Genomic DNA, 144,179 nt, shown 5'->3' with positions numbered 1-144,179 from the left:
AGGTTTTAAACCTTTATCATGGTACTTGGAGACAATAGATCTGTAGGTCTGGTAAGAATCTCGATTCTAGATGAATTACACTTGGGACTGGCCAGCCCGAGTTGTGAATTATCTTATTTTGGGATTCTTGTGCCCGACTACTAAATAGACGAGAGTCTAGGCTAGAAATGACTTGGGCGGACTAGAAATTCGATTCTATGGAACGTCATGTGATGTGTTAGGGTTTCATTACGAAAGATTAACCATGCCTAAGATATAAATTGTATTATTCTCGTAGATTGTGCCCGAAACCCTAGAGAGGGACAGTTTTTAGTTGGTTGCTCTTGTACCATTGGCTTAGTTAGTATCACGAAGGATGTTTCCTTTTGCTTGTATCTAATTGACTGCTACTGTGTGATCTGTTTGTGTTAGATGTGTTATATGTATATTGCCTACTTTTATCACTTGCAGCTGCATACTTTGGTTTTAATACCGTATTCGCGGTCCAACCCTAGACTGGTTAAGCCATATGGAAGGCACCCGTAGTGGACGTGATCGTGGTCGCGGAATTAGGCAACCCACGACTGAAGGGGATATTAGGGGAACTACGTCTGAACCAAACCCTGAACCTAGGGTTGATCCAAACGTACAAGTGGCCGCAGCCATTCAACGAATGACCGACCTTTTGGCTCACGTAGTAGAACATCAAGGTCAAAATCCTATTCATCAACCGGAAAATCCTGGTAATCATACCGAGGGTGAGGATAGAGCCCTCGAACGATTTCAGAAGTTCTCCCCACCGCAATTTCTTGAAGGACCAGACCCCGACGTGGCCGAGAGGTGGTTAGAGAAGATGATTGATATCTTTGCCGCGCTACACTACACTGAGGAGCGACAGGTGACATTTGCCGTCTTCCAACTGGAGGGAACGGCCCGATCTTGGTGGAACATCATAAGATTGAAATGGGAAAGAGAACAAACTCCAAGGACGTGGGTGAATTTCATGAGAGAGTTCAACACGAAGTATTTTCCACCCCTGATCCAGGAAAAGAAGGAAGATGAGTTTTTCGACTTCGCCAGGGAACTCAAACCGTCGCCGAATATGAAAACCAGTTCACCAGGTTGTCCAAGTTCGCTCCCGAGCTAATCGTGACTGAGCAAAGGAGGATAAGGCGTTTCGTCCAAGGATTAAACGTTGAGATTCAGAAGGACTTGGTCGTGGCCCAATTTAATACTTTTAGTGATGCGGTGGAGAAAGTTCAACGAGTTGAAATTGCGAGGTTACAAGTTAAGAATTTTCAAATCAAGAAAAGGGGATTTCCTGGAAGCCGTTCGGAGCAAGGAGATAAAAGTACGCCTCCTAAGATTGAAAGGGGAAATGGAGGAGTACAACTACCTGGGATGTCAAGTGGTGCCTCACAAAAAGGCTCAGTCTCCGCTTCCCGTGGTCCCTGCGGGTACTGTGGGAAGCCAAATCACACGGAGGATGTCTGCTGGAAGAAAGGAAGAAAATGTCTGCGTTGTGGGAGCGCAGATCATCAAATTGCAAATTGCCCAGGCCGAACTCGAGAAGGGAGAGGAGGCAACAGCCAACCACGACCAACCCTGACCAGTCGAAGGGGGAAAAGAATGGATCGAAAGTGTCAGCTCGGGTGTACTCCTTAGAACAACATCAAGTCTCTGACCCATTTGAGGACGTGGAAGGTAAGATTCTGGTATTCCACCGTTTGCTCACTATTTGCAATTTGGGAAGGAAGAATTCAATGAACTTGGCTAGTGAAGGGATACTGATTGCGATTGGTTAGCTAAGTATGATACTCAATTTGACTGCAAGAAGGAAGTAGTAAAATTTTTGTATCCCGAAGAAGGCAATGATAAGGAATTTCGAGGACGAAATTCTTTTAAGGGTTAGAGAGTGTGAGAGCCCATAAATTTTCTTATTTCTAGGCTTTACTTTATTTAATTGCACGCCTTTTATGCATTTTCTTTATTACGAAAATTTTCCAGATAATTTTTATGAGCAAATAGAGTTTTCAAGTTATTTTTCTAGTATAAATAGTTCATGAGAATTTTGGAGCGTATACCGAACGTGAGACCCGCTAGTGTGGAAAGTTCGGTAAAATTCGGCCAATTGGGTTAAGTTTTGTATACAGGGTTTAATTTATTAGGTATTAAGAGATAATTAGAGGATACCATATGGATGAAAGTTGAGGAAACAAAGGGATATTCATGCATTAAATAGGGTGACATGTGTCACCATATGATTAAATCTTGCATTTTGACCACTATTCATTACCTTTACTAAATACCAAAATTTGACCACAAATCATCTTCAATTTCTTGTGTCTTGGCCGAACCTTGGAGGGAAGAAAGAAGAAAAAAAAAACTTCATCTTGCACCATTCTTTCTTGCTTCAATCTTGGATTCCAACCATAAATCTTGCAAACCTCTCCATATAAGTTGCTCTTTGGGTTAGATTAAAGACTGTGGTGGAGTGATTTTTGGAGAAGAAAACCTAAGCTATCATCTTTCCTCAAGTTTCAAGGTAAATTCCCTAGAACTTTCCTTTTACTCTTGATAATTGTCAATTAATGGATTGGAGAGGTTAAAGGTGTAGTTTTGTGGATAAGTTTATGGTTTTAAGTAGGGTTATGGTGAATTTCAGTTTTTATAGTAAAATTTCTGTCCTCATATGATGATTAATGTTTGGGCATGATTTGGTAGTTGTTATGAGCAATTTTGAGATTGAGAATGCTAGTTTTGCTTGCCTTCAAAGAATTTCAGCTTGTATAGAAAAATTTCCAGATTAGGGTTTACAATTTTCCCCATTCTGGCCGGCACTGTTGCTCCTAGTTAGAGGCCGAATTTGTGAGGACTCGCAAAATTTACTTATTTAATCTCCTATTTCTAGCTTATTTAATTATTTATTTGGCCTTTTACCCCGAATATTATTTTCTAAGCTCTTGAGACCTAATTACATGGAAATATAGTTTCATTATATTTTTAAAGTGACTTGTTTCAAAAATTAATTTTCGAAAGTTCGTTTAGTGAAAATAGTGAACACATCATTGGAAATCTTGACCGATTGAGAGTACAATAAGTTTGGAATATTGGAGACATGTACAATGGAACTAAATTAGGTATTTTAATGTTTAAATACTCAAGTGATAGTTATTAGTACTATCGTTAAAAGAATTTCTCGGAAGTTTCGCGTTATCACGCTTAAATTGGAGATACGCGTTTTCACACGCACGATTTAAATTGAGGAATGTTAGACCCTTATTTTGGTACAATTGAGAGTGAATAATATTTATATGAATATAAGTGCATTAGAGGTTTAGTGCACTAGTGAAACAAAGTCGAGAGGAATCGAGCACGAAACGCGGGAAAAAGAGTTGACCTTTGAATCAATGAGAGCCACACATTTTAGTTTCACATGAGAGCATCACACTAGATTAAAACCCTCCATATACTTACCTCAATTGCTGCCTCTTTTGCTTCCATTCCAGCCGTGCAACATCAAGATAGAAAAGGACCAAGTTTACTTCACCAAATTCCTTCATCAAATCTTCATCATACCTCTTCCAATTCACTCCAAATTCGAACTACACTTAACTAAACATTTAGAGATCCCATTGAGCTAAGAAAAGGAGCTGTTATTCATGGTTTTTCTTGTGCTAAGGAAGGCCAAAAATTCTGACTTTGCTCACCACACAAGTAGGTAACGATCAACTACCGAAATCTTGTTTTATGGAGGTTGATTAACACCTTTAAGTTCTTGTATTCATATGGGTGGTTGTTATTGTTGGAAAATTTGGAAGGTGGCTCTATGAACTCCCATCCTTGTCTTGATGGCTGATGTGATGATTGATGATGAATTTAATGTTGGTTTAGTGCTCAAAATGGTAGATTAATGGTGTATTATTAGTATGAATTTCAAGAGATGCATGGGGTAAAAGTTTCGATTCTGCCCCTGCTTTGAACGTACCTATTTCTGCGAAATTTTTGAGGTTCTAATGACTTGTTTATGATGTATACATGTTATATGAGTTGTGTAGAAAGTTTTATTGAAAAATAACATGATTTGGTTGGTCAAATGAGTTGATTTCCAAAGTTAGCAAAACTGGAAAATGAATCCCGTATTGCCCAGGCAGTCATTTTGTATCGGCCATAACTCTTTGCTCTGATGTTGAAATTAAGTACCGTTTGTGGTACTGGAAACTAGACATTCCCAGCTTTCCATTGGTATAAAATAAACGACCTAGTTACACTCGAGTGAGCCACACCATTCGTTTGAAAATCACTGCCCTGTTTCGTTGCTCTCCAGGAGACAGGACAGAAATTACTTCTTGATGCTAAAAAACGAGCTGTTTGTGGATAGAATTTGGAAATGGTTTCTTCTGAGAAAATTCACCTTTATGAGATAGCTTTCCAAGGCCATCAACCACGCCCAATTCCAAGTTGAATTGAGTGAGTTGTGGCCAAAGTTTGAAACTGCTACAGTGATAGAATTTTCCACTTGGACAGATTTGTAACTAACAATGATTTGGGACTTGTTGTTTTGGAAACTTTGATGTCCAACATCTACCAAACTTTATATTAGATGTTCGTTGGACTTTGTTTCACAAATAAACCAGATTTGGGTTGGTTGCTTTGGACAAAATGTTTAAAAAGGAAAGAAGAGCTAGAAGACAGTTTTACCTTGGAAAATTTCTTGAACTTTGATGGTTTAGTTAACTACCTTCCTGTGTGAATTTTCAAATAAAATTTGATAGAAGAGTAATCCTCATATGGAGGTTTAATTGTGCAAAATTTGGTAATATTCTAAGACCATTTTGATATGCAAATGATGTCACAAAATTTGCTCATCGAGTCTGGAAAACTTTTAGTTTTCTCTTAGCCAAATGGTCAAATTTGATTTGGAGAGTTTTATTTCGAAAATTTGGAAGTTAATGGTCTTTAAATTGCTCAGTGGATGTTATGAACTCTTGGTTTCAATAATGGAGAGATTTGGAACTGATTTCATGGTACAAAAAGTTTGTAAACAAAAGAAAAGTGAGAAGGTAGTTTAGCCTTGCAACTCTTCATAAACTTTGGTTGTTTTAATGACTGCCTTACCGTGAGAGTTTTTGTATGAAACTTGGTAGAAATGTTGTTCATACATGGAAGATTTAGTGTACCAAGTTTGATGTATTTCCAATGCCAATTCGATGACCAAATGATACTTCGAATCTAGTCTTCAAACCTGGAAAATAGCCCAACAGTCTTAACTTTTTCAGCAACTTGGAGCTACTATATCTTGGTGCTCGAAACTCCGTTTCTCATTCTGCTTATTTTGTTATACTCTTGGATTGCAACACTAATTGATTTCTAAATTTCAAAGGTTAGTTCAAAACAACTGAATTTTGCCGAATTTCCAAAGTTGGTCAAAAACCAACTTAAATCTGTCTTGATAATTCAAGTTACCAACTTTGAACCAAAATTTAAGTGCCTTTCACTTACATTCGTGGAAAAGTGTCTTCTGAGAACTTTTAGTACTTTCAAAGCGATTTCCAATGGTACCAAGTTTTCCAATTTTTGACATATAGAATGTGAGATACGATTTTTCAAAATATCGTATCAAACCTGAAAATTTTCCGAATTCCAAGGGAAGGGAGTTTTCAAATACTCCTTATTCCTTCGATATTACTTGAACATTTTATACTTGATTTCCAAAATGAAAACTCGATTGCTCATGTACTTTAAGAAACTCCACTTGAACCTCGATTTACGAGTAATTGAGGTTCATTTTCATAAGATTTCCTTAGATTGCACTAGCGTACAATCTTCCTCGATAATTAGAGATTCGTAGTGATATTGAGTGGTACTTGATTATTGTTTGCTCAGGCACTCGAGGGAATCTCCAAGAGGAACTCGGAGCGGACACCTAAAACGCTTGTTTGAGAACTACTCGCTTGTTTTGACTAGATGAGTGTTCCATATAGGGATACGTAATTGAATAAGTCTAGGACATGCTTATTTCATGATTATTAAGTGTTAAGTATTATGTGTTAAGTATTTACCATACTCATGCCTATTTAAGGAATATATACTTGCATTGCATGTCTACATGAATTGGTTAAATGATCAACCATATCAAATGACCATATGAACTCGATACATGCTTAACTTGCTAGATTGCTTGCTTAGCCTACTTAGTTTTGAAAAATGGAGTCGAGTGTGTATTTTATCACACTCGTTCTCTTTTGAGATGAATAACTCATGCTTGGAAATGCTCAAATAACATGACTTGGTATGCTATGGTTGCATACGTCGTTGGAGTGAATCTCCTCGACTCTCACATGGTAAAAATGGGATAACGGCCAATGATGACCTATTAATATGACAAATGCCTGTCAATTAACCGTCACTACTCAACCGTTACCCGTCAACCGTGAACCATTTATCAAATCACATGACTGCCTGATTACTTGATTATCTGTTTACTCGATTTCCAATTTACATGAATATGTGATATCCGTGAATTACATGCTCCCATGAAATCAACTTGTATTGCTTACGTGCTTACGTGCTAAGTATCCACTTGATTATTTGATTATCATGAATCGCATGTTATATGAAACTGTCCATCATTGTTAGGCGAGTGTGTACTTTACCTCACTCGACCTACTCAAATGATGAATTTTACCTTTTGCCGAATTACTTGATTACTTGTGCATGTTGTATGTTTTAAGCTGAACTGGGCCCTGCTCATGGTTACTAACCTACTCGAGCCAGGACTTGGCTCGGCCGGGTAGGTTGGAACCTTGGGACACCGTTTCGGTATACTCGAGTATTACCACTGGAGGGATAAGGTGATGGCCAGTCAAACCGAGGGGATCCGGAAGTCATAAGGTGCAGATGACCGACAGAGTTCCACTGGAACACCGTATCCTACAGTATATGTTTACCTTGTATCATGATAATTGTTTCATGCTAAAATGCCAACATGAAATCCTGAGCTATGCCTGTGATATGCTCCATACCTGTTACCTATCCAATGTACTCATATCATGATACCTATTTCATGTTAATGCTCCATACCTGTAACATGCTTAATTACTCGCACCTGTAATAAGCTCCAATCACTCGTGAACTATACATGCCAATGTCTTGAACCATGATGACTATCTCATGATAAATGTCTCATAGCATGATAAATGTCTCAAATTACCCGTACAATGATTATCACCTCATGATAACATGTCATTGTGTAACCTTGAACCATGCATATGTTATGCCCAACTTACTTGATTTATTTGAACTGTTAGAGTGTTTTGGAACCTCAATGGGCTGTGTAACTCATCCCACGTTGTAGTTTTCTTTTACAGGGTTCGAGACCAAGGGTGCTCATGAGTAGTACTAGATTGTTTTCTTTTGAAGACTTTAAGTTATATTATAACGGATGGCTATTGTACCCTTTTCCGTTGGGTTGTTTTTAAGCTTGAAAGCTGCATAATTGTAAGTGTGAGATATTTGGAGTACTTTAATTATGTATTGAAGTTACTTAAAGTATTTCGAGCTTTTGAATGATGGATTGTAGTGAGTCCTGGCGAGAGTTGGGCAGGCGTCCCGCGGATACCCTTTGGTTCGCCTTAGGGAGAAGTGGGGGCGTCACAGAATTAGCCTTGGGTTAAAACATGAAAGTTGTAGATAATGATGTTTTACAGTTGCCTGCAAAATTTCAACTCAATCGGAGCAACGTAGCTTGTGAAAAGACCGAAATACCCCTGCTGCCCTGTTTCTATCCAAACATGCTAATCAGCTTCTGTCATTGGTTGTTTTGACCAGGAATACTACTGATTTGGTTGCCAATATCTTCTTAACATATATAGCCTTATATCTTAGCTTTCAAATGGCTTTGGAATCACTTGAATTGGAGTTGCGTATGCTGAGATATGACTGAATGAATCAGGACTGCCACAGTAAACTTCGAATTGGAAAATCTGGGGTTATTTTGGTAAATTTTACCTAGATACATTGCAAACTGGACTGAGTCGCCTTCTTCAACATTGTAGCCTTTTCTCTTAGCTTCGAAACGGTGTAAATTTCACCCCCAATCCGATAAGTGTAGCTCCAGTTGTGTCCATTCCGCTAAATGACATCAAAACTATCTTTTGGTTTTAAGGTTTATAATTGGGGCTTTTCTAGGGTTCCTTTGTTGAGCTACCATTTGGTTTTTTGAAAGGTATTGTGGCTCTAATTAAAGGTATTTGATAGTTTGTGATTGGGTGTTAAGGCTTGGTTGGAAAAGTAAAGAAAGACAAGGGGAAGTGCTGTCCAAATGTTTGCAGGAGCTTCGGTGCAGTCTCGGGAGATTTGCTATATCTTGATGTAGAAATGTCGGAATTGAGTTCCGTTTGTTGCGTTTTAAACTAGATTCATAGGGCTATAAACTGTGTAAATTTCAGATCCTATTTTATCTGTCCAATTTATGGTGATTTTTCAACTGAAATCTTGTACCTGTTTTGTCCTCCACTGGATAAAGCAGCAACTTGCGACTTGAATTCGACTGACTTACGTTCTGAATCTTACAATAGTGTTTTCGGGAAAGTAATAGCCCTTTGAATGTATTTTCCAACGGTACAACTTTTATTAATTTTGGACTTACAAAACTTGAGATATGATTTTCATATAAGGTCGCGCGGAACTGGAAAAATTCTGTTTTCCTAGTATTGATCTTGCTTTCATTATCTACTTCAAATTTGGAATTGGTCAGTCATTGTAGGAAGGGCTTTGAGGTTGTTCATGCTTTTAAGACTAATTGTTATCTTTTCACTCCGAGGTCACCTCTTTGCTTTGCATTAATGGTTCTTTTGACTAGGCATATGGCTCGTAACCGAGTCTCACTTGCAAATTCCATACTCGGTCTTGGAGTCGAGTCTTAAGTGTTTGCCTTGATTGTTCTAGGAGGTAACGACGAGTAAAGTCACACTTGGGAAGGAAACTTTTGAAATTATCCTTGTTTGATCAGGTGAGTGCACCACTCCCCTGAGTTATTGCTAAACTGGTTTTCTGTACTTGCAACATGCTATTTGAATATCTTTCCTGACTGTTTATCTTGTATGAGACGAGGGTGTACTTTATCACACTCGTTCTCTTGCCTGTACTGAACAAACTGAAATCTATTACTTGTACTTGTTATGTACTTGAACTTGTTACTTGCACTTGTTATGCGATCGTTTGGAAGTGTGTCCACGATCGTCCTGTTAAACTTGATCGTCCTGTTAAACCTGAGCTCAACCTCATGGGGAGTTAATTAAATCGAGCCATGCATAGGCTTGGTCGAGAAAATTGACAATCCGTGGGTGCCTGTTTTTATGGAATCTTTGAGTATTGAGACTCTTGATTCCGGTATACTCGAGTATTACCATTCCTGTTTCTATTTGGTGTTCGAGTCCGGTAAGGGGGTATGAATGGTGAACGGGATTCGGCGTTAAAGCGGTGTTCTACTGGATTGGTTTTCTTTAGTTGGAAGTTGACGGAGGGTCAACGTAGTCGGATCAATTACTGCAACGGGAAATTGGCTCCTGAGAGCCATCTGTATCCTTTCTATTTAAGTTGTTTACATATCTCCTTATTTGGTACACCTATGTGATTAATTGAGCATGAAGTTCCTTGGTCCTTGACTGTTATTATTTTTGGTACCTCATTGAGCTTATAGCTCACCCCGTTTTGTTATCCTTGTTTTCCTTACAGGAAAATCTTTTGGAAACAATGATGTTTGGAAGCATGAGTTGAGCTAGATATATATTCTTTTGTATAACTCCTCAATAGATAGAAACCTTGAATGTATTTCGATCCAACAACTCCCTTTTGATTTGTAAATTTGCAATCATGTATTTATATATATATATATAAGTGTTTAATCATGTACATGTGTTACCCCGCTCGAATGTGTTCATTCTTTATGGCTACGTGGAGTTTAATGAAATTACTGAGGTTTCGGACGAGTATAGTATCCAAGTGTGAAAAAAAAAATTCGGCAGGGATTTCGACAATATTATGGGTTGGCAAGTTACATTTAACTTGGAGGTTTCCCAATCGTTCGTTTTCTTTGGTTTCTATCACGCGTGCTATAGAGTTGGGAGTGATTTGACCCCGTAGTCCCGGCGAGAGTTGGGCAGGCGGTCCGCCGAACCCTTTGGTTCGCCTTAGGGGGAGGTGGGGCTGTCACAGAAAGAGATCAAACTCCAAGGATTTGGATAAACTTTGTGCATGAGTTTAATGAGAAATTTCTCCCTCCGCTTGTCCAAGAAAAGAGAGAAGATGATATTATAAAGTTTCATCAAGGAACTTTAAGTGTGGCTGAGTACGAAACACGCTTCACGAAATTATCTACATATGCTCCAGAATTGGTGGCTACTGAACAGAAGAGAACAAGACGGTTTATCCAGGGATTAGATTTAGAAATCCAAGATGCCCTTGCCGCAGCACAGATTGAAACATTTAGTGAAGCTCTCGAGAAAGCGCAAAGGGTAAAGAGCGCAAAAGCCCAACTGAGAGCCTTTCAAGCGAAAAAAAGAGATACATCCGATAATGGACCCAGAAAAATTGGACCACCACCCAAAGTTAGAAAAGGAGAGGATGGAGTAAGACTATCACTCCCTGCACCACTCATGACAAAGGAACCAAAAGGAACTATATCACGAGGAACTCTAGTTGGACAGAAACGATCAAAGGAAACCTCACAAGCAAATCAAGTCACAATGTCTCGTCTGACCTGTGAATATTATGGAAGGACAAACCATACCGAAGAAAACTGTTGGATAAAGGGACGAAAATGTATAGGATGTGGGAGTACCAACCATAAAGTTCACGACTGTCCAAGAAGGTATCCCCGAGAGACTACCACTCAACAAGGAAATAGAACTATTCCTCGACAAGTAAATGGAAGAGAAAACCGACCAATGGCATCTGCAAGAACATATGACATGATCGCACAACAAGGTTCAGGGTTATCTGAGATTACAGAAGGTATGAATTTCGAGGACGAAATTCTTTTAAGGAGGGGAGGTTGTGAGAACCCGAAAATTTTCTTAATTTAATTTATTTTACTGGCTTAATTAATTATTTAATTCGACTATTTAAAATCCATTTATATGAAAAAGCGCATTTCTTATGTTTTTAAAGCGTTTTATTAGAAAAAAATTACTTTTCGAAAACTCGTTTAATCCGTAATAATGAATACATATTTTTTGAGACTATATTTTAATTGAGAGTGTATTAATTTTGAAAAAATAAGAATGATCAATAGTATATTAAGAAAAGTCATGAGGACTCGCAAAATTTATTTATTTTAAACTCCTGTTACGAGTTTATTTAAATATTTAATTGCCAGTTTACTCCGAATATTATTTTCTAACCTTTTTAGACCCAATTACATGGAACTATGACTTTCTTATATTTTTAAAATGACTTCTTGTGGAAATTAATTTTTGGAAGTTCGTTTAGTGAAAATAGTGAATACGCGTTTGGAGACAGTGACCGATTTGATGATACAATAAGTTCAAAAAAAATTGGATACTTATACATTAGTTTTAAAAATAGATATTTTCATGTTTAAATATTCAAGTATTAGTTAGTGGTACAATCGTTATAGGAATTTCTTGGAGATTTCACTCTATCACGCACAAATTGAAAATACGCGTTTTCACACGCGCGATTTAATTGAGGGACTTAAGAAATTTATTACTAAATTATTAAGAGTGAATAATAATAGTATGAATACAAGTGCATTAGAGGTTTAGTGCACTAGTGAAACAAACTCGAAAGGAATCGAGCACGAAACGCACGCGCGCGCGCGAGGGAGAGTTGACTTTTGGAGCAATTCTTGTCCACAAATTTCAAAGCTTCTCACGGAAGCTTATCATCAGCCATCATCCCTTCTTTTCCTTCTTCATTCCAGCCGTGAAACTCCAAGGAAAAATAAGACCAAGTTCTTCATTTTTCCTTCATCGATTCTTGCTTCAAATCTCCACCAAATCACCTCAAATTTTAACTACACTTTGCTAAACACTTGGTGATCATCTTAAGCTAGAAAAGGGGCTTCATTTCCACGGTTTTCTTGAGCTTCAAAGTGACCAAAAATTCTGATTTAGTCATCAAGAGAGGTAATGAACGATCAATCTCTTAATTCTTGATTTATGGAAGTTAGATTACACTCATGAGCTCTTGGATTCTCATGGGTAGCTTTAAATTGTTGTAAAATTGGTGAGTGGGCTCTATGAACTCCCACTTTGATGGAAAGACTGATTTGATGATTGATGATGAAATTAATGGTGGTTTAGTGCTTATATTAGTGGATTAATGTTGAATTGTTTGTAGAAAAATCAAAGGAGGTGCTTGGAGCAAAAGTGACCATTTCACCCCTGCCTTGTCCGACCACTTTTGTGAAAAATTTTGAGGTTCTAATGGCTTGATTATATTGTTTACATGTTATATTGGTTGTGTAAAAAGTTTCATTGAAAAATAACTTGATTTGGTCACCCAAATGTTGGATTTACGACAGCTTAGCAATCTGGAAATTTATCCCGTATTCATCCAGGCAGTGTATTTGTTTCGGCTATATCTTTTTACTCCAATGTCGGAATCGAGTGCCGTTTGTGGAACTGGAAACTAGACATTCCTAGATTTCTAACGGTATAAAATGTACATTCTGGTTCCATTTGAGTGAGCCAAACCATTCGTTTGAAATCCACTGTCCTGTTTCGTTTCTTCTTGGAAGGCAGCACACGAGTTTCAAATTGATGCTCACGAATGAGCTGTTTATGGACAGATTTTGAAAATGGTTTCTTTCGAGAAAATATAGCCTTATGAGTCTATTTTCTAACTCCACCAACCACGCTCAATTCCGAGTTGAATTGAGTGATTTATGATCGAAATTCAAAACTGACTTTGTGAACGAAAACAGTGTTTTGGACAGATTTGAAACTAACTACGGTTTGGGACTTGTTATCCAAAGTTTCTTATTGTAAATCATCTATTGAATGTACCTTGAACATATTTTGGACATTTCCTACTAGAATGAACCATGTTTGAGATGTTTCTTGACCAAATGTTTGGAAACGGCAAAACGGAAGTTCAAAGGCAGCTTAGCCTTAGAATTTCTTGTGATTTCAACGGTTTTGTTAACCCACTTTCTGTACTTATTTCTCTATGAAATATGGTAGAGGAACAACCCTTATATGGTAGTGTTACACTGCTAATTTTGGGGCTATTCTGAGGCCGTTTCATTTCTCAACTAAACTTCCAAAGTTCGTGACTTGATTTTGGAAAACCCTTGTTTAACAAAGAAATTTGGATAACTTTGAGCTACCATATCTTGGTGCTCAAAACTTCAATTCTCATTCCGCTTGTTCCATTTTAAAGTTTGATTGCAACTCTAATAGATTTCCAAATTTCAAAGGCTAGTTCAAATTGAGTGAATTTTGCCGAATTTCCAAAGTTATCCAAAAACTAACCCCGAAAGCTGTCTTCATGTTCAAAACAGCAACTTTGAGCCAATTTTTGAATACCTTCCGTTTGGAATCATGGAAAAGTATCTTCTAGAAACTTTTAGTACTTTGGAACTAGTTTCCAATGGTACCAAGTTTTCCAATTTTGGACTCATAGAGAGTGAGATCTGATTTTTCAAAGTTTGCTTGCCGAATCTGAAATTTCCGAAGTTAAAGGAAATTGAGGGTTTCAAACTCTCCATTTTACTCCAATATTGCTAAACCGTTTTACACTTGATTTCAAAGGCGAGAATCAAATTTCTCTTGTGTTTTTAAAACCCATTTTCGAGCCTCGACTATAAATAATTAAGGTTCAATTCATGAATTCTCCTTAGAATGAACACTAGTACAACCTTCACGATAAGTAAGGGATTTTAAGCGATGGTGTGTAATAGACAACTATTGTTTGCTCAGGTGCTCAAGGAGACCTTCAAGAGGATCTCGAGGGGAACACCTGAAGGATTGTATACGCACTTACTCTTTTGTTGCAATAGGTGAGTGTTCCATATAGGAGTACGTAATTTGAATAAGTCTATCATGCTTAATCCATGATCATTAAGTGTTAAGTGCTACATGTTAAGTATTTACCACACTCATGCATATTTAATTAATGTATACTTGAATTACTCAACATGAAATACTTGAATTACATATTTATGTGATGTGTTTAAATGATTAATTATGCTATGACTGCATAAGTCGGTTGGAGTGAATCTCCTCGACTCTTAAGTGGTAAAAGTGGAAAACGGCCAATGGCGGCCTATTAAAATGACTAATGTCTACCAATTAAACGTGATTACTACCGTTAACCATCAACCGTTAACCGTTAACCGTCAACCGTTACCATTTACTGTAATTTCTTACCGTTTCCTATCTACTTGATTACCTGGTACTTGATTATTTGATTACCGTAAATTACATGTTCACATGAAATTATCAAATATTGCTTATGTATTTATGTGTTAATTGTTGCTAGCAATTACACATATGAAATTGTCCACCACTTTAAGGCGAGTGTGTATTTTATCTCACTCGACCTACCAAAAGAATAAATTTTTACCGTTAGCCAAGTTATTTGATTACTTGTTCATGTTGTAAGCTCTAAGCTGAACTTGGGCCCTGCCCTTGGTTACTGACCCACTCGAGCCAGGACTGGGTTCGGTCGGGTAGGTTGGAACCCTGGGTCACAGTTTCGGTATATTCAAGTATTACCACTGGAGGGATAAGGTGATGGCCAGACAGTACCGTGGGGACCGGAAGTTATAAGGTGCAGTTGACCGAAATGGTTCCAATGGAACACCGTATCCTTCAATGTGTGTTTATTTTACATAATGATAACCGTTTCATACAAATGTGCCATACCTGTGATGTGCTGAAATTACTCGTACAATGATTATTGTCTCATGTTAATATGCCAATGTGCAACCTTGAACCATACATGCAGCATGCTCAATTACTTGATTTATTAGAACTGCTAGAGTGTCTTGAAACCTCACTGGGCTGTGTAGCTCATCCCACATTTTGGGTTTCTTTAACAGGGTTCGAGACCAAGAGTGCTCGTGAATAGTACTAGATTGCTTTCTCTTGAAGATTTTAAGTTGTATTACAGCAGATGGCTGTAGTAAATATTCTTTTGGGTTGTATTAAGCTTGAGAGCTGATTAATTGTAAGTGTGAGATATTTTGGAGTACTTTTATTATGTATTGGAGTTATTTGAAGTATTATTGAAGTATTCCGGGCTTGTAAATTGTGGATTGTAGTGAGCCCTGGCAAGGGCTGGGCAGGCGTCCCGCGGATACCCTTTGATTCGCCTTAGGGAGAAGTGGGGACGTCACACGCGTGGATGTTTGAGGACCATGAGTGTATATGTTAAAGGTTGTAATAACTATCATTTTTTTATTGAGGGTTTTATTTGTAAGTTTTCATGAATTGTGACTGAGTCTTGGCGAGAGTTGGGCAGGCGGTCCACCAAACCCTTTGGTATGCCCTAGGGGGAGGTAGGGCTGTCACATAACTCCTTTTGAGTTTTGAAAATATTATAAGCCTAATTTAAATTATTTAAAAGTTTGGGATTGCTTGACTTATGTGCGATTAGATGACCCTAAGAGACCAAAGTTGGGTGCTAGAGCTTCTACATGTGTTTTTGTTGATTATTCTTTATCAAGTAAAGCCTATCTTCAAATGCTATTTTTCCCGAAGATAAATTTCCTTATGTGTCTAGAAATAGTGAGGGCCAATAAATTATTAACAATAATGCATTTGCATCAATATCTTCTATAGAAAACCAAAATATGGATGATATTGAACTTAGAAGAAGTAAAAGAGTTAGAATAGAAAAAGATTGTGATGCAAATTATTATCTATATAAATTTGAGTAAATTTTATATACACTATCAGCGTATATACTATCACAGTTGGGTGGATAACACATGAGCAAATTTTGAAATTCAAATTCAAATTTTGTATATGTATCATATATCTAATGGTGATAGTGTATATACTAATAGTGTATATAAGATTAATCCTATAAATTTCTAATTCTATTAAAGAGGCTTTATCATCTCTTGACTCAATTTTTGGCAAGAAGTTATTAATGACCAAATGAATTCTTTAATTTCTTGTAAGACTTGGAAACTAGTTGACTTTCCGCCTGATTATAAAACTATCGGTTGTAAATGGGTTCTTAGGAAAAAATACAAGCAAGATGGAACAATAGAAAAAATAAAGTAAAACTAGTTGCAAAAGTCTTCAAGTAGAAAGAAGATATTGATCTCTTTGATACTTTTTCTCCTATTTCAAGAATAGTATCAATTAGATTTTTAATTGCCATTGCTTCTATTCATAATTTAGTTATTCACCAAATGCATGTAAAACCAATCTTTTTGAATGGTGATTTAGATGAAGAAATATATACATATAGACCAACCAGAAGGATTTATTATATCTAGGCAAGAAAATAAAGTGTGTAAATTAAATAAATTCTTGTATGGTCTTAGACAAGCTCCCAAACAATGGTATGAAAATTTTGATACTTGCTTACTTGAAAATGGTTTCAAATATAGTGACTGTGATAAATATTTATATTTTAAAAACATTAACGATCTACATGTAATTATTTGTTTATACGTGGATGATTTATTGATATTTGGTTCCAATTAGGTGCAATTGAGAAAACAAAAATGTTGCTAAACTATTTTGACATGAAAGACTTGGGTGTAGCTAATATTATGCTTGGAATGGAAATTTTAGATTAAGTGGCAGTATTCTTTTAAATCAAACACAATATATTGAAAATTACTAAAGAAATATAATTATGGTGATACTAAATATGAAAGTACACCGTTTGATCCTAATGTTTACTTATTTCCAACTAAAAATAAAATGATGTTTTCAACCAAAAAGAATATGCTAGTATAATTGGAAGTTTATGTTTTGCAACCGATTGCCCATGACCTAATATTGCTTATGTTGTAGGAGCACTTGATAGATTTACTACCAAACCAAATATTACTCATTGGCATGCAATTTGCCATGTTAATTATGAAATATTTAGCTAAAACTAAATTTTATGGCTTATTCTATGCAAATTACCCTGCTGTTGTTGAAGGATTTTGTGATGAAGACTAGAATACATTGCCTGGAGATTCACCATCTACTGCTAGATATATTTTACTTTAGCTAGTGGTGCAATATCTTGGAAATCAAAGAAGCAACAAATTATTACAAAATCTACAATGGAATCTGAGTTAATTGCTTTAGCTTTTGCTAGTGAAGAAGCAAATTGACTATGTGATCTTATTCATGAGATTCCATTATGGAAGAAAAAAAACTAGTGTCGTCAATATTAATACATTGTGATAGCACTGCAGCTATTGGTAGGGTAAATAATCAGTATTACAATGGAAAATCAAAATCAATAAGAACAAAGCACAGTATTGTTCAAGCATATATTAAAAATGGTACCATCATTGTGAATTGTATGAGATCGAGTGATAATATAGCTGATCCCTTGACAAAACCTCTAACTAGAGAAAGATTTTGAAATATTTCGATAAGAATGGGGTAAAGTCCATAAATATATAAATTACATGTAAGGACACCCAGTCTAATGATTGGAGATTCCAAAAATTATGTTCAAAGGGAAAAATAAATTCCATAGTGATTTGAATAAAGATATGCACAATCTTATATATTAATATTCCATCCCTATGGTATTTATGTGCAAATATCCTGTAATTTAAGTAAGGTTGAGCTGCTTTGCTCTTAATGAAAGCTATAACTCTTATGAGTGGAGTGTTTGAATTACAGGAGCACTTTTGATAGATTTAACCTATATGAGTGTTATGGGTTAACCTCAAGTTTACTTTATGTTAGAGTTAGGAAAAATCTGGAAAAAAGAAGAGGAAAAAACCAAGGGGAGAGCTACGGGAAAAACAGAAAAGAAAAAGAGGGTTTCGGCAGAGAGCAAGCGAGGAAAAAAAAAGAAAAAGAACTAAGAGGAGAGGAAGCAAGGAGGGAGAGGAAGTAACGGCTGAAGAGAAAGGAGGAAACAAGGAAGAGAATCTGGGAGAGTAAGGGAGAAAGAGAGAGACTGTGGAGAGCAATAAAACAAGAAAGAAAGGGAAGAAAAGGAGAAAACCAGAAAAAGGGAGGGAAAAAGAAAAAGAAAGGGAAGAAAAGGAGAAAACCAGAGAAAGAGAGGAAAGAGGGGGAAATCTGGGAAGGATTAGAAAGGAAAAAGCAAAGAAAACGAAAGGAAAAAGAAAAAAAGAGAAAACAGGAGAGGAAATTTTTTCCAGAAAATCTGCTACACAGGCTGGTTTTTGAGTCATATTTGGACCCAATTATCTCCTTCCTGGTCACTTGATTCGAGCCGATTTTGGTTTCTGCACAAATTAGGAAGTCAGGGGAGGAAGTCTTGTTTAGAAATTGTTTGCAAAAAACATCTGAAAAGCCATCGAACTGAGGTTCGAAGTTGGGAAGTCACCAGCTTGGAAGGAAATTCGCAGCAAAGGTGAAGTTTTTCCAGTTTTGATTGTCCATGCTGGAGTTCATTTCTCTATCGTTCAGGCATTGTTTTTCCATTTAAGGGGTCGAAGGTAATCTTTCCTCATCTTTTTCCCATTCATACTGATAAGTGACTAATTTACGTAATAATTGTATGATATTTCATATTATTTTTAGTCACTTTAGTTATATTATTGGAAGAAAATGAATTATTTTGGTTATAATTGGTGAAAAATGCTTTTAAGTGATTAAATGAGGTTTTTATCACTTTTTAGTGGGATTTTGTGCATTTTGACAGTTTTGACACATTTTTGTATTTTGGCTATAACTTGAGCTACAATGATCGGATTGAGATGATTCTTGGACCAATTTGAAGATAAGAGATAGATCTACAACTTTGATGAAAACATCTGAATCCAGTTTGAAGGTTTTCAAAGTCAAAAAGCTGAATTACAGTAGCAAAGTTCTATTGGTCGAAGCTGAAACAGGGCAATGAGCAGGCAAGGGTATTTTGGTCATTTCTCAGCCTACACAGATCCAAATGGGGTGATTCTTGATGCATTGGAAAGCTAACTCAAAGGGCTACAAGTTTCATGTTTTGGTCAAGAGCTAAATTGTGATAGCCCTACTTTCCCCTAAGGCGAACCAAAGGATTTAGCGGACCGCCTGCCCAACTCTCGCCAGGACTCACTCGCTCATCACAGTCCTCAAATCAAATACATCCCATAACATAGGGTACAACCTCAATAATAAACGAAATAACATTTTCCCAAGCCTAGCACGTATACGTACATATATTCAAATCTCAAAATAATACAAGCCTAAATAGAACAAAAGTTCTCAAATTTGAACTGTACAAGTACAGTCATTCAATCCCAACCACACACCACATAGACATGAAGGAACACCTTATATATATACATATTTGGAAGGTTTTACAAATCAAAAGTAACATTGGATCATAATACTATCAGGTTGCAACCACAGAGGAGCTATACAAAAAAAATAACTATACTAGCTCAACTCTTCCTTCAAAACCTTAATTTCAAAACATGGAATCCTGTAAGGAAAACAAGGATAACAAAACGGGGTGAGCTTACGCTCAATGAGGTACCAAACATGTAAGCAGTTAAAAGCATGGCAATTCACGCTTAACTAATAAAAAATATATGCCAGGTATAAAGTAAAGCAGTTAGACACATTGGTCTAAAATAGAAAGGATACAGGTGGCTCTCAAGAGCCAGATTTCCTACAGCAGTACTTGATCCCAACTCATTGACTCTCCGTCAACGTATAAAGAACAACCATGTCCGTAGACCCCACTTTACACCAACTTCCGTCCACCAAACATACCCCTTACCGGGCCCGAACACCTCAACAGAAACAGAAGTGGTAATACTCGAGTATACCGGAATCAAGAGTCTCAATACCCAAAGATTCCCAGAAACGGACTACCGTGGTTCGTTATCTAATCGACTTGACCCTTGCCGGCTCGACTCGAGTAACTAGGCACAGGATTTGAGCTCAGAGGTCACAGACTTATGCAAAGAACAGATACAGATAACATATACAGAGAACGAATACAAACTTAAACAGTATGCAGGAAACAAAGTAACCAGGTGAGAGAAATGAGAGAGATAAAGTACACCCTCGTTTCATACAGAGTATACAGAAATCACAGATAGGTCAAATAAGCAACAAATTAGGGAAGTAGTACACTCACCAGTTCAAGTACAGGTACTTCCAAAAATTTCCACCCAAAGTGGCCTAATCACCGTGAAACCCTAAGAATAACAAAGGTAAAGCAGTTGAAATTTCCTCATCCAAAATCGAGTAAATAGGATGCACAAATGAGGTTTGATTACTAGTCAGGTACCTCTCCAAGTTATATACTAGTACAAAAAAATAAAAGACGGCTTAAGAATAAAAGAAAACGGTTGGTCCTAAGGACATACATGACCCCAAAACCCCTCACTCCTCTCAAAATCATACTTACAATGATGTACTAGCTCATATCTCAAGGTAAAATTGAAAGTGAGAATAATTCCAAGAAAACAGAATTTTTCCTGTTTTGCACACCCCTGATTGAAAATTCATATTTTAGGATTCTTAAGTCCGAAATTGGTAAAATTTACACAGTTGGAAAATAGACTCAAAAGGGTAAAATTTCTCAGAAGACACATTTAGAAGATTCAGATCACAAGCCAATCAAATTCGAGCCTCAAATTGCTGTCTTAACCAAAAAAAGGCAGAGCAGGTATACGATTTCGGTTAAATTTGAAATATCACCATAAATCCCACAGACCAAAATAGAGACTGAAATTTACACAGTTCATAGCCCTATGAATCTAGTTTAAAACACAACAAATGGAACTCAATTATGATATTCGACATCCAGATATTGCAGATTTCCCAGAACTGCTTCGGGGTTCCTGCGAAAATTTTAACAGCATCCCCCTTGTTTTTTCTTACTTTTCACCCTACAATTCATCACCAAATTCAATCCAAATCAACCACAACCTCAAATATAATTCACATGCTATTAAAAACATCTAATTAGGGTCACAATACCCTTCATAAATAGTCAATTACAACACAAGTTTAATAATGCAACCGAAAACCAATTTGAAAGACAATAGGCCTAACAGCAGGTTTGACGTCTCTCGATGTTTCGATCGCAACTTAAGCTACGCTTATCGAATTAAGACGAATCTTATGGAATTTCGAAGCTAATACAGAGACCTACATTCCTTATGAAGACATTCAAAACCAAATAATGCATTTTCATGGTCCAAAATCAGAATCTCTACGAAAACATAAAACTGTCAGCGAATCAGGGGTTGTGGCAGTCAAGGGTATTTCGGTCATTTCATATACTACAGTACTCCGATTGAGCTGAAAGTTTTTATACAACTATAAAACATCATTATCTACAACTTTCATGTTTTATGCTAAGGCCAATTCGGCCTCTATCTAGGTCAAACAGTACCAGGCAGAACAGGGTTAATTACAATCCCTAAACTGGAATTTCAGCACCAACCAGAAATTTTTCGCAACCAATCATATCCAACATATACTATCTCCATTTTACACTATAACAAGCCCTCAATCCATGACTAAACCATGATTATCATATAAAACAGAAAAATAGCAATAATAAATCAAAATCCATCAAAACTTCACTTCCAACCATAAACACACCATAAATCAACATGTTCAACCACTAAAGCCACTAATTTAACATTATCAAGACTAAAGGAAGAAGTTCTTAGCAACTCACCTTGTAAACTCAAGAAAAGAAGCAACTTAGCATCTCCTCTTCCAAAATCACTCCACCACCTTCCCTAATCTTACTTAGCAAAGGGTTTTTATGGAGAAATTTGAAATTCTAGCTGTTGGATCACAAGATTTGAGCAAGATTTGGAAGAAATAAGTTGAAGGTTTTCCTTTCTTTTCCTCTCAAGACTCACGGCCAAGAAGGAGCAAATGAAGATGATTTTTGAGTCAATTTTGATATTTGATAATGGTAAAGTAAAATGGTTAAAGTCCAACATCCAACCACATTGCAACACCTAGCACCCTTTTAAGTTCAAACCTATCCCTTTGTCCCTCCATGGTTAATACATCTAAGTAACCTCTAATTATCTCCTAGTACCTTGAAAAATTAATATCATTTAATACAAAATTTCAACTAGTGGTAAAAAATATATCGCACTTACCGTACTAGCGGGTCCCACGTCTACACTGCACTTCAAACTTGTCATGAACTAACTTAAACTAGGAAAACGTTTTACAAACTCTCCTCACTTATAAAATCTCTGAAAAAATCAAAATAATTGAGTATATTGAGGGAAAATGCACATGAGAAAATAAAATAAAATAATATAAAATTAAGACAAATTACGGGTCCTCACATAAATCAACTTTTATCATCAAGAAAAGTTCAGTGGAAGTTGATGCAAAATCGGAGCAGAGCTGGAAATTGAACCAGAAGTGACCAAATGGTCACTATAGCAATCCGGCCGGAATTTGGCCGGATTCCTGGCCGGATTGTGGTCAGAAAAGGCTGTTATGTACGTGTAAAACTCAATTTCACCTCCACCAACTCACATGTGATGCTAGACATGTGAGAAACATTCCCAACTGTAAAAGGGAGGTGTAAACCTCAAGTCTTGACCAATATTTCATCTTTATATAGCCAAATTCATGGCAAGATTGGAGGAAATAGAGAGACATACGGGAGAACTTGGAGAGTGCAGAAATGTAGCTCTTTCATCTTCTGAGTGTTAGGTTAGCATTAGTGTAGACTAGTATAGTTCATCCATTCTTGTATGTTAGCTAGATTAGGATGAAGATGGAGATGAAGAGGGAGGAGTTGAAGCTCAAGTGACATGGGTTATCTCTTCTTCAATTCTTTATCTTTTGTATCAGATTCTTAAGTTTAGTTGATATTCAAGTTCTGGATTTTGTGTTCAATATGTGTCTCTAAAGTTTATGCCTTGGGTTTGGTTGAACTTTCTATAATTGTTAGTGTTTATTATTTGGTTATTTGATTGCTATGATTTGAGGAAGTTATTTAGCACTTTGGCTCTTTAAATCATGATTAATCTAGTACCATTGATTGTGATTATCTAAGGTGTTGTTTCTGCAATGAAAATTGAGATTTAACACTAGTTCAAGAAGTGCTAAATATAGGAAGTACACTCACGAAAGTAGAGGTGTACCTATGTGGTTTTTAGTGATTCATTTCATGTAATTTCACTAAAGAAATGAACTTGTAGCTAATTTCATAACCATGAGAATAGGTAAGGATTAGGTATAAGTATAATTGATTCACTACGAAAGTAGGATTCAAATGCATAAGAAAATTACACCATAACTAGCCTAGATGTAGTACTCAATGATCCAAATATAGCACTTGCCTGAGTAGTTAAGGATACCACAACCTAAGGAGCTTTTATTTGTTATTTTGTATAATTTCAATAGGTTAAATTTGTTATAATTCATTGATAGTCTAAATAATAGAGAAACTTTAGTAATACCGGTAATTGTTCACTCTTCCCTGTGGGATCGACCCGATATATATTCTAAACTACTAGTTGACCTGTATACTTGCAGTGAACGGGAGTAATTCGATTTTTTTTTTAACTTGTACGTATGTAAAATACCCGTCAAGTTTTTGGCACCGTTGCCGGAGAAGATTTGGCAATATCGGTGTGAAGAGCAACTTTATTAGTTTAGACATTTCATTAGTTATAGTGTGAATGTTATTTTCTGTTATTTTTGTGTTTTATGTGTGTATGTGTTTCATTACCTATTTTTCTTACTAATTTTGCTTTTGAAGTTGTTTAAAAGCAATTTTAGGTGATGAGAAGGGTAGGTCAATTTGGAGGACAATGCTTGAGAAATGGAAGATTGAAAATGGATGGTTACCAAGTGCAAAGCTCCTTCAACAGAGGTAACCAAGAATTTACTGAATGTATGTCTTTGAAGATGGTTTAAGGTGTTTAAAGGCTAAATTTGATGTTATGATGCTACAAGTTCAAATGGACACAATTATGCATGAAATTGAGCAAGGGAGGAATGTTAATACTTTTAATTCTTATCATGTGATTTGTGACTTGTGTGGAGGTTATCATGCTACTAATACATGTATGCAAGCACAAAATGTGGATTATTATAATGAATTAGAGCAATACAATCCTTATTTTGATCGATATATTGCTAATTGGAACAATTCTCCTGCTTATGGTTGGGATAATCAATGTACTTATAGTAATTATTCATATTTTTATGATTACCAACTTGAAAGTCTCCAATATGAATCAAAACCATCTTGGGAGTTGGCAATAGAGAAATTAGCTAATGCACCTCTACCTTGGGAGTTAGAAAGTGAACCATTAGCTAATGATTCTAATGCGTCTTGGGAGCTAGCTGTAGAAAATTTCTCTAATCAATTTGATTTAGCAATAGAAAACCTAGCAAATGCAACTTTCGACCATTTTGATAGGATTGAGTAAAGAATAGATGAATTAGCTTCTCACTTTGGTAGAATACATGAGCAACTGAATGCATTGTGTGAAGTCATTTCCTCTAATAATTTGCAAAATGATCCTAGCATGAATGGTGGGAATGTTGTATGTGAAAATGGGTTGCATTTTGATGAAAATGAGGAATCTCAAGTGTGTTTTAATGAGCAAATATCCATTTCACATGATAATATCTTTGGAACTAACTTTGAGCCTCGAGAGGTGAGTTTTAATGATTCATTTTTCACCCCTCTTGAGGAGTGCATTGAAAGTATAGGTTCTAAGGGTATTGCTGCCCAAGATACTTTCATGGCATTTCCATTGGTAAATTCTCAAGTGGTGCATACTCAAGGTAATATCTATGAAACACTTGGGATAGGTAAGTCACTTCTATTTCTCACATCATTAGATCATGTGGCTTTTGCTATAAAGTCACCTTTTAATGATCCACCACGTCCTAAAATGGTGGATTATTCGTTAACTAAGCCTCCTTGAAAAAATGAGGTGATATAGTCAAGCTAATGACTATAAAGAAGCGCTAGTTGGGAGGCAACCCAATGATTTCTTGTTTTTAGTAAGTTTAAGTTGTTTAATTAGTATTTTTGTGTGTTTTATAGGTGGCAATGGCAATGGTTTATGCAATTTGTTTCAAGTGCAAAAGAGCTTATAAGGAAGCAAAAAGGGAGTTTTCTTGTTCATTTGATCCAATTCATGCATTTAAAGTGCTTTATGCTGAAGTTATATGGATGCATGATTTCATGTTTTAAGATGCAATTGGTTGAGAAAGCACATTTTTCATGTTTAAGTTGAGTTTTTCTTGGAAAAAATGAAGAAAGTTGAAAATTGGGTGAGTAAAAAAGTTTGTAAATGAAAAAGGAAGGGAAAACTGCAGAAATAAAAAATTTTCTGCAGTAAATCCGGCCAGGAATCCGGCCAATTTTTGGCCGGATTCATGGACGGATTGACAGGGGAGGCGAAACTAAAAAATCTTTGCTCACTGCCTCATATCCGGCCAGATTTGCAGAAATTTTTTTTAAAAAAAAAATGGGTACTGTAGCAAATCCGGCCAACTTTAGGCCGGATTGTCCAGCAAAATTGAAAAAAATTTTCGCAGCTACTGGCCAGTATCCGGCCGAAAACTGGCTTGATTCTGGCCATTTTTGCGCACAAGAGGGGAATCCGCGCACGGATTCCCCAATTCCTTCTCACCTTTCTTTTTCAACACTTCACACACACTCGCACCTAAAACATACACTACTCCTAAAATCCATCTTTTCACTCTCAAATCTCCAAACTAAATACACCAAAACACTCCCATTTCTCTTGTGAGTTGATTTCATAGCTTAAAATCCTTCAAAAATAAGTTTAATTCGGATTTGAGCTTGACAAGAACAAGGGTTTCAAAATTTTGAACTCTTCATTTGAGGCCAAATTGGAGTGAAATTTTTGGGGGTTTCTTCACCATTTGCATCATTAATCATCTACTAACAAGTTTGAGATAACAAATCTTCACCAAATGTTGTCATTTGAATTTTGCCAATTTTCACCTTTTTTTCTATTTTTGGGCAATTTCGAATTTTTTTTCATTTTGTGAAGTTTGATGCTTTTTATGATGTTATTGAGCTTACTAATGATTATTGGTGATGTTTAACTCATGGGTTTGTGATTATTTGGTGAATTTAGCAATTTTTAGCTAATTTTGAGGATTAATTTGATTTGATAACTATTAGCTAAATTCTTGAGGTAATTGGATTGAAGAAAATTGTATGAGAGTAATGGATTGCTCTAGGATATTTACATGCTAAATTTAGGCTTAATTAGCTTATCTTTTGATTTTTGACATGTTTATTCTAGAAAATTTGATTAATGTTGAATTAATGACCTTTTTAAGTCTAAACTCATGGTTAAGGTGCTTTTTAGCATTTCATTATACTTATTTAGGTCATTAAGTTGGGAGTAAGTTGTGTGATTGTTTAGTTGCTTCCTCTAATTATTTGGACATTTTATGCTTAAATGTTTTATTTGGGAAAAATGAAAGAAGCATTTGTTGTTGATAATCAATTGTAAAGTCTTGCTTATGAAGTTAATTGCTAATTATTATGTGAGTAAGTTGATAAGATTGGCTAATTAAAGATAAAGAGTAAAAGTGAATGAGTTTTCATTATCTTTACTTAGCAATGTACCTATTAAATGAAGTTAATGTTTACTTATTGAATTTAGGTACAATGGCTCGCACTAAGAAAGGTGCGGTGAAATCTCCTCCCAATAGGAGAGGAGAAGCGTCTATGTCTAGACCACCGCGCTTGAAAAGAAAAGCGAGTAGACGCCTTGTGCTTCAAGACGAGCCATTATCTGAGGAGGAGAATCAACAACAAGAACAACAAGAGGAACAAGAGGCACAAGGGGAACAAAAGGAGGAAGTCCCATATGATAAGTCGCGTTTCACTTCCGCCGAGAATGAAGCTTGGTACAATGCTAGGAGAGGAGCTAAGGTATTGGTGGAAAAGAATGTCACTCCGGATGTTGAGGAGGTCTACCATCTCAAGGCCGCCTTTGCCAAGTTGGGATGGGAAAATTTCTTTAACATCCCCAACTTTTATTATGAGGAGCTTGTCCGAGAATTCTACGCGAATGTGGAGGACAAAAAGATGTTTCAATACAACACGGAGGTGATTACTAGTACAGTGCGAGGGAGAAAAGTTCGAGTCCATAGAGCTGATTTGGAAAGCTATCTTCATGTTTCGAATGTAGGACACAAGGTAGATCTGAAGAAAACCTTCAAACCTAACGATTTGGACTCTTGGAACATGCTAGAGGCACTTGTATGCTTGGGGGTTGAGTATAAAGCTACTAGGACGACTGGGAGATATTCCGTATTGACTTCGTCATTTCCGGAGTCGCAACGTCTTCTTATTTACCTATTTTCCTCCAACATTATTCCGAGGGCGAGTGGAACCAATGAGGCGCGCACAAGTGACATCTATTTCTTGGATAAAATGGAGCATGGTCTAGGTGACATCCCAAGCATTCCATTGGGAAGCATTATCACCAACCATATGTGGACAGTGGTCCGCAGTAACGATATCAAACATGCTTTCCCATATCATTGGTTTTTGACCTTGAAGTTTCAAAGGGCTGGAGTGGATTTTTCTAACGCTATCCCTACGGGTCTCAAGAAGAAGGATGTCTTTACACTAGATTTTTACAGGTTCATTCTGAAAAGTAAAGATGTAGGTGGTCCTTCGACTCAAGAAAGTGCTCAAGGAGACATTCGGCACGAGAGGGAAGCTGAGATTGAACGTATTGAAGGAGCTCAAGGGGCTGAAACAACCACCCCACCGGTCTCAACTGACCCGTCTTCCTCCCGTCGTCTATCCTCACCTCAGGACACTCGGTCGTTTTTGAAGAAGATAATGGATAAGCTACTTTGTGTCGAGACTGAGGTAAAGAAGAGCCGTCAAGAGAACAAACGGAACTCCGAGCATCTACGTCGCATCGAGACCAAGCTGGGTATTGAAGCTCCTCCGACTCCACCATCTTCACCTGACCAAGCGACTACTTGAGGGAGTGCTCGTCACCTCGTGACATTGTCACTAGTTTTTCTTTTATTTTCAGTAGTACTTGTGATGTTTACCTTTTTAGTGATTTTCTTTATTTCTTTTGTGTGAACTAATCCAAGTGATCCTCATCTCTGTTGTGGTGTTAGTGATTCAGATTACTTAAGGTTGGAAATTCATCATTTGGACATGGATTCGGATTGCGCAAGTTCAATTGAGCAATATTTTCTTTTACTCTTTATTTATTTTCCTTTTCTCACATTGAGGACAATGTGAAGTTTAAGTGTGGGGGAGGAAAATATTGAACTTGAATTTACTTGCTAGGTGATGATATTTTGTGGATTTAAATGCTTAGAAATGTTGGAATTGTGTTTGAATTATTTGCCATGTGGATAATTTGCTTGAAATTGGGTTTGTTGATAGGGAGTTTTCATCCATTTATGAGGAGAAACTCTGTATTTTTCTAAAATCTTTTCCAATATTTCACTATGGCCCAAAAGTTCTTCAAATTTTTGCTTTGTCATTCAAAAAAGGGCTAATTTGTTCCAACTTTAAATGTTTAAATTCTTCCAATTGTTGAAACTTTATATGTATTTTGGAAGGTTTAGTCCTCATTTAACTTGGAAATGGTTATTATGCAATTAGGATTTTTGTATTTTAGAAAGCATATTCGGTAAAGTGAGGAAAATTATGCCTATAATTTTACATGTTTAATGAGATTTCTTCTCTTTACTTAATTTTGCAAGTAAGTGATTGATATAGTCGATAAAAGTTATATTCCTCCTTTGATTATTTTTATATAATTTTCTAAGAGGGAATATCTATTTATTGCCCTTTATTTCTGAAAAAGAAAAAAAAAGAGAGAAAAAAAAAAGAGAAAAGAAAGTAAATAAAAATTGTTCTACTCTAAAGATTCTCGTGCCGAGTAACCGGGGATTAGCATCTACAAATGTCGACTTTCGCGTAAAAAGGTATTTGAATTAAGAGTATGCATAGCAACTTGAATAAGTGAAATGTTGAGTAACCGGAGATCTTCACCTAAAAGTGTCGATTTTCGCGTAAAAAGGCATTTTCACTATTTAAGTAAAATTAGTGAGAATAAATCCCTCTTAGTTGTAAAATTTTGAGAAAAAGATGATTATAGGAGGAGAAAGACTATAAATCGACTATGTGATTTGCTTATTTGTGAAATTAGGTTAGGGTGAGAGATTAAGTTTAACTTGTTAAATTAAGGTATAATTATCTTTCCTTTACCTGATATTATGAGTATTTAGTGTAATTTGAACAATTGTATAATGATAATTTTCCAAGTCATGAGGAATTAAATTGGACAAAGTGCATATATTGTTTCACCTCTTGAATCATTGTAATTGATTATGTGTGAATTGCTTGAGGACAAGCAATGATTTAAGTGTGGGGGAGTTTGATAAGTGACTAATTTACGTAATAATTGTATGATATTTCATATTATTTTTAGTCACTTTAGTTATATTATTGGAAGAAAATGAACCATTTTGGTTATAATTTGTGAAAAATGCTTTTAAGTGATTAAATGAGGTTTTTATCACTTTTTAGTGGGATTTTGTGCATTTTGACAGTTTTGACACATTTTCGTATTTTGGCTATAACTTGAACTACAATGATCGGATTGAGATGATTCTTAAACCAATTTGAAGATAAGAGATAGATCTACAACTTTGGTGAAGACATCTGAATCCAGTTTGAAGATTTTCAAAGTAAAAAGGCTGAATTACAGTAGCAAATTTCTACTGGTCGAAGTTGAAACAGGGCAATGAGCAGGCAAGGGTATTTCAGTCATTTCGCAGCCTACACAGATCCAAATGAGGTGATTCTGGATGCATTAGAAAGCTAATTCAAAGGGCTACAAGTTTCGTGTTTTGGTCAAGAGCTAAATCAGCTTTTATCATCAAGAAACGTTCAGTGGAAGTTGATGCAAAATCGGAGCAGAGCTGGAAATTGAACCAGAAGTGACCAAATGGTCACTGTAGCAATCCGGCCGGAATTTGGCCGGATTCCAGGCCAGATTGTGGTAAAAAAAAGGCTGCTATGTACGCGTAAAACTCAATTTCACCTCCACCAACTCACATGTGATGCTAGACATGTGAGAAACATTTCTAGCTGTAAAAGGGAGGTGTAAACCTCAAGTCTTGACCAATCTTTCATCTTTATATAGCCAAATTCATGGCAAGATTGGGGGAAATAGAGAGACATACGGGAGAACTTGGAGAGTGCAAAAATATAGCTCTTTCATCTTCTAAGTGTTAGGTTAGCATTAGTGTAGACTAGTATAGTTCATCCATTCTTGTATGTTAGCTAGATTAGGATGACGATGGAGATGAAGAGGGAGGAGTTGAAGTTCAAGTGACATGGGTTATCTCTTCTCCAATTCTTTATCTTTTGTATCAGATTCTTAAGTTTAGTTGATATGCAAGTTCTGAATTTTGTGTTCAATATGTGTCTCTAAAGTTTATGCCTTGGGTTTGGTTGAACTTTCTATAATTGTTAGTGTTTATTATTTGGTTATTTGATTGCTATGATTTGAGCAAGTTATTTAGCACTTTGGCTCTTTAAATCATGATTAATCTGGTACCATTGATTGTGATTATCTAAGGTGTTGTTTCTACATTGAAAATTGAGATTTAACACTAGTTCAAGAAATGCTAAACATAGGAAGTACACTCACGAAAGTAGAGGTGCACCTATGTGATTTTTAGTGATTCATTTCATGTAATTTCACTAAAGAAATGAACTTGTAACTAATTTCATACCCATGAGAATAGGTATGGATTAGTTATAAGTATAATTGATTCACTACGAAAGTAGGATTCAAATGCATAAGGAAATTACACCATAACTATCCTAGATGTAGCACTCAATGATCCAAATATAGCACTTGCATGAGTAGTTAGGGATACCACAACCTAAGGAGCTTTTATTTGTTATTTTGTATAATTTCAATAGGTTAAATTTGTTATAATTCATTGATAGTCTAAATAATAGAGAAGCTTTAGTAATACCGGTAATTGTTCACTCTTCCCTGTGGGATCAACCCGATATATATCTTAAACTACTAGTTGACCTGTATACTTGCAGTGAACGGGTGTAATTCATTTTTTTTTTAACTTGTACATATGTAAAATACCCGTCACATACATCATTGGTTTTTCCATCTAAATGTTGAAAATTTGTTGCTGAACTCGTTGCGGGTTTTCATCCTTTGTGTCCTTTCCTATTTGTGAATCTGGTGGGGGAGGGAAAGGCTTTGATCCATGATTTTTGCGTTAAGTAGTATTTTCTTTGCTGCAAAAGGGAGTAAAATGCATCAATCAAAGTAGTTCGATCTGTCACCCATGACAGCTTATTTCTTTCTTTTCTGTATTGTTTCCTACGCAAGAGTAGTTAAGTGGTTTAGTTTTTTTTTTGTCGAAACGTTAGGTGATTTTATAGATAATAAACCTATACAGATTCAAGTAAAAACTTGAAAGAACTTTACAATCAGTGTATCCTAACACTGAGGAATCCAAAATTCCTGGTCTTCTATGAATTCTAGCGCTTGCACGCTAATCCAGTGACTAATATGGTTACTATTCAAATTTACTAAACAAAATGAGCACATGCAAAACAAGGACCGAAGGCTGTACATATCCTCCATCAGAGTGGCCATTCGCATATCCTGAGATTTCATTTGCTGAATGAGATTGTACGTTAGCTTGTTCTGGATTTGCACTTCAATCCTTTCCATTTTTTGGATAGTAGCTTTACACATAAGTAGTTTGATGGCTGTTAGTTCATCCATGACTTGGTAACCAGAGCTTCTTTCCTGTAGAGTCCAGCCTCATATCATGTTTTGATTGTCCCTGGAGACAGTGACACCTATTCCAACTTGAGGTGTGTCTTTACTCTTTTCTGTTGCAAACCTTAATCTCAGTATGCCTTCTATTTCTTCCTGATGCTGGGGGGATTCCATCTGTTCTCTTGTTTCTTCTGTACTCATGCTTGAAGTCTTTGTCAATGCCTCTTCATATTCCAACCATTCCTCCTGAGCTATCTGTATTGTTCTCATAGGGGGGTACTGCTTGGCATTGAATTCCTTTGCATTCCTACTTTTCTAGATTTGCCACAGGATGTTCGCTGTTAGGGAGATATGTTTGTTACCCTCACTTCTCGTGGTAGCTTCCATCATTGTAGCCCACCACCTACTAAAACAACCATGCTGGTCTAGTAATCCTTCCCACTGAATAGGTGGCATTTTCCACACTAGTTTGACTTGGATGCAATTAAGCAGAGCATGCTCTATCGTCTCACCTTGCTCACCACAGATTCTGCATATTGGATCACCTTGTTTGGTTCTATCGTAGATGAGTTGTCTTACTGGTAACACCTGGATTAGGCATTTCCACAAGAAAATCTTCACCTTATGCTCGATGTTCAGTTTCCAAAGACGCTTCCAGCATTTCTTTCTATTCGAGCTCCAGCTTGTACCAGTTACCTCTGTGGCTTCCTGTTCTCGTTCTATCTGGCCTTCAGATTGTATTCTATAAGCTGATCTCACTGTGTAATTCCCATTTGAACTATGAATCCAGTAGTTGATGTCCTCTCTATTGGTTAGGCTTATGGGGATGCTTAGAATGCACTCTGCCTCCTTGGAGCTAAAGTTTCTGAATATCAGATTTTTGTTCCATCTATTCTGGATGATCAGCTCCTCTACTTTAACCAGATTACATCCCTGTGGTTTCTGTGAGGTAACCTTTCCTTGATGGTTATCTCGCATCCAACTATCATCCCAAATATAGGTACTCTTCCCATTGCCTATCCTTCTCCTGGTTCCTAGCTCTATCAGTTGCCTTGCTCCCATTAGACCCTTCCAAATCCAGGATGCGTTCCCAACTACTTTGCACTTGAGAAGAGATTGTTTGGGATGGTATTTGTCCTTAAGCACTTTACTAACCAGCAGATTTGGTTGTGTGAGTAGCCTCCAAACTTGCTTCCCCAATAGAGCTGTATTGAATGCCTCTAGATCTAGAAATCCCAATCCTCCATCCTTCCCGTCCAGTGACATTTTATTCCAAGATCGCTAATGCATCTTGTTCCTTCCATTTGCCTCTCCCCACCAATAGTTTGCCATCACAGCATTAATATCTTTGCATATCTTCTTTGGCATCTTGAAGCATGACATCGTGTATGTTGGCATTGCCATTGCTACTGATTTGAGCATAACCTCTTTGCCTGCCGCACTTAACAACTTGTTTTTCCATTTCTTCAATTGCTGCTGGATGTTGTCTCTAATATAGCCAAAAAGTTGTTGTTTCGATCCTGTGACCACCATTGGGAGTCCCAAGTACTTGCCTTGGTTGACCTTCTGGATATTTCCAAGTGCTTGACAGACTTCCATCTTGGCTTCCTACTCTAGATTCGTGCTGAAAATGACTGAGGATTTTTCTAGGTTGATCAGCTGGCCAGTGCCTCTTTTGTACACCTGGAGTATCCGCCTCAGCTCTGATGCATTCTGATAGTCAGCTTTGCAAAATATCAAGGAATCGTCTACAAAAAACAAGTGAGTTAGTCGAGGCCCTTGTCTACTGATCCGCATGCCTTCAATTCTTCTTTCAGTTGCTGCCTTCTGGAAGAGATTAGTGAAGCCTTCAGAGCAAAGCAGGAATAGATAGGGTGACAGTGGGTCGCCCTGTCTAATTCCCCTCTGTGGTATTGTAGACACCAAATTTTTGGTGTTTTATTATTTATTTATTTGCTATTCGTTTTTATTTGTTCTATTTTTATTTGTCACATTTAGTTTTATTTACTTTTAGTTTTAGTTATTTTAGCCATTTTAGCTAGAATTTCTCAAAGGAAAAAGAAAAGTGTTCAAAAAAATATGTTTTAGTTGTTTAGGATTTAGTTTCATTATTTAAAGAAAAAAGGAAAAATGAAAAATGAAAAAGATGATGAATTGGAATTTGCACTTTGTTGTTTCTAGTTTATTTTTCATCCAATGTTAATTAAATTGTTTTTGTTATTTATTTTTACTATTATCAATTTTAATTACTTTAAAATAAAAATAAAAAAAAAAGAGAAAAGACCGTAGCATGCAAGCTGCGTTTTTCGCAGCTTGCAAAGAGGGGCTCGGGCAGGCCTTAGCTGCAAATATAGGAGAGATGGCTGGGGTTTTAGGGCTGATGGCTGGATATAAAAGGAAAGGAAAGAACAGCCGCAAAGGGGGATGGGACAAAAAGAAAAACAGGATAAGGGGTTTAGGCAAAATGGGGAGCTTCGTGAGAAAGAGGAACCGAAAGAGAGCTGAAAAAAAAACAGCAAAAGGGGACGAATGAAAATTGAAAGGGGAGCGGCGGACCGAAGAAAAACAGAGGAGGCTGCGGGGGGAAGAAAAAGAATGCCTCATCGAAAGCTAAAAGAAGAAAAGGAAAAAACGCGAGAGAGGTCTGGGGGCTTTGGGGGAGCTCGGTGAGAAGAAAGAAACAGAGAAATCAAAAAGGGGAAAAGCTAAGGAAAAGGCAGGGGTTTTCGCAAGCAAAGGCTCGGCGGATTAAGCAACAGAGGAAGAAGAAAGGGTCTTTCGCCAGGGACTGGAGGGGCCTCCGCGTTACCGCTGAGCTCACCATTCAGAACCGTCAGGCCAAGGTGGCGATGGTCCCCTCCGTTACCGCTCTGGTCATCAAGACCCTGAAGGAGCCCAAGACTACAGCCGAGAGAAGAAACGGAAGGAAGAACCAGGCCTCCACCAATTCGCGTCTGCTGCCGCTGCTGTCCGCCATCGCCACCAGCCGCCTGCTCAAAAACTGGAGCCACCACCAGAACCCACTGTCAACGCCAGCAAAGCTCACTGAGGGACCTCTGTGAGTTGCTCCCTTCTTTTACATTTCAGTATTTCCTTCAAAGCATGACTGCCGTGAGTGGATATGGCAAGTTTTATGCCGATTGTTTGCTATTTTCAGAATATACATGCTTTGTGTGTCGATTGGGTTGAATTACTTGTTGTTTCTGATGATTTTTGGGCTGATCATTACACCATTTGAGCAGAGAAATTGCTGAATTTGTAATGTCCAGTAGCTGTTCGATTAAGTGCCTAATTGAAAGTTCTATTTGAAAGACGATTTATCTGCAAATTAACGTGTGAAGGAAAATGAACATTCAGTTTGCTCATTTGCTTATCCGAGCTTAATAACCATTTTTTTTATGGGAGAAGATATTGTTGGTTCGTTTGTACCTTTTCTGTTTTTATATATTTCCTTATGCTTGAATCCGAATTGATGTGATAAGAGGAAGTGTTATGAGTTTCAATGTTTTGCTGGGAATGATGTGATTTGAAATCAATTGCTGGTGCTGCTAACGGAAAAGGGAGCTGAAATGGCAGCGAACGTTGAGCCAATTTGGAGAAGAAGATTACTTGATTAAATTCATGATTCCAGTCCTTCAATTTCCCTTTTCCATTATGATTTAACCCCAGAATTTTAGGACTTCATAATTTTGCCCCCAACACCTTCATAAGTCCTTCAATTAGATCCTTGCTTTTGTTGCATTTTAATCTCTCAAGTCTCCCTTGTTCACCGCGGCCTCAAAATTTGGAAAAATCAAATCCATTTTGCCTTTTTTGAGCTTAATCCTATGTTTGCCTATTTTATGTGACTTTTTGGGATAAATTAATTTTGGGTTTTAGATCATAATTGTGGCTTAAATAATTTTAGTTGATTTGTTATCTTGTTAAGCTTAGACTTATGTTTGGCTAATGATTTTTAGTTGGGTTTGTGTAAGAGGGTTTAATTCATTTTTGGGTTTTTGCCTTGGGCTAGAGGGTCATGGCCCATGTGTTTTGGTTGGCTAATTTTTGGGCCAAAATAATACTAGCCCACTTGTTTTTCCTTGGACTTCCGATTGGGCCAAGTGATCTTGGCCCAAGAAAGGTGACAATGGCCCATTCCCTTTTGTTTTGGGATTTCCGATTGGGCTTGGAAGGTCTTGGCCCACGAAATAAATACAAATGGCCCCATGGCCTGTTTTGCCAAGAAGCCTGATAACGAAATTTCACTCCAGTCCCCTGACTTTCGAGTGCTTTCACTATGGCCCCAACAACTTTCAATTTCATTCAATTGGGTCCTTACTTTAATTGCAAATGAGTCCTTGAGCTTTATTTTTCTTTAATTTTGACCTCCAAATTTTGTCAATCTTTGCAATCAGGTCCTTTCTTCTCTTGACTTCTTAAGTGTGGATTGTTGACATGATTTAATTGATTCAAATTCATGCTTATTTTTTATCCTTTATGATTATTTGCCAAATAAATTGGTACCTTGACCTTTTTATTGTTTTGAAGCTAATATCTCATTTACTCGATTTCCATTGCAAGGGAGGTAGCTTCTATATTCTTGAGTTTATTTTTCCTATGTGATCCAACGAAGTGTGAATTGCATGTCTACATTGCTTTCCTTGCCTTTCTTTAATTCCGTTCATTTATTTCATTTACTTTTGCCTTTTATTTAAGTTATTCATTATGGGGTATGTGTACACCTCTTGGCTTGTAATAGATAGGGCTTGGAGGAGCATTCGATGAAGACCTGTTGAAGACATGTGCCTAGCTAGCAAATGTAATAGTTAGGGCTTTAATTGCTTTATGTGTCTTGCATGCTTAGTTGCTATGTGTTAATTTGCTTTATTAGGTTCTTGCATCTAGTCGAGCATGCTAATTGTTATGTGCTATGTGTTTATGGGTGTTTGGCATGTCTAATCGCTTTCCATAGCCATGAATGAATGTGATGGATGAATGTACGTCACCACACTAGTCCAATGCTAGTTGTGGCTCATTATTTCATTAGGAATTCATAGAAAGGGCTAGTCCAACGCTAGACCCAATAGGCCATCCCCTTTTGTTAGTGCATATTTGCATGTTCACTACATGTCATGCATTTTTCTTAGTTTTATCATTGGCATGCTCCTCGAACCCCTTTTTCCCCTCATTTTTAGGTTTTGCATCTCATACTAGTTATAGGGCTCATTTGCTTGAGAGTCCCCTTTCGATAAGGGAAACGAGCGAGTGTGGCTACTCGATAGCCTTAGCACGCTAGTTTTGCCTTCTAATCAAAGGGAAGATTAAGTCACAAAGTTAGGACTCCCCGTTCCCGTCTTGATGCATTCCTATAGGATTCATGCATTCTATTCATTCACTATCACATACACTTACTTTATATTCTAACCCTTTTTCCACATTCTCACTTCACATTACTTTTGGACGTTTTCACTTAACTAGTCACACTTTACACTTTTATTTGCACACGTGCACCTTTATATCCCTTCACTTGCACACGAACACTTTTTATCTTCATTTGCACACCTCCACTTACATCCTATTATTTTTATCATTTTTCTCATTTCACACAAACTCACACTTTCACATGGCATGCATTCCACTCATTTTTACGTCATTTAGGATTTATGTGTGACCTCTCCAAAGGATCATTACTGGGCTTCACAATTAATGTGATTGGCACCACTCAACCTTTGAAGAGAAATTTCCCCCATGTCCCCTAGGTCTAGGTTTTTGCATTCACGTAGTCATATCCAACATGCGATACATACCTTGGGTAGAAAAATTAGGAGAAATTGGTTTAAGTCACGCAACTAGCCTTGGCTAGGTCGAAGGGGTGCCTTGGATTTTTATCCTTGCCTTCCCCTTCGTCAAATGTGACCCCCGATCCCTCTTTTGGTTACGTAGACCCAAAAGTTCTCTAAAAGGGTTTATTTACTTTTTCATTCAAAAACAAAAATCATTTTTGGGTGACTTGGTACACCCTAACTCTATACCAAGTGGCGACTCCATTTTTGATACAAAAAACCCTTTTTGAACTTTATATGGCCAAACCGTCGCATTATCAAGTCCCATGGCCTTTATTTTCATTTTGCACACGTTCACACCACACTACACACACATCACTCATCATTCGAAAAGTGGGGCGCGACAGTTGGCGACTCCACTGGGGACTTCCTAAGTGGGTCCAAGCATTTGATTTAGCCATTCTTTTCCTTTTTCTACCATTTTTATGTATAGCATATGGATATTAGGGTTGCATTTTTCCTTTTTAGGACTTTTTGCCTCGCGCGCATATCCAACTATTCCCTCACTCACGTATGTATGATTGGTTGGTTGGATGTATGTTTACTTGTTTATCTCGCGCTTGCATTGCATTTGGGGGGGGTGTGTGTCACCTTTAGAGCCTCGCGTGGTTCTCAACCCTTTCCCTCAAAATAGGGAACACTTCATACGTGCACGTTTACTTGCTTTTATCCCATTTTATTTTATTTTTCGTGGGCTCTTTCCCACACCGCCTTGTAGGACTAGGAATGATTTCTCTGGGTATGTGGATGGTGTGCTTTGCGCCCATAGCAATACCTAGGGGATCGCTCGAGCCACCGACCGAGGGTCTTGGGATTGATGACCCATTCCCTTAGGTCTGAAGGCTTGGGGACCTTTTAAGTCTTATCGAGTCTAGTCGCATTAGTGAACCCCAACCTCATGCATCCATGTTAGCATTTCCCTAGGATAGAGTCAGCCTCACCCTCTTTTAAGCACATTAGGCACGAGGGAAGGGGTTCCACCCCTTTTACTTGTTTTATTGTACCTCTTTTCTTAATTGCTCCCAATGTGTTATGTGTACTATTAATTGCACTAACCATTTCTTTGTTTTCTTGGCCTGCATTCATGTGCCGTAGCAATAAGAGGCCTCGTTGGCACTCTTTTAGTGACTCACCCACTAGATGACTCACATGTTTAAATTTCAGTTATTGCACTTAGCTTTCAATAAATACTTTTCATTTTAGACCTTTTCCCCCCGTTGCATTATTTGTATCCTTTAGGCCGTATTTGTCACATATTTACATCGCTTTAATAAATGGCATCATGCATAAACCATAGAAAGGGAATGCCACATAGGGAATCCCGTGTTTAGGAATAAGCCGCCTTGTGTCTCGGATACTTAATCCAGTGAGACTTGCATGTTTACATTTTTGTACCATCCAAAGGGATAGTGCACAAGGTAAGGTACGATCCGATCATTTTCACAGAGTGATCTTTGGAATATGAGCATCTAATAATCACTTTTTGGCCATTTTATCAAAAATTGGTAAAAATCCCTTGCGTGAAGGACATTAATTTGAAGAAAATCACAAATGATTCCTCCTGTTGAGACGATAAATGAATTGAGGCCAAAATTTGATTTTTAGAAGGTCATAGACTAATGCACCTCAATAATTTTGAAATAACCAATGGCCGGACAATTCAACCAATCCACTTTGCCAATTCCTTCAATAAATCATCAATTCATTTGACCAATTTACCCTTTTTAGGGTCACCTGGTCGATTTTGAATAAATCGTCGATTCATTTGACCGATTTACCCTTTTTAGGGTTGTTCGGCCGATTTTTGAACAAGTCACTAATTCAATTTCATTCATTTGGCCAATTTACCCATTTTTAGGGCAACCGAGCCGATTTTGAATAAATCAAGTTTCGTTCAATCTATTTGATCAACTTACCCATTTTAGGGTGATCTGATTAATTTTGGATAAATTGAATTTCATTCAATTCATTTGACCTGTTTCCCTTTTTAGGGTAATCCGGTCGATTTTTAATAAATTGTCAATTAGGATGTCAATGTCGAATTTCAAAATGGAAAACCTAGTCGAATTTGAGAAAAGCATCCATTGCATCCAGCCATTTGATCAGTTGGAGTTTTGACCCGTGCTTCACTGAGAAAAGTTCCAATCTCTTCGATAGGAAGTTCGTCAAGGTCAAACCCGTGCGTTTTTGCAAATTCTTGTATCGATCAAAAGTGATCAATCCATTCGGACGTTAACCTCATTTTGACAAAGTGTCTCTCGTCACTCCAATTGACCAAATTTTTCAAAATTATTTTTCACTCAATGAGTTGATCAGATCCGTCAGGTATGGTATAGTGCCTATCCTAGAGGATTGCATTTTCATGCTAGGCCTACCCTTGGCATAAAAGGGTTCCCCCATAGGACATGCATACCGATTTTATATTCTTGTTTACTAACTCGGGGTATTTTTCTTTTGTTTCCCCCCTCCCCTGCATTCATAAAAAAGGTTTCAATAAGATGAAAATATTTCCCTATATTGGATAACAATTTTTTGATCCGATAAAGTTTGGAAAGTATTATTTGATTCTTGGGCAGATCCAATAATGGAAACCTGAAAGATCCATCTGAAAGCTCTAGGCTAAGGGCTTCTAAGAGATTTCATAATTGTTTTCAAGGAAAATTTTGTATATTTGACTTGTTAATATATTTTTGTGTCAAAAGAAAAGGAGACAAAAAGTGTATATGTGGAGCTCTTTACAAGTTTCTCTTTTCTCATTTGTATCATAATTGAATGAGAATTTTTGTTTCAAACTTTTTCAGCAATAAAATTTTTGGACAATCATTGTTTTGTATATATTTATGTACATTTCATTCTTTATTCTTACTCATTGGAGATTTCATGATGAATTTTGAGAAAATAAGACCAAATTGAGATTTTTTCAACCTATAGCCTGAATTTCGCAAGTGTATACTCTCTAAAATCCTCATATACACTAGATTGGTGATCCGAGCTATACAATAAGAGTGCTCAGAAAAAAAGTGAATGGTCACTCCAAAGGCCTCATGAGATACATTTTCTCCTTCACTGTACAATTCATATTTTGCCCATTTCATTCAACCCCAAAATAAAATCAGTCACATTGATTGATAGTTGCAAGTTGGGGCAATCTTTGTTTGAGAAATGTCCACTGTGTATAATTATATTCAATTCACATCTAAGTGAAAGCAAAAAATGTGCATTATTCTTGTTTGTTTTGAAAATTTGGAATGATACTTTGAGCATTCGTTTCTCTACCTATACACATTTTATCATTTGCTCTCCCATTTGAGCCTTTGAAAGGATAATTTCGTTTCAAATAAAGGCCTTAATGATCTCTACCCTACATTGGAAAACTTTCAAAAGGGGATGGGTTCTCAATGAGCATTGCATTACTTTGATTGTCATGAAGCGTAAGAATGATACTTTGGCCATCATTTCTACAACCTAAACATTGCTTATCCCTTGCATCCTCATTTGAGCTAAAATTGGTGGTTCTTTTCGAATGCACTTATGATCGTACCCCGCATTGGGGAAGGAGATTGGGAAATTTTGAAAAGGAAAAGAAAAGGGGAAAAGCAAAAATGCTCGAATAAGGAGGGAACCGCAAATTGGGGAAATTTGATTCCACTTGGGTTCCGAATTTTGAAAAAAGAGAAAAGGAAGAGATTTGTCCGCGTGGACCGCCTATGTTTCACAGATGTGGATGAACAAGGGTCTTCCTCAGTCAGTTAATTCAGATACATGCCAAAAATTTCCCATTAATGAAAGTTTCCTTTCAGAGTTATTGTAAGGAACGGAATAAAAGTCAGGCCCTCTTCTTTTCCAATCAAACATTCTATCCCTAGTTATCCCTTTTGAGCCTTCAGAGCAAATTATTTCGTTTGGCAACCCCTGAGAATCGCAAGCCCCACACTGGGCAAGTTTGAGTTGGAAAAGAAAAGTTTCGAAAAGTGAAAAATCATAATGCAACAAAATCAAAAGCAAAAGAAGGAAAAAGAACCTCAGTTCAAAAATAAACTGGGGCAAATTTTGTGAAAGTTCAAAGAATGGCAAAAAGTCGAAAAGTCAAAAGAAGAAAGAAAATGAAAGTGAAAAGCCTCAATTGAGCATAAACTGGGGCAAATTCTGATTTAACCCTAAAATAGGGTTGACGCAACAATGCGATCTCAGATTTTTCAAATCGCTTTTGAAATCCGCTTTCAAGCCTTAACTTTTCTAAGCACTCCACCTGACCCCATTACAAAAGCCGAAAGTCCTGACTTCTGTTCTTTGCAATGGCCTGATCAAGGAAATTTCTGGTGCCGAAAGTTTTAGCTGTATTTCTGAATTGCCTGAGTATGGGTTTGACGCTACTCGCCCTGTGAAAACCCATCAAGTTGAGGGAAAGGGAAAAGAGAGCGAATGCAAAAGAAAAATGCAGAAAGATTTGATGCTGAAAATCCCTGGTGAATGTTGAGAAAATGCAAACAAATTCTAAGATCTTTGAGTTCAAAATAAGGGCAATTTTGGGAAAAATGCGATCTTCGGTGCAATGTCCTTGAAAATTATTTCTTTAACTATCGTCTTCAAGCCAAATTACAAGCTAATAAAGTCCATCGTGGACTTATTCCTTTATGACAATCCAAAGTGAAGATTATGCTCATAAGAAATCCATCGATCACTCATGATCATAAGGGTACAACCAGTTTTTGCATGTTTAGCTATCGTTTCCATCCATATTGTTGCAAGCCTATAAAGCGCATATGTGGACTACGTTTTCTTAAGAAATAAGGATGATAAACTCTTTGCTTTCACCAAGATGTGGTATAAAAAGGGTTACACACAATTTGGGCACAAAATAAGACAAATCTTGACCTTCCATTTCTTTTAGCCCTTTCCAAATCAGAAATAACATCCCACTCGATTGGCCCTGAAAGATGAGTCAACAAGAAATGGTGGCCCGCTACTCTGGGCACCGATGCTAAAAGTGAGGAAGAAATCTTTTGTGATTTAGCATTATTTTGAGAAATTCATCATGAAATTTTCTGTGTGATTTTAAGCAAGACGTTCAGATTGCTTCACACTATAGGAAACACAGTTTCTCACTTCGTTCAAATAAATGGAGAGGCATCCAAACCAATTTTTGCGATCAAATGGGCCCATACTGGGGCAAAAATTTCTATTTGCAAGATTTCGCAAAACAAGCCCACACAGGGGCAAATATTTTTGTAGTCCAAATGAGGATTTCGTCTAAGAATCAAATAATGCATTTTTCAAATCAATCACGCTGCCTTTTTCATGAAATTTTGAGTGCATGTAAGCCCCCTATGCAGGTATTCATAGTTGAAATCGACGAAAGAGCATCCGATGATGTGGAAGGCCGATGCCGAAGAAAAGAAGAAAGAAGGGAAAAGGGCCCTACACTGGAGCAAATTATTTTTGAAAAAGACTCTCTCGAAAAATCAGGAAAATTCAAAATCAAGTTCAAACTCTTGTTTCTTGGAAAATCAAATATAGTTTCTTGTTTCTTGACAAATCAAATTCAATTTCTTGACCAATTGGACGGCAGAACTGGGTTCTATCCCGCTGACCGCTCATTTTCACGTTGGGGCTGGGTTTTATCCCGCCAACCTCGGCAGAACTGGGTTCTATCCCGCTGACCGCTCATTATCACGTTGGAGCTGGGTTTTATCCCGCCAACCTCGGCAGAACTGGGTTCTATCCCGCTGACCGTTTATCACGTTGGAGCTGGGTTTTATCCCGCCAACCTCGGCAGAACTGGGTTCTATCCCGCTGACCGCTCATTTTCACGTTGGAGCTGGGTTTTATCCCGCCAACCGCTCGGGAGCTGGATCCCGCCAACCTCGGCAGAACTGGGTTCTATCCCGCTGACCGATCACGTTGGAGCTGGGTTTTATCCGCCAACCTCGGCAGAACTGGGTTCGACCGCTTTATCACGTTGGAGCTGGGCCAACCTCGGCAGAACTGGGTTCTATCCCGCTGACCGCTCATTATCACGTTGGAGCTGGGTTTTATCCCGCCAACCTCGGCAGAACTGGGTTCTATCCCGCTGACCGTTTATCACGCTGGAGCTGGGTTTGTCCCGCCAGTAACCATTTCATTTTCACTGCTACTGGAGCTGGGTTTGTCCCGCCAGTAAGCATTTTATTTACATTACTACTGGAGCTGGGTTTGTCCCGCCAGTAACCATTTCATTTTCATTGCTATTGGAGCTGGGTTTGTCCCGCCAGTAAGCATTTTATTTACATTGCTATTGGAGCTGGGTTTGTCCTACCAGTAAGCATTTTATTTTCATTGCTATTGGAGCTGGGTTTGTCCCGCCAGTAAGCATTTCTTTTTCATAGCCACTGGAGCGTGAGGTTAGTCCCGCCAGTGTGCATTTCTTTTTCATAGCCACTGGAGCGTGAGGTTAGTCCCGCCAGTGTGCATTTCTTTTTCACAGCCACTGGAGCGTGAGGTTAGTCCCGCCAGTGTGCATTTCATTTTCACAGCCACTAGCCGTGGGTCAGTCCCACTAGTGCGCGTTTCACTCTCATTTGTCACTGAACATGGGTCATTTCCACTAGTGAGCACCTCATTTACATTTCTGTCCGGGTCTATCCCGTGGGTCTATCCCATTTACATTTCAGTCCGGGTCTATCCCATTTACTTTTCCCATTTACTTTTCTGTCCGGGTCTATCCCGTGGGTCTATCCCATTTACATTTCTGTCAGGGTCTATCCCGTGGGTCTATCCCATTTACATTTCTGTTCGGGTCTATCCCATTTACTTTTCCGTCGGGGTCTATCCCGTGGGTCTATCCCATTTACATTTCTGTCAGGGTCTATCCCGTGGGTCTATCCCATTTACATTTCTGTTCGGGTCTATCCCGTGGGTCTATCCCATTTACTTTTCCGTCCGGGTCTATCCCGTGGGTCTATCCCATTTACATTTCTGTCAGGGTCTATCCCGTGGGTCTATCCCATTTACATTTCTGTCCGGGTCTATCCCGTGGGTCTATCCCATTTACATTTTAGTTCGGGGTCTATCCCATTTACATTTCTGTCCGGGTCTATCCCGTGGGTCTATCCCATTTACATTTCAGTTCGGGTCTATCCCGTGGGTCTATCCCATTTACATTTCTGTCCGGGTCTATCCCATTTACATTTTCTGTTTGGGTCTATCCCATTTACATTTTCTGTTCGGGTCAGTCCCGTTTAAATTCTGTTCGGGTCAGTCCCGTTTAAATTCCTGTTCGGGTCAGTCCCAGTTTTAGTCCCGGGTCCCGTTTAAATTTCTGTTCGGGTCAGTCCCGTTTAAATTTCTGTTCGGGTCAGTCCCGTTTAAATTCCTGTTCGGGTCAGTCCCGTTTAAATTCTTGTTCGGGTCAGTCCCGTTTAAATTTCTGTCTCGGGTCAGTCCCGATTTTAAAATTTCCTGTCAGGGGTCAGTCCCCATCGTTTGAGTAATTCGCAGCCAAATAACACAGGTAAGTATTTGGTGTCTATTTCTTTGTCTCAAGTTTTTTCAAAACTCAGACAAAGAGGGGCAAACTGTAGACACCAAATTTTTGGTGTTTTATTATTTATTTATTTGCTATTCGTTTTTATTTGTTCTATTTTTATTCGTCACATTTAGTTTTATTTACTTTTAGTTTTAGTTATTTTAGCCATTTTAGCTAGAATTTCTCAAAGGAAAAAGAAAAGTGTTCAAAAAAATATGTTTTAGTTGTTTAGGATTTAGTTTCATTATTTAAAGAAAAAAGGAAAAATGAAAAATGAAAAAGATGATGAATTGGAATTTGCACTTTGTTGTTTCTAGTTTATTTTTCATCCAATGTTAATTAAATTGTTTTTGTTATTTATTTTTACTATTATCAATTTTAATTACTTTAAAATAAAAAATAAAAAGAGAAAAGACCGTAGCATGCAAGCTGCGTTTTTCGCAGCTTGCAAAGAGGGGCTCGGGCAGGCCTTAGCTGCAAATATAGGAGAGATGGCTGGGGTTTTAGGGCTGATGGCTGGATATAAAAGGAAAGGAAAGAACAGCCGCAAAGGGGGATGGGACAAAAAGAAAAACAGGATAAGGGGTTTAGGCAAAATGGGGAGCTTCGTGAGAAAGAGGAACCGAAAGAGAGCTGAAAAAAAAACAGCAAAAGGGGACGAATGAAAATTGAAAGGGGAGCGGCGGACCGAAGAAAAACAGAGGAGGCTGCGGGGGGAAGAAAAAGAATGCCTCATCGAAAGCTAAAAGAAGAAAAGGAAAAAACGCGAGAGAGGTCTGGGGGCTTTGGGGGAGCTCGGTGAGAAGAAAGAAACAGAGAAATCAAAAAGGGGAAAAGCTAAGGAAAAGGCAGGGGTTTTCGCAAGCAAAGGCTCGGCGGATTAAGCAACAGAGGAAGAAGAAAGGGTCTTTCGCCAGGGACTGGAGGGGCCTCCGCGTTACCGCTGAGCTCACCATTCAGAACCGTCAGGCCAAGGTGGCGATGGTCCCCTCCGTTACCGCTCTGGTCATCAAGACCCTGAAGGAGCCCAAGACTACAGCCGAGAGAAGAAACGGAAGGAAGAACCAGGCCTCCACCAATTCGCGTCTGCTGCCGCTGCTGTCCGCCATCGCCACCAGCCGCCTGCTCAAAAACTGGAGCCACCACCAGAACCCACTGTCAACGCCAGCAAAGCTCACTGAGGGACCTCTGTGAGTTGCTCCCTTCTTTTACATTTCAGTATTTCCTTCAAAGCATGACTGCCGTGAGTGGATATGGCAAGTTTTATGCCGATTGTTTGCTATTTTCAGAATATACATGCTTTGTGTGTCGATTGGGTTGAATTACTTGTTGTTTCTGATGATTTTTGGGCTGATCATTACACCATTTGAGCAGAGAAATTGCTGAATTTGTAATGTCCAGTAGCTGTTCGATTAAGTGCCTAATTGAAAGTTCTATTTGAAAGACGATTTATCTGCAAATTAACGTGTGAAGGAAAATGAACATTCAGTTTGCTCATTTGCTTATCCGAGCTTAATAACCATTTTTTTTATGGGAGAAGATATTGTTGGTTCGTTTGTACCTTTTCTGTTTTTATATATTTCCTTATGCTTGAATCCGAATTGATGTGATAAGAGGAAGTGTTATGAGTTTCAATGTTTTGCTGGGAATGATGTGATTTGAAATCAATTGCTGGTGCTGCTAACGGAAAAGGGAGCTGAAATGGCAGCGAACGTTGAGCCAATTTGGAGAAGAAGATTACTTGATTAAATTCATGATTCCAGTCCTTCAATTTCCCTTTTCCATTATGATTTAACCCCAGAATTTTAGGACTTCATAATTTTGCCCCCAACACCTTCATAAGTCCTTCAATTAGATCCTTGCTTTTGTTGCATTTTAATCTCTCAAGTCTCCCTTGTTCACCGCGGCCTCAAAATTTGGAAAAATCAAATCCATTTTGCCTTTTTTGAGCTTAATCCTATGTTTGCCTATTTTATGTGACTTTTTGGGATAAATTAATTTTGGGTTTTAGATCATAATTGTGGCTTAAATAATTTTAGTTGATTTGTTATCTTGTTAAGCTTAGACTTATGTTTGGCTAATGATTTTTAGTTGGGTTTGTGTAAGAGGGTTTAATTCATTTTTGGGTTTTTGCCTTGGGCTAGAGGGTCATGGCCCATGTGTTTTGGTTGGCTAATTTTTGGGCCAAAATAATACTAGCCCACTTGTTTTTCCTTGGACTTCCGATTGGGCCAAGTGATCTTGGCCCAAGAAAGGTGACAATGGCCCATTCCCTTTTGTTTTGGGATTTCCGATTGGGCTTGGAAGGTCTTGGCCCACGAAATAAATACAAATGGCCCCATGGCCTGTTTTGCCAAGAAGCCTGATAACGAAATTTCACTCCAGTCCCCTGACTTTCGAGTGCTTTCACTATGGCCCCAACAACTTTCAATTTCATTCAATTGGGTCCTTACTTTAATTGCAAATGAGTCCTTGAGCTTTATTTTTCTTTAATTTTGACCTCCAAATTTTGTCAATCTTTGCAATCAGGTCCTTTCTTCTCTTGACTTCTTAAGTGTGGATTGTTGACATGATTTAATTGATTCAAATTCATGCTTATTTTTTATCCTTTATGATTATTTGCCAAATAAATTGGTACCTTGACCTTTTTATTGTTTTGAAGCTAATATCTCATTTACTCGATTTCCATTGCAAGGGAGGTAGCTTCTATATTCTTGAGTTTATTTTTCCTATGTGATCCAACGAAGTGTGAATTGCATGTCTACATTGCTTTCCTTGCCTTTCTTTAATTCCGTTCATTTATTTCATTTACTTTTGCCTTTTATTTAAGTTATTCATTATGGGGTATGTGTACACCTCTTGGCTTGTAATAGATAGGGCTTGGAGGAGCATTCGATGAAGACCTGTTGAAGACATGTGCCTAGCTAGCAAATGTAATAGTTAGGGCTTTAATTGCTTTATGTGTCTTGCATGCTTAGTTGCTATGTGTTAATTTGCTTTATTAGGTTCTTGCATCTAGTCGAGCATGCTAATTGTTATGTGCTATGTGTTTATGGGTGTTTGGCATGTCTAATCGCTTTCCATAGCCATGAATGAATGTGATGGATGAATGTACGTCACCACACTAGTCCAATGCTAGTTGTGGCTCATTATTTCATTAGGAATTCATAGAAAGGGCTAGTCCAACGCTAGACCCAATAGGCCATCCCCTTTTGTTAGTGCATATTTGCATGTTCACTACATGTCATGCATTTTTCTTAGTTTTATCATTGGCATGCTCCTCGAACCCCTTTTTCCCCTCATTTTTAGGTTTTGCATCTCATACTAGTTATAGGGCTCATTTGCTTGAGAGTCCCCTTTCGATAAGGGAAACGAGCGAGTGTGGCTACTCGATAGCCTTAGCACGCTAGTTTTGCCTTCTAATCAAAGGGAAGATTAAGTCACAAAGTTAGGACTCCCCGTTCCCGTCTTGATGCATTCCTATAGGATTCATGCATTCTATTCATTCACTATCACATACACTTACTTTATATTCTAACCCTTTTTCCACATTCTCACTTCACATTACTTTTGGACGTTTTCACTTAACTAGTCACACTTTACACTTTTATTTGCACACGTGCACCTTTATATCCCTTCACTTGCACACGAACACTTTTTATCTTCATTTGCACACCTCCACTTACATCCTATTATTTTTATCATTTTTCTCATTTCACACAAACTCACACTTTCACATGGCATGCATTCCACTCATTTTTACGTCATTTAGGATTTATGTGTGACCTCTCCAAAGGATCATTACTGGGCTTCACAATTAATGTGATTGGCACCACTCAACCTTTGAAGAGAAATTTCCCCCATGTCCCCTAGGTCTAGGTTTTTGCATTCACGTAGTCATATCCAACATGCGATACATACCTTGGGTAGAAAAATTAGGAGAAATTGGTTTAAGTCACGCAACTAGCCTTGGCTAGGTCGAAGGGGTGCCTTGGATTTTTATCCTTGCCTTCCCCTTCGTCAAATGTGACCCCCGATCCCTCTTTTGGTTACGTAGACCCAAAGGTTCTCTAAAAGGGTTTATTTACTTTTTCATTCAAAAACAAAAATCATTTTTGGGTGACTTGGTACACCCTAACTCTATACCAAGTGGCGACTCCATTTTTGATACAAAAAACCCTTTTTGAACTTTATATGGCCAAACCGTCGCATTATCAAGTCCCATGGCCTTTATTTTCATTTTGCACACGTTCACACCACACTACACACACATCACTCATCATTCGAAAAGTGGGGCGCGACAGGTATCACATATTCCTTCACCTCTCCATTGATCATGAAAGAGTAGGACACAGATGAAATGCATTCCATTATCCAGCTCCTTCATTTGTCATTGAATCCCATCTTCTGTATCACAGCTGCCAGGAATCTCCAATCTACCCTGTCATAAGCTTTTGACATGTCTAATTTCACAGCCATAAAACCCTCTTTCCCAAGCCTTTTGTTTTTGAGATAATGTAGAAACTCATGGGAAATCATAATGTTATCTAAGATTTGCCTACCAGGGATAAAAGCTGATTCATTTTTACTAATGCAGGAGTGAAGGACTGGTTTCAATCTATTAGCTAAGATCTTTGCTATGATTTTATACACTGTAGTGCACAAGCTGATGGGCCTATAGTGCTTAAGGGATGTGGGAATCATGACTTTGGGAATGAGAGAAATAATAGTGTGATTGGCTGACTTGATGAGATGACCCGTGTGAAAGAAAGTTTGGAGGCATTCCTTTTTGATTATGTGCCAGAATTTCTAAAAGAATATTGGAGGCATTCCATCTATACCTGGGGCTTTATCTGGGCTCATGGAGAAGAGGGCAGATCTGATTTCCTCCTCTCCCACAGGTTTAGTCAAATTTGCATTCACTCTCTCAGAAATAGTGTGTGGTATACCATCCAGAACTTCTTCCATTTCCCTTGGTTCTGATGTTGAGAAGAGTTGTCTATAGTAGTCAGCAATTTCCGCACCTAGCTCTTCCTCACTTTTGGTCCAAGTGCCATCCTCTCTTTGTATTTCCAGCATTCTATTCCTTCTCCTTCTTTCTTCCACACTGGCATGAAAGAAACTGGTGTTCTTATCACCTGCTTTTAACCATTGCAACCTAGCTTTCTGACTCCAGTAGACTTCCTCTTCTCTGTAGGCCTCTTTCAATTTCTTTTTTAGACCATTTCTAATATCCTTCTTGTTCTCCAAATCCCTTGTTTTCAGCTCCTGCAATTGATTCTTGAGCACTTCAATATTCGTCCTCGCATTGCCTTGTATTTTGTTTTTTCATTGCAACAGTTTCACCCTACACCTTTTCAATTTCTTGATTACTCTAAATATCCGTGTGCCTTCATCTTCTTGTTCCCAAGCCTGTTTGACAATATCATTGATCTCTACATTTTGGAGCCACCTTTTATCAAAAAAAAAACCTTTTCTTCCTCCTGCTTTGACATGGCTTGGTATCAAAGATTAGCATACTATGGTCAGAAGCAAAAGTGTCCTGGTGTTTACAGGTGACCCTCTCAAAAGTTTGGAGCCAAGAGTAGCTACACAATCCTCTATCCAACCTTTGTTTCACTTCCCCAGCTCCCTCCCAATTGTTACACCAAGTCCATGGATGTCCCTCAAATCCCACATCCATCAATTGTTTATCGTTAATGAAATCCTCAAATGCCTTAAAGCTACCCTCCACCCTCCAGTTGCCGCCCCATTTCTTCTTATTTGACACTATGTCATTGAAATCACCTGCTATTAGCCACTTGTCCCCCCACAATCCTTTCCTCACCTGAAGCACTTTCCATTGCTGTTTCCTTACTTGATTCTCACTATTGGCATAGACTCCTATAAACCACCAATTACACTTACCTTCCTTGTCCTCAATCTGAGCTTCAATAGTGAAAGCAGTCTTGATCACTTGTTTTATCCGTATTTTCTTCTTCCATAGCAGTGCCATTGACGGGTTTTTACTTTAAGTGCAAGTTTAATTCCGAATTTACACCCGTTGGACTGCAAGTATACAGGTCGCAATTGTAGTACAAGATGTGTATCGGGTCGATCCCACGAGGAGCAATTTAAACAATTACTAAGCCCTTGTTTTCTCTATTATTTAGACTTACAATTAATTTGAGCAGAAACTTCAGATTTTAATTCAACTACAAAAATTCTTAAATAGATAAATGCAATTTCACAATAGAAGTAGAATTCACTAAATATTAAGATCTAGGGATGTAGATTCCACATATAACACAAAAGATCTAAAACGAATGAATTTAACACTTGTTACTGCTCTTGTTTAACCAAGGATTCATTTCCAACAATACCAAAATCACATTTTCATGATAATAATGGGTTAAAACAGATTAGTTTTTCCTAATCTCTTGGAAAATACTAAATCTGTTTTGTGCATACCTGAAATATAGATTTTATCCACTTGAATGTATTTCTATTCTCATGAATATACTACTCAAGCTCTACTTATGTCATTCCATTATTTTTACCATTTCTCAATGAGTAAGAACAACTATAAACCTGCTATTGGTGATCAAGCAACAACAAGTAATCCAACATACACAAGTAGATAAGTTAATACAAGACATAACAAGCATAAATCACAATCACTTCATATCATTTGGCCATAAGCTTCATCTACTCCCTAGATAAAGGAAATTAGCTACTCATGAATGATTTAACAATCAAACTCACAAGTTTATTAATGCAAAACATCATGAAGTACAAGTATAAGAAAGGTAAAAGAAAGCTTAGCCAATTGAAGGTAAAGCTCTCCAATTCCTGCTATGTTCTTGTACAAGATGGTTACAAGTGAAAAACCAAATGCTTCTCTAAGAACTCTTAACTAGAGAGAAAACTTGTTGCAAGAAGGAAAACTAGCTACGTATGGTGATGCCAGGCTTCTCCCCTGTGTTTCTGCATAAAAGGTGGTAGAAATTCCATTCCTCTCACTTCATAATTTCCTCCACTCAGATTTTGTAAAAAGAAGTCAAAGATATGATGTTTCCTTTTTGTCCACACTCATTTGGTCTTCTCTTTTATTGCAGAAGCATGTGCACCGAATTCCCTTGCATCTTATAGCTGGAAAGTGGTATGAACACAAGAGAATTGACTGAGTCAAATTGCAGAATTTCGGCTATAAAACGCGCCTACACAAAACGCGGCATAAACTCGCGTTTTGTCTACTCACGTTTTCACTCTGGCCTTATTTCAACTGCGATTTTCTCCATGATAAAGGCCAAACTAGCTTTTGTGCAAAACACAAAAGTTGTAGCCCTTTGAGTTAGCTTTCCAATGCTTCAAGAATCATCCAAATCGGAGCTTTGTAGCCGGAGATATGATCGAAATACTGTCACCTGTTCAAACCTCTGTTTTAACTTCCGACCACAGAATGCAGCTTCTGTATTCCAACGTTTTGCCCATGCAGATGGCAGAAATGGATTTCAATGTCTTCATACGAATTGTAGGGCTCTTTCTTAGCTTTAAAATGGTATAAAGAGCACCTCAATCCGATAAGTGTAGCTCCAGATATGGCCAAAATACTGAAGAGTGTCAAAACTGACTTGTATTGCATTTCCTCACTTGAACGTTTTTCACTTCATTCTTCTTGTTGCCACTTGAATTCATCACCAAATCTCTATTTTTTACCTCATTTGACATCCTTTGGTGATTGAATCATCATTCCTGCATAAAAATGAAGTTTTTACCATTAAAATCAATAGAAATGCAATATTATCCACTTTTACCAAAAATATATAATTTTACCAAAAACCTCTTTATTTTATTTATAAAACTAAATAATTAACTCAAAATTAACTAATAAAATGCACTTAAAAATACGTAAAATAAACTCTTATCAGCCATACCTCCTGCCTTGTGCATAGCCTCTACAAAAACAGCTTCCTCAAAATGCAGTATATTTTTTACTTTTTCCATATACTTACTTCTATTTTTGGTCTCACATAAGAACAATATATCTGGAGAGGAGAGGTTATTCACCTCTCTCAACTGGGGAATTGTCAAGGGACTCCCCACACCTTGACAATTCGACACCAGTACCCTCATTTAAACATTGGGGTCCTTAAAGGGTTGGACCCCTCTCCCTTTTCCCCTGACTTTGAACCGTTGTTTCCCACTCCCACCTTCTTTCTCTTTCCTTCCAGTATGATTTCCTCATCAATGTCCATGTCAAGTTCCCTCTGAGTTCCTTTCCTTTTCCCATACTTCCTTTCCCTCAAAGTATTAGAATTCAGCTCCTGCAGTGAATGTCTTTGTTTCTTAGGAGACCTTAACACTCTCAGGATTCTTCTAGCCTGCTTCACCAGTGCCTCTTTCACCTTAGGCCCTTCTAATGTTACCATGCTTTCATCATCCCGTACTGGTATATTTTCCTTGTTGCTTTCAGGCCATGGTGTTTGGACTATAACTGTAGCTTGTTCCTCGTCCATCATTAGACAGTCACCACTTGATTCCCTAATACCTTTGCCATCTTCCTGTACTAGTCCATCAGTTACCATAGTGCTTTGAGGGCAAGGCTCCACACCTCATACTTCCTCCCCTTCGTACAATCTCCTTATATCCTGGTCAGTTTTTCTAACTAACTTTAAATGCTTATCTAGGACTAGTTCCCCACGATCCCTATAGTCACCTTCCTGTGCCACCTGAGCAGTCCTATCACCCGTTATTCTATCTTCCTCCACATTATCCTCTTTGGTTTTACCCATAGAGCCTTTCTCTTTTTGTGAACCTACCCCTGTCTCCTGATCTTCAGGTGTCCTTTGCTCTTTCCATTCCCCATCCTGGAGCATCCAATAGTGTTTTTGAGCAATGTTTTTAAACTCGGACCGGTCAGTGAACCGGAGAGGTGGCCGGTTCGCGGTTCGACCGGTCCGACCGGTCCAACCGGGCGGTTCAAAGGTTCACTGTTTTTTTTTTTTTTAAGTGTTAAGTACTAAGCAGGTTTCATTGTACACTTGAACTTTACCAACATAACTTAATTTAAGTTATGATAATAATAAATTTTCTAAAAGTTATACACAAAACATGGAATTATAAATATAATTAAAATATCATAATTCACCACAAGTTTTCATAAATTCATTATAAACATAAATAGATACAATCCAAATGTGCAACAATTATCACAAATAAAAACACAAAAAATAAATAAATTAAATATTGAAATTCTTTTACAACCCTTAAAAAAATCCATAAAAGAGTTCAAGTTAAGACAAACTATTTGAATAGCAAACTTTTATCAGTGGCATGATAAGCAACCACACCACCTTCACAATTCATCAACTTAAGCTGAAAAAGTTAAAATTTTATTATAAAAATATAAATCTAATTGCTCAAACTAAAAAAAACTAAAAATTTTTGAAAAACAAATATACAGTTAAACACATAAAAAATTAATTGCTACTAAACATTACTAATTAACATGTTATATTAAATTCAATGATCCTATACCATTAATTATTTTAAATTCAATTATCAATAGCTTCGATTATGTGCCAACTACCATATTTTTGACCAACCCAATGTTATTATTTGTAATTCCTACCCAATTCCTACACGGATGTGCACTACTTTTGCAAAAATTTCATCCTTAATTAATCGAATAAAAATAAAACAAAAATGAGGGAAACATATGAAAATTGAGGGGAAAAAGAAGAAAATGCAAAAAATCAACTAAAGATAATAATATAGAAAAAAACCTTGAAAAGAAAAAAATTAAACTTACTAAAATGTTGGAAAACAAGAAAAGTTGAAATTTTCAACTTGTTTACAATCTGCTAAAGATAATAACCTGATAATAATGGTGAAGACTTGAGAAAATCTTGTTGTGGATATTTGGGTTAAAAATGGTTAAGAAGAAAAAATTGAAAAAAAAAATAAGAGAAGAACTTGATGTTTTAATATATTTTTTAGTCAAGTAGAATTCTCAACAAACTTAAGTACAGTCTAGCGGTAAGATTGTCATATTTAAACTTGGAGACCCAGGTTCGAATCTTAGCTACACCATTCTTGATATTTTGTTGAAGAATTTAAAAAACCGCCGGTTCACGGTTCTTAATGGTTCGCACGGTTCGTCCGGTTCGTCTGAGTTTCAACGGTTCTCCATGAACTTCCGGCTTTAACATTAGACCGGACCGGTGACATGGCCGGTTCGCGGTCCAACCGGTCGAACCGGCCGGTCCGGTCCGGTTCTGAAAACATTGTTTTTGAGGGTTAAACACCATGCTAGCCTGATTATTCTGAGGTGGTTTCCTTGCAATGCCAGCACGCAGCCAGGGACCAAACTGGTTATCCTTTTTTCCTTCCCCAGTATTTCCTTGTCTCATGTATGTCCTTTCACTATGTCCTATGATTCCACAATTATAGCAAAAGTCCAGGCACCTCTCGTATTTAAAACACGCCCATTTAGTTGTTTCCCTCACTTTAACAATTGATTCTCTAAGCAGTGGTTTAGAGATATCTGTCATCACTAGGATTTTCAGGTGTCTTCCTTCTTTACCTCCCATCTGAGGAACAATCACCTCTCTAACCTTGTGAAAACTTGCACCTATCTTTTTACTTGCTTCCTTGGACATCCAATGCACCGGCAAATTCCAAACCTGAATCCACAAAGGTGCTAACCTGAAGGCCCTGTCATCCTCCTCAATACCTTCATACCATTCACTTAACACCAGCATTTGGTTGTCAATTATCCATGGTCCTCCTAGCAGAATCCTCTGTCTTTCACTCTCTGACGACAGAATGAACTGGAACAAGTTGGCTCCTAGCTCCACAACTTGTAGATCTCTAGGATAACTCCATGCAGCTACCACAAAATTCTTGATCCCAGTTTAATTGGCCATTTTTTCTCCCATTACCTTGCCAATCAAACTGTTTTTACACTCCTTAATTCCACCACTTAGTTCCTCATTCTCCAGACTCGCCATTTGGAGCTCTGTACTAGAAAGATCAAAGTTTTGCAAGATTTCTACCAGCTCGTCCGCCATGCTAATAACTTTCTGATGGTACACCACACACAGTTCTGAGGGTTTGCAGATCTACTTTCCTGCGATTCAAATAGGAATAGATCTACCCTACTCTACCAAAGAAACTGATCTAGCTGAAAAGAGAAATGAACTACTGACACACAGCTTGGGAAAGAATATTATGGCTGAGAAATTACCTGTCTTCGCTCGCTTGGGTGTCACGAGGTTCTGTTAGCATAATGCAGAACTGCTATCTAGTTGGCTCTTGTTTGCTTCTGCGTTGTAGTGACTCTTCAACTCCTTCTTATAGAGGATTCTTTTTCTTACTATCTCTCTGTTTTTCCTTTCTTTTTTCTGCTCTTCTTCCTTCTTCTTTTTTTTCCTTTTCTCTTGTTCTTTTTTCCTTTCTACCGGAGATCGACAAACGGTGGCTCCACCTCTGGGATCTTTAATAGCGGGGATTGAAAGGGATTGCTCGTTGTTGCTGAGAATCCGACAGCATTAATCTAACACCTTGCATTAAGGAAGCTCGGAAAGAAAAAATTGAAGAAAGTTTTGGTTTCTAGACAGTGTTTAAAATTTCAAACTTCAAAGCAGTACTATTCCTATTTGTCGGTAGCTCCCACTAGGGGGAGAGAGAGCTCTCTTTAGAGAGAGAAGTGCCTCTACTTTAGAGAGAGACTTTTTTTAGTTAAGTGGTTTAGTTAGAGTTTCTATATTTAGATGTTGAAATCTTGTGTAGAGAATGGGCTTTGTAGTCCTGCTTTAGGCCGAATGTTGGTGATTATTGGCAGAGTTTATTGACTAATGAAGAAACCCAGCAAAGTTGCAGAAGTAAGAATAATAGAGTTGCGAGGAAGAAAGCTTTCTTCGACTGGCTTTGCCTGAAATGTTTTCGAAAATGGCAAATTGACCACCGAATTTTGACTTAATTCTATTATGGCCCAGAAAATATGGAAAATCAATCAATCTTACTATTTTTTAAATTCAATCATTTTCTTATGTTTTAGTCATGCTTTAGAGAAGTTCTGTTTCTGGTTTAAGGAGATAATTAGAGCTTAATTAGTTTTTTAGAGCTTTTATTTTATTTTAATTTGACCCCAAAACTTTTATAATTGTTTCAATTAGGTCCTGGCTTGTTTTCAATTCTTGAATATAGGTTGTTTACTTTCATTTAAATGCTTTAATTGTGCAATTCCATGACTATTTCCATTTCTTTACATATTATTTCTTTTATTTGTTAATTAAATTGGTACATTGACTACTTTGTTGATTTTTGGAGTTTTAAATAGGGTAAATCCAAACCCAATTAGTTACTACTTCAAGGGGAGGTATTTTCTTTTATTATTTAAAAATCTTATGTGCTCCTATGTGATTTATGTGTGTAATTGCATGATTTTTTGAATGTTTTTATTTTATTTTATTTCATTTATTCATTTATTCATTTATTCACTTTATTTGTTTTAATTTCGTGTATTTATTTTAATTTAATTTTTGATTATTTGAGAGGCATTTAAATGCCAAATTGTAATAGTTAGGGAGTTCAAGACATGTATTTAGATAGAGTATGTAATAGTTAGGTAGTTATTTTATTATTTTATTCTTTTTCCCCTTAAATTGTAGTTAGAGCCCCCAAATGTAATAGTTAGGTCTCTATTTGCTCTTATTTGCTTTGTGTGCTTGCATGCTTGTGTGTTTACATGTTTACTAGCTTTCTTAGGGTCTTTACATCTAGATATTATGCTTATGTGCTTTATGTGATTTATGTGTTTACTTGTTTTTTATATTTTATATGATCTATTTAGCTATAATAAATGCATGGCATCACCACACTAGTCCAATGCTAGTTGTGGCCTATTTTCTCGATTTCTCGCTAGTACAACGCTAGTGAGAATACATGGGTTAGTCCAATGGTAGACCCTTATGGACCGTCCACGCGCTAGATCATGTTTGTGTGACAAATCACTACATTTCATGCATATTTTCCACTTTTTAGGATTTTTATCATTTTTGCATGATATTTCCCCTATATGTATATCCCTCATCCCCATGTATGAAACATGGCATGTAGACTTGCATTCCATTTAAGAAAATTAGAACTAAATTAGATCATTTGCTTGATTAGATATGAGAGTACCCCTCGAATATGGGATATGGACGAGTATGGCTTTCTAGCCTTAGCACGCTCGTATTCCCTCTATAAAAGGAAAAATTAAGTCACGAATCTTAGCCCCCGTACCCGTTATATTGTATCCCTCTCTTTTAGGTCACGTATATTTGTATATTATAATTTTTCTATTTTTTTTAAGTCTAATTGTTGCATGTTCGTGACCTCTTCGAAAAATCACTTTTGGGCGTCGCAATTAATGCGATTTGCACCAACCAAAAATTCGAAGAGACATATTGACCCTTCTGATAGCCATAAAGTCTAGGTTCGCATTCATATAGTAACATCCAAATATGATAAATTTTTAGGTTAAAATAAGAAAATTTTTTACTAAATCACGCAACTAGCCTTAGTTAGGTTGAAAGGGTGCCTTGGATTTTTTCCTTGTCTTCCCTTTTTTCAACCTTGACTCCCGAATCTTTTTCTCTTGATTTTCGAAAACTTGAAGTCGTTTAAAAAGGGTTTTCTCTACTTTTTTATGTAAAATTCATTTTAGGTGACTTGGTGCACCTTAACTCAATACCAAGTGGCGACTCCTATTTTTTATTAAAAACCCTTTTTAGACTATTATTTTGAGTCAAAAATCGTCGCACTTTAAGTCCCATCTTAGGTCCTTTTTCTTTATTTACTCTCTAACAAATCGAAAACACGTTTTCACTCAAAATAAATCAAAATTCATTTTCTAAACTTGTAATTTTATTTTTTCTTCAAAAAATGGGGCGCGACAATATCGATGCACAATAAATCTGGTTTTCTTCTTTTGTTTTTCTCAAAATTTAGCGTGGCTTATCTTCGTCACTATTTTTCTTCTTTGTAGTAAGCTTTCAATTTTTAAAATTATAATTTGAATTCTACCTATAAAAAAGAAGTATAATTTTAAAAAATAAATATGATCACCTAAATCTATCTTATCATCTTTTTCATCCTGTTGGCTTGCCCTCTTCTTATTCTTATTGCACTGCTTTCTCCTGAAGACTTGCTTTCTTTGATTTGGGATTTGCAACGTAGTAGCTTTATTGGGAAAATAAATATTAGTTTATATTCAATGCATTATGACCGGTGGATACAGGTATTATATTGACCAATTGGTATTGATTCCCCTTTTTTTGTACTTTCCCTCACATCATCCAAAGAAAATTAAACCAAAAAACACATGTGGATAAAAATAAACAATTTATCACCGTAATTATGGACTTTATTGGAGTGGCCTAATTTGAAATATATAGGTGCTAAGAACCATGATCATAAACATATACTTTTGTTTTGTTGAATTGGCTAAACAGGAAGTAAATATGTAGTTGACATTAATGCTTATAAGTATTCAACTACATTTATTGTGATTGATTTGGTTTTTCTATTGCTTATATATTGAGTTATTGAAGCATAATGGGAAATCATTTGTTAATAATGCAAGAAGTTTCATTATCCAGGTGTTCATCGAAGAACAGTTGTGGAAAGGAAACAAATGCATATACTACTTCATGAGTTATTGTTTTTCAAGTAAAGGGTGATATATCCACTCTTGAAGTTCAATACCAAACTTGAACGCAAGGTAGAAATTTTGATTTTTAAAATTTTTCTTCTTGTGATTAACATTGTACAACTTAATCACGAAATACAAAAGAAATTTAATATTAACATTTTCCATCTTTCTTTCTTTTGCTAAATAGATTCACCAACAGATTAGTTGTTTCAAATTTTATACTGTAATAATGTAATCTCTCAAGGTTTTGGGTTCTTTTTTTTTTTGAAATAAAAATAGTAGTATTATTAATTAGAACCGAAAATTACAATATTGATCGGATCTTCCCCCAACACAAAGCCTATACCATCCATAACTTCCTAACTGAAGGCAAGCTGAGTCTATTTAGTCGAATTTCACCACGAGCCAACTGTGGAATCAAGTGTATATGATCATAAACCCTAACCTGCTGATCAGGGTGAGCAACTCCCACATTAGATAAAATATCAGCAACTTTGTTCGCCTCTTTGTAGTAATGAACTATTCGAGGGGACTCACCCAGCAACTGTCAAATCTGCCACATCTCCCTCCGGATATGCCAAGGACACTGAAATTGCTTCCGCAGAATCCCCACCAAGACCAAGGAGTCTAACTGGATGCCCACATAATCGATATAATAAACTTGTTTTGCTCTTTCCTTTTTCTTTTTCATTTTTGACTTTTATTTATGGAATAATAATGTGATATATTCTAATAGATAATAACATTTCTTTCTTTCCTACCAATGATAACACCCTGGGCAAATGCATGGGGTTAAATCTAGTTATAATTTACAAATAGATTCAAAATGATACCATCTGTTTTGCCCAAACTAGTGCTTGTTACCGCTGATTAGCATCCAAATCCTTAGTGGGCAACCAAAGTTGTACCAACTCTCTCCATAAAAAAAAAAAGGCACATGACATTTTTTTTATTAGTTTAACTTTGACTTTTTAATGTTGACTATTAGTTTTAATAAAAATACTAATGATAACACTTTAATATGGATTGTGAGGAGGTTATGTATAAGTTTTTAAAACATAGGAGGCTGATGTGGTAAAGTACCAAATCATATAAGGGTAAAAGGTAATTTGCCTTAAAATTTATGATACATAGAGCCTTTAGAGGATAAAATGGTGAAATCAAATTCAAGGACCTTAAATCTAACGTGCAATTTTTTTATTTTCGACTTTAATCCTTTTTTTTGGGGTATAATTGAATAGCTGTTTTTCTCGTCATTATCATGCATCTTCAATGGAAACATTTTTTATTTTTAGATCTCAAGTTTTCACCTCTATTTTCTACTCTCTCTCTTTTGTTTATTCTTTTCTTTCTTCTTTTCAAGCAACACAACTCCTTTGAGAAGCCTAATGTGAACACACAACCAACTAAAATTTGTAAATTTTATAATTGGTGAATTGTTAGTAGCTCTAATTTAGTACTTGCATATCAAACCTCAAAGGTAAATAAAGGTCACCCTCCTTTTTATTTTTAGCTGTACATTAATAACGAGATTTTTATGACATCTGGAGTATTCTTGAATAATACTCGTTAACATACATGATTAAAGGTCAATGAGAAAAAAAAGACTCAATTGGGCACCTATTAGTTGTGATATTAATGATATAAATTACATTACAATTAATTTATAACATCGTACATGTATCCCGTTGATCAATTTGCTAAATCTAGTAATTTTAGGATGCAATTGTTTGTGAAAATACTTGATTTTATTTTTACCATTCACCTATATTCGTGCTTTTCCTTTTTCCTTTTTTGTTGGAATTTTTTTTGTTCCCAATTACAATTATAATTTTTTCCCAGCACCTAGTAGAAAATTTAGTTGCTCTTGAAAACTCTCACAGATTGATAATTGCTTGGTTCACATTTGCAAAAAATTTTGTTTTAAATAATAGTAAACAACCAAGGTAGGATGGCATACAATTTGAAATAAAAATCTTTAAAAGTTTTAGATTATCTTAAATGGGAATTTCTCGACTGATAAGTGGGCCTTTTACTATTTTAATTATGGCAAATAGGAGGCGATAAGGCAAGAAAAAATCATTACGAGAATAAATTATGGAAGTGCATTAAATGGGTAATATTTTTCGAAAAGAATATTACTTTGGCAAAAAAAGAAAAAAACTCACAAATTACACCTTTTAAACTTATATAATTATACTTTCCTTCCCATCCGGATCCTCCAGCTTGCAATTACACTAGAACACTGATTCAAATTATCAAAAGCTTCATATAGTTCTAGTCTACATTGATAAGCAGGTAGTCCTAGGCCAAAAGGGAAAGAAAAAAAAGTTTACTTAACATGCATGGGTTCAGAAAGGTAAAGTAAAATTCGAATAGTGTTTAAATGTAAAGGTGGTAATAAATATATGTACATTAACATAGTCAGTTGAATATAAATTAGGAGGTCATCTACTAACTTTAAAAATGCCATATGCCTAAATGATAGGCACAAATACAAATAAGCAAACTCTTAAAAATCAGAAATTGGATCATCTTTTTATTTGTGTCTGTTGTATTAGTTGTATGCTAGTTAGAGTGGGATTTTTGACAAATTAAGTGTGCCGAATTGCATATTAGATATAAAAAAAAATGAATAACCAACCGGCAAGGAAAAAAGGAGGTGTTATTTCTACCACCAAAGACTTTAAGGTTCCGTTTGATAAAACTGAATCTGAATTCTGAATTCTAAAATCTGAATACTGAAACAATTACTTTGCTGAATTTTAAGCACTGAAAAAAATATATGAATGTCTGAATTTTAATGCTAAACCTATTTATACTATTTGATAAATATTTATAACTGAATGCTTAATAAGTTTAATTTGACAATTTTGCCCTTATATCCTTTCATTCAAAAAAGAAATAGAATCTATGATTTAATTAGTTTAAAATTGTTAGGTATGAAAATGACAATATTTATTTTTAAATCAAATTAATATAAAAGATGAAATATATTATATGAGGAGTATGGAGAAGATGTGAAAGTCATTAAAAAGGGAGAAAAGAGAAACTAAAAATCATTAGATAGAGAATATTATGTTGTTTAATTAGATAAGAATTTTGAACATAATTAACAAGCAATGGTAGATTTGGTAGATAAGATAAGATAGTTGAAGTAATTCTATTGATTCTTATCAAAATTAAGCATTCAGTTATGATTCTTGTGCTGAAAAAAATACACACAGATTCAGCACTGCTTAACAAGTTCAGCAAATAGATTTTCATTTATTAAACACTCAAAACATCCGAATGTCTGAAAAAATTCAGATTCAGCACTTTTTTATGTTATCAAACAGACCCTTAATCTATAATGCGTAGTACACCCGTCTCGTCCGATGATGATTTAATCCCGGTCGGTTTCTCTAGGTCCCATTGAACCTCTCCCTCCCTAGTCTAAACTAGAGTATGAGTAAGAGTTGAAGTAGGTTAGACTAGACGTTGATGTCTAATAAATTAAAAAAAAAAAGATCTGGATGCCAATTCGCGAGTATCTCCGGCTCTGCTTGCACGTTTATGCCAGTACGTGGTGGAAAACTAAAGATAATACTGGATGGTGCCTAGAAACTAAAGATTTGTGTATCCTTGGAACTCGCAGTCAACAGATTTCTAAAATAGATCGTTATATTTTTAACAGTTATAATATTCTTCGTGCAAATTGCATACATGTTACAACTTAACCTCGAGCTTTTCCAGCTGACTGCCAGCTGACTAGTTCAGTACTTGTATATCAAATCTCAAACGTAAACAAAGGTCGCCCTCCTTTTTATTTCTAATTGTACAATAATTACAAGATTTTTATGACATCTGGAGTATTATTAAATAATACTTGTTAACATACCACTACATGGTCGAAAACTAAAAATGGTACAGGATAGTGCCCAGAAACTAAAGATTTGTGTTTCTTTGGAATTCGAAGTCAACACATTCCAAAAAATGGATCTTATATTTTTAACAGTTATAATATTCTTCGTGCAAAATGCACACAAGTTACAGCTTAGACTTGAGGTTTTCCAGCCGATTACCAGCAAAACTTCTCGTCCTATAAAATGAATAGCATTTAAAACTGAAGAAAATCTTAGATGAAAGGGACAATTTCATAAACCTCCCTTGAGATTTTTAACAATTTCACTTAGTTCCCTTGAGATTTTAAAAATTACACATACCTCCCTTGAATTTATCATTTTAGTAACAAAAACTATTCAATTGTCAAAATTTTGAATGAATAACCCAAATTGCCCTTGTGAAATTGTGAAGTTCATTTTACCTTGTTATAAAATTTGATAAAAAAATAAGGAATATGCACAAAATCTCAAACCCACTTTCAACGCTTATCTCTACTATTTTATACCTTTCATATACCTATATCTCAAATTAGTACCACTATCATCATGACCACCGCAACCATCAGTCCCTAAATTATAAAATCTCAATCTAAGTTACAAAAGAAAAAGAAAATTAGTACTGTTGAATTTAAAAAATTTCACTAACTATATTAATATAACATCCCATCCCTCAAATGTTGGAGTATCAATACATGTCCCGTTGTATTTAAATCTTCAGCTTACATCTTCTTCTATTCATCTTTAGATCTTTCAAGCCAAGCTAAAATTAATTTGTAATATGTTAGAATTATGTTTAGGACATAATTAGTTATTCTATAAGTGAACCTTGTGTTTGTTTCCATTAAATATTTAATTGTGTGGTACATTCCTATGCACAAGATTAGGAGCATGTTATTATGAAAAATATTAATATATTTAGATTATTATGGTCATTTTATAGGGTCAAGAGAGGTAAGTGTAATATTGAAAACCTCAAGGATACTAGATGAAATTTTCAGAAACCTCGAGGGAGATTTCTGAAAATTTCTCTAGATGAAAACAAGTTTAAGATTTGTATCTCTTCGGAGTACTAACTAGCGAAAATTCTACTTAGATCGGTATATATAATATTCTTCATATAAATTGTACAAGCTTGCTAATAATAGTAGCCAACAATATATGGTACAAAAAATAAATTTCTTCAGATAAGTCAAGCCAGACTTTTGCTATTCCAACATGCTAATAATAGTAAATATTAATATATGGTACAAAAATATATTACTTCAGACGTAATCAAACTTATACTAAATAATAGTTAATAACATTATTTTAGTCCCTAATCAAACTAGCGCTTGTTACCACTGAATAGCATTCAAATCTACAGTAGGCTACCAAAGTTGTACCAGCAATCCCCCAAAAAAAATAATAACAATGCACCTCATAACTTTTTTGTTTTCTTTTAAATGCTGCCGTAACTCCCTCTCAACAAAACCCCTGCCGGGAAGCTAGGATAACGTTCATTTGAGAAACAATTTTGGTAACAGTTCCAAGTGAAAAAATGTGCCTGATGCAAAATAAAACCTCATGCTTGCATCTAAATTCAATACATCTTAAAAGTTGGAATAACTGCAGCTAGCTTCCTGATTTTCCACAGAGAAGTGTTCTTGAAAGAGTGATGGCATTGCTATATGAGGGCTTCATCCCACTAAATTGCATCTTAAAGAGCAGGAGGGGAGGGAGGGGAGGGAGAGGAAGAGGGAAGAGGAGGAGGGAGGAAAGAGGGAGAGGGTGAGGGTGATGAACAAGGGAGGAGGAGGGGTGGAGAGGGTGGCGGCAGTGGAGGAGAGAGGAGGTGAGGAGGGTGGTGGTGTGTATGGTGATGGAAATTAATAAATTTGAAAAAAAAAATACTCCAATAAAAATCACAATAGAATACATCTCCAAAAAGCACATAATCTATACGACCCATTTACAATGGAAAATTTTTCAAATATAATGCTATAGTGTAATTTTTAAAAACACAACCAAAACACCTAATCTATATAACCCATCTACAGTAGAAAATTTTTCAAATAAATACTACACTATAATTTTTCAAAAACACCTAATCCATACAATTCATCTATAGTGAAAAGTTTTTTAAATACAACACTATAGTGTATTTTTCAAAATACCATTAAAAAGACCTAATCCATATGATTCATCCATAGCGGAAAGTTTTCAAATACGACACTATAGTATAATTTTTCAAAATACCATTAAAAATACCTAATCCATACGAACCATAGAATATCTAGGCTAGAAAATTCAACTGTACCTACAGATGAAACTAGAAATATACTTTAAGGGGCAAAGAAAACTTTGACGTATTTAAACTTAAGTATATAACATAACACATTTTCAAGTTTTTGTTGAGGCAAGAGTTTAAAATTATAATAACAGTTTAAATTTGAGGACAGTTCAAACTCCTCCGCACTGCCCTCTACTTCTTCCGATGAATACATCTGTTAGTCATCATTTGTAAATTCAAAAACATAATTAGCCAGCCTCTTATATGTTGATACATTTTTTCAACATTTTTTAAATCTTCATTCTTGCACAAAAAAGCTACTCAATTTTCACAAAAGAGTAATATTGGCATCCAAATTCAAGATGGAAAAGAATTTTCAGAGTCTTAATGCAAAAACGTTCTACTATGTCCTTAAGATTTTTCTTTTTTCTTTTTTGAATTCAAAAACGTTAACTTTGGCTTGGGATGAGGTAATTTCCCTTTTTCCTTAATCTTTTAAAAAAAAAAAAGAAATGAAGAGAAGAATTATATGCTTTCCTCTAGAAATTTGAATGTTAAAAGTATATACTTCCACCAAAAGTAATAGAAAAGGAAAAACTTCTACCAAAAATAAGAGAAAATGAAAAGAACAAGAAACTATGTTTGACAATATCTTGAGCATTATAACAGAAAATTTAGTGTTTGAGGATCATATATATCGAACTTTTCAAACAGAAAACATTAAATGGTCATTTGGCATAGAGTTTTGAAACTGAAAGAAATCTTGAAAAAAAAAACTATTTTATTCTACAAATATGTGTTGACCTAATCTTCTTGCATCGAAGCTTCCCATGTATTCACGGATCACAAGCATGGTTTTGCATGTGCCTGAACCTGAACGTGCATTAATGAATACGAAAAAACGAAGTCATTAAATGGTTCATTACAAAGTCAAATCCAACGAAATTCCATCCTAGAAGGAAACTCACTCCTTCTTCCCTATATATATAGCTTATGCTCGTCTAGCAATTTGCAACCCTAAAACAAGACATGGAATTCCTTGGGCATCTCCTTCTTGCTGCACTTCTAGTTAGTTTTAATTTGCTTGCAGCAAATTCCCAACACCGTGGAGTATTTCCAAGTGCTCGTGCCTTAAATAAAATTGATCGTAGTGCTGTCCCCTTATGCCCAAGCTTTGGTATAGATGAACTCAACCGGAGCAGTTTTCCCAAAGGGTTCATCTTTGGGGCTGGATCTTCTGCTTATCAGGTTCGTGATCTATTTATATATAGTATACATGTAGTTCAGGTGCTCATTCATAGGTCATTATTGTAATGCTAGACTCTAGCTTTCGTGCCCATTAAGTCAGTTATGCTTCTCATTCCTAGATGTTCTATAATATTTGTTACGCTTAAGAGGTCAAAGCATAATTTTTCTCAATATTCATTTTATCTCGTCCTATTTAATTATAGTACCTCATTTTTTGCTAATTATTAAATTGTTGCGTATTGGAAGGTAAGAGAGGGAATCATGGATCGGACAACATTACCATTACTAAATTATCTCTAAAAAGTTCTTATTATCTTTCTCCTTCTTTTGTTTTTTTCCCTCCTCTGTAGGCATTCCTAAAAGGTTAGAAGTGAAATAAGGATTCAAATATTGCAACGCTGAGAATAATTACGATTTTCTCAAATTTTTTTTTTACAGGTTGAAGGCGCTTGGAACATTGATGGCAAAGGTCCAAGCAACTGGGATGTTTTCGCTCACAAATTCCCAGGTTTACAGTCATTTTGATGCACAGATCTTCATATTACTTCAGAATATATACATTGCATAACAGAATTGAAAGATCCATACATATACATAATGGTCAACAATCATTTTGATCACCCCATATTTTCTCTGATCTTAACGACACTGTTTGATAGTGGTTCAACTTGTTTTCTTTGGTGGACAATTAGGAGTTAGATTACTTAATCACATCTAAGTGATTAAAATTTCATTTACGCATTATGGGTTAGTAGTTTATGTTTAACCTTTTACACTAGGTCACCCGTATAGTTTGCTCAGATGTGAACCACTTCTAATGTTTCAAATGACCAAATTTGGTCAAGGCTATAGATTAAACATTGTGAAAATGCCAAGGGCTTAAAGACATTTCATTTTGGGCAAGTTATTAACATGAAAAACGTTACTTTTGAGAATTTAATATTGCCATTTGTATGTTGGTCCATCTATCCTATTAATTATTAATTACTACAACAAAAGAAAAAAAAAAGTATTGGTCTATGCTATTAAGTTTCGCACTTCTATTCATTACCAGTCTTCCTTCTCCAATTTATTCAGCATATCCTAATAAATTGTTGAACCAAAAAAAATGTTAAAACTAGTAGCCTAGTCTGATCAACTTCATTCTGAAACTAGAGGTAAAATTGCAAATGGCAGTAATGGAGATGTGGCAGCAGACTCCTACCATCGATATAAGGTAATGCAAACCAAATCTTTTTGCTCAAATAAGTTAATAGTAAAGCTAAAATATCATACATGGAAAAATAGGGCACACAAATCAACGAGCCCTGCAAAAAATATACCTTATTTAAAAAAAAAATTCAGTTATTTTTGTTTATTTACGTTGGCTACAATCGTTGCCACAAAAAAAAAAAAAAAAAAGGAAGTACGTCTACAATGCTATCTTTCTCTTGTGACAGGAGGATATCAAACTCTTGAAGGAAATGAATGCAGATTCTTATCGCTTCTCAATTTCTTGGCCTAGAGTAATACCTCGTAAGGCTTCACTATGTAATCCTTTATCTAGCGACAGTTTAAGCCCGTTTAATATCTACCCTGTTTAGCCAAATTGGAATATATTATGTTGTTACTAAGCTATACAATGATTTGCAGATGGCAAGATTAGCAAAGGCATAAATGGGAAAGGAATTGAGTACTACAATAAGCTCATAGACGAAATTCTAGCTTATGGTATATAAAAATCCACTGCTTTTTAAGACCATATGATCTTGATCATTTGGTTGTGTTCATCTAATTCAACATCTTTGAAATTTCAAATGCACAGGTTTAAAGCCAATTGTGACAATTTTTCACTGGGACTTGCCCCAAGCCTTAGATGAAGAGTATGGAGGCTTCTCGAGTCCTAAAATTATGTATGTCAAGATCCCTCTTCCTGTAATACTAGGGATAATTTCAGAAACCTCCCCTCAAGTTTATTAAATTACACCTACCTCCCTTGCTTTTACTATTTATATAACAATATAGTCCAAAAGGCTATATTTTTTTCTCAAAAATCCTAAACTGCCCTTTTTGTACAAAAATAAAACAAAAATTATTTTGCCAATTGCTCTCTTTAATATTTCAACCAAACCCACCGCACTAACAAACTAGCCTAAAAAATAGTCATAAAATTGTTTCTCCCAATGCACGTCTTAAAGACAAAGAAACTCTCTTTCCATACTGAAACCACAACTAACAATTGTCAAGTATTAAAAGAAATATAAATGTACTTATTAATATCTTAAAAAGTTTTTTGGATAGATAATAGACAAATTAGTAAATTTATCAATTTCAGTCCCTCTTCCTCTTTTGGCCAATGATTGCATTATTTATTCCATTATTATTGTGTACCTCTTCATTTCCTTTGAATTTGACCATGAAATCAGATTTTACTTCAATCATCAAAACTAATTCCTCAACTAAACTTGTGATTTGACAATTTCAAAGAGAAGAAATAAGGAATAGGAATATATAGTAGAGTTTGAAGGATCACTTGTGATGTGATTATTTGCAATTATAGGTAATGGTTGATGGTAATTTGACAGCGAGTTATAGAAGAAAATGGTTGATGGATGAGAAAAGAATTATAGTAACTAAGAGAAAATCATCATTGGCTATAACTTGTAAATATGATAGTCCAAAATGTCAGGTTTCTTTTTCTTTTTTTTAATCTCATTTCATTATACTATGGATTATTTATTAAGTGAAGGTCATTATAGTCATTTTATTGTGACAAGGGATGTTAGTGTAATTTGTAAAACTTGAGGGGAACCGAGTGAAATTGTCATAAGTCTCAGTGGACGTTTGTGAAATTATCCCATAATACTACTATCACAACCTAATTGATATTAATGAACTCTAAACATGGGTGATAATTTAGTCTAGAAGTGATAATTAACAAGCAACATATACAGCACTAAATAGTTTATTTTCCAAAAAATGGAATACGAAAAAAGAGAAAAATATAGACATACATAACACGATCTAGTTTATTTTTGTCGTAGCAAAAGATGCGGGGTGCATTGTAACTGCTTTCCTCACATTTTGATAACTACGCTACTGCTTAAAGAATGCAATTTTGCTTTTCAAAATTTGCACTCTGACCAAATTTGCTTCCCAAAATTTCAACAAAAATAAATCAAAATTCTTGGTGTTTCTAATTTTTACCAAATTTATCCTCAACGCTTTCTAGAAATAAAAAAATTAAATAAATTTGACCCGTAATATTCGCGCTTTTGACCAGAAAGCATGCTTATTGTCCGCACAACTTACTTTACACCTATAATACTTAGATTTGTTTGCAGAAATCACTTCATCTTTGAAAAAAAAAAAACCATTATTTTCAAACATTTGCAGAACTATAATGCAATCAATATTGGTTTTAAATTGTGGCTCAGGGAATGAATGGCTTTGAAATTGATTTTAAGGACTGCAGATTTCATTATATCTTTTTAACTAACATTTACCCGTCTCCTACATGATTCTCTCCAATATGACAATCTCGATTATGTCAACGCTGTTTTTTCGGTCAAATCGGAAGCACAAGGATCAAATTTTGTCAATTGTGCATTTTTCTGTTGTTGGTGGAAATTGAAAATATTAGAGACATGAGATTTGATGATCTGTTCAAACTTGAGAGGAAATATTATTGCAGTATTTAAACTTGATGAACTAAAATTACAATTCTTTGAAAATCATTACAAATCACCTCACAACATATTAAATAGTTAAAAACCACAACTTCTTAAGAAAGTTTGGGAAATCAAATAGTAATCCTTTTTTTAAACTGGGTATGAGACAAGTATAGTGGTGCTTTTATTTGGTTTGGTACGGTTTTATTTATTACATTATTTGATATATAATCATACTAATAGTTGAATTCGTAAAAAAAAAAATATTGATATACAAGAATAAAATATTCCACGTATATCCAGTATAGCAAAATATGATTCTGCGTACACTAAATATTGTAGCAAATATAACAACTGTTTGGAACCGAATAGAAGATAACCCTCACTTGCCCTAGGCTCTGCTTTGGAAAATCTTTTAGCTGTTCTTTTTCTATCAAATTCAGCCCAAGAAATCATTTATCCGCGCATGTATCCAATCAAATGATAGTGTTCTGTATACTGTAAGAGTTAAGATGCGTTTGGCTTTTGGATTTGATGATGTTTTATACTTTCCAGAAAGGATTATCATGACTACGCAAATCTACTGTTTGCGAGGTTTGGTGATCGAGTGAAAGATTGGATCACATTCAATGAACCTTGGACCTTTAGTTCAAAAGGTTATGATAGTGGAACCTCTGCCCCTGGTCGATGTTCTGCCTGGAAGAACAATAATTGCACAGGTGGAAATTCAGGGACAGAACCCTACTTGGTGGCACACCACCAACTTTTGGCTCATGCTGATGTAGTTAAATTATACAGGGGAGCGTATCAGGTTATTGTTGTACTTCTAATTCAAACTGACGTAGAATTTGATCGTAATCAATATTGAGTTCCATAATTACGATTACTGATTGAATCGTGCATATGTTTTAGGCTCGCCAAAAAGGACAAATTGGGATTACACTAGTCGCTGCATGGATGGTGCCATTTTCAAATTCACCTCTTGATCAACGAGCAGCCATTCGTGCCCTTGATTTCACATTTGGATGGTAGGTGTGCCAATAAACGTTTGATGAAGAAGATTGCTAACAAAGTATGTATATAAATGGCCTTTCAAAAAAAAAAAAAGCCCTTTAAAAAAAAAGATAAGAAGTTTTTTGGGCTCTCATTGAGGCTTTAGGAAATCGAAGGCTCTCTCGGCTTAAATACAATTTTTTTTAATATTTTTTTTTATATAAAAATTTCTGCAGAATTTCCCCTTATAAAGGGACTAAACTCCTTGCCAACAACCCAAAATTCAACAACAAATTTACATCATAGTGAAAACATGAAAATTTACAATTAAGTTGTACTAGTTCAACATGATTTTGTCCAAGCATCTAACTTCCAATTTTAAAACTTCACTTGGCAATTTATTTATTTATTTATTTATTTTTTTTTTTTGTACGAAAGGAAAATACATAATCTATGCTTTATATTACTCTTGTTTTTGTTTTGTTCCATGAGATATACATCTTTGAACAACCGAATATAACCTTTTTTTTTTTTTTTTTTTTCTGAAATATATTTATTTTATTAGAAGTAAGACAAGAGTAAAATGTTACATAGACCTAATTTTCCGAATTGAAGGCATTCCAAGCCTATCAAGGCGAATTGCTCCACGAGCCATTGTTGGAAACGTGTTTAATGTCTCGTATATCTTGATTTGCTGGTCTGGATGAGATACGCCCACATTGGATAACACATCAGCCACCTTATTCGCTTCCCTGTAACAATGTGAAAAACGATCCGGATCTTCCATAAACTGCCAAATCTGCCTGATAATCCGTCGGATGTGCCAGGGACATTGAATGCGATGCTGAAGAATTCCAATTAATACCAAAGAATCCGATTGCACATAGATATTCCGAAAGCACCTCTGTGCACATGTTTGAAGACCAATAAGGAGGGCACGAGCCTCTGCACGAAGACATGTAGTTTCCCCAAAATATGCCGAAAAACCAATCAAAGGGAGGCCATTTGAATCCCGAAGAACTCCACCACCTCCACCCACTCCTGGATTACCCTTAGAACATCCGTCTGTATTAAGTGTGAACCGTCCAGATTCCTTCGTTTCCCATCGAATAAGTTTGTATGTGATGCCAACATCAGATGAGTTCGGCCAATCATACAAAAGATAAAATGACTGTACTCGTCCCACTTTTTTGAAATGTATGTCCACAATGGATCGGATTTCCGAGAAAATGGCTTGACAAATGACATTCGACCGCATCTGGACATCCTCAAACATTGCTTTATTTCTTGCCTTCCAAATTTGCCAACATACTACAGAAGGAAGTAGCCGTCCAATAAACCGTCTTATATCAGAATCATATGATTTCAACCACCAACCCACTATGCGAGATCTCAAATATGACCCTGATACTTGGAGTCCACATGAAGCCCCAAAATAATTCCAAACTGTTGATGCTATAATGCCATTGGAGAATAAATGTTCGGTTGACTCTTCAGATGCCGATTGGCAGCAAAAACACTTTGAGGGTAAATGAAAACCAAAATTTCGTAACGTATCCGGTATTGGCAACCTACCCAGCAACAATCGCAACATGAAGAAAGAGGTCTTCAAAGAAAGACGAGGATGCCAGATTCTATCAAAAACCATTGATGTGTTTCGGGCTTGCCTAATTTCCCGAAACGCTGAAGATACAGTGAAATTTCCAGAATTTGTGGGCATCCATATGCCTTCAGCCTCGCCGCTCTCTTCCGGGAGTGGGTGGTTCAAAATGGAGTTAACCATTTCATATGGCAGATACTGATATAACCGATTCGCATCCCATTGCCCATTAGTTATGAAATTGCCAAACGACAAGTTTGGGAATACCGTAGCTCGTAAAAATAGCGCACCACCTCCCAACCAATTGTCATACCAAAAATGACATGCTCCGTCTTTAGCAACCCATAACATAGAAAGTTCCACTTGTCGGCTCACATTGACCATCCTTCTCCAGAGAGCAGAATCCATTGATCTGATTTCTACCTGACAGGGGTGTAGTCGTCTACAATATTTTGCTTTGATAAACTTAGCCCATAAGGACGATCCCTTTCTGAAGTTCCACCACAACTTGAATGAAAAGGCTATATAGACATCCTTTAACCTTCGAAATCCGACTCCTCCTTCCTCTATTGGATAGCACATTTGAGACCAACGTATCCAGTGATGCTTGGTGTCCTCGGGTGATAATCTCCATAGAAAATTTGAGAAGGCATTTTCTATAGTTTTAAATACCTTTGCCGGGATAATCGACGCTGATAGAAGATGCACTGGCATCGATGCTAAAACATGTTTGATTAGAACTATCTTGCCTCCAAATGATAGCATCCTTGACTTCCATGACATAATCCTCCCTAGAATAGACTGGCACACTTCCCCAAAATATGATGATTTACATCTTCCGAAGTAAAGTGGGAATCCTAGATAACGTATTGGAAAAGAATGCCAGGTAAAACCAGTGATATGTTCAATAACCCTTCGTCTCGCCGGTGACAATGATGGATGAACCAAATAACAGCTTTTTTGCACATTTATCATTTGCCCCGAACACCTTTGATATAACTGTATCACCTGCATGATTGTCTTTAAAGAGTGTGAAGATCCATTTGCAAATATAAGGACATCGTCCGCAAATGCCAAATGTGTTATAGCAGGACATGCGTGTGGAATTTTAAAACCCATAAAACCTGATTGCATGACGAGGTTATTTAAACATCTAGATAAAACCTCAGCCCCTATAATGAATAAAGCAGGCGATAAGGGGTCACCCTGACGAAGTCCATTTGAAGACTTAAAGAAACCATATGATGACCCATTTATAATTACCGAAAACCAGACATTAGATATCAATCTCCAAACAAGATCAATGAATCTTTCCCCGAAGCCAAATCTCCTCAGAACACCAATAATATGATCCCATGCCACTCGATCATATGCCTTGGACATGTCTAGCTTCATTACCACATTACCACCTCTCTTCTTTTTTCCAATACCCGATATTATCTCCTGAGCTAGCAGAAAGTTTTCTGATATGTTACGACCCTTTACAAAGCCTGTCTGCTGGGGGGAAATAATTTTTGGCAAAACATAAGCCACTCTATCTGCTAAGATCCGTGATATCAACTTGTTAAAGAAATTGCACAGACTGATTGGCCTAAATTGTGAAAATTCCTGAGGATTTGATATTTTAGGAATTAGCACAATAGAGGTAGAGGTGATGAATCGAGGTAACTCAGCCCCACAGAAAAAGCTGAGTATTGCATTATAGACATCCTGGGCAACCACTTCCCATGCAAAAGTAAAAAAATTTCCAGTGAATCCATCCGGGCCCGCAGCACTGTCTCCATCCATTGATCTCACAACTCGATAGACCTCCTCAATTGAGGGAAATTCCTCCAATTTGTCATTGTCGTCTTCGGAGATAATGGGCGGAATTAAATTCAGCATATCAGAAGAGGATTGCAAAGATCCCGTGAAAAGATTTGAGAAGTATGATATTGCCTCATCTGCTATATCAGCATTCGTGTCCACCCAAGCACCGTTTGGTTTTTTGATGCGGTGTATCATAGCTTGAGCTCGTCTCTGCCTAACCACCGCATGAAAGTACCTTGAGTTACGATCTCCTTGTTATTATTATTATTATTATTATTATTACTTTAACGTCTTTCCAATGGATTCCTAATCTTCCAATGTAAAATTCTCTTTGACCATAGTGTTTTTCCCAATTGGTGCGCAGCCTGCACCCAATGGTGCACCTAATTTAAATAAAAATATTATATGAATGTGAACACTCACAATTATATTGCTTTTGTTGGTAATAACACCTCAAAAACTCTCTTACTGAAGACCAATTTATCACTTGCTTCCTAAACTAGTTACTTCATGTCAAAGAGTTTTTGAAGTCTGGAATAACCTTTATTTTCACCATCTTTACAAATTAGATAGCCACATACTATAATTATTTAGGATGTTAACTTCTTGTTTTAGTCCCCATTTTAACACTTACCTATAGAAATGCCCCGCGTACACAGATTAATATTCTCGTGTAATATTAGGAATGCTTTCTGTTAGAAAGATCAAGGTTTCTTAAAATTTTTATGTTCAACATGAGGAAACGTCTAGTCCTCCTATTGTAAAGTTACGTTCTATGAATAAATTTTGGAGTGGTGTCCGTCCCCGTAAACAGTGTTAACCAAAAAAAACAGAAGAATGCATGCCTACATAGCCACCACCTATTCAATAAAACACTACATTCAATGATTACCTTGGCTAGATATTGACACCTATTTTCTATTGGCATGTGTTACAGGTTTATGAACCCTTTGGTGTATGGTGATTATCCCGCTTCAATGAGAATTCTTGTCCGCGACCGACTTCCCAAATTTACACCAAAGCAATCTAAAGAACTGATGGGGTCATATGATTTTCTTGGATTAAATTACTACATAACCATTTATGCTGCCCATGTTACAACTCCTCCAAATAAGGTGAATTTAAGCTATAGCACAGACGCGCAAGTTAACGTTACAAGTTGGCTTCATATTTATCCTAAAGGGATTTGGGATCTCCTTCTCCATGTAAAAACAAAATACAAAGATCCAATCATTTACATTACAGAAAATGGTACCTCTTAGCACTTTTCTTCTTCTCCTTCTCCTTTATATATATATATATATATATATATATATATATATATAATTTTATTAATGTGCTCTCTTCTTCTTCCTCTTCTTCTTTTTGTAATTTTCATCAAATCACAAGAATAATTGATACCACATGCACTCCTACATGTTACTCTATTAACCGGCAATGATGGCTACCCAATGTGCATTAATCTTAATTTATATCTTATTTTTTCAGGGGTTGATGAAGTAAACAATCCCACAATACCACTTGAGCAAGCTCTTCAAGACAGCTTTAGAATCCGATACTACTATCAGCACCTTCAGTATGTTCGAAAAGCAATCAAGTGAGTATCTACAAATACGTCAATGAAAATCATGAAACAAATTACTTGGTCAAGTTAATTAAACTTTATATTTTGAACCCATTAATGGGGCTTTATTTCACTAAACTTTGTTCATTTTTGTGTTTTATATAAATGTAGAAATGGCGTTAGAGTGATGGCATACTATGGATGGGCAATTATTGACAATTTTGAGTGGAGTGCTGGATATAGTGTCCGTTTTGGAATCAATTATGTAGACTATAGTACCTTAAAAAGATTCCGTAAGCTCTCTTCTTACTGGTTTGAGAGATTCCTCCGCAAGTAAAAGTTCACATATTATTCAGCAGCCGCCATGCTTAGTGACGGGTTTTTACTACAAGTGCAAGTTTAAATCAGATTTTATACCCGTTGTCTGCAAGTATACAGGCCAAAATCGTAATGTAGGGTATGTATCGGATCAATCCCACGAGGGACAACTTAAACAATTACTAGATCCTAATTTACTCTATTATTTAGACTCACAATATATTTGAGCAGAAAATTCCGAATTAAATCTGACTACAATCTTTTTACTATCTAAAATCCTTGGCTAGATAATTGCAATGCACAAATGGAGAAAAATTTACCAAATACTTGAATCTAGGGATGTAGATTCCACTTATGACACAAATGATCCAAATGAATGAATTTAACACTTGTTACTACTCTTGTTTAACCAGGGATTCATTTCCAAAATTGCCAAAATTTCATTCTCATGATAAAATTGGTCTAAAACAGCTTGGTTCTTCCTAATCTCTTGGTGAAAACTGAAACTGCTCTTGTTCATGCATGAAATGCAGATTTAATCCACTTGAATGTATTTCTATTCTCATGAATATACAACTCAAACTCCACTCATGTTATTCCATTGTTTTTACCATTTCTCAATGAGTAATAACAACTATAAACCTGCTATTGGTGATCAAACAACAACAAGTAATCAAACATACATAAGTGGACAAGTTAATATAAGATACAACAAGTATAAATCACATTCAACTCATATCACTTAGCCATAAGTTTCATCTACTCCCTAGATATAGAAATTTAGCTACTCATTGATGATATAATAATCAAACTCATAACTTCATTAATGGAAAACATCTCAGTTTACAAGTACAAGAAAGATAAAGTAAAGCTTAGCCAAGTAATGGTGAAGTCCTCCAAGAATCTGCTATGTCTTGTACTAGATGATTACAAGATGAAGCCTCCAAGTGTTCCTACAAAATTTACTAGCTAGAGAGAGTTTGCTATCAAAAAATTTGACTACGTATCATCCTGTGACCTTCCTTGTTTCTCTCCTTAAAAACTGCTCAAAAGCTCTTTTTTTTTTATTGTCAAGTCAAATTCCACCTCTTGATTCCCAAATCTGAAATTTGTTAAGATAGTCAATAACAAAGGTTTTTTGACTTGACAATAAGCCATATTGTCGGCCCTTTTGTATTCTAAAGCATGTGCACCGAATTCCTTTGCAACTTATAGCTGGAAAGTAATATGAACACAAGAGAAACGGCTAAGCAAATTGCAGAATTTCGGCTACAAAATGCGACTTGACAAAACGCGGCTTCAAACCACGTTTTGCTGACTCGCGTTTTCAACTCTGTGAAATTGGCTTCATTTCACATGCGATTTTCTATATGATGGAGGCCGAACTAGCTTTCGTGCAAACACAAAAGTTGTAGCCCTTTGAATTAGCTTTACAATACTTCAAGAATCATCCAAATCGGAACTTTGTAGACTGAGATATGATCGAAATACCAACAACTGGTCAGTCCCCTGTTTCATTCTCGTCTATAGAATGCAGCTTCTGTATTTCGACTTTTTCACTAAGAAAATAGCAGAATCGGATTTTGATGTCTTCATACCAAATGTAGGTCTATCTCTTAGTTTTAAAATGGTATAAAGATCACCTCAATACGATATGTGTAGCTCCAGATATAGTCGAAATATGAAAATGTGTCAGAATTGTTCTCACTTGCATTTCTTCACTTCACTTCATTTCTTCTTTATCACTTACATTTATCACCAATTATCCATTTTTCACCTTAATTGACATCCTTTGGTGATTGGATCATTAATCATGCATGAAAATAAAGTTTTTACCATCAAAATCAATAGAAATGCAATATTAGCCACTTTAACATAAAATGTAGATTTTTACCAAAACCTAGTTATTTTAGTTATAAAACTAAATAATCAAACTAAAATTAACTAATAGAATGCACTTAAAAATACGTAAAATAAACCCTTATCAAATACCCCCACACTTGAACCATTGCTTGTCCTCAAGCAATTAGAAATACAAACCAACAATGATTCAATATTTTTGAAGATAAATATATATGCTCAAATCAACTTCATTTTCTCGAATCAAGGTAAATAACTATTATGTGATTTTTCTTTAATCCTCAAGTACTTATCATATCAAGTAAAAGAGCATCAAATATACCAAAATTATGTTATTTCAACTCAATTTCTCATTCTTACCCAATTTCACAAGCAAGTAACTCATATAATCAATAAAGATGCTAACTAATCTCTTTTTTTTTTTTTTCTTTCAAACTTTAATCTTTATTGATGAACTGAAAAGAGGGAAAAGGGAGACAACAAGCCATCTACTGCCTAACAAGCTAACAAAGCTCTACTCCTACGAAGGTACGGAACGCCTAACCGATCAAGATTAACATCACCTCTCACCAGGCAAGGCAACTCAGATAATGAACCATACGTTGAATTAAACCCAGCGTCCACCCCCACATTGGCCAATCTATCCGCAGGCCTATTCGCTTCCCGAAAGCAATGAGAAATCTCTCTAATAAGCCCTCTAGCATTCAACACCTCCTGTACACCTCGTTGCAACTGCCATGGACACCTCACTGTTCCCCGAATAATCTGAACTATCACCAAAGAATCTGATTCGATGCGAAGAAGCGCCTCCAATTCCGCCTGCAGACTCGTTAGCTCCCCAAAAAAACATGAGAACCCTAGTAGAAACCTTCCCTCACAGTTACGAATGATGCCTCCCCCTCCACTCTTGCCAGGATTACCTCTAGAACAACCGTCAGAGTTTAGCTTCACCACCGACTGCTCCGGACTCCGCCAACGAACAATTTACAGATGGTAGCATCGTGCCAAACCAGCCACAGATTCAAAGAAGCTCGGCCACCCACGGCAAAAGGAAACAGTATTTTTAAAACTAATCTGAAACAGGTCCCGCAGATCACAAAAAATTCTATCACTGACTATAGCAACAGGCAAAAGCTGACCCTCGAACACAAACATATTCCGCATTTTCCACAAGTGCCAACAAATCAAGGACGGCAGCACACGAAAAAGAAACTGAAGAAACGGGTTCCGAGTAGGCTTCAACCATCAACCAATCACCTTATGTCGTATTGTCGAGGAAACACCAAACCCTCCCACCACCACTTCAAAGGAATCCCAGATTTGCCGTGCAACCTCCCCAGTGCAGAAAATATGATCCAGAGACTCCTGGCATGGGAAGGAACAACAAAAACAGCGAGACGGCCCGGCAACCCCAAGCTTGTGCAACCTATCCATCACTGGCAGTCTAGCACCCAGCAGACGCAGCATAAAGAATGACACGTTACTCGGCAGTTCCTGACCCCAGAGCAAGGAGTACAAACAAGACCTGTTACCAACCCCTCGAGCACTTTGGTAGGCCGACGATAGGGAGAAATCCTCTGAGGTACTGGGAGACCAGACCATTCTGTCCGACTGTGTCTCAGCGGGAGGGGCCACAAGCAAGATCTGCCCCACCCACCAACTGGGCAACACAGAGCACAACCTCTGCACGTTCCACCGACCATGCTCCACGAAATCGGATACTGCATATTCCTGGAAAGAGTCCACCTGGCGGCATAAAGGACCTTGTCCTAACCAATCATCATGCCAAAAACTTGCCGATCCATTGGACAAGACCCAGCGAATCTGTTGCTCAGCAACCCCCTGAATAGATATCAATCTCTTCCAAGTCCAAGAACTCCCCGGCGAGACGTCTGCAGAGCAAGGGTGGAAATTCGGGCAGTATTTACAATGTAAAAACTCAGCCCATAAGGACTTCCGCAACCTAAACTGCCACCAAAGTTTCATCGAGAAAGCATCGAACACATCCCTCAATGGCCTCAAACCTGCACCTCCCCTATTATATGGCTGACACAACTGCTCCCATTTGATCCAGTGGAAACGTAAACCCCCTTCGGAGGCACCCCAGAGAAAATTAGCAAAGGTCTTCTCCAGCAATCCAAAAATGGCCTTGGGAGGAGTTGATGCCACAAGAATATGAAGAGGCATAGAAGAAAGCACACTCCTGATCAGGACCAGCCTACCACCATGCGACAATAGCCTCCCCTTCCACGATAGCACCCTGGCTAGTATGGAATCACAAATTTCCGAAAAATAAACTTTCTTCCTCCGCCCAACATATAAGGGACAACCCAAGTATTTGACCGGAAACTCCCTCGAGGGGAACCCAGTGAGTTCTCCAATCATACGTTTCCTCGCCCTGGGAAACTTGCTATGGGTCAAAAAACAACTCTTTTGATGGTTCACCTGCTGACCTGATACCGAAGAGTAATCTCCCAGAGCTTTCATCACCAAACGAACTGACCTCTGCAACCCACTAGAGAAGATAACCACATCATCGGCATAAGCCAGATGCGTAACCTTCGGGCATCCTTGAGGTACTCTAAACGGTGAGAAGAGGGGGGAGGAGAGCAAAGAATTTAAGAGGCGAGAGAGGACTTCGGCACTAATCACAAAAAGATGCTAACTAATCTCATGATCAATTTCTTATTTTTCTTAAAGAGGCATTTAATTTTTTTACATAGCTAAATACTACTTCAATTGTGATAATGCCTTTTGACGCGAAGATCGACATTTTTAGATGAAGATCGCCGGTTACTCAACATATCACATACTCAAGTCGCTTTTCATACTCTTAATTCGAGTACCGTTTTACGTGAAAGTTGACATTTGTAGATGAAGACTTCCGGTTACTAAGTACAAGAACCATTGGAATAGAATAATTCTTATTCTTCTTCTTCTTTCTTTTCTTTTTTTAGCAATGAACTATATAGAGAAATAATAAAATTCCCTCTAAAGAATAATCATGAGAAGAGTGTGACACTTATTGACCATATTAATTTCTTAACTTATAAAATCAAAGAAAAAGAAGAAATTTCATCAAATATGCAAAATGTAGGCATAATTTTCTCCATTTTACTAGATATACTTTCCTACAAATGTAAAAATTATAATCACATAGTAGTTATTTCCAAATTAACTGAGAAAAGAAGTTTCAAAACCACATATATTTATTTCAAAAGGATAATTGAAAAAATTTTATTTGTTTATTATGAATATTATATATATGTGTAAAAAGGTTTTGGAAAAATTTTGACAAAATCTCCCCTTAAAAGTGGACTAAACTCCCTGCCAGCAAACCCAAAAGAGACAACAGTTAAGCCAAGTAATATTTTCAACTACTTATCCAACATCAAACACAACTAAAAATACAACTAAACCACAAGTACCACACAATTCCTCCCCCACACTTAAAATACACAGTCCTCAATGTGTAGGGAAGAAAAGAAACAAAAGAAAGGAAAAAGTACTCCCCAGTGCAATGTGTAGGTTGAGATCCATTTTAGCCATCCGAACCACGAACTTCTGCCAAAATACAGAAAAACTGCTAACAGTTAATCATCCTTCCCATCATCTTCATCATTCTCTTCAGCGGCCCTAGGCGGTGGATGAAGACCAAAGTGATCTTCAATATGGCCTAGCTGATTCCTGATATCAGCCAACTGGTACTCAAAGTCATCCAAACGTCCAAAAAGGCGCTGCTAATTGGTTTGTGGTGGAGGAGGTGGAGGGGTTGCAGTTGAAGGTCCAGCTTCCTCGCGACCATGTCTCTCCTTCCTTCTCCGCTCTTGAACAGGTCGTGGAATTTTCCCCGTACCAATACCAAGTCGACGGAGAGTAGTAATCGATAATTCAGCTCTCATTGGAACATTCTCCCGCCTCATGCCTTCCAACCGAACCTCAAAAGCTGGAAAGATCAAAGTAAGTAGACAAGAAAATGATAATTTGAAAGAAATCGTCTTACACCTCGCCGTAGACCGAATATGGCTAATGATGATATTTGGCAGTGAAATGCGAGCATATGAAGACGTCCGGTTATGGAACATGTAATCAAGGAAGTAGATGTCACTCTTGCGGACCTCCGTGTGCCCCGTCTTCTTAGGAATGACATTGTGAGCGATCATATAAATGATGAGACGATGGTGAGTGACGGGACTTTTTTATATCAATGCAAGTTTAAATCTGATTTTACACCCGTTGGACTGCAAATATACAGGTAGAAATTGTAATACAAGGTGTGTATCGGGTCGATCTCACAAGGAGCAAATTACCCAATTACTAGGTCCTCATTTTCTCTATTATTTAGACTATTGAATGAATTTGAGCAAAGAAATGTAATACAAATGTCTACAAATCTGATCTGTAATTCTATTTTAACAAATCCTAAATTCAAATGGAGAAATTTCACTTAAGGAAGACTCTAGGGATGTAGATTCCACTTATGGCATAAACAATACAAATGAATGGATTTACCTCTTGTTATTATTCTTGTTTAACCAGAGATTCATTTCCAAAATTACCAAGTCTCATTTTCATGATGAAATAGCCTAGAGCAATATAGTTTTCCCTATTTTCATGGTGAAATACTACTACTACTCTGTTTTATTTCATGAAATGCCAAATAATCCACCTAAGTGTATCTCTATTTTCATGAACATACAACTTAAGCTCTACTCATGTGTTTCCATTGTTACTACCAATTCTCATTGAACAATAACAACTATAAACATGCTATTGGTGATCAATCAATAACAAGTAATCACTACTACACAAGTAGACAAGTTATTACACGATATAATAAGTGTAAATCACATTCAATTAGTATTATTTAGCCATAAGTTTCATCTACTCCCTAGATTAAGAAAATTAGCTACTCATGAATGATTTAACAATCAAATTCACAAGTTTATTAATGCAAAACATCATAAACTACAAGTACAAGAAAGACAAAAGAAAGCTTAGCTAATTGATGGTGAAACCCTCCAATTCCTGCTATGTTCTTACACAATATGATTACAAGTGAAAACTCCAAAATATTCTCCAAGAACTCTTAGCTAGAGAGAAACTAGTTACAAGAAGGAAAACTAGCTACATCTGGTTCTTTTGCTTCTCCCTTGTGTTTTTGCATAAAATGTGGTAGAAAGTCTATTCTTTTCACTTCATAATTTCCTCCACTCAGATTTTGTAAAAAGAAGTCAAAGATATGATGTTTCCTTTTGTCTACAACTCATTTGGTCTTCTCTTTTGTTGCAGAAGCATGTGCCACCGATTTCTGTCCCTCAAAATAGCTGAAAAAATTGTTGACGGAATTTTTATATCAATGCAAGTTTAATTTCGATTTTACACCCGTTGGACTGCAAGTATACAGGTCGCAATTGTAGTACAAGGTGTGTATCGGGTCGATCCCATGAGGAGCAATTTAAACAATTACTAAACCCTTGTTTTCTCACATAAATCAACTTTTATCATCAAGAAAAGTTCAGTGGAAGTTGATGTAAAATCGGAGCAGAGCTGGAAATTGAACCAGAAGTGACCAAATGGTCACTATAGCAATCTGGCCGGAATTTGGCCGGATTCCTGGCCGGATTGTGGTAAAAAAAGGCTGCTATGTACGCGTAAAACTCAATTTCACCTCCACCAACTCACATGTGATGCTAGACATGTGAGAAACATTCCCAACTATAAAAGGGAGGTGTAAACCTCAAGTCTTGACCAATCTTTCATCTTTATATAGCCAAATTCATGGCAAGATTGGAGGAAATAGAGAGACATACGGGAGAACTTGAAGAGTGCAGAAATGTAGCTCTTTCATCTTCTGAGTGTTAGGTTAGCATTAGTGTAGACTAGTATAGTTCATCCATTCTTGTATTAGCTAGATTAGGATGAAGATGGAGATGAAGAGGGAGGAGTTGAAACTCAAGTGACATGGGTTATCTCTTCTTCAATTCTTTATCTTTTGTATCAGATTCTTAAGTTTAGTTGATATGCAAGTTCTGGATTTTGTGTTCAATATGTGTCTCTAAAGTTTATGCCTTGGGTTTGGTTGAACTTTCTATAATTGTTAGTGTTTATTATTTGGTTATTTGATTGCTATGATTTGAGCAAGTTATTTAGCACTTTGGCTCTTTAAATCATGATTAATCTGGTACCATTGATTGTGATTATCTAAGGTGTTGTTTCTGCAGTGAAAATTGAGATTTAACACTAGTTCAAGAAGTGCTAAACATAGGAAGTACACTCAAGAAAGTAGAGGTGCACCTATGTGGTTTTTAGTGATTCATTTCATGTAATTTCACTAAAGAAATGAACTTGTAGCTAATTTCATAACCATGAGAATAGGTATGGATTAGGTATAAGTATAATTGATTCACTACGAAAGTAGGATTCAAATGCATAAGGAAATTACACCATAACTAGCCTAGATGTAGTATTCAATGATCCAAATATAGCACTTGCATGAGTAGTTAAGGATACCACAACCTAAGGAGCTTTTATTTGTTATTTTGTATAATTTCAATAGGTTAAATTTGTTATAATTCATTGATAGTCTACATAATAGAGAAACTTTAGTAATACCGGTAATTGTTCACTCTTCCCTGTGGGATCGACCCGATATATACTCTAAACTACTAGTTGACCTGTATACTTGCAGTGAACGGGTGTAATTCAATTTTTTTTTTAACTTGTACGTATGTAAAATACCCGTCAAGTTTTTGGCGCCGTTGCCGGGGAAGATTTGGCAATATCGGTGTGAAGAGCAACTTTATTAGTTTAGACATTTCATTAGTTATAGTGTGAATGTTATTTTCTGTTATTTTTGTGTTTTATGTGTGTATGTGTTTCATTACCTATTTTTCTTACTAATTTTGTTTTTGAGGTTGTTTAAAAGCAATTTTAGGTGATGAGAAGGGTAGGTCAATTTGGAGGACAATGCTTGAGAAATGGAAGATTGAAAATGGATGGTTACCAAGTGCAAAACTCCTTCAACAGAGGTAACCAAAAATTTACTGAATTTATGTCTTTGAAGATGGTTTAAGGTGTTTAAAGGCTAAATTTGATGTTATGATGCTACAAGTTCAAATGGACACAATTATGCATGAAATTGAGCAAGGGAGGAATGTTAATGCTTTTAATTCTTATCATGTGATTTGTGACTTGTGTGGAGGTTATCATGCTACTAATACATGTATGCAAGCACAAAATGTGGATTATTATGATGAATTAAAGCAATACAATCCTTATTTTGATCGATATATTGCTAATTGGAACAATTCTCCTGCTTATGGCTGGGATAATCAATGTACTTATAGTAATTATTCATATTTTTATGATTACCAACCTAAAAGTGTCCAATATGAATCAAAACCATCTTGGGAGTTGGCAATAGAGAAATTAGCTAATGCATCTCTACCTTGGGAGTTAGAAAGTGAACCATTAGCTAATGATTCTAATGCGTCTTGGGAGCTAGCTGTAGAAAATTTCTCTAATCAATTTGATTTAGCAATAGAAAACCTAGCAAATGCAACTTTTGACCGTTTTGATAGGATTGAGGAAAGAATAGATGAATTAGCTTCTCACTTTGGTAGAATACATGAGCAATTGAATGCATTGTGCGAAGTCATTTCCTCTAATAATTTGCAAAATGATCCTAGCATGAATGGTGGGAATGTTATATGTGAAAATGGGTTGCATTTTGATGAAAATGAGGAATCTCAAGTGTGTTTTAATGAGCAAATATCCATTTCACATGATAATATCTTTGGAACTAACTTTGAGCCTTAAGAGGTGAGTTTTAATGACTTATTTTTCACCCCTCTTGAGGAGTGCATTGAAAGTATAGGTTCTAAGGGTATTGCTGCCCAAGATACTTTCATGGCATTTCCTTTGGTAAGTTCTCAAGTGGTGCATACTCAAGGTAATATCTATGAAACACTTGAGATAGGTAAGTCACTTCTATTTCTCACATCATTAGATCATGTGGCTTTTGCTATAAAATCACCTTTTAATGACCCACCACGTCCTAAAATGGTGGATTATTCGTTAACTAAGCCTCCTTGAAAAAATGAGGTGATATAGTTAAGTTAATGACTATAAAGAAGCGCTAGTTGGGAGGCAACCCAATGATTTCTTGTTTTTAGTAAGTTTAAGTTGTTTAACTTGTAACAGCCCCACTTTCCCCTAAGGCGAACCAAAGGGGTTAGCGGATTGCCTGCCCAGCTCTCGCCAGGACTAACGGATCAGTTTACGTCGATCTATTACGTTCCGGAACATACGAACGTGCGCAAATATGTCAAAATCACAAAATAAATAAAAACGAAATTCGAAGCCGAAGATGAATAGTGCTGGACACGTCAGAATCCAGATACTAGGCCGAGAGTAGCCAAAATTTTTCTTTCGCCGTTTGAAATACGAGTTGATCCAAAATTCAACCAAATATCAACCAAACATACACACATTGAAATGTAACATTTTCAAGCCAAAACGGCATATCAAAAATCATTCACTACGAATATACATGTTCGGTTTGCCAATCAAAAGAAAGTGAACCCAATACACATTAGGGTTTCATTCGAAGAGCTATCCAAAAGATGCATTTACATGAGCTCAACTTGACAACCAACAAGTATAACCTTTCCAAAAGTGGTCATTTTCCTGTAAGGAAAACAAATGGAACGGAATGAGCTTAAACCCAGTGAGTTACTACCACATAAGCACAAGGATCATATAAGCATAATTTTTCATTTCGAGTACACAATTAAGAATTAAAACAAGTCGGTAAAAGGATACGGATGGCTCTCAAGAGCCCATTTCCACGCTTACATTCTTGATCCAATCTCATTGACCCTCCGTCAATGTTTAAGAATACCCGACCGTAGGCCTCACTTCACTCCATTCCTTCCACCGAACATACCCCAACCGGGCCCGCACTCCAATCAATCATTTTGGTAATACTCGAGTATACCGGAACCAAGAGTCTCATTACTACAAGATTCCCCAGTACAGTCCCCGTGGCACGTCAATAGTCACGACCAAGCCCTCGCCGGCTCGATCCAATTGACTACCTACGGGGTTGAGCTCAGTAATACAGTAAGGCCGTTGGACATTCGTCCAAACGACACCAAATCAGTTTTCCATGAATGGAATTCAATATCTCATATAGCAAGTGCAGTATTTCAGTAAAACGGTAAACAGTCCTGAATGGAATCACAAGGGGGTGAGGGCGGTCAAGTACACCCTCACCTCAATCATTTTCAATAGCCATATTAGCCGTCAAGGCATCAAATTCACATATACCAAAGCCACATTGTAACATTTAAGTGAGTAGTATACTCACTAATCAATTCAGTGCTATTTCATGCACTTCCGTCAGGAGAATGTCATGAACCACCGTCACGCCCTAGAACACGTAAACAAATGCAATGAGACTCGATAACGAGTCACAAAACAATGCCAATCACAACCCCAATAGGGTTTTGCAAACATATACAAGCATTATAGCAAACCAGAAAATCAGGAAATGTAACTCATTTGACCCAACAACAAAAACAGTTTTGGCCTCCTAATGCGGTAATGGCACCAATTTCACTACGATTATCGGATGAGGGTGTAAGACCCACCATCGCGAAGCTAAGAGACAGGGCTACAACAATGTAGAAGGCCACTCAATCCAAATCCTAGCACAACTAGGTCAAAAATGCAGAAAACCAACCCAGAACCGTAATTGCAGGTTCCCAAATCACACAAAACTGTAATCAGTCCAATTCAGTCTATACAGGTCCAAATGCATTGATTCTAAAGGCATATGATAGATAAGATATCAAGATACATTTCATCAGAAGACACCAACAACAAAATCCAAACCAATTCCAGTCAAAACAGACGATTACAATCACAGTTCGCACATTCTGATCACCCAGAACAGCAACAGTAAAAATGGCATAACTCACTCTACACTACTCCAAATGCCCTGAAATTTTTCAGGCATTTCAAAATCATCAATACCTATAACTTTCATGTTTTGAGCAAAATCCAATTCGGCCTCTAACCCTATGATCCAAAACCGGACAGAATTGGGAGTGATAAAACCCTAACTTTCCACAATTCAATCCAAACCCAAATTTGGTTGCAATTTCCTATCATATGCACCTACTAGAGCCATAGCCCCTTATTACCAACCATCAAAAACAACCACACCATCAAGATCACATAAAACCAGAAAATTCCTCAAAAAAATAAAAACTTAACCAAATCACTTCAAACCAAGAAATAAATTCACAATAGCCACCATTAGGCATAAATTCAACATCATTAGGTGTAAGAGGATAGTCAATCACTACTTACCAAGTAAACAAGAGAGAGGGAGTTGTAGGACACCTTAGCTCTCCAAGAAAACTTCACTAATCAACTTACTAGCACCTAATGGAAGGATAATATGGAGTAGAAACTAATTTAGGTAAGTGGTTTGGATGATTTGTGCTAGTTGAGAGCTTGAAAATTGAAGAAATCCTCTTCCTTCTTGAGCTTAAGAGAGCCGGCCATGGAGGAGTAAAAATGAGTGAATTTTGAGCAATTTTTAAGATATTTAACCTTTTGGTCAAAAAAGTCAAAAATTGGAATAGTAACTCTTAAATCCTATCCAATGATACCATGACACTTGGCACCTCATTAATGCATTCCTATCCTTTCTTTTCTCTCTCACATCAATCATTTCACACACTCTACTTATCTCTTAACACCCGATAAATTTTACACAGTATCCGGAATTTAACCTAATTGACCGAATTTTTCCGAACTTTTCGCACTAGTGGGTCCCACGTCCAATATATATTCTTAATTTTTCAAAAACTACCCAATGCTAGAAAAATCATCTAAAAACTATAATTACTCATAAAAATTCATCAGGAAAATTTCCTAAGCCAGAAAACGCAGAAAACATGCCATTAAAGGAAATAAAACCCTCGGAAAATATTAGGGTTTTTATGGGTTCTCACACTCTCTCCCCCTTAAAAGAATTTCGTCCTCGAAATTCCTTATCATTGACTTGACTACCCGGGATTAAATTGAGCATTATACTTAGCTAACAGATCTGTACCCCTTCACTGGCCAGGTTCAGTAAATTATTACCTTCCACGTCCTCTAATGGATCAAAGACTTGACGTTGTTCTAAGGAGTACACCCGAGAGGACACTTTCGATCCATCCTTGTCCCCATTCGGCTGGGCAGGGTTGGTAGTAGTTGGTGGCAGAGTCCCTTGCCGCTCACGCAGGCGAGCTGGACAGTTAGCAATTTGATGTTCGGCACTCCCACAGAGCAAGCATTTTCCTCCTTTCCTCCAGCAATTGTCCTCCGAGTGGTTTAATTTTCCGCAATACCCGCAGGGTCCGCGTGCTACAGAAACCGAGCCTCCTCTTGACGGGCTCTGTTGTGACACTCCCGGCATCCTTACTCCTCCCGTTCCTCGTCCAAACTTGGGAGGGGTACTTTCATCCTCCTGCCCCGAACTACTTCCAGAAAATCCTCTCTTTTTCGCCTGAAAGGTTTTCACCTGGAGCCAAGCATTCTCTACTCGTTGTGCCTTCTCCACTGCTTCGCTGAAGGCGTTAATTTGGGCTACCGCGAGGTCCTTCTGGATTTCTACGTTCAGCCCCTGGACAAATCGCCGTATTCTTCATTGCTCGGTCATGATGAGTTCGGGCGCGAATTTGGATAGGCGGGTGAATTGGCTCTCATATTCCGCCACAGTTTGAGCTCCTTGGCGGAGTCGAATGAACTCGTCTTCCTTCCTCTCCTGAACTAGAGGAGGGAAAAACTTCGCATTGAACTCTCTGATGAAGTTCACCCAAGTCCTAGGTGTCTGTTCTCGTTCCCACTTCTGCCGAATTACGTTCCACCAGGAACGGGCTGCCCCCTCAAGCTGGAACACGGCAAAAGTCACCTGCCGTTCGTCAGAGTAGTGTAGAGCTGCAAATATATCCACCATCTTTTCAAGCCATCTTTCGGCAACGTCTGGGTCGGGTCCCCCAACAAACTTTGGCGGAGCGAACTTTTGAAATCGTTCGAGAGCTCTGTCTTCGCTCTCGATATGGTTACCAGGGTTAGGGTTTGGGTTCTGGGCTTGTTGCTGCACTACTTGTGCTAGCAGGTCTGTCATTTGCTGCATAGCAGCAGCTATTTGCACATTAGGGTTTACTTGCGGTTCCAGATTGGGTCCAGTAGAGGTTTCCCCCGTACCCCTAACCGGTGTAGGTTGTCTAGTTCTGCGTCCACGGCCTCGACCACTCCGAGTGCCTTCCATCAATCTAAGTCAATCTAGGTCATCAAATCAATATACTGTTAAAGGGCACCTAACCCTCCTTTCCGTAGCACCAGACAGGAACAATGAAACAAGAATAAGCAACTCAAACATTTACTGCGAAGAGCATTTAAACACATAACACGTATACATAGATCACATAACCAGGTTAAGCAATCATACGGAACAGTCAGTCAAGTACATACGAAGTCATTGCATGAAACAATAGGGTCCTCAAAAAGTACTATGAACAACTAGGTCACAAGTGCAAAAGAACTCACGAAAAGCTTTTCCCCTTCTAGGGCTTCGTCCAAATATTTATATCTTAATCAAGGTCGATCACGCTTAACCACCCGAACAAACCACACGAAGTTCCATAGAATCGCCTTTCTAGTTCACCAAATCCTTTCTAACATAGGCCTTCATATCTTTCGTATCCGGGCGCAAAAATCTCGTCTAAGATAATTCACATCTCGAGCCGGCCGGTCCCAAGAGTAAACCATCCTTATTAAAGATTCCTACCCGACATACATACCTAGCTTCCTCGAGTCCCATGATAATGATTCGTACACTTATCACATGCCCGGTTCATAACTTACGCTCAAACGAGCACTTAGACATATTCATGAAATTAGGACCACAACACCACTTGGCCCAGTCTCACTCCGCGCAGAGACCACGCGAAGTGGCTCTGATACCACTTGTAACAGCCCCACTTTCCCCTAAGGCGAACCAAAGGGGTTAGCGGACTGCCTGCCCATCTCTCGCCAGGACTAACGGATCAGTTTACGTCGATCTATTACGTTCCAGAACATACCAACGTGCGCAAATATGTCAAAATCACAAAATAAATAAAAATGAAATTCGAAACCGAAGATGAATAGTGCTGGACACGTCAGAATCCAGATACTAGGCCGAGAGTAGCCAAAATTTTTCTTTCGCCGTTTGAAATACGAGTTGATCCAAAATTCAACCAAATATCAACCAAACATACACACATTGAAATGTAACATTTTCAAGCCAAAACGGCATATCAAAAATCATTCACTACGAATATACATGTTCGGTTTGCCAATCAAAAGAAAGTGAACCCAATACACATTAGGGTTTCATTCGAAGAGCTATCCAAAAGATGCATTTACATGAGCTCAACTTGACAACCAACAAGTATAACCTTTCCAAAAGTGGTCATTTTCCTGTAAGGAAAACAAATGGAATGGAATGAGCTTAAGCCCAGTGAGTTACTACCACATAAGCACAAGGATCATATAAGCATAATCTTTCATTTCGAGTACACAATTAAGAATTAAAACAAGTCGGTAAAAGGATACGGATGGCTCTCAAGAGCCCATTTTCACGCTTACATTCTTGATCCAATCTCATTGACCCTCCGTCAATGTTTAAGAATACCCGACCGTAGACCTCACTTCACTCCATTCCTTCCACCAAACATACCCCAACCGGGCCCGCACTCCAATCAGTCATTTTGGTAATACAGTATACCGGACCAATATTCACGACCAAGCCCTCGCCGGCTCGATCCAATTGACTACCTACGGGGTTGAGCTCAGTAATACAGTAAGGCCGTTGGACATTCGTCCAAACGACACCAAATCAGTTTTCCATGAATGGAATTCAATATCTCATATAGCAAGTGCAGTATTTCAGTAAAACGGTAAACAGTCCTGAATGGAATCACAAGGGGGTGAGGGCGGTCAAGTACACCCTCACCTCAATCATTTTCAATAGCCATATTAGCCGTCAAGGCATCAAATTCACATATACCAAAGTCACATTGTAACATTTAAGTGAGTAGTATACTCACTAATCAATTCAGTGTTATTTCATGCACTTCCGTCAGGAGAATGTCGTGAACCACCGTCACGCCCTAGAACACGTAAACAAATGCAATGAGACTCGATAACGAGTCACAAAACAATGCCAATCACAATCCCAATAGGGTTTTGCAAACATATACAAGCATTATAGCAAACCAGAAAATCAGGAAATGTAACTCATTTGACCCAACAACAAAAACAGTTTTGGCCTCCTAATGCGGTAATGGCACCAATTTCACTACGATTATCGGATGAGGGTGTAAGACCCACCATCGCGAAGCTAAGAGACAGGGCTACAACAATGTAGAAGGCCACTCAGTCCAAATCCTAGCACAACTAGGTCAAAAATGCAGAAAACCAACCCAGAACCGTAATTGCAGGTTCCCAAATCACACAAAACTGTAATCAGTCCAATTCAGTCTATACAGGTCCAAATGCATTGATTCTAAAGGCATATGATAGCTAAGATATCAAGATACATTTCATCAGAAGACACCAACAACAAAATCCAAACCAATTCCAGTCAAAACAGACGATTACAATCACAGTTCGCACATTCTGATCACCCAGAACAGCAACAGTAAAAATGGCATAACTCACTCTACACTACTCCAAATGCCCTGAAATTTTTCAGGCATTTCAAAATCATCAATACCTATAACTTTCATGTTTTGAGCAAAGTCCAATTCGGCCTCTAACCCTATGATCCAAAACCGGACAGAATTGGGAGTGATAAAACCCTAACTTTCCACAATTCAATCCAAACCCAAATTTGGTTGCAATTTCCTATCATATGCACCTACTAGAGCCATAGCCCCTTATTACCAACCATCAAAAACAACCACACCATCAAGATCACATAAAACCAGAAAATTCCTCAAAAAAATAAAAACTTAACCAAATCACTTCAAACCAAGAAATAAATTCACAATAGCCACCATTAGGCATAAATTCAACATCATTAGGTGTAAGAGGATAGTCAATCACTACTTACCAAGTAAACAAGAGAGAGGGAGTTGTAGGACACCTTAGCTCTCCAAGAAAACTTCACTAATCAACTTACTAGCACCTAATGGAAGGATAATATGGAGTAGAAACTAATTTAGGTAAGTGGTTTGGATGATTTGTGCTAGTTGAGAGCTTGAAAATTGAAGAAATCCTCTTCCTTCTTGAGCTTAAGAGAGCCGGCCATGGAGGAGTAAAAATGAGTGAATTTTGAGCAATTTTTAAGATATTTAACCTTTTGGTCAAAAAAGTCAAAAATTGGAATAGTAACTCTTAAATCCTATCCAATGATACCATGACACTTGGCACCTCATTAATGCATTCCTATCCTTTCTTTTCTCTCTCACATCAATCATTTCACACACTCTACTTATCTCTTAACACCCGATAAATTTTACACAGTATCCGGAATTTAACCTAATTGGCCGAATTTTTCCGAACTTTTCGCACTAGTGGGTCCCACGTCCAATATATATTCTTAATTTTTCAAAAACTACCCAATGCTAGAAAAATCATCTAAAAACTATAATTACTCATAAAAATTCATCAGGAAAATTTCCTAAGCCAGAAAACGCAGAAAACATGCCATTAAAGGAAATAAAACCCTCGGAAAAGATTAGGGTTTTTATGGGTTCTCACACTCTCTCCCCCTTAAAAGAATTTCGTCCTCGAAATTCCTTATCATTGACTACACCGGGATTAAATTGATCATTGACTACACCGGGATTAAATTGAGCATTATACTTAGCTAACAGATCTGTACCCCTTCACTGGCCAGGTTCAGTAAATTATTACCTTCCACGTCCTCTAATGGATCAAAGACTTGACGTTGTTCTAAGGAGTACACCCGAGAGGACACTTTCGATCCATCCTTGTCCCCATTCGGCTGGGCAGGGTTGGTAGTAGTTGGTGGCAGAGTCCCTTGCCGCTCACGCAGGCGAGCTGGACAGTTAGCAATTTGATGTTCGGCACTCCCACAGAGCAAGCATTTTCCTCCTTTCCTCCAGCAATTGTCCTCCGAGTGGTTTAATTTTCCGCAATACCCGCAGGGTCCGCGTGCTACAGAAACCGAGCCTCCTCTTGACGGGCTCTGTTGTGACACTCCCGGCATCCTTACTCCTCCCGTTCCTCGTCCAAACTTGGGAGGGGTACTTTCATCCTCCTGCCCCGAACTACTTCCAGAAAATCCTCTCTTTTTCGCCTGAAAGGTTTTCACCTGGAGCCAAGCATTCTCTACTCGTTGTGCCTTCTCCACTGCTTCGCTGAAGGCGTTAATTTGGGCTACCGCGAGGTCCTTCTGGATTTCTACGTTCAGCCCCTGGACAAATCGCCGTATTCTTCATTGCTCGGTCATGATGAGTTCGGGCGCGAATTTGGATAGGCGGGTGAATTGGCTCTCATATTCCGCCACAGTTTGAGCTCCTTGGCGGAGTCGAATGAACTCGTCTTCCTTCCTCTCCTGAACTAGAGGAGGGAAAAACTTCGCATTGAACTCTCTGATGAAGTTCACCCAAGTCCTAGGTGTCTGTTCTCGTTCCCACTTCTGCCGAATTACGTTCCACCAGGAACGGGCTGCCCCCTCAAGCTGGAACACGGCAAAAGTCACCTGCCGTTCGTCAGAGTAGTGTAGAGCTGCAAATATATCCACCATCTTTTCAAGCCATCTTTCGGCAACGTCTGGGTCGGGTCCCCCAACAAACTTTGGCGGAGCGAACTTTTGAAATCGTTCGAGAGCTCTGTCTTCGCTCTCGATATGGTTACCAGGGTTAGGGTTTGGGTTCTGGGCTTGTTGCTGCACTACTTGTGCTAGCAGGTCTGTCATTTGCTGCATAGCAGCAGCTATTTGCACATTAGGGTTTACTTGCGGTTCCAGATTGGGTCCAGTAGAGGTTTCCCCCGTACCCCTAACCGGTGTAGGTTGTCTAGTTCTGCGTCCACGGCCTCGACCACTCCGAGTGCCTTCCATCAATCTAAGTCAATCTAGGTCATCAAATCAATATACTGTTAAAGGGCACCTAACCCTCCTTTCCGTAGCACCAGACAGGAACAATGAAACAAGAATAAGCAACTCAAACATTTACTGCGAAGAGCATTTAAACACATAACACGTATACATAGATCACATAACCAGGTTAAGCAATCATACGGAACAGTCAGTCAAGTACATACGAAGTCATTGCATGAAACAATAGGGTCCTCAAAAAGTACTATGAACAACTAGGTCACAAGTGCAAAAGAACTCACGAAAAGCTTTTCCCCTTCTAGGGCTTCGTCCAAATATTTATATCTTAATCAAGGTCGATCACGCTTAACCACCCGAACAAACCACACGAAGTTCCATAGAATCGCCTTTCTAGTTCACCAAATCCTTTCTAACATAGGCCTTCATATCTTTCGTATCCGGGCGCAAAAATCTCGTCTAAGATAATTCACATCTCGAGCCGGCCGGTCCCAAGAGTAAACCATCCTTATTAAAGATTCCTACCCGACATACATACCTAGCTTCCTCGAGTCCCATGATAATGATTCGTACACTTATCACATGCCCGGTTCATAACTTACGCTCAAACGAGCACTTAGACATATTCATGAAATTAGGACCACAACACCACTTGGCCCAGTCTCACTCCGCGCAGAGACCACGCGAAGTGGCTCTGATACCACTTGTAACAGCCCCACTTTCCCCTAAGGCGAACCAAAGGGGTTAGCGGACTGCCTGCCCAGCTCTCGCCAGGACTAACGGATCAGTTTACGTCGATCTATTACGTTCCAGAACATACCAACGTGCGCAAATATGTCAAAATCACAAAATAAATAAAAATGAAATTCGAAACCGAAGATGAATAGTGCTGGACACGTCAGAATCCAGATACTAGGCCGAGAGTAGCCAAAATTTTTCTTTCGCCGTTTGAAATACGAGTTGATCCAAAATTCAACCAAATATCAACCAAACATACACACATTGAAATGTAACATTTTCAAGCCAAAACGGCATATCAAAAATCATTCACTACGAATATACATGTTCGGTTTGCCAATCAAAAGAAAGTGAACCCAATACACATTAGGGTTTCATTCGAAGAGCTATCCAAAAGATGCATTTACATGAGCTCAACTTGACAACCAACAAGTATAACCTTTCCAAAAGTGGTCATTTTCCTGTAAGGAAAACAAATGGAACGGAATGAGCTTAAGCCCAGTGAGTTACTACCACATAAGCACAAGGATCATATAAGCATAATCTTTCATTTCGAGTACACAATTAAGAATTAAAACAAGTCGGTAAAAGGATACGGATGGCTCTCAAGAGCCCATTTCCACGCTTACATTCTTGATCCAATCTCATTGACCCCTCCGTCAATGTTTAAGAATACCCGACCGTAGGCCTCACTTCACTCCATTCCTTCCACCGAACATACCCCAACCGGGCCCGCACTCCAATCAATCATTTTGGTAATACTCGAGTATACCGGAACCAAGAGTCTCATTACTACAAGATTCCCCAGTACAGTCCCCGTGGCACGTCAATAGTCACGACCAAGCCCTCGCCGGCTCGATCCAATTGACTACCTACGGGGTTGAGCTCAGTAATACAGTAAGGCCGTTGGACATTCGTCCAAACGACACCAAATCAGTTTTCCATGAATGGAATTCAATATCTCATATAGCAAGTGCAGTATTTCAGTAAAACGGTAAACAGTCCTGAATGGAATCACAAGGGGGTGAGGGCGGTCAAGTACACCCTCACCTCAATCATTTTCAATAGCCATATTAGCCGTCAAGGCATCAAATTCACATATACCAAAGCCACATTGTAACATTTAAGTGAGTAGTATACTCACTAATCAATTCAGTGTTATTTCATGCACTTCCGTCAGGAGAATGTCGTGAACCACCGTCACGCCCTAGAACACGTAAACAAATGCAATGAGACTCGATAACGAGTCACAAAACAATGCCAATCACAATCCCAATAGGGTTTTGCAAACATATACAAGCATTATAGCAAACCAGAAAATCAGGAAATGTAACTCATTTGACCCAACAACAAAAACAGTTTTGGCCTCCTAATGCGGTAATGGCACCAATTTCACTACGATTATCGGATGAGGGTGTAAGACCCACCATCGCGAAGCTAAGAGACAGGGCTACAACAATGTAGAAGGCCACTCAGTCCAAATCCTAGCACAACTAGGTCAAAAATGCAGAAAACCAACCCAGAACCGTAATTGCAGGTTCCCAAATCACACAAAACTGTAATCAGTCCAATTCAGTCTATACAGGTCCAAATGCATTGATTCTAAAGGCATATGATAGCTAAGATATCAAGATACATTTCATCAGAAGACACCAACAACAAAATCCAAACCAATTCCAGTCAAAACAGACGATTACAATCACAGTTCGCACATTCTGATCACCCAGAACAGCAACAGTAAAAATGGCATAACTCACTCTACACTACTCCAAATGCCCTGAAATTTTTCAGGCATTTCAAAATCATCAATACCTATAACTTTCATGTTTTGAGCAAAGTCCAATTCGGCCTCTAACCCTATGATCCAAAACCGGACAGAATTGGGAGTGATAAAACCCTAACTTTCCACAATTCAATCCAAACCCAAATTTGGTTGCAATTTCCTATCATATGCACCTACTAGAGCCATAGCCCCTTATTACCAACCATCAAAAACAACCACACCATCAAGATCACATAAAACCAGAAAATTCCTCAAAAAAATAAAAACTTAACCAAATCACTTCAAACCAAGAAATAAATTCACAATAGCCACCATTAGGCATAAATTCAACATCATTAGGTGTAAGAGGATAGTCAATCACTACTTACCAAGTAAACAAGAGAGAGGGAGTTGTAGGACACCTTAGCTCTCCAAGAAAACTTCACTAATCAACTTACTAGCACCTAATGGAAGGATAATATGGAGTAGAAACTAATTTAGGTAAGTGGTTTGGATGATTTGTGCTAGTTGAGAGCTTGAAAATTGAAGAAATCCTCTTCCTTCTTGAGCTTAAGAGAGCCGGCCATGGAGGAGTAAAAATGAGTGAATTTTGAGCAATTTTTAAGATATTTAACCTTTTGGTCAAAAAAGTCAAAAATTGGAATAGTAACTCTTAAATCCTATCCAATGATACCATGACACTTGGCACCTCATTAATGCATTCCTATCCTTTCTTTTCTCTCTCACATCAATCATTTCACACACTCTACTTATCTCTTAACACCCGATAAATTTTACACAGTATCCGGAATTTAACCTAATTGGCCGAATTTTTCCGAACTTTTCGCACTAGTGGGTCCCACGTCCAATATATATTCTTAATTTTTCAAAAACTACCCAATGCTAGAAAAATCATCTAAAAACTATAATTACTCATAAAAATTCATCAGGAAAATTTCCTAAGCCAGAAAACGCAGAAAACATGCCATTAAAGGAAATAAAACCCTCGGAAAAGATTAGGGTTTTTATGGGTTCTCACACTCTCTCCCCCTTAAAAGAATTTCGTCCTCGAAATTCCTTATCATTGACTACACCGGGATTAAATTGATCATTGACTACACCGGGATTAAATTGAGCATTATACTTAGCTAACAGATCTGTACCCCTTCACTGGCCAGGTTCAGTAAATTATTACCTTCCACGTCCTCTAATGGATCAAAGACTTGACGTTGTTCTAAGGAGTACACCCGAGAGGACACTTTCGATCCATCCTTGTCCCCATTCGGCTGGGCAGGGTTGGTAGTAGTTGGTGGCAGAGTCCCTTGCCGCTCACGCAGGCGAGCTGGACAGTTAGCAATTTGATGTTCGGCACTCCCACAGAGCAAGCATTTTCCTCCTTTCCTCCAGCAATTGTCCTCCGAGTGGTTTAATTTTCCGCAATACCCGCAGGGTCCGCGTGCTACAGAAACCGAGCCTCCTCTTGACGGGCTCTGTTGTGACACTCCCGGCATCCTTACTCCTCTCGTTCCTCGTCCAAACTTGGGAGGGGTACTTTCATCCTCCTGCCCCGAACTACTTCCAGAAAATCCTCTCTTTTTCGCCTGAAAGGTTTTCACCTGGAGCCTAGCATTCTCTACTCGTTGTGCCTTCTCCACTGCTTCGCTGAAGGCGTTAATTTGGGCTACCGCGAGGTCCTTCTGGATTTCTACGTTCAGCCCCTGGACAAATCGCCGTATTCTTCATTGCTCGGTCATGATGAGTTCGGGCGCGAATTTGGATAGGCGGGTGAATTGGCTCTCATATTCCGCCACAGTTTGAGCTCCTTGGCGGAGTCGAATGAACTCATCTTCCTTCCTCTCCTGAACTAGAGGAGGGAAAAACTTCGCATTGAACTCTCTGATGAAGTTCACCCAAGTCCTAGGTGTCTGTTCTCGTTCCCACTTCTGCCGAATTACGTTCCACCCGGAACGGGCTGCCCCCTCAAGCTGGAACACGGCAAAAGTCACCTGCCGTTCGTCAGAGTAGTGTAGAGCTGCAAATATATCCACCATCTTTTCAAGCCATCTTTCGGCAACGTCTGGGTCGGGTCCCCCAACAAACTTTGGCGGAGCGAACTTTTGAAAACGTTCGAGAGCTCTGTCTTCGCTCTCGATATGGTTACCAGGGTTAGGGTTTGGGTTCTGGGCTTGTTGCTGCACTACTTGTGCTAGCAGGTCTGTCATTTGCTGCATAGCAGCAGCTATTTGCACATTAGGGTTTACTTGCGGTTCCAGATTGGGTCCAGTAGAGGTTTCCCCCGTACCCCTAACCGGTGTAGGTTGTCTAGTTCTGCGTCCACGGCCTCGACCACTCCGAGTGCCTTCCATCAATCTAAGTCAATCTAGGTCATCAAATCAATATACTGTTAAAGGGCACCTAACCCTCCTTTCCGTAGCACCAGACAGGAACAATGAAACAAGAATAAGCAACTCAAACATTTACTGCGAAGAGCATTTAAACACATAACACGTATACATAGATCACATAACCAGGTTAAGCAATCATACAGAACAGTCAGTCAAGTACATACGAAGTCATTGCATGAAACAATAGGGTCCTCAAAAAGTACTATGAACAACTAGGTCACAAGTGCAAAAGAACTCACGAAAAGCTTTTCCCCTTCTAGGGCTTCGTCCAAATATTTATATCTTAATCAAGGTCGATCACGCTTAACCACCCGAACAAACCACACGAAGTTCCATAGAATCGCCTTTCTAGTTCACCAAATCCTTTCTAACCTAGGCCTTCATATCTTTCGTATCCGGGCGCAAAAATCTCGTCTAAGATAATTCACATCTCGAGCCGGCCGGTCCCAAGAGTAAACCATCCTTATTAAAGATTCCTACCCGACATACATACCTAGCTTCCTCGAGTCCCATGATAATGATTCGTACACTTATCACATGCCCGGTTCATAACTTACGCTCAAACGAGCACTTAGACATATTCATGAAATTAGGACCACAACACCACTTGGCCCAGTCTCACTCCGCGCAGAGACCACGCGAAGTGGCTCTGATACCACTTGTAACAGCCCCACTTTCCCCTAAGGCGAACCAAAGGGGTTAGCGGACTGCCTGCCCAGCTCTCGCCAGGACTAACGGATCAGTTTACGTCGATCTATTACGTTCCGGAACATACCAACGTGCGCAAATATGTCAAAATCACAAAATAAATAAAAATGAAATTCGAAACCGAAGATGAATAGTGCTGGACACGTCAGAATCCAGATACTAGGCCGAGAGTAGCCAAAATTTTTCTTTCGCCGTTTGAAATACGAGTTGATCCAAAATTCAACCAAATATCAACCAAACATACACACATTGAAATGTAACATTTTCAAGCCAAAACGGCATATCAAAAATCATTCACTACGAATATACATGTTTGGTTTGCCAATCAAAAGAAAGTGAACCCAATACACATTAGGGTTTCATTCGAAGAGCTATCCAAAAGATGCATTTACATGAGCTCAACTTGACAACCAACAAGTATAACCTTTCCAAAAGTGGTCATTTTCCTGTAAGGAAAACAAATGGAACGGAATGAGCTTAAGCCCAGTGAGTTACTACCACATAAGCACAAGGATCATATAAGCATAATCTTTCATTTCGAGTACACAATTAAGAATTAAAACAAGTCGGTAAAAGGATACGGATGGCTCTCAAGAGCCCATTTCCACGCTTACATTCTTGATCCAATCTCATTGACCCCTCCGTCAATGTTTAAGAATACCCGACCGTAGGCCTCACTTCACTCCATTCCTTCCACCGAACATACCCCAACCGGGCCCGCACTCCAATCAATCATTTTGGTAATACTCGAGTATACCGGAACCAAGAGTCTCATTACTACAAGATTCCCCAGTACAGTCCCCGTGGCACGTCAATAGTCAAGACCAAGCCCTCGCCGGCTCGATCCAATTGACTACCTACGGGGTTGAGCTCAGTAATACAGTAAGGCCGTTGGACATTCGTCCAAACGACACCAAATCAGTTTTCCATGAATGGAATTCAATATCTCATATAGCAAGTGCAGTATTTCAGTAAAACGGTAAACAGTCCTGAATGGAATCACAAGGGGGTGAGGGCGGTCAAGTACATCCTCACCTCAATCATTTTCAATAGCCATATTAGCCGTCAAGGCATCAAATTCACATATACCAAAGCCACATTGTAACATTTAAGTGAGTAGTATACTCACTAATCAATTCAGTGCTATTTCATGCACTTCCGTCAGGAGAATGTCGTGAACCACCGTCACGCCCTAGAACACGTAAACAAATGCAATGAGACTCGATAACGAGTCACAAAACAATGCCAATCACAACCCCAATAGGGTTTTGTAAACATATACAAGCATTATAGCAAACCAGAAAATCAGGAAATGTAACTCATTTGACCCAACAACAAAAACAGTTTTGGCCTCCTAATGCGGTAATAGCACCAATTTCACTACGATTATCGGATGAGGGTGTAAGACCCACCATCGCGAAGCTAAGAGACAGGGCTACAACAATGTAGAAGGCCACTCAGTCCAAATCCTAGTACAACTAGGTCAAAAATGCAGAAAACCAACCCAGAACCGTAATTGCAGGTTCCCAAATCACACAAAACTGTAATCAGTCCAATTCAGTCTATACAGGTCCAAATGCATTGATTCTAAAGGCATATGATAGCTAAGATATCAAGATACATTTCATCAGAAGACACCAACAACAAAATCCAAACCAATTCCAGTCAAAACAGACGATTACAATCACAGTTCGCACATTCTGATCACCCAGAACAGCAACAGTAAAAATGGCATAACTCACTCTACACTACTCCAAATGCCCTGAAATTTTGCAGGCACTTCAAAATCATCAATACCTACAACTGTCATGTTTTGAGCAAAGTCCAATTCGGCCTCTAACCCTATGATCCAGAACCGGACAGAATTGGGAGTGATAAAACCCTAACTTTCCACAATTCAATCCAAACCCAAAATTGGTTGCAATTTCCTATCATATGCACCTACTAGAGCCATAGCCCCTTATTACCAACCATCAAAAACAACCACACCATCAAGATCACATAAAACTAGAAAATTCCTCAAAAAAATAAAAACTTAACCAAATCACTTCAAACCAAGAAATAAATTCACAATAGCCACCATTAGGCATAAATTCAACATCATTAGGTGTAAGAGAATAGTCAATCACTACTTACCAAGTAAACAAGAGAGAGGGAGTTGTAGGACACCTTAGCTCTCCAAGAAAACTTCACTAATCAACTTACTAGCACCTAATGGAAGGATAATATGGAGTAGAAACTAATTTAGGTAAGTGGTTTGGATGATTTGTGCTAGTTGAGAGCTTGAAAATTGAAGAAATCCTCTTCCTTCTTGAGCTTAAGAGAGCCGGCCATGGAGGAATAAAAATGAGTGAATTTTGAGCAATTTTTAAGATATTTAACCTTTTGGTCAAAAAAGTCAAAAATTGGAATAGTAACTCTTAAATCCTATCCAATGATACCATGACACTTGGCACCTCATTAATGCATTCCTATCCTTTCTTTTCTCTCTCACATCAATCATTTCACACACTCTACTTATCTCTTAACACCCGATAAATTTTACACAGTATCCGGAATTTAACCTAATTGGCCGAATTTTTCCGAACTTTTCGCACTAGTGGGTCCCACGTCCAACATATATTCTTAATTTTTCAAAAACTACCCAATGCTAGAAAAATCATCTAAAAACTATAATTACTCATAAAAATTCATCAGGAAAATTTCCTAAGCCAGAAAACGCAGAAAACATGCCATTAAAGGAAATAAAACCCTCGGAAAAGATTAGGGTTTTTATGGGTTCTCACACTCTCTCCCCCTTAAAAGAATTTCGTCCTCGAAATTCCTTATCATTGACTACACCGGGATTAAATTGAGCATTATACTTAGCTAACAGATCTGTACCCCTTCACTGGCCAGGTTCAGTAAATTATTACCTTCCACGTCCTCTAATGGATCAAAGACTTGACGTTGTTCTAAGGAGTACACCCGAGAGGGCACTTTCGATCCATCCTTGTCCCCATTCGGCTGGGCAGGGTTGGTAGTAGTTGGTGGCAGAGTCCCTTGCCGCTCACGCAGGCGAGCTGGACAGTTAGCAATTTGATGTTCGGCACTCCCACAGAGCAACCAAAGGGGTTCCCGAAGAGTTTGCTTAATCCGATATACCTGAATTAATTATTTAACTGAATTCACTACTAGTAGACAGTGGTAAGCAGGGTCGTCTCCTCAGGGACTGGAGAGAAATTTATTTCTTTTCAAGTCAAAATTAATGGGGGGTTTTAGGATTAAATGCTAACTAAACAATTTAACTGCAGAAAAGTAATTAATTAAAAGAAATAATTAGGAGAGTTCTAGCCAAGGGTACACTTCAGAAATGGTTCATGCACTGATCATTGATGCAGAAATAATTCCAACATTTATTAATAGATTAGTTATAGTTGTTATACACGCGATAAACAACCAACCCTTCCTTAATTTATCGATAGTCAAGGTACGACCGTTAACTATTTCCCTAACCCAAAAACAACCCTAGGTACGACCGTAGGATTTAATTTCTGGTTTGCATTAATAATTAGAAAGGCCCAATCCTAATTAACAAACACGCTACGAGGGTTTGTTTAAATTAGATCGTATGTTTCCCTGACATAAACCCAATTACGCCAGTTGCTACTGGGATAGAGGTAACGAACAATTACGGATTCAATTACCTCTATTTAGCAAAATAGCCTATATGAATAATCAATTATTGCGCACTAATCAATCATCCACACGAGCTATAACGGTTAAAAGCAGGAAACATATGAATACCAATAAATGGAGGAAGCAATTAAAATAAATTAGATCTCACAGAAATTGTTGAATCAAATCTTCAGTTGTCCCCTTGACTAGAAGTAGGAGGTTAGTCCTCCATTAACGGAGAACAACCATGCGAAATTGCAGAAGTCATTTTCTAAAACAAAGCTATATTTCCGTCGTCCTCCTAGAAGAGACGGCAACGAAGAAAAAAGGACAAACTAGACTATGCTAAAAAGCTAACTCCTTAAAACTAGTGATAAGAGCTTCTGTGTACGTTTGTTGCTCTTTTAAAGCCAAATGACTAATGCCTTCCCTATTCTCCGCGGTCCCCGCCGCATAAGTCAACAAAGGGTACCAAAGGGCTAGGCCCTACTCAATGTTTCCTCTCTTCCCGTTTGCTATTGCTAGTAGAGCCCTTAGTACCAATTAATTCTTCATCAGCCATTCCGTTTCTTCCTCTCCTTGTGGGCCAAGTCCATGGAGCCTTTTTGAAGTCTCCCACTTATGGAGCAAGTCCCTCCTTTTTTGTAGTTTTTTGCTTCAATCCCTGAAATTAAGTCCAAATACCAAATATAAGTAAATATTACTAATTAAAATAATATTTGACAAGGACAAAGGGGAAATTAACAATAAAATTACTAACAATTAACACCTTATCAATTCCCCCCACACCTAAATCATGCTTGCCCTCAAGCATAATTAACTCAGAAATGCAATAAAGATACTAAGCAAATCACAGCAGTTCATACAAAAAATGGCATCCCAAATTCCCCAATAACCTCATCGAAATCAGAATATACCAAATCAACAACGCTCACAATTCAAAGTGCACTCATTCACTCCAAAGTGTATATGAAATGTATATAAGATGGCTCTCAAATCAACACAATAGAATGACACTACCATAAGCTTGCTCATAAATCATATCTCCACCACTTACTTATGAATTTAAATGCAACAATCAAGGGACTTCGCAAGGTTGTAATGGGGTTAGGGTGAGAAGGTAGGATAAAAGGAATCAAAAGGGTGTAAAAGTATAAAGAAAGTGCTCAGAGATTCAATACACAGATGCTTTGCACATTTGAAACTTCAAGGCACCTCAACCATCACACAAGTGAAGTAAATTAGCACTTGCCACAACCTTCGACTTTTCTTTCTCCTCTTTTCATTCATCTACCTCCCTTTTTTTTTCTTTTCTTTTTTTTCTCTTCTTTTTTTTTTCAAATCAATTTTGTACAATAACTCCCAACCAGCACCATAAAATCGACTTTACTTGCTGATTTCCTGCACTTTGTCTTCTTTTCACATTTTTTTTTTGTGTTTTTCTCTTTTTTGTGTTTTTCTTTTTTTTCATAGATAGGTGTAGTACCTCTCAAATAATACTCCAAAATTCTGTATAATGAAATCAAAGCACTTCTTTATACGCGGTTCAAAACGAAAGTCTAAAAAGTGGTTTTACGGCTAAAAACTAGGGTCTCAAACGAAGAATAAGGGTTAAGGCTCAACTTGGCTCCCTAGTGGTAAATAATCCAAGGGTTGGTTTTAAGAAAGTCCAAATATGGCTCATTCCTAGGTGCCCTATCATTTCAACGCATTAAACTCATTTAAATGTGGTCTTGACATGCATAACCGAGCAATTTCTAGAATGACAAACCATGTGCACTAATCACTCAACAAACGAAAAAAAATAGGCCCAAAAATCGCACAAGTGGTCAAATTTATGTCAAGTTCAGTATATTCTTCAATCAATTCGTCATCGAGGAAAATAGAACAACCTATGGCATGAACTTGCTACGTATACTCATATCTCAATTGCATTCATCACAGTTTAAAGAAATGGACTACTAAGGCAAGGAAAAATTTAATCAGACAACTAAAAACACAGCTAAAGCATAGTTAACCCTCCCCCACACCTAAACCTTACATTGCCCCCAATGTAAGCAAAGAAAGATCAAAACAGAGGTATTGGGCAACGATACTCCCCTCAAAACGGAGGAGGGCAGAAATGAATCACGGTTGTGGAGGGAAAGGCGGGGGGAAACCCACGTGGTGGAGATATTGTGCCAAATTCTGGGCCATCCCGCCCATTTGGCGTTCCATCCGCTCCATACGAGTGTCCATACGAGGGGGCAGGTCAAAGGCTAGGGAATGGTGTCCAAAAATATGTCAACAAACAGCCAACAAAGCGAATGATTCCCAGTCACCGCTCCCAACCACAGACAAGTGCAAAAACAGACAATAAACTTACCCCAAAAGCTAATTAATCCTGTGAACAGCAAAATTTTCCCAAAATACTACCAATTGAACCCAAAAACTAATTAATTAGACAAACACAGCAAAATTCCCCCAGACTAATTAAACAGGCAACTAGAGTAAAAACTTTTCCCAAATATCACTGATTGCGCACAAAATTTGACGATTAGTCAGCAATCAACCACAGATATATACCACAGCACCCAAACAAGCACAAAATTTCTGTCCTCAGCTAGCAAGTCAACAATCTGGCCTCAGCTAAGAAATTAAAATCTGGCATCATCTAATGAAAGCTAGTAATCTGGCCTCAGCTACTTAGTGACAGAAAATTAAAGAACGAAATCACCGGAGTGTGGAAGAGGCAGTGGGTGAAGTAGAGAGTAGGGGCGGCAGAGAGGTGGAGGAAGGCAACGCCGCGAGTGAAGGGCACGCGCTTTGGCTGGACTGAGCAGAAAAGGAAGGCGCTCTGCTGTGCGACTGGGTTGTGCCTGGAGAGGAGCTGGAGTCGCTCGCAGAAGGCTGGTGATGGCTGCTGATGCGCAGAGGGCAGCGCGAAAGCTGGCTTGGGGATCGCGCATAAGGACGGAGCTACGCGCGAAGCTCGCTCCCGTGGCTGAAGCCCGCGCGCGCGGTCTGCTGATCTCGCCCAGGCGGGGCACGCTGGTCTGAAGCGCGCGAGCGTCTCAAGCTTGGCTCCTGCCGCGCGCTGGTGCGCTTGGTTGCTGAGCGAAAGGCTGACTCGCGCGCGACTGGCTGCCTGCTGCTTTGCGCGCGAAGAAAGCTGCTGGTGGATTGGAGCACGGGCTGCAGAGGTAGCTGCGCGCAGAGGAGGCGAGCTGCGCTCGGAGGTCGCTCCTGTGGTTGAGCTCGCGTGCGGTCTGCCGAGGAGCTGGATCTGCACTCGACGGCGAACGGAGGTGGCGGCGGACGTGCAGACGGCGGCCGAGGAAAACGCAAGAAGAAGAAGGAAAAAAAGAAAGAAAAGGAAGAAGAAAGAAGAAGAAAGGAAAAGAAAAGAAAGGAGAAGAGAGCAAATAGGGCTACGGGCCTTTGATTTTTTTTTCTTTTTTGTTTTTTGACAAGGGCAATTTCATCTTTTCGCCCCTTTTTTTTCTCAAGGAACCTCTGGCCTAGGCGTGGGCATGCCTAACTGCCCCTAGTCATTTGACCATCCGTCGAAAATTTTTTTGATCCTTTAGCGTGACCACCCGACGTGAGCACGCCTAACTGCTACAGAGTCTTCTGACCGTCGCCTTCCAACTCTTTTCATCATACGTGACCACTTAGCGTGGTCACGTCTAACTGCCAATTTCCTGCCACCAAGTAACAAACTACTAAATGCTACTAACACTTAACAAAAACTCCAAAAACATAAGAAAATTAAAATAAAAGCCTTGGGTTGCCTCCCAAGCAGCGCCTTTCTTTAATGTCTTTGGCTAGACATTGTTATGTCTTGTTCATGGAGGATAAAATCTTGTGACTCGCTTCAATGCTTCATCTTCAATGTGATCCTGGTAACCCTCATAGATGGAGTAATCTTTGAGCACACGAGCTACGGTCTTCCATTGACTAGTTGATGGCGCCAAACAAACAAGTGATGACATTGGATCTTCACTCACTCCTCCCTCACGAACATTTATTGGTCCGAGGTATTTTGCCATCATGACTCTTAACTTATTCCTGGCATGAAATTCAAAATCGTCAGGTATAATAAAATCAATCTCACTAACAGGAATTAAAGAATATGAGTTAGGAAAATATTGATTAAGGAATGGAGGAGATGTCACCGCATTTGGAGATTGTTCACTGGATTCATTCACTTGAACCATTTGATGTTGGGGTCTCATGTCTTGCACTTCAACTTTCTTTTCAACTGCATTCTTAGATCCTTCTTCTTGAGATTCTCGCAGCACCATGTCATTCGTCAGGATAATTGCACTCTCATCTTTCTCATGATCGATAATAGTCTGTGAGGGCAATTCTTCACTCATTCGAGAAGTCAATTGCGTTATCCTAGATGTCAATTGATCCATTTGATCTGCCAGGTTACACATTCTCACTTGTATCTCCTGATGAAAATCTATTGTCGCCTGATGAAAATTCATTGTCTCTTGTTGAAGTTGATATGCCTCATGTTGAATTTGATGTGTCTCCTGTTGAATTTGATATGTGTTAGTAGCTAGTAATTCAACTATTTCTTCAAGAGACATACCTGACATGGATGACGGTTCTTGAGACTCTAGCTGTTGAAAATCTATTGGCCTTTGTCCATAATTAAAAGTGGAATCATCCCACCATCCTTGCTCATACCCGTTTGAATAAGGGTCATACCATGTTTGATATTGAGGTGAAAAATATCCAAAAGTATCGATTGGAGTACTTAGACCTTCTTGAAATGTAGGGCATATGTCGGTTGAATAATTTGAGGCAAAATAAGTTCCACAATTCGCAACAGCCCATTGATCATTAGAAAAAGCATGAGTCTCATAACCCCTTGTAGAAATCAAATCTAGTCTATCACCAAAATACGGAATGTTAGCAGCCATAAACTATATATTTAAAAAAAAATAAGAGAAAAATAAAAAAATGAAAACAAGATGAACTCAAAAAGAAACAAATTAATCAGGCACCAGTCCCCGGCAACGGCGCCAAAAATTGACAGGTGCCGAACCTGTGCAATAATAATAAATAAAACCTAACTACCACCTAAGGCAGTCAATAATCAATTCGAGTACTGGAGCAGGGATTCTAGGTTTGCAATGGGTTACTTGATTCACCCTGTTCCCGAAGAGTTTGCTTAATCCGATATACCTGAATTAATTATTTAACTGAATTCACTACTAGTAGACAGTGGTAAGCAGGGTCGTCTCCTCAGGGACTGGAGAGAAATTTATTTCTTTTCAAGTCAAGATTAATGGGGGGTTTTAGGATTAAATGCTAACTAAACAATTTAACTGCAGAAAAGTAATTAATTAAAAGAAATAATTAGGAGAGTTCTAGCCAAGGGTACACTTCAGAAATGGTTCATGCACTGATCATTGATGCAGAAATAATTCCAACATTTATTAATAGATTAGTTATAGTTGTTATACACGCGATAAACAACCAACCCTTCCTTAATTTATCGATAGTCAAGGTACGACCGTTAACTATTTCCCTAACCCAAAAACAACCCTAGGTACGACCGTAGGATTTAATTTCTGGCTTGCATTAATAATTAGAAAGGCCCAATCCTAATTAACAAACACGCTACGAGGGTTTGTTTAAATTAGATCGTATGTTTCCCTGACATAAACCCAATTACGCCAGTTGCTAATGGAATAGAGGTAACGAACAATTACGGATTCAGTTACCTCTATTTAGCAAAATAGCCTATATGAATAATCAATTATTGCGCACAAATCAATCATCCACACGAGCTATAACGGTTAAAAGCAGGAAACATATGAATACCAATAAATGGAGGAAGCAATTAAAACAAATTAGATCTCACAGAAATTGTTGAATCAAATCTTCAGTTGTCCCCTTGACTAGAAATAGGAGGTTAGTCCTCCATTAACGGAGAACAACCATGCAAAATTGCAGAAGTCATTTTCTAAAACAAAGCTATATTTCCGTCGTCCTCCTAGAAGAGACGGCAACGAAGAAAAAAGGACAAACTAGACTATGCTAAAAAGCTAACTCCCTAAAACTAGTGATAAGAGCTTCTGTGTACGTTTGTTGCTCTTTTAAAGCCAAATGACTAATGCCTTCCCTATTCTCCGCGGTCCCCGCCGCATAAGTCAACAAAGGGTACCAAAGGGCCAGGCCCTACTCAATGTTTCCTCTCTTCCCGTTTGCTATTGCTAGTAGAGCCCTTAGTACCAATTAATTCTTCATCAGCCATTCCGTTTCTTCCTCTCCTTGTGGGCCAAGTCCATGGAGCCTTTTTGAAGTCTCCCACTTATGGAGCAAGTCCCTCCTTTTTTGTAGTTTCTTGCTTCAATCCCTGAAATTAAGTCCAAATACCAAATATAAGTAAATATTACTAATTAAAACAATATTTGACCAGGACAAAGGGGAAATTAACAATAAAATTACTAACAATTAACACCCTATCAGTAAATCCTCTTGGTTGCGATTGTTAACCGCATTTGCTATTTGTCCTAATTGGATCTCGACATTCCTGTACATATTGGTGAGTTGATCCATCATTCCTTCAATTCTTTCAAATCGTTGAGTAGTGGCACTGGCTAACTTTTCAATTTTATCATTTGATACATTTGCCAGCTTCTCAATTGCCAATTCCCAAGTTGGTTTGGACTCCGGAAGTGGTTGTTTTGGTTGAAAACCCGGTGGATTACTTGATCTTTGTTGGTTCCCTTGATCCTTCTATCCAAAATTCAGGTGATTACGCCATCCTGAATTGTAGGTATTAGAGTATGGATTGTTTTGGGGTGGACGGTTGTAATTGTTGAGGTATTGAACCTGTTCACTGGTAGATCACATAGAATTATCACGATCTCCGTCACAAGTAGTACAACATGCAACAACTACTCCTTGATTAGAGGTAGAACCAACGTGCCTATTAAGTATCTTAACCATATTATCCATTTTTGCACTTAACATATTCAAGGTATCTACTTCAAGCATACCTGCGGTTCTCCTTGTATTACCTCATTCGTTGGCCCATTGGTAGTTGTTAGCAGCCATTTCTTCAATCAATTGTTGAGCTTCCTCAGCTGTCTTTCCCATCAATGCTCCTCCCGCTGCCGCATCTACATGCGTCTTTGTTGGACAGGTGAGACCATTGTAAAATGTTTGGACTACTAGCCAATCTGGTAAACCATGATGAGGACATCTTCGTTACAATTCCCGATAGCGCTCCCAAGTTTCATACAATGTCTCTCCTTCCTGTTGAGAGAAACTAGTTATATCCATTTTGAGTTTAGCAGTTTTTTCAGGTGGAAAGAATTTATTGAGAAACACCTTAGCTAATTCAGCCCAAGTAGTAAAAGTGTTTGGAGGATGAGATTGTAGCCAAACCTTGGCTTTGTCCCTTAGCGAGAATGGAAACAATCGAAATTTAATTGCATCATCACTAACACTAGTGAACTTAATTGTATCACAGATTTCAAGAAATGTTGACAAGTGAGAATTTGGATCTTCGGTAGCATTCCATATTGAAATTGTTGTACCATTTGAATCAGTGATGGTTTAATCTCAAAATTATTAGCATTTACCGTTGGTCTTGCAATGCTAGTTTGAGAACCTTGTGTTCCCGGTAAAGTAAAATCTCACAGAATTCGCCTATTTGGTTCATTTTCCGCTATTTCTTCCTCAAATGGTAATTTTATCAAGATTTCTTCTATCAGCTGCCAAACCTCTTGTTACTCTTGATGCGGTGTATTCCTCCTTTGTCTCCGTAGTATCCTCTCAATTTCAGGATTGAAAAGTGCAACTTCTCGATTTGATCGATGCATACACTTCAAATAAAAACAAGAGAAATTTTGCAGTTTTAATTATTAAAATCAGCTATAAACAACTTGAATAAAAATAATGGAAATATCTAAATTAATAGAGATGATTAGGCCCTAATATTGCCACTCCCCGGCAACGGCTCCAAAAACTTGATGGGCATTTTCTACAAGTGCAAGTTAAATCCCAATTTATACCCATTTGACTGCAAGTATACAGGCCAAATTCGTAATATAGGGTATGTATCGGGTCGATCCCACGAGAAGCAACTTAAACAATTACTATATCCCAATTTACTCTATTATTTAGACTCACAATATATTTGAGCAGAAAATTCAGAGTTAAATCTGACTACAATCTTTTTACTATCTAAAATCCTTAGCTAGAAAATCGCAATATCACAAATGGAGAAAAATTCATCAAATACTTGAATCTAGGGATATAGATTCCACTTATGACACAAATAATCCAAATGAATGAATTTAATACTTGTTACTACTCTTGTTTAACCAGGGATTCACTTCCAAAATTGCCAAAACTTCATTCTCATGATAAAATTGGTCTAAAACAGCTTAGTTTTCCCTAATCTCTTGGTGAAAACTGAAACTGCTCTTGTTCATGCATGAAATGTAGATTTAATCCACTTGAGTATAATTTTATTCTCATGAATTAACAACTCAAACTCTACTTATGTTATTCCATTGTTTTTACCATTTCTCAATGAGTAAAAACAACCATAAACCTGCTATTGGTGATCAAACAACAACAAGTAATCAAGCATACACAAGTAGACAAGTTAATACAAGATACAACAAGTATAAATCACATTCAATTCATATCACTTGGCCATAAGTTTCATCTACTCCCTAGATATAGAAATTTAGCTACTCATTGATGATATAACAATCAAATTCATAACTTCATTAATGAAAAACATCTCAAGTTACAAGTACAAGAAGGTTAAGAAAAGGTTAGCCAAGTTAATGGTGAAGCCCTCCAATTTCTACTATGTCTTGCATTGGAAAAATGCTTACAAGATGAAGCCTCCAAGTATTCTTGCAAAATTAACTAGCTAGAGAGAGTTTTGCTATCAGAAAATCTAGCTACGTATGGATGTCCGGACCTCTCCCAATGTCTCTGCATAAAAACTGCTCAAGAGCTCCATTTTTCCAAGTCAAATTCCACCTTTTGATTTCGAAATCTCAACTTTGTTAGGATAGTCAATAACCAATGTTTTTTACTAGAAAATAAGCCACCTTTCTTGTCCTTTTGTCTTCTGAAGCATGTGCACCTATTCCCTTGCAACTTATGGGTGGAAAGTAGTATGAACACAAGAGAAATGGCTGAGCAAATTGCAGCTTTTCGGCTACAAAACGCGACTACACAAAACGCGGCATCAACTCGCGTTTTCAACTTGTCCTTGCTTCAACTATGCTTTTCTCTATGATGAAGGCCGAACTAACTTTTGTACAAAACATAAAAGTTGTAGCCCTTTGAGTTAGCTTTACAATGCTTCAAGAATCATCCAAATCGGAGCTTTGTACCCTGAGATATGATCGAAATATTATCACTTGGTCAAACCCCTGTTTCGATTTTCGACCACAGAATGCAGCTTCTGTATTCCGACTTTTCGTCCATGAAAACAGCAGAATTGGATTTTGATGTCTTCATAACAATTGTAGGTCTCTTTCTTAGCTTTAAAATGCTATAAAGCTCATCTCAATCCGATAAGTGTAGCTCCAGATATAGTCGAACTACCGAAAAGTGTCAAAACTGTCTTGAATTGCATTTCCTCACTTTGAACGTTTTTCACTTCATTTCTCTTTTAACCACTTGAATTCATCACCAATTATCTATTTTTTACCTCACTTGACATCGTTTAGTGATTGAATCATTAAACCTGCATAAAAATGAAGTTTTTATCACTAAAATCAATAGAAATGCAATAATAGCCACTTTTACCAAACAATTTATACTTTTACCAAAATCTATTTATTTTAGTTATAAAACTAAATAATCAAACCAAAATCAACTAATAAAATGCATTTAAAAATACGTAAAATAAACCCTTATCAGATGGTGCCTAGGAACTAAAGATTTGTGTATCTTTGGAATTCGAAGTCAACAGATTTCTAAAATAGATCGTTATATTTTTAACAGTTATAATATTCTTCGTGCAAATTGCATACATGTTACAACTTAAACTCGAGCTTTTCCAGCGGACTGCCAGCAAAAACAAATCATGTTGATTTCACTTTCGATCCTACCAATCTCATTATTCCTATTTTTTATTATTGCCATTTTCATCTCTATGTTCTACCTCTCTTCTGTTTTCTCTTTTCTTTCTTCTTTTCGGGCCATACAACTCCTTAAAGAAGCCTAACGTGAATACACAACCAACTAAAATTTGTAAATACTATCACTGGTGAATTGTTAATAGTTCTAGTTCAGTACTTGTATATCAAATCTCAAACGTAAACAAAGCCACCCACCTTTTATTACTAATTGTACGATAATTACAAGATTTTTATGACATCTGGAGTATTATTAAATAATACTTGTTAACATACCACTACATGGTCGAAAACTAAAAATGGTACAGGACAGTGCCTAGAAACTAAAGATTTGTGTTTCTTTGGAATTCGAAGTCAACAGATTCCTAAAATGGATCTTATATTTTTAATAGTTATAATATTCTTCATGCATAATGCACACAAGTTACAGCTTAAAGTTGAGGTTTTCCAGCTGATTGCGGCCAGCAAAACTTCTTGTCCTATAAATTGAATAGCATTTCAAACTGAAGAAAATCTTAGATGAAAGGGATAATTTCAGAAACCTCCCTTGAGGTTTTTAAAAATTTCACTTAGTTCCATTTAGATTTCAAAAATTACACATACCCCCCTTGAATTTACCATTTTGGTAACAAAAACTATTCAATGGTCAAAATTTTGAATGAATAACCCAAATTGCCCTCATGAAATTGTTAAGTTCATTTTACCTTGTTATAAAATTCGATAAAAAAAATATGGAATATGCACAAAATCTCAAACCCACTTTCAACCCTTATCTGTACTATTTTAAACCTTTCATATACCTACATCTCAAATTAGTATCACTATCATCATGACCACTGCTACCATCAGTCCATAAATTCTAAAATCTTAATCTAAGTTACAAAAGAAAAAAAATAGTACCGTTAAACTTAAAAAATTTCACTAAGTATATTAATATAACATCTCATTCCTCAAATGTTGGAGTACCAATACATGCCCTGTTGTATTTAAATCTTCAACTCACATTTTCTTCTATTCATCTTTAGATCTTTCAAGTCAAGCTAAAATTAATTTGTAATATGTTAGAATTATGTTTAGGACATAATTAGTTATTCTATAAATGAACCTTGTATTTGCTTCCATTAAATATTTAATTGTGTGGTGCATTCCTATGCACAAGATTAGGAGCGTATTATTTAATTGCATGAAAAATATTAATATATTAAGGTTATTATGGTCATTTTATAGGGTCAAGGGAGATAAGTGTAATATTGAAAATTTTAAGGGTACTAGATGAAATTGTCAGAAACCCAAGGGTACTTCAGACGTATCAAACTTATAGTAAATAATAGTTAATAACATTATTTTAGTCCCTAATCTTTAAATGTCACTTCAATCTAGTCATTAAAACACTTTCCCCGAAGATTCTTTTTCTAAACTGTCATTAATTTTTTATTAACACCAAATTTACCGAATAAACTTGTAAAAGTAAATGACTTGGAAAACTACAATAACACATAATGATTAAGTAATTACACATAACAATTCTAAAACGATAACTTAGAAACGAATAATAAGTTACAATTAGTTTCAAAATGATAGTAGCATTTTTCGCTCAAACTAGCGCTTGTTACCACTGAATAGCATCCAAATCTACAGTAGGCTACCAAAGTTGTACCAGCAATCCCCCAAAAAAAATTAATAAAAATGCACCAGATAACTTTTTTTTTTTTTTTTAAATGCTGCCGTAACCGGGAAGCTAGTACAACGTTCATTTGATAAACAATTTTGGTAACAGTTTCAAGTGAAAAAATGTGCCTGATGCAAAATAAAACCTCATGCTTGCATCTAAATTCAATACATCTTAAAAGTTGGAAATAACTGCAGCTAGCTTCCTGATTTTCCACAGAGAAGTGTTCTTGAAAGAGTGACGGCATTGCTATATGAGGACTTCATCCCACTGAATTGCATCTTAAAGAGCAGGAGGGGAGGGAGGAGGAGAGAGGAAGGGAGGGGAGGGAGAGGAAGAGGGAAGAGGGGGAGGGTGATGGTGAGGAACGAGGGAGGAAGAGGGGTGGAGAGGGTGGCAGCAGTGGAGGAGAGAAGAGGTGAGGAGGGTGATGGTGTGTGATGGATGGTGATGAAAATTAATAAATTTGAAAAAAAAATACTCCAATAAAAATCACAATAGAATACATCTCCGAAAAGCACATAATCTATACGACCCATTTACAATGGAAAAATTTATAATATAATGCTATAGTGTAATTTTTTAAAAACACCTCCAAAACACCTAATCCATATGACCCATCTATAGTAGAAAATTTTTCAAATAAATACTACACTATAATTTTTCAAAAACAGCTAATCCATACGATTTATCTATAGTGAAAAGTTTTTCAAATACAACACTATAGTATATTTTTTCAAATACATACGATTCAAAAACAGCTAATTCATACGATTCATTTATAGTGAAAAGTTTTTCAAATACAACACTATAGTATAATTCATATGACTCATCTACAGTGGAAAGTTTTCAAATACAACACTATAGTGTAATTTTTTAAAATACCATTAAAAACACCTAATCCATACGAAGCATAGAATATCAAGGCTAGAAAATTCAACTGTAACTAGAAATATACTTTAAGGGGCAAAGAAAACTTTGAAGTATTTAAACTTAAGTATATAACTTAACACATTTTCAAGTTTTTGTTGAGGCAAGAGTTTAAAATTAGAATAACAGTTTAAGTTTGAAGACAGTTCAAACCCCTCCGCACTGCCCTCTACATCTTTCGATGAATACATCTGTTAGTCATCATTTGTAAATTAAAAAACATAATTAGCCAGCCTCTTATATATGTTGATACATTTTTTCAACACTTTGTCCTTAAGATTTTTCATTTTTTTGGTGCAAAAACGTTAACTTTGGCTTGGAATAAGGTCATTTCCCTTTCTCCTTAATCTTTTCGAAAATAAAATGAAATTAAGAGAAGAATTATATACTTTCCTCTAGAAATCTGAATGTTAAAAGTATACCTTCTACCCAAAGTAATAGAAAAGAAAAAACTTCTACCAAAAATAAGAGAAAATAAAAAGAACAAGAAACTATGTTTGACAATATCTTGAGCATTATAACAGAAAATTTAGTGTTTGAGCATTATATATATCGAACTTGTCAAACAGAAAACATTAAATGGTCATTTGGCATCGAGTTTTGAAACTGAAAGAAATCTTGAAAAAAAAACTATTTTATTCTACAAATGTGTGTTGACCTAATCTTCTTGCATCGAAGCTTCCCATGTATTCAGGGATCACGAGCATGGTTTTGCATGTGCTTGAACCTGAACGTGCATTAGTGAATACGAAAAAACTATGGTTCATAACAATGTCAAATCCGACGAAATTCCATCCTAGAAGGAAGCTCACTCCTTCTCCCCTATATATATAGCTTGTGCTCGACTAGCAATTTGCAACCGTAAAACAAGCTATGGAATTCCTTGGGCATCTCCTTCTTGCTGCACTTCTAGTTACTTTTCATGTGCTTGCAGCAAATGCCCAACACCGTGGAGTATTTCCAAGTGCTCGTGCCTTAAATAAAATTGATCGTAGTGCTGTCCCCTTATCTCCAAGCTTTGGTATAGATGTACTCAACCGGAGCAGTTTTCCCAAAGGGTTCATCTTTGGGGCTGCATCTTCTGCTTATCAGGTTCGTGATCTATTTATATGTAGTATACATGTAGTTCAGGTGCTCATTCAATTGGTCATTATTGTAATGCTAGACTCTAGCTTTCGTTCCCATTAAGTCAGTCATGCTTCTCATTTCTAGATGTTCTAAAATCTTTGTTATGCTTAAGAGGTCAAAGCATAATTTTTATCAATCTTCATTTTATCTCGTCCTATTTAATTATAGTACCTCATTTTTTTTGTTAATTATTAAATTTTTGCCTATTTGAAGGTAAGAGAGGGAATCATCGATCAGACAACATTACCATCACTAAATTATCTCTAAAAAGTTCTTATTATCTTTCTCCTTCCTTTTTTTTTTTGGGCCCCTCCTCTGTAAGCATTCCTAAAAGGTTGGAAGTGAAATAAGGATTCAACTATTGCGACGCTGAGAATAATTATGACTTTCTCAAAATTTTTTTATAGGTTGAAGGCGCTTGGAACATTGATGGCAAAGGTCCAAGCAACTGGGATGTTTTCACTCACAAATTCCCAGGTTCACAGTTTTAGAACTTTTTTTTCCATTAATACAGTGATTTTTCCCCCGCTCACTTAAGCGTGGAGGCATTAGGGACGCAGAATTGAAAGATCCATATATACACATGGTCACATATATAGTTTGCTCAGATGTGAACCACTTCTAATATTGGGCATTCAATTTTGGGCAAGTTATTTACATGAAAAACGTATACTTTCGAGAATTTAATATTGCTATTAGTATATTGGTCCATCTATCCTATTAATTATTAATTACTACAACAAAAGAAAAAAAAAGTATTGGTCTATGCTATTAAGTTTCGCACTTCTAATGATTACCACTCTCCCTTCTCCAAATTATTCATCACATCCTAATAAATTGTTGCACAAAAAAAATTGTCAAAACTAGTAGCCTAGTCTGACCAACTCCATTCTGAAACTACAGGTAAAATTTCAAATGGCAGTAACGGAGATGTGGCAGCAGACTCCTACCATCGATATAAGGTAATGCAAACCAAATCCTTTGGCTGAAATAAGTTAATAGTAAAGCCAAAATATCATACATGGAAAAATAGGGCACGAAAATCAACGACCCCGCAAAAATATACCTAGTTAGAAAAGAAAATCTGTTATTTCTGTTTATTTACGTTGACTACAATCGTTGCCACACAAAAAAAAAAAAAAATTGAAGTGCGTCTACAATGCTATCTTTCTCGTGTGACAGGAGGATATCAAACTCTTGAAGGAAATGAATGCAGATTCTTATCGCTTCTCAATTTCTTGGCCTAGAGTAATTCCTCGTAAGGCTTCACTATGTAAACCTTTATCTAGCGACAGTTTAAGCCCGTTTAATATCTACCAAGTTTACCCAAATTGGAACATATTATATTGTTACTAAGCTATACAATGATTTGCAGATGGCAAGATTAGCAAAGGCATAAATGAGAAAGGAATTGAGTACTACAATAGGCTCATAGACGAAATTCTTGCTCATGGTATATAAAAATCCAATGCTTTTTAAGACCGTATGATCTTGATCATTTGGTTGTGTTCATCTAATTCAACATCTTTGAAATTTGAAATGCACAGGTTTAAAGCCAATTGTGACAATTTTTCACTGGGACTTGCCCCAAGCCTTAGATGAAGAGTATGGAGGCTTCTTGAGTCCTAAAATTATGTAAGTCAAGATCCCTCTTCCTATAATACTACTATCACAACCTAATTGATATTAATGAACTCTAAACATGGGTGATAATTTAGTCTAGAAGTGATAGCAAGCAACATATACAACACAAAATAGTTTATTTTCCAAAAAAAGGAAAACGAAAAAGGAGCAAAAATAGACATACATAACACAATTTAGTTTATTTTGTTTATTCCACATATATCCAGTATAGCAAAACATGATTCTGCGCACACTAAATATTATAGCAAATATAACAACTGGTTGGAACCAAATAGAAGACAACCTTCACTTGCCCTATTCTATCAAATTCAGCCCAAGAAATCATTTATGCAATCCAATGATAGTGTTCTATATACTGTAAGAGTCAGGATGCTTTTGGCTTTTGGATTTGATGACGTTTTATACTTTCCAGAAAGGATTTTCATGACTACGCAAATCTACTGTTTGCGAGGTTTGGTGATCGAGTGAAAGATTGGATCACATTCAATGAACCTTGGACCTTTAGTTCAAATGGTTATGATAGTGGATCCTCTGCTCCTGGTCGATGTTCTGCTTGGATGAATAATAACTGCACCAGTGGAAATTCAGGGACAGAACCCTACTTGGTGGCACACCACCAACTTTTGGCTCATGCTGATGTAGTTAAATTATACAGGAGAGTGTATCAGGTTATTGTTGCACTTCTAATTCAAACTGACATAGAATTTGATCGTAATCAATATTGAGTTCCATAATTACTATTACTAATTGAATTGTGCATATGGTTTAGGCTCGCCAAAAAGGACAAATTGGGATTACACTAGTCGCTGAATGGATGGTGCCATTTTCAAATTCACCTCTTGATCAACGAGCAGCCATTCGTGCCCTTGATTTCATGTTTGGATGGTAAGTGTGCCAATAAACGTTTGATGAAGAAGATTGCTAACAAAGTATGTATATAAATGGCCTTTCTAAAAAAAAAAAAAAGCCCTTTCGAAAAAAATAAGAAGTTTTTTCGGCCCTCATTGAGGCTTTAGGAAATCGAAGGCTCTCTGGCTTAAATACAATTAAGTTGTACTAGTTCAACATGATTTTGTCCAAGCATCTAACTTCCAATTTTAAAACTTCACTTGGCAATTTATTATTATTATTATTTTTACTTTAACGTCTTTCCAATGGATACCTAATCTTCCAATGTAAAATTCTCTTTGACCATAGTGTTTTTCCCAATTGGTGCGCAGCCTGCACCCAATGGTGCACCTAATTTAAATAAAAATATTATATGAATGTGAACACTCAGAATTATATTGTTTTTCTTGGTAATAACACCTCAAAACTCTCTTACCGAATGCCAATTGATCACTTGCTTGCTAAACCGGTTACTGCATGTCAAAGAGTTTTTTAAGTCTGGAATAACCTTTATTTTCACCAACATCTTTACAAATTAGATAGCCACATACTACAATTATGTAGGATGTTAACTTCTTGTATTAGTCCCCATTTTAACACTTACCCATAGAAATGCCCCGCGTACACAGATTAATATTCTCGTGTAATATTAGGAATGCTTTCTATTAGAAAGATCAAGGTTTCTTAAAATTTTCATGTTCAACATGAGGAAACGTCTAGTTCTCCTCTAGTAAAGTTACGTCCTGTGAATAAATTTTGGAGTGGTGTCCCTTCCCGACCCGTTTGGTAAGTGAATTTTTTGGATGTTTGTCTAAAACTTTACTATAACTTACTGTAAAAGTTTTTTAAAAAATTTTTGAAGTATGTAAATTTTTTAATATTTTGAAGTGTATAATTTAAAAACTTTTTAAAAATTTTAAAAAGTTTTTTAAGATTACTGTAACTAAAGTTTTTAAAAAATTTGTAGCAGACAAACTTGACAAAAAAAACTCAAATGCCAAACAGGGCGGTTAGCCAAAAAACAAAAGAGTGCATGCCTACAGAGCTAACACCTATTCAATAAAACGCTACATTCAATGATTACCTTGACTAGATATTGACACCTATTTTCTATTGGCATGTGTTACAGGTTTATGAACCCTTTGGTATATGGTGATTATCCCGCTTCAATGAGAATTCTTGTCCGCGACCGACTTCCCAAATTTACACCAAAGCAATCTAAAGAACTGATAGGGTCATATGATTTTCTTGGATTAAATTACTACACAGCTAATTATGCTGCCCATGTTACAACTCCTCCAAATAAGGTGAATTTAAGCTATAGCACAGACCAGCGAGTTAACCGTACAGGTGAGTTTACTTCAGCTTGCAGGATATATAGTTTCAAATTTTGCAAACATTTTACAAGAAATTTATTCATTATTTATTTTTATTATTAAATTTTGAATAACTTAACGTTGCGCACTATAATGTCAGCGAGCCGCAATGGGAAGCTCATTGGCGCACAGGTAATTAAAATGTTTTAATAGCGTACAATTATATTATATCTTCCAAGTTCCAACGTTGAATTTTAATAAATCAATTGATATTTTGAAAATATTTTGTATAACTCCATGCAAATTTCGAAACTGACTATGCAGGCTGGTTCAACTTGGCTTCATATTTATCCAAAAGGGATTTGGGATCTCCTTCTTTATGTAAAAACAAAATACAAAGATCCAATCATTTACATTACAGAAAATGGTACCTCTCAGCACTTTTCTTCTTCTCCTCCTCCTTTTAATATATATATATATATAGATATAATTTTATTAATGTGCTCTCTTAGTAACAGTACTCTTCTCTTGTGCTCTCTTCTTCTTCGTCTTCTTATTCTTCTTCTTCTTCTTTTTTATGTAATTTTCATCAAATCACAACAATAATTGATACCACATGCACTCCTACATGTTACTCTATTAACCGGCAATAATGGATACCCAATGTACATTAATCTCAATTTATATCTTATTGTTTCAGGGGTTGATGAAGTAAATAATCCCACATTACCACTTAAGCAAGCTCTTCAAGACAGCTTTAGAATCCGATACTACTATCAGCACCTTCAGTATGTCCGAAAAGCAATCAAGTGAGCATCTCCAAATACGTCAATGAAAATCATGAAACAAATTGCTTGGTCAAGTTAATTAAACTTTATATTTTGAACCCATTAATGGGGCTTTATTTCTCTAACCTTTGTTCATTTTGTGTTTCATATAATTGTAGAAATGGTGTTAGGGTGATGGCATACTATGGATGGGCAATTATTGACAATTTTGAGTGGAGTGCTGGATATAGTGTCCGTTTTGGAATCAATTATGTGGACTATAGTACCTTAAAAAGATTCCGTAAGCTCTCTTCTTACTGGTTTGAGAGATTCCTCCGCAAGTAAAAAGTTCACATATCATTCAGCAGCAACATGAAGTCGCCATGCTTAGCTCTATTCCACTACGAAGATGCAACAAAGTGGAAGATAACATTTGCAGAACTTTATTCAGTTTCTATGCTTTTTTTTTTTACTAATTCAGTTTCTATGCTTTGATTCAATAATTGAAAAATAAAGAGGCGTGAATTGTAAGACTTCTTGTTGTTCATCAATATTATTAATTTTTTTAAAAGAATTTTCTCATAATATCACTCAATTTCCTAATATTTTGAGTTCGATCATTATGGTCCTTTAAGTTTAAGCAATTATAACTTGAAATTTTTAAATGAAATAATATGTGAATTGAATTAAAATATATGATAAATATGATCCTAAATTTCTAATAAAACACTTTGTATTGGCACAACATTATTGGAGCTTTTGTCCCTGGTCGATGTTCAGGCTGGACGCAAAATAATTGTACCGGTGGAGATTCAAGCACCGAACTATATTTGGCAGCACATCACCAGCCTTTAGCTCCTACTGAAGTAGTAGGGCTATACAAGAAACACCATCAGGTTTTCTACTTTAACAAATTATGTTCTTTCAAATCCACTCATGTTTGGTTGGTGAGTTAAAATCTTTTCCACAAGGTGCTGTTACTCTTGGCATTTGTGACAACTATCTTGACCATGGTTAACTGTAAAAACCTATAAGCATTGGCCAATATTAATTACAAACAAACCAGAAGAAACACTAAAATTTCCATTTTGGTTTAGAGAATTAAGTACAAAATGGAAAGTATTATAAAGATATAAGTAGAAATTACCAACAGTTTTCAAGTGATGGACTCGCTTATTTAAATTAGGTTGTGAGAGAAGAAAATCTTGAACATCCTTTGAAGCTATTATTGAATTTTAGAAATATTTGGAAGTCAATTTTGAAAATCCCTTTTATGCACTCAGGTGCAAATGGAATGGACTAGACTAGACTCCTCACCATTGAATAGGAGAGATTCTTCATGCATACTCCAATAAAGTTCAAAGTAGTCCCGTGTTATTCACTCCTTTTGTGCTAATCCACATTACAAACTATCGTGACATTGGAAATGGATAGTAATTAACAATGATTGACTATTTCTACAAGTATATAGAATCGATTGCAATAATAAAATTATGTGGAGTATTCTAGGAGACTTTTTTTTTCACCGAATGCTTTGTGTTATTAAACGAAAACCAAAGTACAAAGAGAGTGGCAAAGCCTTACCTCCAGAGTATGTGACAAAATGAAAACCAAGCAATTCTTCCCTATTTTCTACATCTACGCAGACTAGGTAAGCCTTTCCGATCTAATGCAACATCACCCATAACTAATCGGGGAAGATCTAAAATTGATTCATATGTTATAGCCACCCCGACTCAGTTCCGACGTTGGATAAATTATCTGCAGACTTATTCGCTTTTCAACCTCGCTCTCCTTTGAATAATCTAGGTAAGGACCAACGAATTGGACTCCACAAGTTAAAATACCCACGAGGCAGCCCTAGCCGAACTCCGTGAAGCAAGGCTTGCATCTCTACTTGTAAGCTAGTCCACACTCCAAAATAATATGAAAACCCTAATAGGAATCTACCCTCAGAATCGTGGAAAGTCTACCTCTACCACTCCTCCCTGGGTTCCCTCTTGAACAGCCATCCGTATTCAACTTCACTACATCCGGCATCAGGCACCTCCATCTAATTGCAATCACTTCAAATTCCCTTCTCCATCTAGCTACCATATCAAAGAAACTAGGCCACAACATAGGAACCCTAGAAATTTCCCGAAACTTCAGAGATAAACTAAGCATGAGCTCCTCAAAAATCGTCTCACAAACTTGAAGTACAGGTATCAACTGTCCCTTAAAAATGAATTTATTCCTCATTTTCCATAAGTTCCAACAAATCAGAGATGGCAAAAGTTTGACGATATACCTAAGGTAAGGGCCAGTAAGTAGTCAACCACCAATTAATTAACTTATGTCTTATGATAGGGTGTAAATTATTATTAAATTTATGATTATTTTCCCCTTTTATTCTTGCCAAATATTGTTTTAATTGTTAGATTTCACTTATATTTGGTGTTTTGTATTAATTATAGGACATCGGAGCGAAAGATGCTAAAAAAGTGGTAATTTCCGAACAATTGCAATCAAGCTCAGACGATTCGGGATTTACATGCGGAAGTTTCCTAATTCGAGCCAAATACCGAAGAGCCTTTGGTGGAAAATTTAGAAATCATTTTTTTTAATTGTAAGAATTAATGAGGGAAACGTGAGACATTATATTTGGCAATTTCTTTCTTTTATTAAAAAAAAAAAGATGTTTCATTAGTAGTGGGATACACGAAGTAGGAAACTGGGGAGAAAAAAACAGAAGGCCGAATTCCCGTTGGATTGAAATTTCAGCAATAAGTAGAATTGTGAGTGACTAGTCACGGAACTAGTCACTTAGATTAGATCCTTATCTTTGCTTTGGTTGGCCGCATGTCTTGGGCTTTCTTTCATAGCATCACATTGGGAATGTTCTCAATAATGAAGAACTAATTTTCTTTTTCTAGCCGAAGAATAACAAAGGGCTTGGTTCATCAACATCTGTGAAATCTAATTATTTTTATTAATTTCTTTTATGTCTTCTAGTTTAATTTCTCACAGTTGTTAGTTATTTAGATATCAAAGGCGCCAGATATTTAATTCAATCTAACAAACTATTGTCAATTAGGATATAGTTAAATCTGTAATTCTTTAATTGTCTTAAATTAGTGACATCTAATGTGATTGCGGCCACAAGATATACAATCTAATTTAAATAAACTCTGGTAGTATGTTTATTGATTAGAACAAGGTTTTTCTAATTTTTAATGCAAGCAAGAAATTACAGGTAAAATTGCAAATGGCAGTAATGGAGATGTGGCAGCAGACTCCTACCATCGATATAAGGTAATGCAAACCAAATCTTTTTGATCAAATAAGTTAATAGTAAAGCTAAAATATCATACATGGAAAAATAGGGCAAAAAATCAACGAGCCCTGCAAAAACTATACCTTATTAAAAAAAGAAAATTCAGTTATTTTTGTTTATTTACGTTGGTTACAATCGTTGCCACCAAAAAAAAATAAAAAATAAAAAATTGAAGTACGTCTACAATGCTATCTTTCTCTTGTGACAGGAGGATATCAAACTCTTGAAGGAAATGAATGCAGATTCTTATCGCTTCTCAATTTCTTGGCCTAGAGTAATACCTCGTAAGGCTTCACTATGTAATCCTTTATCTAGCGACAGTTTAAGACCGTTTAGTATCTACCCGTTTTAGCCAAATTGGAATATATTATGTTGTTACTAAGCTATACAATGATTTGTGACGGGTATTTTACATACGTGCAAGCTAAAAAATACCGAATTACACCCGTTCACTGCAAGTATACAGATCAACTAGTAGTTTAGAGTATATATCGGGTCGATCCCACAGGGAAGAGTGAACAATTACCGGTATTACTAAAGCTTCTCTATTATTTAGACTATCAATGAATTATAACAAATTTAACCTACTGAAATTATGCAAGAAAATAGCAAATGAAAGCTCCTTAGGTTGTGGTATCCCTAACTACTCATGCAAGTGCTATATTTGGATCATTAATTACTACATCTAGGCTAGTTATGGTGTAATTTCCTTATGCATTTGAATCCTACTTTCGTAGTGAATCAATTATACTTATAACTAATCCATACCTATTCTCATGGTTATGAAATTAGCTACAAGTTCATTTCTTCAATGAAATTACATGAAATGAATCACTAAAAACCACATAGATGCACCTCTACTTTCGTGAGTGTACTCCCTATGTTTAGCACTTCTTGAACTAGTGTTAAATCTCAATTTCCATTGCAGAAACAACACCTTAGATAATCACAATCAATGGTACCAGATTAATCATGATTTAAAGAGCCAAAGTGCTAAATAACTTGCTCAAATCATAGCAATCAAATAACCAAATAATAAACACTAACAATTATAGAAAGTTCAACCAAACCCAAGGTATAAACTTTAGAAACACATAATGAACACAAAATCCAGAACTTGTATATTAACTAAAATTGGAATCAAATACAAAAGATAAAGAAATTGGAAGGAATACAACCCTTGTCACATGAGCTTTCTTCCTTGCCTTCTTCATCCTCCATCTTCATCCTAATCTAGATAATAAACAAGAATGGAAAAGCTACACTACTCTATACTAAGCTAAACTAACACTAGGGAGATGAAAGAGCTACATTTCTGCAGACTCCAAACTTCTCCCGTATCTCTCTCCATTTTTCTGGTATGGACTCCCCAATCTCCTTCTTTGCAATGAATTTGGCTCTTTTATGATGAAAGGTGGTCAAGAAATGAGGATTACATCTCCCTTTTACAGCTGGAAATGTTTCTCACATGTATAGCATCGCATGTGAGTTGGTGGAGGTGAAATTGAGTTTTACGCGTACAGAGCAGCCTTTTCTGACCACAATCCGGCTAGGAATCCGGCCACAAATCCGGCCAAATTCAGGCCGGATTGCTACAGTAAATCTGGGCTGCTACAGTGATCCGAGCTGCTACAGTACCTCGGATCCGTATGGATCCGAGCTCGGTTCCACTAACCCAGAAACAACCGAGGGTTCGGATGAATAGTGGATCCGTGTGTGGATCACTTGCTCTGTTTTTGGACCAACTTCAACCAATCTTTTCTTGATGTTAGAGGCTGAACCAGCTCATGTCTAAAACACGAAAGTTGTAGCCTTTTGAGTTATCTTTCTAATGCATCAAGAATCACCTCATTTGGATCTGTGTAGGCTGATATATGACTGAAATACCCTTGCCTGCTCCATGCCTTGTTCCAGTTTCGACCAATAGCAATTGACTCTGTACTTCGGCCTTTTGACCTGGAAAACCTTCAAACTGGATTCAGATGTCTTCACCAAAGTTGTAGATCTATCTCTTATCTTCAAATGGGTTCAAGAATCATCCCAATCCGATCATTATAGCTCAAGTTATAGCCGAAATACGAAAATGTGTCAAAACTGTCAAAATACACAAAATCCAAGTAAAAAGTGATAAAAACCTCATTTAATCACTTCAAAGTATTTTTCACCAATTATAGCCAAAATGATTCATTTTCTTCCAATAATATAACTAAAGTGACTAAAAATAATATAAAATATCATACAATTATTACGTAAATTAGTCACTTATCAAACTCCCCCACACTTAAATCATTGCTTGTCCTCAAGCAATTCACACATAATCAAATGCAATGATTCAAGAGGTGAAACAATATATGCACTTTGTCCAATTTAATTCCTCAAGACTTGGAAAATAATCATTATACAATTATTCAATTTACACTAAATACTCATAATATCAAGTAAAGGAAAGATAATTATACCCTAAATTCAACAAGTTAAACTTAATCTCTTACCCTAACTTAATTTTACAAATAAGCAAATCACATAGTCAATTTATAGCTTTCCTCCTCCTATAATCATCTTTTTCTCAAAATTCTATAACTAAGAGGGATTTATTCACACAAATTTTACTTAAATAGTGAGAATGCCTTTTTACGCGAAAATCGACACTTTTAGGTGAAGATCCCCGGTTACTCAACATTTCACTTATTCAAGTTGCTAATGCATACTTTTAATTCAAGTACCTTTTTACGCGAATGTCGACATTTGTAGATGCCAACCCCCGGTTACTCGGTACGAGAATCATTGGAGTAAAACAATTTTTATTTACTTTCTTTTCTTTTCTCTTTTTTTTTCTTTTTTTTCTACTTTTTTTTTCTTTTTCGGAAATAAAGGACAATAAATAGATATTCCCTCTTAGAAAATATATAAGAATAATCAAAGGAGGAATATAACCTTTATCGACTATATCAATCACTTACTTGCAAAATTAAGTAAAGAGAAGAAATCTCATTAAACATGTAAAATTATAGGCATAATTTTCCTCATTTTACCAAATATACTTTCTAAAATGTAAAAATTCTAATTGCGTAATAAACATTTCCAAGTTAAATGAGGACTAAACCTTCCAAAATACATATAACATTTCAACAATTGGAAGAATAAAACACTTAAGGTTGGAATACTTTGCCCTTTTTGAATGAAAATGCAAAAATTTGAAGAAATTTTGGGCTATAGTGAAATATTGGACAAGATGTTAGAAAAATTTCGACAGAGTTTTCCCATATAAATGGAAGAAAACTCCCTGCCAACAAACCCAATTTCAATCAAATTATCCACATGGCAAATAATTCAAACACAATTCCAACATTTCTAAGCATTTAAATCCACAAAATATCATCACATAGAAAGTATTTGCAAGTTCAAATATTTCCTCCCCCACACTTAAACTTCACATTGTCCTCAATGTGAGAAAAGGAAAATAAATAAAGAGTAAAAGAAAATACTGCTCAATTGAACTTGCGCAATCCGAATCCATGTCCAAGTGATGAATTTCCAACCGTATTTGAGAAAGAATGGAGAGTTCACTTATTGCACCCTGAAAAAGACAAAATCAAAACAAATAAATTTCTTAAAAATAAAAGGTTGCAATCAACAAAAAGAAAACATGCAAGTCAAGGAAAAAGGAAAGATGATCAAGCATGTGGAACCATACAATGTTCAAGGGATAAAAACATGAAATGAGCTAATCTTTGCTAATCAAATATATGCATTAGTATCCAAAGCAAAGGGAAGCTAATTTCACACAAAAAATCCACAATCATGAACAAAATAAGTTCCATTTATACATTTTGTCATCAATGATCAAATCCCCGCAAGTACAAAAGTAATCTCAAAATGGAGGCAAACACACCGAACCAAAATATAAATGACCTTCGTGAGAATTCATGAAATACTAAAAACTATTGAACCACAAAAATTGTAAGTGCATTTATGAATTTCATCAATTAAGGTCATCTTCAATTCACCTCTTCTTTTAGAATTACCTAAGAATTCACAAAATCATTCAATCAAGCACATTTTCATTCATTAGATAATCTAAATTACTCACATAAATATAAAAAACTCCCACTAAGCTAATTAAAATGCTACATTTGGCTACTTAATATGCAACTTCGTCATCAAGCCAAATTAAGCATAAAACTAGCAAGAATTCACCAAATAAGTACAATAAATGCAAATCACAAAATATAGTTATCACTAACAATCACCAATAGCATCAATAAGCTGAAATAAATGCACCTAACTTCACATATTAAAAATTGCCTAAAAATAGAAAATATTCAATCATGGCAAAATTCAAATAATAAAGTTAGGTGAAGAATTGTTACCTCAAGGTGGTTTGGTGATGTTTAGAGATCAATATGATGTGAAAACCCTCAAGAAACTTACTCCAATTTGACCTCAATTGAGTGATTTCAAGAAGGTAGAACCCTAACTAATGGTAAGCTTGAAACCACTTTAGAGTTGTTTTTGAAAAAATATGAACTATGAAATTCACTCTAGAGGATAGGAGAAAGTGATTTGGTGAAGGTTATTTGAAGATTAAATGGTGAAAAGTGGTGTTTTAGTGAGTGGTGTGTGTTTGAGGTGTTAGTGTGTGAGTTGGGTTGAAGAAGAAGGGAGAAAAATTGTGAGGAATCCGTGAAACGGATTCATCTTACGCTGGTTACTGTTCAAAATCCGGCCAGAAATTGGAGGGATTCGTGGAGGGATTCTGGGCAGAAATTTTTTTATTTTATTTTTTATTTTTTTTACTGTTGCATATCCGGCCACTTTCTGGCCAGATTTCCGGCCGGATTGTTGGCCGGATTTGCTACAGTGGATTGTTGGCCGGATTCTGTCCAGAATGCTCGAAAAAATTTTCTTTTCTCCCCTGACTATCCGGCCTTCAATCCGGCCAACATTTGGCCGGATTTATGGCCGGATTTGCTGCAGAAAAAGCTGTTTTCTGCAGTTTTTCCTCCAAATTTGCTTGGCCAACCTTCCACATTCAACCTACTTCATGTTCTTTGAATAAAATTCAAATTTAACATGATCATGCATGAATATAACTTAAACATGAAACACTTTAAATGCATGAAATGCAGCAATTGAACATGAAAACTCCCTTTTTGCCTTAATATAAACACCTTTGCAATTGAGATCATTTGCATGAACTCTTGCCATTGCCACCTACAAAACACACAAAAACATTAATCGAACAACTAAAACTTACTAAAAACAAGCCAACAAGAAGAAAAGTGGAGTTGAAAAGTGATCCAAGCCTTCGTTTTTAAAAGGATCCGAGGTCGTTTTTGAAAGGATCCGAGGTCGGATCATTGTGAGTGAGCTCGGATCAAGAAGTTCGAATTTTTTTCTGATTGCAGAAATGGATCCGAGGCCTCGGATCCATTGAATCTGTACTTATTGCAGAATTTTTGCAATTTTCAGTTTGATCCCAATTCTTCAAAATACACCTTAGATCATTTTTATGTCAAAATAAACCATTCACGCACATGTGAAATGATCTAAACATGCATTCTAAACCTCTTTAATGCATCAAAAACCACAATTACTGAATTTGAGGTATTGAGATCTTTGATCAAACTTCGCCTTTTTCACCTCATTTGGTCACTTTTCCAAAACCTACAAATGAAAAACAACAAAATTACTCAAACTTATGCTTTAAACATAAAATCACTCCAAAGTAACACTAACTTAAACAAGCATTGGGTTGTCTCCCAATAAGCGCTTCTTTAAAGTCAATAGCTTGACTATTTCACCTCATTTTTCAAGGAGGTTTAGTTAACGAATAATCCACCATTTTTGGCCTTGGTGGATCATTGTATGGTGACTTAATAGAAAAAGCCACATGATCTAATGATCTGAGAGATGGAAGTGACTTACATATTCCAAGTGTTCCATAGATATTACCTTGAATATGCACCACTTGAGAACTTACCAAAGGAAATGTCATGAGAGTATCTTGGGCAGGAATACCTTTAGAACCTATACTTTCACTGCACTCCTCAAGAGGGGTGAAAAATGAGTCATTAAAACTCACCTCTTGAGGCTCAAAGTTAGTTCCAAAGATATTATCATGTGAAATGGACATTTGCTCAATGAAACACAATTGAGATTCATCATTTTCATCAAAATGCAACCCATTTTCACATACAACATTCCCATCATTCATGCTAGGATCATTTTGCACATTATTAGAGGAAATAACTTCACACAATGCCTTCAATTGCTCATGTATTCTACCGAAATGAGAAGCTAATTCATCTATTCTTTCCTCAATCCTATCAAAACGGTCGGAAGTTGCCTTAGCTAATTTTTCTAAAGCTAACTCCCAAGATGGCTTAGAATCATTAGCTACTCTTTCTATTGCCAACTCCCAAGATGGTTTTGATTCATATTGAACACATTCAGGTTGGTAATCGTAAAAATATGAAGAATTACTATAAGTACATTGATTATCCCAACCATAAGCAGGAGAATTGCTCCAATTAGCACTATATTGATCAAAACAAGGATTGTAATGTTCTAATTCATCAAAATAATCCACATTTTGTGCTTGTCTACATGTATTAGTAGCATGATAACTTCCACACAAGTCACAAATCATATGATAAGAATTAAAAGTATTAACATTCCTCCCCTGCTCAATTTCATGCATAATTGTGTCCATTTGAACTTGTAACATCATAACATCAAATTTAGTCTTTAAGCACCTTAAACCATCTTCAAAAGACATACATTCAGTAAATTCTTGGTTACCTCTATTGAAGGAGCTTTGCACTTGGTAACCATCCATTGCCAATCTTCCACTTCTCAAGCATTGTCCTCCAAATTGTCCTACCCTTCTCATCACCTAAAATTGCTTTTAAACAACTTAAGAGCAAAATTAGTAAGAAGAATAGGTGATAAAATGTATACACACAGAAAATAACATTCACACAATAACTAACAAAATGTCTAAACTAATAAAGTTACTCTTCACACCGATATTGCCAAATCTTCCCCGGCAACGGCGCCAAAAACTTGACGGGTATTTTACATACGTGCAAGCTAAAAAATACCGAATTACACCCGTTCACTGCAAGTATACAGATCAACTAGTAGTTTAGAGTATATATCGGGTCGATCCCACAGGGAAGAGTGAACAATTACCGGTATTACTAAAGCTTCTCTATTATTTAGACTATCAATGAATTATAACAAATTTAACCTACTGAAATTATGCAAGAAAATAGCAAATGAAAGCTCCTTAGGTTGTGGTATCCCTAACTACTCATGCAAGTGCTATATTTGGATCATTAATTACTACATCTAGGCTAGTTATGGTGTAATTTCCTTATGCATTTGAATCCTACTTTCGTAGTGAATCAATTATACTTATAACTAATCCATACCTATTCTCATGGTTATGAAATTAGCTACAAGTTCATTTCTTCAATGAAATTACATGAAATGAATCACTAAAAACCACATAGTGCACCTCTACTTTCGTGAGTGTACTCCCTATGTTTAGCACTTCTTGAACTAGTGTTAAATCTCAATTTCCATTGCAGAAACAACACCTTAGATAATCACAATCAATGGTACCAGATTAATCATGATTTAAAGAGCCAAAGTGCTAAATAACTTGCTCAAATCATAGCAATCAAATAACCAAATAATAAACACTAACAATTATAGAAAGTTCAACCAAACCCAAGGTTTAAACTTTAGAAACACATAATGAACACAAAATCCAGAACTTGTATATTAACTAAAATTGGAATCAAATACAAAAGATAAAGAAATTGGAAGGAATACAACCCTTGTCACATGAGCTTTCTTCCTTGCCTTCTTCATCCTCCATCTTCATCCTAATCTAGATAATAAACAAGAATGGAAAAGCTACACTACTCTATACTAAGCTAAACTAACACTAGGGAGATGAAAGAGCTACATTTCTGCAGACTCCAAACTTCTCCCGTATCTCTCTCCATTTTTCTGGTATGGACTCCCCAATCTCCTTCTTTGCAATGAATTTGGCTCTTTTATGATGAAAGGTGGTCAAGAAATGAGGATTACATCTCCCTTTTACAGCTGGGAATGTTTCTCACATGTATAGCATCGCATGTGAGTTGGTGGAGGTGAAATTGAGTTTTACGCGTACAGAGCAGCCTTTTCTGACCACAATCCGGCCAGGAATCCGGCCACAAATCCGGCCAAATTCAGGCCGGATTGCTACAGTAAATCTGGGCTGCTACAGTGATCCGAGCTGCTACAGTACCTCGGATCCGTATTGACGGGTATTTTACATACGTGCAAGCTAAAAAATACCGAATTACACCCGTTCACTGCAAGTATACAGATCAACTAGTAGTTTAGGGTATATATCGGGTCGATCCCACAAGGAAGAGTGAACAATTACCGGTATTACTAAAGCTTCTCTATTATTTAGACTATCAATGAATTATAGCAAATTTATCCTACTGAAATTATACAAAATAACAAATAAAAGCTCCTTAGGTTGTGGTATCCCTAACTACTCATGCAAGTGCTATATTTGGATCATTAATTACTACATCTAGGCTAATTATGGTGTAATTTCCTTATGCATTTGAATCCTACTTTCGTAGTGAATCAATTATACTTATAACTAATCCATACCTATTCTCATGGTTATGAAATTAGCTACAAGTTCATTTCTTCAATGAAATTACATGAAATAAATCACTAAAAACCACATAGGTGCACCTCTACTTTCGTGAGTGTACTCCCTATGTTTAGCACTTCTTGAACTAGTGTTAAATCTCAATTTTCATTGCAGAAATAACACCTTAGATAATCACAATTAATGGTACCAGATTAATCATGATTTAAAGAGCTAAAGTGCTAAATAACTTGCTCAAATACTAGCAATCAAATAGCCAAATAATAAACACTAACAATCATAGGAAGTTCAACCAAACCCAAGGTATAAACTTTAAAAACACATATTAAATATAAAATCCAGAACTTGTATATTAACTAAACTTGGAATCAAATACAAAAGATAAAGAGTTTGGAAGGAATACAACCCTTGTCACATGAGCTTTCTTCCTTGCCTTCTTCATCCTCCATTTTCATCCTAATCTAGATAATATACAAGAATGGATGAACTACACTAGCTAAACTATCCTACACAAAGGAAATGGAAGAACTACATTTCTGCACTCTTCAAGCTTCTCCCGTATCCTCTGCATGTCCTGGTTGCTCCCTATATAAACTGCTCCAAAAGCTCCTTTTCCATTGGTCCAAACTTGCTGCATTTGATTTCCAAATCTGAAATTGTTAAGATAGTCAATAGCCATTGTTTTTGACTTGAAAATATGCCAACTTTCTTGCCCTTTTGTCTTCTAAAGCATGTGCACCGAATTCTCTTGCAGATTGTAGCTGGAAAGTAGTCAGAACACAAGAGAATTGACTGAGCAAAATTGCAGAATTGCGGCCGGAAAACGCGCCTACACAAAACGCGGTTACAAGTCACGTTTTGTGTACTCGCGTATTCACTTTGTCCTTACTTCAGCTGCGATTTTCTCTATCATAAAGGCTGAACTGGATTTTTTGTAAAACACCAAAGTTGTAGCCCTTTGAGTTAGCTTTCCAATGCTTCAAGAATCATCCAAATCTGAGCTTTGTAGCCTGAGATATGATCGAAATACTAAACACTGGTCAGAGCTCTGTTTTCCACTTTGGACAGCTGAGTTGAATTTCGGTATTTCAACTTTTGGACTATGAAAACGGCTGAACTGGACTTTGATGTCTTCATACCAAATGTAGATATATCTCTTAGCTTCAAAATGGTACCAAGATCACCTTGATCCGATCTGTGTAGCTCCAGATATAGTCAAAATACCAAAACGTGTCAGAGTTGTCAAAACCTGACTTTTCTTGATTCAAATTGCATTTTTCCTTTTTACACTTCATATTTTATTTTCCCCACTTTAATCCATCTTCAATCATCCAAATATCTTCTCAATGCACTTCATTTGATGATTGAATCATTAAACCTACAAAATATGAAGTTTTTACCATAAAAATCCATAAAATGCAATGTTTAGCCATTTTAACATAAAATGTAGTTTTTTTACCAAAACCTTAGTTATTTTAGTTATTAAACTAAATAATCAAACCAAAATTAACTAATAAAACACACTAAAAATACGTAAAATAAACCCTTGTCACGTATGGATCCGAGCTCGGTTCCACTAACCCAGAAACAACCGAGGGTTCGGATGAATAGTGGATCCGAGTGTGGATCACTTGCTCTGTTTTTGGACCAACTTCAACCAATCTTTTCTTGATGTTAGAGGCTGAACCAGCTCATGTCTAAAACACGAAAGTTGTAGCCTTTTGAGTTATCTTTCTAATGCATCAAGAATCACCTCATTTGGATCTGTGTAGGCTGATATATGACTGAAATACCCTTGCCTGCTCCATGCCTTGTTCCAGTTTCGACCAATAGCAATTGACTCTGTACTTCGGCCTTTTGACCTGGAAAACCTTCAAACTGGATTCAGATGTCTTCACCAAAGTTGTAGATCTATCTCTTATCTTCAAATGGGTTCAAGAATCATCCCAATCCGATCATTATAGCTCAAGTTATAGCCGAAATACGAAAATGTGTCAAAACTGTCAAAATACACAAAATCCAAGTAAAAAGTGATAAAAATCTCATTTAATCACTTCAAAGTATTTTTCACCAATTATAGCCAAAATGATTCATTTTCTTCCAATAATATAACTAAAGTGACTAAAAATAATATAAAATATCATACAATTATTACGTAAATTAGTCACTTATCAATTTGCAGATGGCAAGATTAGCAAAGGCATAAATGAGAAAGGAATTGAGTACTACAATAAGCTCATAGACAAAATTCTAGCTTATGGTACATAAAAATCCAATGCTTTTTAAGAGCATATGATCTTTGATCATTTGGTTGTGTTCATCTAATTCAACATCTTTGAAAGTTCAAATGCATAGGTTTAAAGCCAATTGTGACAATTTTTCATTGGGACTTGCCCCAAGCCTTAGATGAAGAGTATGGAGGCTTCCTGAGTCCTAAAATTGTGTAAGCCAAGATCCCTCTTCCCATAATACTAGGGATAATTTCAGAAACCTCCCCTGAAGTTTCTGACAATTGTAAAGACCTCCCCTCAAGTTTATTAAATTACACCTACCTCCCTTACTTTTACTATTTATATAACAATATAGTTCAAAAGGCTATTTTTTTCTCAAAAATCCTAAACTACCCTTTTTGGATAAAAATAAAACAAAAATTATTTTGCCAATTGCTTTCTTTCATATTTCAACCAAACCCACTGCACTAACAAACTAGCCTAACAAATAGTCATAAAATTGTTACTCCCAAAGCACATCTTAAATACAAAGAATCTCTCTTTCCATACCGAAACCACAACCAACAATTGTCAAGTATAAAAAGAAATATAAATGTACTTATTAATATCTTAAAAAGTTTTTTGGATAGATAATAGACAAATTAGCAAATTTATCAATTTCAGTCCCTCTTCCTCTTTTGGCCAATGATTGCATTATTTATTCCATTATTATTGTGTACCTCTTCATTTCCTTTGAATTTGACCATGAAATCAGATTTTACTTCAATCATCAAATTAATCTAATTCCTCAACTAAACTTGTGATTTGACAATTCCAAAGAGAAGAAACAAGGAATAGGAATATATAGTAGTGTTTGAGAGATCACTTGTGATGTGATTGTCTGCAATTATAGGCAATGGTTGGTGGTAATTTGACAGCGAGTTATAGAAGAAAAGGGTTGATGGATGAGAAAGGAATGATAGTAAATGAGAGAAAATCATCGTTGGCTATAACTTGTAAATATGATAGTCCAAAATGTCAGGTTTCTTTTTCTTTTTTTTTAATCTCATTTCATTATACTATGAATTATTTATTAAGTGAAGGTCATTATAGTCATTTTATTGTGACAAGGGAGGTTAGTATAATTTGTAAAACTTGAGGGGAGCCGAGTGAAATTGTCATAAATCTCAGTGGAGGTTTGTGAAATTATCCCATAATACTACTATCACAACCTAATTGATATTAATGAACTCTAAACATGGGTGATAATTTAGTCTAGAAGTGATAACAAGCAACATATACAGCACTAAATAGTTTATTTTCCAAAAAATGGAAAACGAAAAAAGAGAAAAATATAGACATACATAACACGATCTAGTTTATTTTTGTCATAGCAAAAGATGCGGGGTGCATTGTAACTGCTTTTCCTCACATTTTGATAACTACGCTACTGCTTAAAGAATGCATTTATCATGGTGAATTGCAATTTTGTTTTTCAAAATTTGCACTCTGACCAAATTTGCTTCCCAAAATTTCAACAAAAATAAATCAAAATTCTTGGTGTTTCTAATTTTTACCAAATTTATCCTCAACGCTTTCTAGAAATAAAAAATAAAATAAATTTGACCCGTAATATTCGCACTTTTGACAAGAGAGCATGCTTATTGTCCGCACAACTTACTTTACAGCTATAATACTTAGATTTGTTTGCAGAAATCACTTCATCTTTAAAAAAAAAAAAAACCATTATTTTCAAACATTTGCAGAACTATAATGCAATCAATATTGATTTTAAATTGAGGCTCAGGGAATGAATGGCTTTAAAATTGATTTTAAGGACTGCAGATTTCATTATATTTTTTTAACTAACATTTACCCGTCTTCTACGTGATTCTCTCAAATATGACAATCTCGATTATGTCAACGCTGTTTTTTCGGTCAAATCGGAAGCAGAAGGACCAAAATTTGTCAATTGTGCATTTTTCTGTTGTTGGTGGAAATTGAAAATATTAGAGACATGAGATTTGATGATCTGTTCAAACTTGAGAGGAAATATTATTGCAGTATTGAAACTTGATGAACTAAAATTACAATTCTTTGGAAAATCATCACAAATCACCTCACAACATATTAAATAGTTAAAAACCACAAATTCTTAAGAAAGTTTGGAAAATCAAATAGTAATCCTTCTTTTAAACTGGGTATGAGACAACTATAGTGGTGCTTTTATTTGGTTTGGTACGGTTTTTTTTATTTATTTATTTATTTATTCATGGAAAATATAACAAAATATTCCTCTTACATAATCCTTATTTTTCTAATTGAAGGTATCCCTATTCTGTCCAAACGGATTGCCCCATGAGCCAACCTTGGGAATGTACTGAAGGTGTCATAAATCTCAATTTGTTTATCTGGATGAGATATACCCACATTAGATAAAGCATCAGCAACTGTGTTAGCCTCCCGATAGCAGTGCGTGAATCTAGGTGGATCATCTAATAACTGCCAAATCTGGTTGACGTATCTTCGAATTTTCCACGGACATTGAGTACGACGTTGAATGATCCCAATTAAAACCAATGAATCTGATTGTACACATATGGTACGGTTGTATTTATTACATTATTTGATATATAATCATACTAAGAGTTGAATTCGTAAAAAAAAATTGATATACAAGAATAAAATATTCCACGTATAGCAAAATATGATTCTCGTACACTAAATATTATAGCAAATATAACAACTGTTTGGAACCGAATAGAAGACGACCTTCACTTGCCCTAGGCTCAGCTTTGGAAAATTTTTTAGCTGTTCTTTTTCTATCAAATTCAGCCCAAGAAATCATTTATCCGCGCATGTATCCAATCAAATGATAGTGTTCTGTATACTTTAAGAGTTAAAATGCGTTTGGCTTTTGGATTTGATGATGTTTTATACTTTCCAGAAAGGATTATCATGACTACGCAAATCTACTGTTTGCGAGGTTTGGTGATCGAGTGAAAGATTGGATCACATTCAATGAACCTTGGACCTTTAGTTCAAAAGGTTATGATCGTGGAACCTTTGCCCCTGGTCGATGTTCTGCCTGGAAGAACAATAATTGCACAGGTGGAAATTCAGGGACAGAACCCTACTTGGTGGCACACCACGAACTTTTGGCTCATGCTGATGTAGTTCAATTATACAGGGGAGCGTACAAGGTTATTATTGTGTTCTAATTCAAACTGACATAGAATTTGATCGTAATCAATATTGAGTTCCATAATTACGATTACTAATTGAATTGTGCATATGTTTTAGGCTCGCCAAAAAGGACAAATTGGGATTACACTAGTCACTGCATGGATGGTGCCATTTTCAAATTCAACTCTTGATCAACGAGCAGCCATTCGTGCCCTTGATTTAACATTTGGATGGTGGGTGTGCCAATAAACGTTTGATGAAGAAGATTGCTAACAAAGTATGTATATAAATGGCCTTTCGAAAAAAAAAAAGCCCTTTCGAAAAAAATAAGAAGTTTTTTCGGCCCTGATTGAGGCTTTAGGAAATCGAAGGCTCTCTCGGCTTAAATACAATTAAGTTGTACTAGTTCAACATGATTTTGTCCAAGCATCTAACTTCCAATTTTAAAACTTCACTTGGCAATTTATTATTATTATTTTTTTTTTTACTTTAACGTCTTTCCAATGGATACCTAATCTTCCAATGTAAAATTCTCTTTGACCATATTGTTTTTCCCAATTGGTGCGCAGCCAGCACCCAATGGTCACCTAATTTAAATAAAAATATTATATGAATGTGAACACTCAGAATTATATTGTTTTTCTTGGTAATAACACCTCAAAACTCTCTTACCGAATGCCAATTGATCACTTGCTTGCTAAACCAGTTAATGCATGTCCAAGAGTTTTTGAAGTCTGGAATAACCTTTATTTTCACCAACATCTTTACAAATTAGATAGCCACATACTATAATTATGTAGGATGTTAACTTCTTGTATTAGTCCCCATTTTAACACTTACCTATAGAAATGCCCCGCGTACACAGATTAATATTTTCGTGTAATATTAGGAATGCTTTCTGTTAGAAAGATCAAGGTTTCTTAAAATTTTTATGTTCAACATGAGGAAACGTCCAGTCCTCGTCTTGTAAAGTTACGTTCTATGAATAAATTTTGGAGTGGTGTCCGTCCCCGTAAACAGGTTAGCCAAGAAAACAGAAGAGTGCATGCCTACATAGCCACCACCTATTCAATAAAACACTACATTCAATGATTACCTTGGCTAGATATTGACACCTATTTTCTATTGGCATGTGTTACAGGTTTATGAACCCTTTGGTGCATGGTGATTATCCCGCTTCAATGAGAATTCTTGTCCGCGACCGACTTCCCCAATTTACACCAAAGCAATCTAAAGAACTGATAGGGTCATATGATTTTCTTGGATTAAATTACTACATAACCATTTATGCTGCCCATGTTACAACTCCTCCAAATAAGGTGAATTTAAGCTATTGCACAGACGCGCAAGTTAACGTTACAAGTTGGCTTCATATTTATCCTAAAGGGATTTGGGATCTCCTTCTCTATGTAAAAACAAAATACAAAGATCCAATCAATTACATTACAGAAAATGGTACCTGTCAGCACTTTTCTTCTTCTCCTCCTCAGCACTTTGCAGCCCCATATATAAGTCGTGTACAAACTAGAAATGTTCCCTCCTTCCTCACTCGTCCATTCAAGTAGATTTCCAGCAGTTTTTTTTTTCAAGTTGCTCTCCAGTCAAGTTATCAAGTTTCCATTAGATTCAACGGTGAACATACCGTAAGTATCATACAAACAGAACTAAGACGTGTGTCAACCAAAATTTGAAAATAAAAGCTGCACTTACACAGCTTACTCTCTCGACAAAGCTAGAGAAATTCTAACAAGAATCACCGCCTTAAAACTCAAGTTTCTCCTTAGAACCCACATACATGTCACTGTTATTGTATTATAACGAAAGATTAATAGCATGCATAAAGTTTTACATCCAAAAGTTATGGAAAAGTTGAAAAAAACCTCATCATCTTTCTCTCTTGGTCCAAGCTGGAAAAATTCCAGCAAGCATCACTCTTTTGAAAAAAAATCATAACTTGAGTGATAAATGTCAAAAAATCATAAAACCTGGCCCGATGAAATCTACACTCAAAGAACTAACAATCATTAGAAGACACCTTAAAGAGATTCAATTCATAAATTGGTCCAAATTGACCCGCAAACTAATACCACATTCTGGTTTTTTACTTGTGCAGGGCAGGATTTTCAGTCAACTTTGCTGATTTTCTAGTGCATATATAAAATGAACCATAGCTCCAGTTTTATACCGTTGGAAAGATCTATGAGTCTAGTTTCAAACGCAATTGACGGCACTCAATTTCGATTTTTCTACACTAAGTTATGATCATTTTACTAAAACTGCCCAGGGGTGACTGTCACCCGAAATTCAACCTTTCACTTGAGTTATTCCAACTGTATTGTTACCAATAACTCACATCTTGGCCAGCCATTTGCTACCCAATTCAAAGACCACATGCTATATATCATACTAAACAAGAAATATAACATTTAGAGCATGACTTCCCAGGCTAAACTCCTCAAAATTTCGCAATAAGAGGCTGTAAAATAAGCTCCTGTCTCCCTTAGTTTCAAACAAAATTTCAGCAAGGTTTCTTCCAAAAATTAGTTTTTCTTGCTTCTATCCCAACAAATACCACATAAATGTCTAGATAAAGAATGTTGGTGGTATATGAAGTAAGTTCTTGACCAAAACCAGTAAAATCTTGCAGTTAAAGCTGCAACTTTTCAGCTTTACTCCACCAGCCTTCAAGCATCAACATAACCAGAAAATTTTTAGCAAAGTTCCTTCAAAATCCAACACTAACCTCACTTAGATTCAAGTAAAACAATATGTGCATGTCA

General features: G+C 36.9%; 4 protein-coding genes and 1 non-coding gene across 5 annotated transcripts; 4 read left to right on the top strand and 1 right to left on the bottom strand.

The window, feature by feature from the left end:
• Nucleotides 1-53,844: 53,844 nt before the first annotated feature.
• LOC113767800 lies at nucleotides 53,845-56,304 on the bottom strand. Its single transcript, XM_027312002.1, has 3 exons — nucleotides 56,176-56,304; nucleotides 55,540-56,064; nucleotides 53,845-54,099 (listed from the first exon to the last, which is right to left on the bottom strand). Exons 1-3 carry the CDS (start codon nucleotides 56,302-56,304, stop codon nucleotides 53,845-53,847), a joined length of 909 nt encoding a protein of 302 aa, XP_027167803.1.
• Nucleotides 56,305-67,115: 10,811 nt separating this feature from the next.
• On the top strand, nucleotides 67,116-77,287 carry LOC113767791 (beta-glucosidase 12-like). Its single transcript, XM_027311990.1, has 11 exons — nucleotides 67,116-67,334; nucleotides 67,773-67,842; nucleotides 68,492-68,550; nucleotides 68,774-68,849; nucleotides 68,967-69,044; nucleotides 69,139-69,226; nucleotides 71,540-71,795; nucleotides 71,897-72,012; nucleotides 76,324-76,637; nucleotides 76,875-76,983; nucleotides 77,122-77,287. Exons 1-11 carry the CDS (start codon nucleotides 67,116-67,118, stop codon nucleotides 77,285-77,287), a joined length of 1,551 nt encoding a protein of 516 aa, XP_027167791.1.
• A 5,917-nt stretch (nucleotides 77,288-83,204) lies between these two features.
• Nucleotides 83,205-124,340, top strand: LOC113767775 (beta-glucosidase 12-like). Its single transcript, XM_027311966.1, has 15 exons — nucleotides 83,205-83,309; nucleotides 117,542-117,755; nucleotides 119,187-119,344; nucleotides 119,788-119,857; nucleotides 120,284-120,342; nucleotides 120,563-120,638; nucleotides 120,756-120,833; nucleotides 120,928-121,015; nucleotides 121,437-121,692; nucleotides 121,794-121,909; nucleotides 123,042-123,262; nucleotides 123,389-123,420; nucleotides 123,553-123,655; nucleotides 123,929-124,037; nucleotides 124,175-124,340. The coding sequence occupies exons 1-15, from the start codon at nucleotides 83,205-83,207 to the stop codon at nucleotides 124,338-124,340; spliced, it is 1,851 nt and encodes a 616-aa protein (XP_027167767.1).
• On the top strand, nucleotides 112,725-112,831 carry LOC113753115. Its single transcript, XR_003464974.1, has one exon. It is a non-coding gene; the product is annotated as a small nucleolar RNA R71 (small nucleolar RNA).
• A 1,922-nt stretch (nucleotides 124,341-126,262) lies between the features above and the next one.
• Nucleotides 126,263-142,964, top strand: LOC113767766 (beta-glucosidase 12-like). Its single transcript, XM_027311954.1, has 8 exons — nucleotides 126,263-126,271; nucleotides 127,218-127,289; nucleotides 127,520-127,595; nucleotides 138,186-138,263; nucleotides 138,359-138,446; nucleotides 141,161-141,416; nucleotides 141,517-141,632; nucleotides 142,541-142,964. The coding sequence occupies exons 1-8, from the start codon at nucleotides 126,263-126,265 to the stop codon at nucleotides 142,962-142,964; spliced, it is 1,119 nt and encodes a 372-aa protein (XP_027167755.1).
• The last annotated feature ends 1,215 nt before the right edge of the window (nucleotides 142,965-144,179 follow it).

Source organism: Coffea eugenioides, chromosome 1 (genome assembly GCF_003713205.1).
Source record: "Coffea eugenioides isolate CCC68of chromosome 1, Ceug_1.0, whole genome shotgun sequence".
NCBI classification, from domain to species: Eukaryota; Viridiplantae; Streptophyta; class Magnoliopsida; order Gentianales; family Rubiaceae; genus Coffea; species Coffea eugenioides.
This window is presented reverse-complemented; position numbering and strand designations above follow the sequence as displayed.

Coding starts and splice junctions, on each gene's coding strand:
- LOC113767800 (XM_027312002.1), bottom strand. CDS start 56,304: ATGGCGGACGAGCTGGTAGAAATCTTGCAAAACTTTGATCTTTCTAGT. Junction 56,065..56,175: donor AAAACAGTTTGATTGGCAAG/GTAATGGGAGAA, acceptor AACTTGTTCCAG/TTCATTCTGTCGTCAGAGAG. Junction 54,100..55,539: donor AGAATAATCAGGCTAGCATG/GTGTTTAACCCT, acceptor TGGATGCTCCAG/GATGGGGAATGGAAAGAGCA.
- LOC113767791 (XM_027311990.1), top strand. CDS start 67,116: ATGGAATTCCTTGGGCATCTCCTTCTTGCTGCACTTCTAGTTAGTTTT. Junction 67,335..67,772: donor CTGGATCTTCTGCTTATCAG/GTTCGTGATCTA, acceptor TTTTTTTTACAG/GTTGAAGGCGCTTGGAACAT. Junction 76,638..76,874: donor CATTTACATTACAGAAAATG/GTACCTCTTAGC, acceptor TTATTTTTTCAG/GGGTTGATGAAGTAAACAAT.
- LOC113767775 (XM_027311966.1), top strand. CDS start 83,205: ATGGAACATGTAATCAAGGAAGTAGATGTCACTCTTGCGGACCTCCGT. Junction 119,345..119,787: donor CTGCATCTTCTGCTTATCAG/GTTCGTGATCTA, acceptor ATTTTTTTATAG/GTTGAAGGCGCTTGGAACAT. Junction 121,910..123,041: donor CTTGATTTCATGTTTGGATG/GTAAGTGTGCCA, acceptor CATGTGTTACAG/GTTTATGAACCCTTTGGTAT.
- LOC113767766 (XM_027311954.1), top strand. Junction 138,447..141,160: donor TTCCTGAGTCCTAAAATTGT/GTAAGCCAAGAT, acceptor TATACTTTCCAG/AAAGGATTATCATGACTACG. Junction 141,633..142,540: donor CTTGATTTAACATTTGGATG/GTGGGTGTGCCA, acceptor CATGTGTTACAG/GTTTATGAACCCTTTGGTGC.